The 109,105-nt window shown below is 31.5% G+C and overlaps 2 protein-coding genes across 3 annotated transcripts; one reads left to right on the top strand and one right to left on the bottom strand.

Moving 5' to 3' along the window:
- Nucleotides 1-7,596: 7,596 nt before the first annotated feature.
- LOC142319011 (prostatic acid phosphatase-like) lies at nucleotides 7,597-34,998 on the top strand. Of its 2 annotated transcripts, XM_075355799.1 has the most exons (7): nucleotides 7,597-7,793; nucleotides 14,986-15,087; nucleotides 20,901-21,137; nucleotides 24,102-24,284; nucleotides 31,561-31,684; nucleotides 31,876-32,081; nucleotides 34,128-34,998. In XM_075355799.1, exons 1-7 carry the CDS (start codon nucleotides 7,680-7,682, stop codon nucleotides 34,272-34,274), a joined length of 1,113 nt encoding a protein of 370 aa, XP_075211914.1. In that variant the 5' UTR covers nucleotides 7,597-7,679; the 3' UTR covers nucleotides 34,275-34,998. The 2 variants fall into 2 exon arrangements, with proteins under 2 accessions (XP_075211914.1, XP_075211915.1); XM_075355800.1 differs by lacking the exon at nucleotides 24,102-24,284.
- Nucleotides 33,683-107,643, bottom strand: LOC142319010 (UNC93-like protein MFSD11). Its single transcript, XM_075355798.1, has 8 exons — nucleotides 107,270-107,643; nucleotides 53,352-53,521; nucleotides 51,749-51,925; nucleotides 49,569-49,834; nucleotides 48,509-48,634; nucleotides 41,638-41,812; nucleotides 35,638-35,773; nucleotides 33,683-35,384 (listed from the first exon to the last, which is right to left on the bottom strand). The coding sequence occupies exons 1-8, from the start codon at nucleotides 107,375-107,377 to the stop codon at nucleotides 35,181-35,183; spliced, it is 1,362 nt and encodes a 453-aa protein (XP_075211913.1). The 5' UTR covers nucleotides 107,378-107,643; the 3' UTR covers nucleotides 33,683-35,180.
- Nucleotides 107,644-109,105: the final 1,462 nt, after the last annotated feature.

Here is a 109,105-nt window from a genome sequence, read left to right as displayed (position 1 = left end):
TTTGATTATTTCTGGACTCAGTTGCATTCTTGTAGTAATTATATGATTCAGTTATATTAGTATGTCACTTAGCCTATTTTTTTTCTGATTAGTAATTTTCTTTTTTATTTTTGCTTATTATATTAAGGCTGACTGTTATTATGTTTATATGATGACTTGTGGCAAGTAATCTGTCAAGGAAGAAGTCCACAGAAGCTATTTTTTCTGGGAAAGTTATACAATATACAACACTTAGGTAGATTTTTCTCTAAATATATTTTCTTTATATTTATAACAATTTTTTTTATTGAGGTAATTTAATGTAGTAAAGTGGAAGTTTATTATATTTTTTAATCTATCAATTCAACCTGTTGCAAGATTGGCAAATGAATTTTGATAGCTAACATTTTTATATAGAGAAGTATTTGCTTGGTCAAGCATAACATAAGAAGTAAAACATTTCTGTAGAAATGTGATCAATTATGATATTTATTTTTCATGAACTGTAATTGTTTGTACGCTGAAATAATTTCATTGGGTATACTTAATTAAGTAATAGAAGATCACACTGATTTAAGAATTGGTTGTGAATGATAACAGTATTATAAAAATGTTATGTTTCTATTCATTTACAATTATTCTTTTTTATTTTGTTTTTTCATTTTTAGAAAATAAAAATAATTTTTATCTGATGCTTTTTTCTAAGGATGTGTTAGATTTTATTTGTAAATTGTGAAAGTTAATGGCTGTTCAAGCAAAATTTTATAAAATATTCCTTGCAAATGGATGAATTGAAATGAATTTGATAGACTGAAAGTAGAAGTAGACAAAGAATAAAAATAGATGATGCATACTCAGATTTATCATTCCATCCAGGTAACTAGATAACAGAAAGAAGATATTTAATAATGTAATAAAGAAAATTGTATTTTTACTTCTTTTTTACTTTCTTAAGCGAATTAGTACAACATATATGCTGCGTGATACTTTTAAAAAGCGAAGCAAAAATTAAATTTTTTCATAAATCTATTATTGTAGTGCAGTAAATAAATAATATATTTACGGTTTATATATATACATTTTGTTTTTTTATCTTCATTTCTGAATTATATATCATGCAGTTTTTTCTAGTTTTCTTCTACATTATTGTATTAATGATACATAAATTTTTAAAGTTTTTCCACAGCAGTGCAAAGAAAAACTCTTAACTTCTAAAATTATTATTTTTTTCAATGAAAAACCTCTATCTATCTATCTATGAAAGTTTTATTCCATTTTACAACATTTTCCCAAAACTTTTAATTGCAAATGATAAAATTTGTCTTCCTGCCAATTGTCTCTTTCACTTTATAAAGAGCAATTTTTTGCTTACACAAATATAAATATAATATATATATATAAAACACCTTCTTCTCTGGATAAAATACTGAATATTACAAAATATGTGAGATCTGTTGACTGGGATGAACCATGTAAAATTATGTAGATGTACCTCGTTCATATTAATTTATCATTCTGTGTCAATTTTTATTTTAAATACATAAAAATTTATTTTAATTCAATTTTAGAAGAGTGTAGTAATTTTATTCATGTTTTATGACTATGTTAATATCAGGTATGGTATTTTATCACATTAATCCTAATTACTCTTGAGTAATTCCAACCAAATATCTTATCTCATGATATTGTATGAACACTGAAGAAGCTTCAGTAGACAGTTTAAAACAAATGAACAGAACCCAAGAACTGGTTTCTAGAAATACACAACTATTTGATAAATTGACTTTTTAATTGATTTAAATACAGAATGTGTGACTATCACCTCATGGTGAAACTATGTTTAACTCTGTATGTTTATTGTTGACATTTACAAAATATATTTAAAATTCACAATTCCTATTTATTAGATTAAAAAAAAATAATAAATGTTCAGTTATAAAAACAGAATAGTCAGAAAACAAAATAAGTAAAATAAATCATTTTTAAATGATGTAATTTTTATGGATGGAACTGCTTTTCACCTGATTGGAAGTGTTAATTCTTGAATATGGGAATCTAAAAATTGGCACATAATTTTTGAGAAAGAATGCAACACATCTAAAGTTAATTTTAGGCATTGGTTTATCAAAAATGTAGAAATTGGGCCTTTTTCCTTGATGAAAAGATTATTAATGGAAATGATTATTTTAATATATTAAATGCTTATCATTTTTCTTGATCAGATTCACTTAAAACTGTATGTGGAATTTATTTCCAGTAAAACGATGCATCCCATGCTTTAATGTATTTGTTAGCTAGGCTTTGAATGAAAAAAAAAAATACAGACAGGTCAGGAAGGCTTTATACTCCGGCCTCCAAGAAGACTAAACTTAACTTCCTGTGATTTTTTTTCCTGTGGGGATACATTAAAAACATTGTTTATTTGCAGAAATTATCACTTAAAGGAACGTATTAAAGAAGCAAATACGACCATAATAAAAAATATGTTACAAGTGTTTGGGCAGAAACTGAATATCAATTTGACATTTACCAAGCAATGAAGGGTGCGCATATTTATGTATATAGATTATATAACAAAACTATTTGAGATATAGAATTTGTCAATTCAACAATATAGAATTTATTTTTCAATTTGTCATCTTGAACTCGTTTATGAATGTAAATGTAAATAAATACTATATACTGTTACAAGCAACTTGAATGGTTTTCCATAAATACTGTTAAAAAAATAGTTTACATTAATAATAGTTGCTATGATAAACTCAAAATGGGGATAATATGTGCAGACATGTCCATTTATTAGTATTTATTTTATTTCAAGGTAAGTATGATGTTTGATAGATCTTCATTTAGTTAACATATTTATATATAGAAAGAGTTGTTTAATAAATCCTAATATATAAGAGATAAAATGATCCAATATAATGTGATAAAGTAATAATATCATTTATATACACTTGAAACTTAGTTATTTACATTGTGTAATACTTTTATTACTGGTTTGATGCAATTAAATAACAGAAAACACTAATATCCTTTAATTACCACTTAAGATTATTTAATATAAAAAAATATGAGATAATTTTTTTTTTTTACTTAAAAATTTTTAATTTTTAATTTTTTTACTAAAAATATCAGACCTATATTTCAAGGATAAGATAAAATTAAATCTGTTAGTTGTAAAGTTTATCAAATTTTGTGAAAAAAATAATCCTTTTAAGTAGATGAATTGAAATTAAATTTAATATTTGATTCAAACTAGAATTAGATCAAGGCTAGATGTCATGATTATCCAGATTTGTTAGCCCAAAATTCAGATTATTAGGTTGGGTAAGGGAAAAGAAGGTAAAGGAAAATTAATTTAAAAGTTATTATCAAATTAAAAATAAATATATTTTTTATAAGCAATTTTACAAATTTCTAGGAAACATAGATGAATCAAAGAAACTTACACCTAACATCCAGTACCATTACTAAATATCCTATAATATATTGTATATTGTATCAAATGTATTTTACTCTAATGTAATAAACTTTTCTGTCTGTTATGGGATTTGTTGTTCTTGAAAGTGGGCTATGATATTTTTGGGAGTGTCTTGCAACTCACAAGGTCACCTCACAAGGTCTCCTACAAACTTCACAGTTATAGTATTTGATATAAGTATAATATATATTGAGTATAACTCTGTGGTAAAGGAATGTAGACTACAAGGAAAAGTAGAAAGAAAACACAGTAAATGCCTTTGAAATAGTGTTGAAAATTAGTTAGGTTGATAAAATTTAAATTGAAAAGGTTTAAGATAAATAAAAGAGAAGAGAAGTTTGTGATAGAAACTTGTAAAAAGAAGAACTAATTCCTGATTGCTCAAAAAAATGTTCATGGTTATTACATTTTTTCTGATATTCAGTAAAAGATTTTTTATGATATTGAACCTTTTGTACTTGGGTATTTAATAATCTGTCAAAAAAATCTTCACAAAAATTTTAGAAAATTATGACCAAATAATGCTGTCTGCAATTACTGATTTTAAACATACAGCCTTTGAAGTCTTGTGAATTTTGTTTAACTTCTTATGATTTTAGTTTATTAAAAAATTTACTATTTGCTAAAGGAAATATTGAACAAATGAAAGAGAACATGTCCAATATTTTTTACAACTTTTAATTAATATTAATACGTCTAAAACTATAGATTTTTTACAGACTGTATAATGTCCACTTAATCTGGTGATGAAGGATACAGTTTCATATTTTTACCTTCAGTAGCTTGAACAGGGACTGCAAGAATTCAACTAATGTTACAGTTCTTTTAAATTACTTCATAATCATTTCTCACCCCTTACAGACATCAAAACTTTTCCCTGTTCATCATCATTGAACAAAATAATATTTATTTTCTTAATTTAAATTTAGGATTTTTGCTTTCATATTGCACTTTGTAATTTAATTTTTTAAGTCTGTAGCCACTTGTTTCTTTATTTTGAGCATTAACATCTAATTTATATCTGTCTTATTGTAAATATTTTAAATTGCATTCTAGCAGTAAAATATGTTAATTTAATAATATTAATAAAGAATTGATTATTTCCTGCAATTTGTTCTTCTCCATTGAGTACTTCTGTGGAGATCTCTCCTTCAGAATACATTTTTTGTTTTTTAATATTTGGAGTTTACTTACTGTTCACTATTAAATAAACTGCTGTACACATTAGCAATAAAAAAAATAGTAATAAAAATAAAAATATAAGTATATTAAATCTGGTTAAAAATTTTATTTTTTGATGAAAAATTGTACATGATGTTTTATATCCCTAATAAAGTAGTTTTTATTTATTTTTATTGTAATGCAATTTGAATGTTAAACAGTTTAATCTTATAAATAAGTAATAACCCAATTAAAACTAAGAAAATTACACTGCTAAGTATTTGAAATGATGTGAAAAAATGTGATTTTTTTTTAATACATTAAACAGACCTCAATTGCTGTACCATGTTTGTAAAATCTATATTTAAAAATGTGGCCATCAATAAATATAAAAACACTGAATTTTAAAAATAATAATAATAACAAAGATAAAATTATTAACTTTTTAATTATTAATTATTTTAATTTGCACATGAATGATCAAAGATAAAATTAAATTACAAGAGTTCAATCTCAGTTTGAGTGCTTGTTATTTGTAATCTCTTTCTCTCTAATATTACTATTATTATTATTATTATTATTATTATTATTATTGAATAATACATTTTATTCAATATCAGTCTTACTACTAAATAAAAAGTTAGTTCCATTAAAATAAAAATATTAGACAATCTTAAATGACTACCGTATTGTATTTTTTAAAATTACATTTAACATTATTACAATCAAAAATATAAAAACACAGGATACTGAAAAAACCTAATGAATAATAATAAAATTAGTTTCTTAAAAACACAAAATTTATAAAAAAAATAAAATAAATTATATAAGTTAATCTACTATTGAGAGGTCATTACGTATTTCACATAATTGATAATCAAAAAGAGATAGCTCCATTAATTAAACTATGTAAAAATTGATAATTTTTTTATGTTCTTTTTACTTAAATCTTTTTTTAAGTTCTTATTCATTTATTATTTTTTTAAATAAAAATATTCACCTAAAACTAAAATTTTATTGTCTGTTGTTATTAATTTTTTACTTTCTTCTTCCATGACTTCATATGGGAATTCATCGACATTGTTTTGTGAATGAAGACCATTATAAAATTGATAAGCAGCCCAACATTGATAAAATACTATTTCTGTGTTGAAACAACTCTGGGATTATCAATTATTATTTTTAATAGCTTGGGGGAATGGAATACTACTTCTTTAGATTTCTTAGATAATAATCTTCAGTAAAGTTAGTTCTTTCATCAAAAGAATTCTTAATTTATAATGATCTGATATTGTCTTGTCTAGCTTGAATAGGAATATTTGGAGTAGGGCAAGGGGAGATTTATTGACATCTACTTTCTGGAAAATAAAACGAGATAAAAAAGATACGTTAAATAAAGATGTGAAGATGCGAAATTTCATTATTAATGAAATTTCTACATATATGATATACTGGTAAATGAACTGTTGTCAATCCCACATAATTAATATTAAAAAAGAATTAATTTTTTATCTTTTCATTTCTATTAAGGAATGTACATTATCGACATTCATGTGTGGGAAGCATCTTAGTAAAACTTTGTTTAATATCTTTTATTTGTTGGATACATATAAAGTAAGAATAAAAAACACATAGCAACTGGCATCATCATATTTCCCCCATAATTTAGGGATTTGATTTAATATAGATGATGCCACCTCATCATTTTTCTTCAGATTCCACTTGTACAGTAAGCTAAACAATTTGAACCATCATAAATTACAAAAGTCCATAGTTTTCTCTGACAGAAACTGATAATTTTTTAAACTAACATTGGCAAACATTTCTGGAGATCATCTGTCAATGTCAACTGTCCAGCACATAACTTTGTGTACTAGACTGCTTTCTTCAGCTTTATATCAGCACTTTTTAAGTTACATTGTGTTTTAGAATGTATAAGATGTAAATCCTATTTTCTTTGGAGTCACTACTTTTTGTGTAGGTATACTTTTTACTTTTTAAACTGGTGGTATTAAATATTCTATTTATAACAAATTTTTTTCTATATATTTTTTTTGTACTTTTTTTTATAAAATTCAGATGTGAGGAATACATTCGCTCAACAAATATACTTGGTAAAAAAATTAATTCTCTGCACTTTTCACATAAGTATTAATGACTTTCATATATGGGTAATGAAGCTATATTTTGTAAAAAAACATTATTTATTACTTCTAGGGTTTTGATATTAATTTTTTGCCTTCCATGTTTGTCAAGATCGCTGTGTTATCTCAGTTTTTGATTCCTCAAATATAGTTGTTTTGTATTAGACTCTTTTTTTCTTGAGTTTTCTGAGTCTTACTCTCATAAAGGGCAATTTCCACACAATCTTGTATTATGGCAAGCTCCACAAAGCCTCACCATTAATAAGAGACCCAGGATAACAAAAATTAAGATACCATGTATGGCTGCTGCAAAGCTAATGACTTGTCTTTCTTTGAGTAAAGCCAGTTTTAATGACTAACAACCAGTTTAGGGTTACCGCAATACAAATATATTTAAAAATTCCTTCTTGTTGTTTGTTTTCTACATTACTGGATGAATATATTTTTATCTTTGTTTTTGTAATTACACTTTTTGATGTTAAAAATGATCTTACTGAAATAAAAAATAATTACAACTCAACAATATACTGTTTAATTAATTAGAGTTTAATGTTTTGTTTGTGAAAAAACGTATACACAATACTTCATTTAAGTTGATATCTGAGAAAGTACAAGTGTTTTTTATATTGTGTTAATTAATGAGAAATAATTTACGAGTACATTTAATTAATTTTTTTTCAACTTTCAAAACAGTGATAGTGTTAATTACGTTAAGAGGCACTTGAACTCTGCACTTTTATAACTCAAGGGTGTGAAGTAGTAAAAAAAAATATATAAAAAAAAACAAGAAATATATTGCCCTGAATTTATTTCATTTTCAACATTGAATTAGTAGATTGTAATTTTTTAAATACTGATGCACGAACAATTTTACTCATTCCAATTTTAATTAACTTTACTGATTATTCATTATGTGGATGATAGTTAATAGAATATGTACTTTTATAATATTAGTTATACTTATGACAGTTAATGCTGCTGATGAAGAATCATTTAATGAAACGTCATTAAAATTTGTAGCCATCGTAAGTATTGATAATATTTCTTTAATTTATAATACGACAGTATAACTATGTTGAAGTTTAATGGGTGTTTAATTGTTAAGCAAACACAAATATATATTAAAAAATGCTTCTTACAGTTCTGCATTTTGTATGAATGCTTAAATTGTATTATTATAATTTAAGTTGCCATCTGGTCAATATATTCTTTCATAATCTATATATTAGCTATAAGAAAATAAATCATAAGAAAACTATAAACTGCTTACATTTTATATTTTTCCATTATTAATAAGGCTTTGTGTAACAGTTGATAGAAACAGAATTATTATACTAAATTCTGAGTAGGTGGATCATCACACTCTTTTTGTTTTTCAATGAACTTCAAAATGATATGTCACAATCCTACCCTTTCAGTTAAAAATTTTGAGTTGACCTCATAGAAGCTTGGAGATGTGGTGGTCTCTTACAGAAAAATAGATAGTTTGGACGTAGGATTATATGGCAAATTTAATTTTTTTTATGTTTAACAGTTAAAAAGTTATTTATCTGTTTCTTTTCTGGTGGCTAACTTTATAGTATAATAAAAATAATTACAATTTTAATGACAAATTACAAAAAATTATTAAAACACCAAGCAAAAATTAAAATTGAAATGAAACTGAATATTTATATAACTGTTATAGGATTTAATAAATGAAAAAGTAATCTGTGGCAAATTATTGCATATTAAAAAAAAATAGATGTGAGGAATAAAGAGACATTTTCAGGAGATACTGTTTGTGATCATTAAAATGGTTCCCATGAAAACAATCTGAATTACACACCTGTTAACATGCAAACTGTTTTAGAAAATTGTTTAGTTGTTAAAGTGCTTTAAAAATAGATTTTTAGTTAACTGCAGTCATGATTATAAATTGTTACTGAGGAAAATTCATTAAATGGAATAAAAAAAATTGTAATTTAATCTTCAAAAGAGAACTCTAAGAATAGTGACAAATTTATAGCCTTATGAATTATGTAGATATAAATTTAAAGAATTACTGATGTGGCATTAATATTTCCAGGTTTGTTCGCCATTATAAAGAAAAATCTGATGTGGACACCACATGATTCCTTGTACATTATGATTGAATTACATATATACATTTTTGCTGCAGTTCGTTTAAACTTATTTCATTTAAAAATGAAATACGATCCTCCATTTTTTTAATAAAGTGGACAGTTAAACAATTGCTGAAATATTAGTTTTTATTAACATCAAATATTTATACAATTATTAATCCAACAATCTTACGTGAAATATTAGGATAGAGTAAAAGTCCTTTTATTACTCATACTACTAGATCAATGTTATTCGTATCTTTTTGAGTTGCTGATTAACAAAGTGATTTGATTTGTTCAGATTTTTTGTGTGTCGTATAAATAAAAGTTAACAATAAAACTATTCTGTTTAGTGAACTCCTGTATACTGGTTACAGATGTTAATTTTGATATAAATGTAAAGAGGAAGAAAATGTTAAAACCAAAGAAAGAATAAAAAGATTAAGACAGGATGATGAATATAAAGAGAGAGAAAATTTGAAAACTGGAGAACGTGTACACAATTTAAGATCAGAAGAATTTTATCAAACCAAAGAGCGATTAAATGATTGGCAACAAAAAACAAATAAACAAAATGATGATCAACTCTGACTTAGGGAGAATATTGTCCGACAATATCAGAGGAGTAAAGAACTAAAAGATAAGAATTTTTTGCAATTTATTAAAGATCGGGCATTTATGCTTCAGTGTATATGTTGTTCTTCTGGGGGTCTATTTTTCAGTCACTCTATAGTTAACGTTAATGTAGGTAAGATTAAACAGAATTCCAGAATAAGTAAATAAAATTAAATAGAAGTTAACTAGAAGATCCAAAAATAATACAATTCTAAATTATAATTTTCAATTAATATTAAATAATCATATGTTTCACCAACTCAATTACATACACACATATGTAATACTAATGCCTATTAAATTACATATACACATTTTTAAAAGTACATACATAAAACTTTATTTCATTAATAACTTCTAATTTTTTTTTCATATTTTTATTATTATTAAATTATTATTTATTGTACATTTTTTTTTACAATCATGGGTTAATAATTATTAAATCAATATATCTAAATAAAAAAAAGGTTAAAAAAAAATTAAAAAAAGGAGTTGAAGTCTGATTCGAACCGACGTACTGCCTTGTAAGATCCATATATTTCATTAATTAAAATTTTATTTGCCTATAACTCTGGAACCGATGAAAATAATTACCACATCGCTGAAAAGCTCTCAATGAGGGCTTATTACTGTTAAGAAAAAGTCCAAAATCCAAATCGTTTTGGATTTTGAGCTTTTTTGGACACTTTTGGTTTAGTCGATTGGAGTACAAAGGGGAGGAGCAAAACTAGTTGTTACAACTCTCCTAAATCCAAAGTTTCAACATCCTACGGCTAATTGTTTTTGAGTTATGCGAGATACATTCTTACATACGTACGTATAGACGTCACCCCGAAACTAGTCAAAATAGATTCAGGGACGGTCAAAATGGATATTTCCGTTGAAATTTTTCGCGAACACAATACTTCCTTTACTTCGTACAAGGAAGTAAAAATGAAACTAAAAATTATAATTTACCAAACAACAAAAATGTATATTTTTTACCTAAAAAAAAACTATTAAACTTCCGACAAATGAAAAGATATTTAAAAAATTACGTATTTTAAAAAAGCTCGTAAATTCTATTAAAACGATATTATAATATTTATAGATCTGTTGATCATAATTTTTAGATCAATTATTATAAATGTAGAGGTGTTGCCAACTGCAACAAGTTTGAAGGGGAAGCGATTGACGTAGATGAGGAAGAAAGAACAAAGGAGGTGATACTAAACAACGCAGGAAGTACTATACCACGTACGAACATTGATCTGAACTGCTACTTACCAAATCCAATTATGTTTCAATGCCAGATAACCCATCACCATTTACATTGTAACCATTTACGTTAATAACGATATTTTAAATTAAACGTTACCGAGACAAATAAGATGTTTCTATTTTCTTGAGATTCTTATTTAAAATTGATAATCTTTTTGCTATCTACCCTTTTAAACCGCCCAAATTTTTTCAATCGGATTTGATTCCAGAGAATAAGGAAGCAATTTCAAAACACTGTGACCTACCTCGCCTAAAACTGAATCGATTTTAAATAATGTAACACGCGACTTATGCAGCTATATTACAATATACAGTTCTGGTTTCAACATTGTATTCGTAAGTGACACGTTATTTTGTAATAAGCCAATCTATCATGTCTAAATTTCGTATGTTTGGATTCGGAGCGCGGTTCAGATGCACTTTATGGTACGAATCTTTGACTAATCAATGACTAAGTTAGAGGGAAGATTAGGAAAAATTATTTGTTGTTTTATCTACCGCTCGTAGTTAACAGAATTCATATCGTCATTTTAACTTTCTGTTTTGGAAACAGATTTAAATATAAGAAGCGCGTTCTTGACAAAACCATTTTTGGAACCGGTAATGAACAATGCGAGTCCGCTTGTCTTTAGAAATCGGACAGTAAGTATGGGGTCAGACCGTCACTCCACGATATTGGTTTAGTATGACTGGCACGTACCTGGCGATCAGCTCTGTGAATCTGGTAGACAGCGTTGATTGAGTAGGTGGCGCGAGGATGGCAATTACTATACACTATATCTACTGTACTAGTTAAATGCTTCTGTTACAAACTTGTTTCCAATACTATAAAATACGACTACATAATAACCAAATGTTTTCACAAATGCACTACTACTCACTGGAGGTCACATTATACACGATGATATCATGTATACTCTTACTAAATACCCAATTCAACTTACCTGGTTGGTCTGTCTAGTGGTGAACTCGTCATCGCAAAACAGCTGATTTCGAAGTTGAGAGTTCTAAGGTTCAAATCGTAGTAAAGGCTTTTATATGGATTTGAAAACTAGATCGTAGATACGGTGTTCTTTGGTTGTTCGATTTCAATTAACCACACATCTCAGGAATTGTCGATCTGAGACTGTACAAGACTATACTTCATTTACGTTTATACATATCATCCCCATTCATCCTCTGAAGTAATACCTTACAGTGGTTTCGGAGGCTTAAAAAACTACCCAGTTCATGGAAGACTTCGCACAATATATAGCATTCGTCTGTATAAATTGTAGGTCTCTTTTGGTTACGGTACTCTTTAATAGCTTTGAAGTAACGTAGCCACAGTTCCCGATTTTATAATTTTTCTATTTACTTTTTCTATTACGCAGAAGCAGCGGTTGCCCCTTCCACATCTAAAATTAATGTGGAGCAGTTGCTTAACACGATGGCACCAAGTCTTGCGACAATGATTGAAAGAATCATTGATTCAAAGATTGAGTCGACTCATCAGAGAAAACAAAGTAAAGATGAGAAGGCTCATCCCCGGACTGACGCCGTTGACATGAGAGACGCACCAGCGCCGTTTAAAAAACCAACTAAATCTGTGATTGTAAAGTCACCAACTTGCGTTAAAATTAAAAATCTTGATTTATCTGATGGAGAGAAACAGATCAGTCCGTCATGTAGTCACAAACCAAAAGAAATTGCGACAAGAAAATCTGACTCTACTGAAATGGAGGTGCAAGTTATTATCGAAAAAGCTCCAGGCGCAGATGAAATAAAAACTGCAACAATGGAGACTCCAAAAGCTCAAAGAACAGCTTCAGCGAGAGCATCTATTTCAGCTAGACCCAGCACTGCAGTAGAGGTAGAATCCAGTTCATCAGCCGCGGAAAGTGCATCGCTTGCTAGTTTAGATTCAATAGCAACGATGCTAACTGCACCAACGATGTTTTTGTGTCCTGACGTCAGCCGCAGAACGTCACTGGCATCGGAAAGAGAGAAAGACGATGCCATGTCTGAGGCCTCAGATACGCTGTCATCAGAGGTTGAGGCAGTTAAAAGAATGGAGAAACGGTGCAGGAAAGGATGGCCGAAAGGAAAGCCTAGGAAGTAATATTCTGGATTCGAAGTTATAGAAGAACGTAAATTTTTGAACATTTTTGATTCATAAGAATGTGAATCATTGAACCTTTTTTTATTTTTTTTTTGAAGTGTGATGGAAGGGGCATCGACTACTTTGGTCATTAGCCAATGACCAAAGTAGTCGATGCCCCTAAAAACTTCAAAAAAAAAAAAAATAATAATATTATTATTATTAATATTATGCTATTTAATATTATTACTATTATATTATGCTTGACACAGCTGAGAAGGTATTGGAGAAACTGTTAAAGAAAAGACAGGTTGCGGCGATGAATCAGGCAGGAGGCCTGTCACTCAACCACTACGGTTTCCGGCAGGATCGGTCGACCCTAGACGCAACTGAATAGGTTGTTGAGGCAGTGGGGTGAGCAGAGACCACAATCATTTTTCGTGAGGTGTGGTCCTTCTCGTTACGTTGGATGTTAAAAACGCTTTCAACTCCGCACGGTGGAGCGATATGATTTGAGCTCTGGATCATTCGTTCCATGTGTCTCAATACCTCCTCAGAATGGTGGACGCATACCAAAGGAACCGCGGCAGGCTGGCGTAGGACTACGATCACGTCAGGGACGGCGCAGAGGTCGATTCTCCTTTGAAACTTTGGAACGCCGTCTCTGATGGCTTTCTGAGGCTGGAGATGCCTGAAGAATCTGTCGTGGTTGGATACGCTGACGACGTTGCGCTACGTGTCGCAGACCGAGACGCGGAGCGCGCCCAACTGAGGCTCAGCTGGGCCATGCACAGAGTCGGTGCCTGGCTGGACGACCATGGGTTGTTTCTAGCCCTCAGCAAAACGGAGATCGTGGTTCTAACGAAGAAGCGTATCGACACCCTTCTGTCCCTGCGGGTCGGGGTGGAGGTTGTCGAGACTAAGCCGGCCGCAAAGTACCTCGGAATGATGATTGGCCGGAAACTCAGCTTTGCTGAGCAGCTTCGGAGAGCGGCCGACAAAGCTGCGAGAGCAGTAACTGCTCTCAGCCGGCTCATGGCGAATGTCGGCGGACCGAAGGTTAGCAGACAGCGATTGCTGATGTCACGGTGCATTCCATCCTGTTATATGGGTCGGAAGTGTGGGCCCAGGCATTAAGAGCTGCAAAAAACCGGAAGCGGCTCGCGCAGGTGCAACGCACCGCAGCCAGCCTTGCGAGTCGCTCCCACGTATCGGACGGTGTCCGAGTCTGCAGTAATGGTGGTCGCCGGCGTCATGCCCATTGCTATTTTGGCAAGGAAGCGCCAGGTGACCTACAGGAGGCGATGACCAGGCGAAGACCGGGAGACCATTGCCAACGAGGAACGCACTCGCACGGCTAGAGACCTGGGACCACGAGACGAGAGGATAATGAACCGCAAGGCTTATCCCTCTGGTCAGACCATGGACGGAGCGGCGGCATGGAGAGGTAGAGTACTACATGACCCAATTTTTAACGGCTCACGGGTACTTCCGCGCTTACCTCCATGTCACAGGGAAAGCGCCATCTCCCCACTACCTCTGTTGCCCCGGTGTACGGGACGACGGTGAGCACACCTTTTTCAAATGTGCTCGCTGGGCGGCAGATCGAGGGATACTAGAGGCGGATCTCAGAGCACTGAGCCCCCACAATGTGGTTGCGATGATGCTCCGTAATCTGAGCAGCTGGGAAACAGCTGATTCGTCGGCAACATTTTCAGGACCAAAAAGGTTGACCTGGATAGTCCTGAAAATTAGGTAGCACCTAATCAGTCTAGTATAGGAGGACTCGACTGGAAGTAATATGTTAAACGGTTCCGGATTGAGCCCTGGTAGAAAGGTGGGTGGTTTTAGTCGTTAGTCTGCTGATAGTGATTGGATAATACCATCAGTGGGAGCCCGACAACATTCCGCGTGTAAATGCATTTCCACCTTCCTCTGCAAAAAAAAAGAAAAAACCATTAATATAACATTAATACTATTATTATTAATATGACTCCTCCTATTGCTACTACTATTTTATGTAATTAATGATAATAAATACAAGTGGGAGTACTTAATACTTGTATTTCTTGTACGCAATAATAGAGAACAAAAACAAGTGTATAAAATGGAAAAGTATTTACAGTTAGTTTTGATATTCTTTATTTTTTGTTTTAGCTTCATCGTCACGGTCAAAGAACACCATTGGAATTTTATGAATTTGACCCTTATAAAGATGTTAATAAATATTGGCCAATCGGTCTAGGACAGTTGACAGCGGTAAGTAATCTGGAATATGAATAAAACTTCTCTTAAGTGTAGAGCAAAAATAAAAATAAAGCAGAAAAGCCTTAAGTAAATTAATCTGAAAGTAAATTTTTATTTTGTTTTCTAAAATTGATCAATATTATATTTATTTTTTACATCATGTTTTCATTTTTTAATTAGTTTCATTATTATACTGCTAAATGGAAGGTATTATCTATCTTAATTTTGTGTTAGAATGTTGTATTTCCAGTAATAGCTGGTATTTAACTCAAATTATGTTTTAATATAATCACATTTAGATATTTAATTCTGATCCTGTTCAGAAACATAACCAGTTCAAAACACAGGTAATACATTGTGAAAACCTTTTTTGTTGATATTATACAGTTTTCTGATGCCTGCTTATAAACTGTGCATGTTTATTTTAAGTTCTTGACTGCATACCACATAAAATCTTTGGTTAAAAACCTTTCTTAATCAAGTATATGAACATTTCATGTTCAGGGCACTTTCTTTGATTTGTATGACCACTGAAAAATAACATCATATATTTGCAAATCTTAACATACACTTTTCAAGAAGTTATTTTTTGTATTTGAATACTTTTAATGAATACTTGAAGTATAATTTCATATTTTAAATGAGATTTTAATTTATGGCTGATTAGAGTTATGGTTTCTTGGAAACATTAGTTTTACAAATGTAAAAGTTAAATTTAAAAATGAAGATGAGTATTTTCAACCTTCAACCTTCATTGTTAGCCATAGATGGTTTTGATCTCATTTATTTGTCTGATGAAGGAACCACTTTTCTATAATATTAGAGAAATTATGTTTCTTCTTGTTCTAAGCGCAATTATTATACCTTATGACAATTAAAGGTGAATGAGTTGTAGCATAAGAAGGATATATATATATATTATTTATTGTCAGTATACAGTTAAAATTTGACTTTTTCATGAACCTATTAGTTAGTAGATCAAAAATATTGATCACCCTCACTAATCGGTCATGATTTAAAATTTGAATCACACCACCCTCATATTTCATTAGTTAAGTACCCTAATTTCCTCATATTTTCTAAATTAAGTCCACTTTTACAGGAATTACTTGTGCTGTTATAAAATTCATCGCATCAAAACAAAAAGTACATCACATTAATTTATATAAACAAATTCTCAGAGAAAATGGTTTGAAAATTAAAAAAAATCTGGATACAACAATTTTTAGAGCAAAAGAAAACAAAAACAAATTGTTATACATAGAACATAATCACTAGTCAAACATAATATTTCTGGATTGTAATAAAGTATACTTTACAGCTGCACAACATTCTACATTATTCAAATCAGATGTTGTTCAAACAAAGATATAATGAACGTTTATAAGCCACTACATTAACATATATTCAACATTTTGTAATTCTCTCATAGATGAAATTAATAAACTCATTAACCCTCTTAGTAATCTATACATACACAAAAAAATTTTCATATTTTCACATATGTGAACATTATGAAATATATAGAAATCCAAAAAAAAGAAAACAATGCTGCTGTTCCTAGTGAGCAGACACAATTTAATCCCCACACACTTTTCAATCAAATTCTTAATCATGTCTGTTTATTTTAAATAATTATCAATGTGACATTGGATGACACCAGCGTCAGAATAGCAGTACCAATCTCTTATAATGGTCACAAAGTTTTTAATTTTGTAAAACTGAAGGTTTTAAAATATGTTTTTTTATTCAATTTGGTATAGTTTATTATTGAAAGAGTTTTATTTTTAAATTCTAGGTTTATTGCTTCTATCTTTATCATATTTTTGTTTTCTTGTTTAATCTATTAGCATTGAGGTCTTTTTTCACTTACTCATGGTTTCCCAGATTATTGTCCTAAACTTTCCACCATCTCCTTTACAATTGTAATCATATACAGAGCGTTTCATAATGTTCTTCGGAGTTTTTAAATTCATTAACAAAAAACTATTTCTCATAAGAATAAAACAAGTACTGTACGAAAGAGTACTTCAAGTAGTTTTTTCCACATATACTGGGCAGCTAGTAAACCATTTGCTCGCTAGGCGTCGACAGTAGAGAAAATCGCTGCCACGAGAAGCGAGAAGTCATTTTGTGTTTTAGAATTTCACTTGTCAAAGTCAGTAATTTCTGTGCAACGTGCGTTTCGGTTGAAATTTCATAAAGAGCCACCAAGTGACAATTCAATTCGTGCACGGTATAAACAATTCAGTGAAACTAGTTGCTTGTGCATGTGAAAATCAACTGGGTCATCCATCAACCTCAGAAGTCAATGTCAAACGTGTGCGTGCAAGTTTCATTCGCAGCCCGTCAAAATCGACTACGGCTGCAGGCAGAGAATTAGGAATTCCGAAAACAACAGTCTGGAGAGTTCTCCGTAAACGTTTATTATGCAAACCGTACTATCTTCAATTAATACAGCGTCTTTCTGATGGAGATAAAATACGTGGGCTCGATTTTTGTTTACAGTTACAGGAAAAGATGTTGTTAGATGAAGGTTTTCTAAATAAAATAATTTTCAGCGATGAAGCTACTTTCCATATTAGCGGCAAAGTAAACCGTCATAACCAGCGAGTTTGGGGAACTGAAAACCCACACGCTCATGTGGAACACATTCGGGATTCTCCGAAAGTAAATTTTTTGTGCGATCTCTCGTGAGGCAGTGTATGGACCATTCTTTTTTATGGAAACGACAGTAACCGGCATGATATACTTGGATATGTTACAATTACGGCTTATGCCTCAGCTACTCAACGACTTCATTTTTCAGCAAGATGTTTGTCCTGCCCATTTTCATAACGAGGTTCAACAGTACCTTAACACAACATAACCTCGCCCTGAATAGGACGTGCGTCTGAAGAAGACCAACACATTATGCTGTGGCCACCAAGATCACCAGACCTTCGCCATGTAATTTCTTTCTCTGGGGTTACGTGAAAGATAAGGTGCTTATCCCACCGATGCCGCACGATATCGCTGAGCTAAAGGATTGAATAATCAATGCAATCAACTCTATCGAAAATGACATGTTATAACGAGTTTGGCAAGAGCTAGACTTTCGTGTTGATGTGTGCCGTGTCACCAGAGGAACACATATTGAACATTTATAGATTTTAACAAAAACTGTTTGAGTCCCTGCATCACCTCGTACAACTTTCATTTAGGTAAGTGAAATACTTTTTTTGTACTGAATTTTTGTAACTCCTAAGAACATTATGAAATGCTCTGTATTTGAAGCTGTTCCATAGTACAGTTACATCTGCTGTCATTACTCTTTTAATTGAAAATCTACTTCACCTTTCATTTCTAATTTTCAAGCCTTATTTCATCTTCAAATTACTAACTTTGTTTTTGCACATTTAAATAAGAGTGAAGTATATTCAATTAAAAGGACATTTTCAAGGCAGATGTCAACAAATCATTGTCTTATAAATTCTTAATTCCAAGTCTATGCTGCCCAACCACTTTTCCTCCTGTTCCTATTAAATCTAAACTAGATATTAAATCTATTATCCAGGATAATCACATCTTTTCTGCCCTTCACATATCGAAAAAATACCTTCATCCATTTATATACAAAGTGTTATTTCCACATTTTCATTCTTATACCCATGTATTGTTATATACATAGTATGCATAACAATCAAATTCTCTCCTGTTTAGATTTAAAAATCATGATTCTATTGTTGCAAAGAAGGTAATTCATTTTGTTGTTCTCTGTACCATTCCTTACTCAACATGATGCCCACCTTCTTATATTCTAATATTAATATCTATTATCCTCTGAGTAGATAACTGTAACTTTCACTTTAAAAATTTTTCATTTCATTTAGTTTTGTTCATAACAAAATTATTAATGTTCAGTCATTTTATTAGAAATTTTATATTTTCAAGTTTGCAACAAACCTCTCAAGATCTTATACCCCATGTTGCAAATCTTATTACAATATCAACTGATGCTTCCCCACCTAGAAATGATTCCCCAAATAGGATAATTTTATTTTTAGAGAAGTTAGTACCAGATGGTCACATCAAAGTAGCTGGCTGCTTAGAGAATATCCCTCAGGAATTTTAATACATTGTTTTCCTTTTGTCTTCAGCTACTTTATGTTATTGACCGGTTGGTGGTTTATCCATCTTTTGGGTTGATTTCTCACATAAGGCCAAGATGTTGTCCTTACTCTTATTTGTGAAAATCATTGGTTCTTGGTGTGAGACACACTTCTTATCAGTGAAGTGATTACAGTATGAAGGACACTGAAAAATGGTGTTATTGTATTCATTTCTCATCAAATACATGAGCTTATGGATGTCAAAAAATACTGAAGTATTTAAGGAAATGTAATCTATCATATTATTGTTATTTTTACATTTCTTGCAATTTTAGAAACTGTTGAACTTTTACATTTCCTCACTTGTGACTTCTAAGATGCTCACCAGCAACATTGTTATTAAAATATGTTTATCTTTTATCATATATTTGTTTTCTTTTAATGTCAATGTAGGACTTACATGAGTGAAGATTTTTTACTTTGATTAAATTCAAGTGTAAATTCTTTTTAAGTTGTACTGAATTTTTTCTGAGTATACATTTTTATACTTTTACTTACATCTAAATAGTAAGAATGAAATTTCAGAAAAAATGCCAAACTGGGAATAAAACCCAATACAACTAATATCTGCAGAATAATCCATCCCTTGATTTATTTATTAAACTTTACATCCATTTGAAAATTATAAATTTTCTATTTTATGAAGGAGAAAGTACATAAGTACTTTCTAGCATGTCATTTTTTGCAGCTCAAAAAAATTTAATTTCAAGATTCAATATACGTAATAACACATTTATGTTTATATAACCCTTTTTTAAAAAGCAAAAACACAAAAAATGAAGAATATAAAGAGATAGCAAAGTTATAAGATTTTTAAAAATGTTACTGAAACTGTACACTGATAAAAGTTTTTGAAAAAAATATTAATGAAAATAATCAGAATGTGGAAAAGTGTAGGCAACATAGAATTTCTTAGCAATCTAAACTTACTCACAATTGTGGCATAAAAAGAAAGGGAAAAATACAATCATCAGTTCATTCTTCTCTTATCAGATAACCAAAATTCAAACTGAAACTTTATTTCTCAAATGAATTAAGAAGATACGAAGAACTAAAGTTGTCACTAAATCAAATTTTTTAATTTAAAAATTTCCTGTTATTTTAAATATACTATAAAATAAATTCATCCGTTTAAGTAATTTTAAGTTTTGTTGTTTCTTTTAGAATATGTAATGTCCCATATGTATAGGCTTTTTATTTTCTGTAATTTGTATGTTTAGGAAGTTTAAAGTAAAAAACAGTTTAATGTTACATCCTATTGTAAAAAATGTTTAAAATGAATTACATTGTAACAGCTTGAATTAACTCTATCCCATACAGAATTTAGGCATTACATTATAAAATTAGAGAACTTTCACTGAAAACTGCAAATGAATAATAATTCATAAAATAATAATATATTATTATTTTTTCATAATATTTTACGATGTAATATGTTAAACCTTTTTTCTTTATTATTGGCAATGACATAAGAAATAAAAATCCCATTTATTACACACATGTTTACTCACTCGCACTTGAATTGATGATCGATACAACAACTAATGTACCACAACTCAATTGAACCAAAGCTGCATATGCTTAGAACTACTGATTGTTTTTCTGATGCTGCTTTGAACCAGTTGATTACACAACTTAAATATTTTTAAATCTGTTTGTTCTTTGTGTTGGTAGAGGGGAAAATTACAATTATATGAGCTTGGAAAGACATTTAAAGAGCGGTATAAATCATTTATATCGAATTATTCAGCTAAGTCAGTCAGAGTTAGCTCCAGTGATGCAGATAGATGTCATATGAGTGTTGCAGCATTATTAGCTGGATTGTTTCCACCACAAGGTGATGAAGTATGGAATAAAGAACTGTTGTGGCAACCAATACCAATCCATTCTGAGCCATCCAATGAGGATAAGGTAAGAAATATATTATATTGTAAGGAAATTTTAATACTAATAATTATTTATAACTGAAATGTAATAATAATACATTTTGCATAGTAACTGCCACATTCTTAATTCAGTTCATTATAAAAGAAATCAGATTTTTTGTCTGATACAACTAATTATATCTTTTTAAATGCTTAACAATGTTAACTGATGCACAATCAACAAGACTTTGAATACAATTTAAATACAACTGAAATAAATACAAAGAAATGACAATCAACTCTAACCATGCTACTTTCTTCCCATTATAGCTAATTTAAATCAATAGCTGTTGACCTCAGCTTCAAATTTACTGTGTCACATCATTGTCAGTATAACTAATACAGGTGTACAAAAAAAAAATATTGGTATTTTAAAGCTATTTAATATCTCTTAATTTTGACTTACAGTAATGATTCACAAATAAAATAAAATAACTCTTACAGTATTTTCCCACAAGTATTCATGTGAACACCTTTTGAAACATGGCACACTTCCAACTGACAGGAAAAAATCACATGGTGTCAGCTAGGGATATCTTGGAGACCACTGCAAACGAGCTTTGTCATTGGGTCCACTGCTGGCCAATGCAGCAGTCGGGGACATGTCATTCAACCAATCCCATACAGAGTTATACCAGTGAGAAGGCAAACCAACTTGTTGTCTAGTAAAATTCTCTGGTGCATTTTGCAGTTGAGGAAAGAGGTGGGATATCCAAACAAGCAACTCCTGATATGTTCTGTTCAGGGAAAAAGAATGGCCATAAACCTGCCACTGAGACAAAAAAAAATTAATTTTGGGAAGCTCCTGTTTCATTATGACTTCATAGGGATTATAATGTTTATGTGTAGGAATAGAATAATGTCTCGATTATAGGGATTAATGTCTGTTACTAAACCCCAGGTATAGACAATAAGTCTACCATATTTAAGTTTTCTACTAAGATGAAATGTTGACTCATCGCTAAACACAATACGATAATGAAATTTGCCATTTCCATGCTGCAACATTTGTGGCTGGTCTGCCTGACAGATTCTTTCGGACTACACAGTAATGACTCCCTGGTACGTTCAGCATTTTCTTCAGACACTTTAGGTCATTACATACTCTCTCCTTTACACAGATAACTGGTATTTCAAATTGATTATGTTGTTGTTGAATGTTACTGACATTTGGAGGATACACTATGTACTGACTATTTGGAGGATTCACAGTTACACTTTCTGTGAAATGCATGTTGAACTGTAACTGTAAAAAGTTTGCAAAGTTGCAAAACACATAAGGCTTTCAGTTCAAGAGTCGCCATCTTTGCAAGTAGTGCTGTCAAGTCAAATATAGGGAATCATTCTATGTCCATGCATGCAATTAATTAATTTATTAGTACTATGTAATCGTACATATATATATAACACTGCTAAATCTGCAGTGTTCATTTTAACACTGCACTTTCTGATGCTGTTGAGATGCATAGATAGAATTTTATGGTTAATATCAGTGATCAGATCAATAATATTTTAACTGATGATGATTGTTGCAGTGATTACATAAAATAAAAAAAACACAGATAATCATACATGGAATTCTATCAAGTCAGATTTAAAGATAATGAGCATTTGCTACTGGTAAAAATGTTTACAGGTAGTCACTATTGTCATCGTTCTCAATAACAATAGAGCTGCTGCTCTATCTTGCACTATCAACTAAGATTTTTGTTGGTAGGTAGGTTTTTTGAATTAGGAAAACATATTTAAGATAAGGTCAAAAATACTACATGTTTACAGTGTCCATTATTTTAGTAAATTTTCTTGTATGTATTACAAAAATTTTTGTATTCATGCAAATTACTAAAAATTTTTGTTAGTATTGTTTGTTTATTTGTGTTTTGCTTTTATGAAGTAGTTGAAAATTGCCATCCAGTTTAATTTACACATATAATTTTTTTGTGTGTTTTTGATTGTCTGTTTGAAACTAATTGAAAAAGATTAAATTAGTTAATTAAAAAATTAATCAGTTTTCAAATAAGATTTTGGATTGTAACTGTATATATTATACTGACACTTTTTAATTCAGTTTCTGCTTAAAGGATAGTATCACACGAGTTTGAATTTGGACATTAAATATTCAATCCTGAGATTGAAGGGAATTTTATGTGGCAATTAATTTCAGCCTAAGGACTGTACTAGATGTGTTGATAAAACATTAATTATTTGATTTTAAAACAAATAAGTCAAATGAGTTTATTGCTATAAATAAATTGATTAGGAGTTGACTGATATTTTACAGTTTGAGAAATCAGAAATAAAAACTAGAAAGCAAAAACATTTTTTGAAGATGTGATTTTAGATTACATGACATTGTACTGAACCAAAAATTAAATTATGTAGCTAAAAAAAAAGAAGAAAAACACTGAATTAATAAGGAACATAAAATTTCTAAGCCTAATCACTGTATTATCATACTTAGTGTAACAAGTGATTTTAACTACACCAAGAATTATTATTGAGAATGAGAAGCCCTTTGCTTTTGAGGTATGTGAACTGGGTTAGTTAATTAATGAAGAAATTGAGAGTTATTTTTTTAGTTAAATTTAACCCTACCTTAAAATAGTCATCTAAGAAAATGGAATTTATTGTATAAAATTAAAAAAAAGAACATTCACTTAGATATATTCCTTATATGATCCTTATTCCTTATTCCTTTTATGATCTCTTCAAACTTTAGTGATGTTTATACTCTAGAAAATTAGTATCTTACTACCTCCTTGCTCTGCCAATTTCTACCTTCTTTTCTTTTAATTCAGAGGCTCTAAAACTGATTCAGGGTTTTGAGAAAACCCTGAATCAAATTCCTGAGAAAACCCTGAAATGAAAATTCATTTATTTTTTATAACATGTGATCATATCTCTTAATTGGACTATCAGAAATAATCTTCACTGTTTACACTGATTTCAGATCTTAGGGCTTACTGCTTATTGCCCAAGGTATATTCAAGAAAGAAACAAAGCAATTAAAGAAATTGCAGATAATGAAACAGTATCAGAAAAAGCTCTCTATAAGTACTTTTCAGAAAATTTGGGTGAAATTGTAGAAAAATTTGTTGATATAGAATATTTGTACCATACATTATCAATTGAGGTAAGATTTAAGGCTAAATAAAATAATAATTATTAGTACTATTTTCATCATAAAAATTTCAGTAGAGCTAAAAGTTATCAAATCTTACAAAAATGCTTATAAAATTTAAATCACTTAAATTTTTTAAGAAATTAAAACCTTTTTTCTTGGAAATACATCAGCCACTCCAAATGTCAAAAACCAATTTCTTCATCTTTGTTTCTTCTTTTCAGTTGGGTCCGGGACACTAAATTTACTTAGGGAGAAAAAGTAAACCTGAATCTCTTGAAAGTAGAATTATTTTACGTCTTAAAATGCATGTCCTCCTTGGCTGAATAACTAACAAAGAAATTCAGTTAGCCATTCCTATGATCATCTGCGGCACTGTCTGACAGCTAGTGGGATAGCTGTTTCCTTGGTCAGATGAGGCTGAGGTACATTGAGGCTTGGTAAAGTCTTGGAAAGCCACATTGACTGGACTGAATTTCCTATAAAAAGCGTAATTAGTGGCCCAGGAATCTATTGACTATATTCAACCGAAAATTCACATAATCGAGTATATCTCAGCCAAGATCGAAGCTATTCGACCGGGACCGACGACATTTAGACCGTCAGGCCCCCCCCGGTGATGCCTATCCCCTCTGCATCGCCGTATGTTTTTCGGTTGACCGAAAATTCGGCCGAACCGAAAATTCACATAATCAATTGAACTTATTCGAGTGACTTATTCACATAAGTCAAGTTTCCTGCTTCTTTTCAACCTTAAATCTACTCCTTGGACAGTTATGCACTGGTATGAAACATTAAATCTATAATGTTATACTTGAGTCAGTTAGCTGTGGTAGTCAACATAGCACGTAAATATTTTCAATGATTTTTGAGGGTAAAATACCTTCAGAGTTTGTTGATTTGCAGATCAAATGAATTTAAATTGCTGATAAATGAAAGAAAATTTTCTGTCAATATCTGAAAGAAAAAAGTAAAAAAAAATATTATATCATATCATTAGTGGATATATATACAAGACATATTCTTTAAGTAAGGTTGATTTTGAATTTGCTATCAAAATACACGATTTAAACAGATGGCACTTGCATAGCTCAGATATTTCAATCAATAGTCAGCTGTTAGCAGTAATAGTTTAGTCATTTTGTTGTGTTTATACACATCCATTTATAGAGCGCTACAATTCGTAATCCCTCTGAAAGCTCTTGTTCCCAAAGTTTTCTCTTTATGGGTAGGAGTAAATACAGTTGGCAGTAAGCCATCTAATAAGGTTCCTGTTAAGGAAGCTCACACAAACCCCCCTCAGGGTTGTTGTCTATGACTTCCCATTTTTCAAAATCTCCCTCCCACCCCCATTACCTTGTATACTGGAGGATATGATTGAGGAACTGCTCAACTCTAAGGCATTGAAATTTATTAAAATTAAAAATTCTAAAATAAAATCGATGACCTACAATTAATTATATATATATGTGCGTGTGTAATTCCATGTCTATAGTTACCTTTAATAATAACATTATCCTGTGGAACGTTTGAGGTCTTCAGTCCTGCATGAAGATGTTAGAGTATTGATGCGTGCACAAGAATCTTTAATAATGTGCTTCCAAGAAATGCACCTTCTGCAACAAGATGCAGTAACACTCAAGAGCCATTACTGTGAGAGATATGACTGCCTTGTAGAGAGTAGAGAGAGTGGTGGATTGCTATCTTCATGCAGGATATGGTGTCTCAGCTGCAAGGATACCAATAGCTACCCTCATTCCTGCTGTAGCTATAAAAATCTCTGTCTGCTTCAAATTGCATATCTGGAATTTGCATTTCTCACCAAATTCTAAGTTCAATACTCTGGATATATCAAATCTCCTCACACAAATTACATCACTGTTGTTATTATAGGAGAATTTAATGCCCACCAGATTTCTTGGGGCTCATCAGTCTGTTCCTCTTGAGGAAATATGATAATCTGAACGAGATAAGACTTGAACCTCTGTCTGCTGAATGATAGATTGTGCACATTTATGTCATTATTGCCTGGTACATTGTCTAACATGTACCTCTACTTATCCCCACTGAGTTTGCTCCCTTGCCTTAGTTGGTCTGTTTGTGACAAATTTTATGGCAGTGACCATAGGCTAATTATTATTGCTTTTGATGTCGATCGTTTGGTGAAAGGCCACAGAGATGGATTGTTGAAAAAGCAAATTGGAACGATTACCATAAAGTCTTCCCATTACAGTATGACAATAGTGCAATGCACTGGATCAACTTACCTCTTTTACACCTCCCTGGTACTCAAGAGTGCTAATAGATACATTTCCAAATATCTGGAAATCCTAGACGTCCTCTGTTCCTTGGTGGAATGATGACTGCCAAAATGCAATTAGCAAATGACATGAGGCACTGTGCAAATTTAACTGCAGATCTACAAATAAACATCTGAATTTATACTGTAAGGCTAGAACGGTATGTTATCAGGTGTTCTTGGATGCTAGGAGAAAATCATAGATGAATTACGTAGACACCATCACAGACACTACACCCTCATCTACTGTATGGAGGAAGCTATGTGCAATTTTCAGATCACAGAAACAATCTAATTTCGAACGTATTCACGAAGGAGAAGTTTTTACTTCATTTTATACAGTCGTAACTAACTTGGCAGATCGCTTTCATTTGGTGTCTCACTTCATCATGTCTTGGTGATTCGGTGGTGAATTAAATGCTACCTTTGCATTCAATGAGTTGTCGCATGCACTAAAAAACTTATGCGACACCTCCGCTAGACCTGACAACATTATTTCAGTATGTTCTCACACCTTCCCAATTCAAAGCTACAACATCTATTCTGTACTTACAATGGTTTGTTCTCCGCACAAGTCTTCCCACCCACCTGGTCTGAAGCCATTATCATACCAGTACTTAAACCTGGTAAAGACAAAACATGCTCCTCAGGCTACTCCTCTATCTCCTTGACAAGCATTTTGTGCAAAGTGATGGAGAGAACAGTGAATTGCAGGCTTACATGGTATTTAGAAAAACATTACCTGATATCTCCATAATAATGCAGTTTACACCAAGGACGATCTTCCATTGACCATTTGGTATCACTGGAAACAGTTATTCAAAGTGAATTTCTGTTCCACCAGTGCCTCGTCGCTATCTTCTTTGATATCAGGAAGGTATTCTACATGGCCTGGAGACATATTATTTTAAACACCCTAAAGAATGGCAAATCAAGCGCAATATGCTTGCCTTTATTAGGAATTTCTTAAATGACCGAACTATCCGGGTTCATGTTGGAGAATTTTTGTCGGGTAGTGTCTCTTTGGACAATGGAGTACCTCAAGGAAGTGTATTAAGTGCCATTTTGTTGGCTGTAGCCAGCAACAGTATTACTAAATGTGTGTAGCCACCTGTTTCATGTTCTATATTTACTGATGATTTTTACTCTACATATCACATCTTGTTTAACGGCCACAGCTGAGAGACTACAACAGAATACTATATCTCGCCTTGAAGCTTGATCCAAGGCACCAGCTTCATCTTTTTTCTGAGAAAACAAAATGTATAGTCTTCTCTTGTCTGCAAGACCCTTTTATCCCACAAGTCTTTCTCAACGGAGAGCATGTTACAATCTCTCCTGATGTTAAGGTTTTAAGTTTGTTTTTTGATAGCCATCTTACGTGGATCAAACATCTAAAACAAATAGTTTCAAAATTCTAGATATGTTGCGAGTCCTAAACAACACCAAGTGAGAAGGCAATCGATCATGAATGTTGTGTTTTTATTATTCTTTAGTTTAGTCTTGTTTACAATACGGTTGCATCGCCTATTCTGCAGCATGGCATATCGTGCTTAAGATGTTGGATAATGTACATCACGCTTTCCTTCATCTTGCTATTGGTGCCTATAGATCAAGCCCTGTCGCAAGCATACTTGTTGATTACTTATCAGTTTGGGATAGACTGGACCAGCTGGAAGTAGCATCTTATTCTCGCTGTTTTAAAGGACAACCGAGTCACCTGGTCTTTAAAGCAGTCTTCACAAACCCTCATTCACAACGATATGAAGACCATCCACATTATACAGCACCAATGGGTGTTTGTACCCAGCGTTTACTGTATCTTTACAATTTTGATACACCTTCTATTTTCCTAACCTAACCCTGTTCATATTCTCCATGAGAATTGACCCCATGAAATTTAACTTTGACCTTACAATATAGAATAAAAATCAACAGCACTTATCATCTTTCAGCAAATTTTTTATGAAGTTCTCTGCAAGACAAAATCAGACGCAATACTATACACAGATGGGTCAAAACAGCACCGATGGGTGCGCATTTGTTGTTAATAACAGAACCTGTCTATTTGTTCAGTCTGCCTAGTATCACAAGTGTCTTCACTGCCAAACTGTAGGCCATCAATAAAGATTTGAATACCATTAACCCAAAGTACCATCATATCATTTGTAGCAATTCGTTAGTGCACTCCAAGCTTTAGAAGATTTGTATTTATTCTGGATATTTGAAGTAAATAAATAGCTCATTGAAAAATCTGTTAATACAATTGGAATTCACTCATCACTCAGCAGAAAGATTATTTGGCCATAATTTGTTTCATTTAGATTCTAAGGGGATATGTTACTAACCAATGTGCTGCACTAAGTGAGCTGAAGGTTCACCCCCTGTCTTTGTCAACTGAACTGTTGGCTGGCTTAGGCAGGACAGGCAAGTGGGGCTTGTTATAGTATCTAACCAGATGACATTATCCGATTACTAATAAACCTTTGCATACAAAATGCACATTTGTATATAAAATGCAAACACAACAGACTAGTACAATACAATAATTAGTACAGTAGAAATAACAGTTGGCGAGGGGACTAACTTTCAGTTCATGTATTGTACAGAAACTAGATTTTCTGTTATGCAACCTATAATTTTTGTTGTAAATTTAAAGTGGCATCCATTCTCTTGGTTGTAACTTAAACATACCAATGGTATGCAAGAAAATTAATCTCAGTTTATAGTGGTAATGATACAATACAATACTTTAGTATTACTATGCTAACTACTTTACATGAAACTATAGGCCAACACTGTAGATAATGTTTTATTTATTATCATCCAATATCCCAGTCACAAACTGTCTTCAAACAAGATCAGGTTTCCTGATTGGTGCTTGTGTAGTTAGACTAAGTCTGTGTAGCCTAATAGCTTACAATACCTACTAAAAAATACCAGTGCTTCTATTCTCTCTTCGTTCGCCCGACCGTCTAGCCAGGAGGCTCTGCCCATTGGACCTCGACGCGTTATTCTCATGTTTGTGAGAATATTAAATATTTTACAAATATTTATTAAAGAAAAAAAAGGATTAGTAATTTTACTTAATTATTTTCTTTTGCCATGGAGACAGAATTATACTGAAGTAAACGGACTGATACATTACACATACATATACATCATTCATATTAAGAAACATGATGCTATTATACTTATGTATTTTTGTAAAATTAAAAAAAAAATTATGTCTACAATAGTTTTTTTTTTAACAAAATGTAAAATAATAACAATAATAAGACCTATTATGCTTACTAATGTATAATGAAACTTCCCGTAACCGACACACTTCCCGATAACGGATTCCTCTTAATACTGAACACTTTTAGATTCCCCGGCAGTTTATAAATGGATGAAATATTTCTCAATAACGGACCTTCTAAGTAATGGACGCGGACAATGGATAGATTTATCTACAAAAATTATTCAATCAGTTCTGAAAAAACAGACAACAGGTATAAAAACTGTAATTTTTATTTTTTTATTTTATAATTGGTGTAGCTAATTTGTTTATCTGTTGTGAATTGCATCTCTTCCCGCCTAGATGTTGATGTTATGATTTCAATCAATAATTCATCATCTGGCGTGATTCGTTATCAGTTGCTTTCTTTTTCTATTTAGCTTCCGGAAATTACTGTTCAGGTATTACTTCAGAGTATGAATGAGGATGAGAAGTATGAATGTAGATGAGGTGTAGTCTTGTACAGTCTCAGTTTGACCATTCCTGAGATGTGTGGTTAATTGAAACCCAATCACTAAAGAACACCGGTATCCACGATCTAGTATTCAAATTCGTATAAAATAACTGACTTTACTAGAACTGGAACGCTGGAACTCTCGACTTCCAAATCAGCTGATTTGGAAAGACGCGTTCACCACTAGACCAACCCGTTTGGTTTCGTCATCAGTTGCTGAACAAGTGTATACTGTACACTGAATACGTGTAATATTTTTGTTACGGTGTAGTACTGTATTTTTTCTTGTAGTAAATCTTTTATAAGTATGTTTACTGTACATTCAGTTTTGTGTGTTTTATAAAAATGTTTATCGCAACTTAAAATATCTCAAAATTGTAAACGCTTGACATTAAGAGAAAAAGTAGCAGTTATGTCTACGAGAAAGAAAAACTCAAAGTGCGTGATATGGTAAAACGTTTTGATGTCAGGAAAACTGAGATATACGATCTTAAAAAGCAAACTTGATATCCTAAAGTCGTGGACTGAAAATGATAATCGGTAAAGCAAACGTGCATTTTTTTAAACGCCAGGTGTAGTGGTTGACAATTTGACGTATGAGTGGTTTTGTGCTAATAACATTCCGGTCTCTGGAACTTTTGATACATCAGAAAGGTGTAGAAATTGCTAAAGAACTCCGTTAAGATGAATTTAAAGGGGATCGGTTAGATAAATTCCGAATTCGACATATTTGTGGTGATGCTGGTGCTGTAGATGAGAATTTTGTCTGAGTAGAAGGAAATTCTCTACTCGTAGTTAATTTTATTCTCTCATTTTACTGGTCGATTACAGTAGTACATTATTTTCTTCTTTTTTTTATTTACATATGAATTTAAAGAGGACAGTGTTTTATTTTCAGAAAAACAATTAAAAAAAAACTTGAATTTACAAAGTCGTATTAATTAGCAAATAATTAAAAAAAAAAAATTTATTTTAATTTACATGAAATAAATACACAATACTGTTCTATTCGAAGTGGTTTTTAATCTGTACAATAACTGAACATAATACTACATTTACATTTTTATAAATAGTGGACGCCTCTAAATAAATAACTCATAAATAACAACTTACAATATCATCTAATGCTGTAGAAAGTTAAATGAATAACTTATAATTAGTGATAAATTTTGTAGTATAAAAAATGTATTATACATATATTTTTATGTAGTTTTTGAATATACACATTACATTATTTTTTTCTTTTAATGTTTAGGAACAACATGGACTAACTTTGCCGCCTTGGACAAAAATGGTTCATCCACATAAAACCAAAGAGAAAACAGCATTACATCAAGCAAGTTTAGCTTGGAATAAAATATTGAAAAGATTTCGTGGAGGTAATAAAATATTTCTCTTTTTTATACAGTTACAATTTTTATGAGATTTAAGTAGTTATTATGATATTTGTGTAACAGAATTAGAAGTTATTCTTGTTTGTCGGTAGGTAAAATTAAAATATTGAATAATGGAGCCTTCATAATGAACACTATCACTAAAAAGATGAATGAAAACACGTATTTCATTTCAGGTCCGGTGCTTAAAGAGATTCTGGGACAGTTTAAAGAAAAAAGTGAAGGTCATAATGAAGATAAAAAATTGTTATTGTATTCAGCCCATGATACGACAATAGTAAGTGTTTTGAGAGCATTAGAGTTCAATAATCTTTTGGTGCCTGATTTTGGAGCATCATTAATATTTGAATTACAACAATTAAATGATGAATATTTTGTAAAAGTAAGTATTAAATTTTAACTATTTATTATTTTTTTTATATATAGTAGCGACAGTAACAACTTTAACATTTTTACATGTAATGTCAGGCATATAAAAATATAAAGTAATATATATTTATATATACATTTATTATTTCATAATAATATATGTGTATGTGAAATTAACAATTTCACAAATACATATATATATGTATATATATATTTTTTTTATGATATGAGTACACATACACAAAGTGATTCCAAATTGGGCAGCAATCTCTCGGGAGATCATTCTATAGCCAAAAATAAGAAAAAGATTTAATACAATCATAGTTCAACAATTCGTTAGCGAGTCTCGGTTCGTGAAACATTTAATGGGAGGAAGCTTTCTGCTCCATCTGTGAAGTAAACTGTACTAAACTTCTTTGGGGTAAAATTTGTGCTTCCTTATGGTTTATGATCTAAGAAATTGAATAAAAGTGATCCTAGACCGGGTTTTATTATGGTTACGGTTTATTACATGTACGTTAGTACGGTTTAATTTCACAGATGAAGCAGAAAGAAGGGTTAAATGTTCTGCGAGCCGAAACTTTCTAACGAACCGTTTTTTGAACATGTTTATAGAAATTATTTTCTTATTTTTGGGGAAAGAATTATTTCCCGAGAGATTAACATGAAAATTGGAGCATTCTGAATTTTAAATTTATATACCCTTGCTGCAGAATATGTGTGTAGAAAAATCCATTATTGGCGTGGTAGTAATTTTGGGCCTGAATTACTGATAATTTAGTTTTCCAGATTATTTACATGGGTTTTTCTAAAACTGACTTACAAGTTTTTGGCTGTTGAAAAATAAACTGGCTACTGTATCAACAGATAGCAGCCACAATAATTTTGTAGTCTAATCACATGGCCATCTATTCTATTCAGTGCTAGTAAAGCAAGAGCAGATGAAACATTGAATCTATCAGTATCACTCCTACCAATTGTGAAGCACTTAAAGGGATTTTTTTTTTTGCAAATAGAAGAACAAAGGACTGCAAAGGTCTATTGATGATTGAATGGGTTGTGAGAATTAAATTGATTCTAAAAAAGCTTCAGAGGTCAATTTAAAGATAAATGTTATCAGATGCTCGTAAAGGTGTTCTGTATGACCATGATCACCTGCAATGCTATACTCTGGAGGTTGCACAAAGGCAGGTTGCTCAAGTTGTATACCATTCCCTCTAGGCTAAATTTGAACTGTTTATTGATTTCTGGCTGTAAATTACCAACTTTAATACATACCAAAATTCAAAAATTTCCTGTTGCTTTTCATACCTCAAAATATATTTCTTTACAGAGTCTAATATGTTCTTAAAAAGGAGAATCTGCAAATGTACTCACAGTTTATTTGTTGGTGTAACATACTATGTTCAGACATGTATCTAAGAAAATTTCTAAACATGCTTATTAAATGAAATATTCAAAAACAGCAATATGCTCATATTATATGCCTCTTACATCTGATAAGGTGGAAACAAACAAATTGCTAACAATTTTTTTCCCCTTTATCTCTGTATCTCTAGAATAATTTATACTATTGAAAAACAGGGAAAAATAAATGCAACTTTTCTCTTAATGAAGTGTTTTTAATGTAAACATTTTATTAAAAAAGGACAATGAATTATTTAAAAAAAAATAATAATGACAATATTTATGTTTAATAAAATTTTGACAAGATTTCCACTTCTTCTAACATTACAAAATGCCATTAATATTTTATTAAAGATTAGACTAATCTTAGATAGTAGAGTAATCTATGTAGTAGACCTAGAAATGTACAGTTACTTGATAAATACACATCTGAATTGGTTCATCCATTCTGAAATTAGGAGTAAACAAACAAACAAAATACACAATACCGCAGATGCACTACACTCAAATGCCCTGCTTCATTCCATTAAAAATGAAAAGAACTAATTAAATTTTATTGTAAAATTGCTTTCATTTTACTACAATCCATTTTGAATGTTGCCAATCTTGTTATAATTTACAATTAATTTCATTTTTTCTTTTTGCTTGACAGATATTTTACTTGGAAAACGCATCTCAGACACAACCAAATGAACTACAAATACCTGACTGTTTAACACCATGTCCATTGGATACACTGCTGAATATTACAGAATATGTAAGATCTGTTGACTGGGATGAACAATGTAAAATTGTATGAAATGTACCTTATTTCATACAAATAAGGTACATTTAATGTTTTAATAACATTAAAATGATATAATGTTATTATATCAATTTTTGTAACTATTTCTTTTAAAATAATAAAAAATCTACTTCAATATTTTTATAGATAATATGATAACTGTTTGTTATTATTTACATGGTATCAGCTGTATTATTATGAAATTACAGATGACATTAGAAAGAGCATCTGGGCCTATAAATCCTGACAAGTTTAACATTTCTTTTTTTATTTAAGCAAAACAAAATATCACACAGTTCTTCTTTATGTAATGGGCTTATTTGCACGATTGTAATTTGATTGGTCAAGCCTGAGTGAGATATTTATTTACTGTGAGTTTCAAATGGACCTGTATAGTGTAAATACTGAGGAAAAGATACAAAGGTCAGGTTGAAATTTCCAACTGAAGCAAACTTGCTACAAATATTTAGCGTTTAAAATAAATTATAATTAAGAGTAAAAATTAACCCCCTGTAAATGAGAATTATTCAAACTATGATTACAAGTATATAAAAATATGTGTATTAATTACATGATAAATTAAGTTGTATAATTATTAGTGAATTTGTGTCCAGTTCTTACATGTTTTATTTAGTATTACATGTTTTGATGATGATAAAGTAGACTTAAATTCCATGAGAACTATTTTAACTTAAAAAATGTAACCATTTACTAATATAAAAAATAGAATCATTGTTATTATAGAAAAAAAATACTCTTATAAAATCAAAATCCAATATTACAAAAGTGCTGATGTCACTTATTAGTTGTTATTAATGTTATATTTGTTCTGTAAGGCTACCTTTTCAGTCAGAAAAAGTTTGTGTTTCTTATTTATTAAATATTTTTCATTCTTTGACATTTTAAAATTTTAATTCGTTTTTAAGCTGGGGTCATCAGTTGATCTGGTTCTGTAATGTCAGGTTGTTCTTGCAGTTTTTTTTTATCTCTAATTGTTTTAACAGTTTTTTGATCAATATAACAGTAAATTAATGCTGCAATAATGGCACCAGTTGCAAGAGTTGCTAGTTGTTTATGAAGTCCAACGTGATTTGAGAAATAAAATGTCGTCGAGACAAGAATTCCCTGAAAAAACAAAGTTATACATAAAGTAATTAATTTTTTACTTGATTCATGTATATATATGTGTGTGTGTGTGTGTGTGTGTGTGTATAAAATAAAACTACTATTATGCTGTACTATTTTAAAACAGTAGCACAGTAGCAATATTGTAACAGGGAACAATTACGGTTTTTAAATTTTCTAAAATAATAATAAAAAGTGATCAAACAAGTTAATACAAAATTATAATTAATATTAATAATTATGATGTATTTACCTTTGTAAATGTATATAAAGCACACGATTGTGCACTTTCTTTTGGAAACATTACAGCAATTAGTGAATAAATTTGCGTATTATAGCAGCTGTCACCAAGCCCTAGTAGAATGCTGCACAACAAAGCTATGTATATACTGCAACATTACATTATAAAACATTTTATTCAAAAATTGTAATATTTTTTTACATTTTTAATAAAATATTTACTTATGTATAACTTAGAGAGAATTTAGAATTACATTTTTTAATAATTTATTTGAAATTTTATTCATCAACTGTTTTTACATATTAATTTATTATTTTATTATTAGTTTTTTCTTAACAAAAAATTTAGATTTTGATTAATGTGATCAGGATTGTATATGTTGATTTCTAAACGTAACTATACATTATTATAGGAAAAAAATTTGTCCAAAAATGTATGAAAATTTCAGCAAAATATAGACTCTTGTTGACTTTTACACACATGTGTAAGCTAAAATTTTAGCTTACATGTAAAAATTAAATTTTTTATTTGTTAAATCAGAGTGAATGACTGATTTCTGTAGTATTTTTTATATTAATTTCATACATGTTAATAAATTTTTTCTATTGGGCTCAGTTTTTTTGTAACTGTAGTTTCTTTTGAAACAAAAAAAGTATGGTGAACATAATATGACAATACATTACATGCATTTTGTACTCGCCTAAAATCTATTTTTTTTTTCTGCTGTAATTTGCTCTAGGTAGATCCCTCTTTAGATTCCAGCAATAGTCAGTTAACATTTTGGGTTTCATTTTTTGTTATCATGTTTCCATTGTATATATCTCCTGGTGAAAGCATTCCCTACATTCACCACTGATAGCTCCGAGATTGTTAGGGAAAAAATCAAATGTGTATGTAAAAAATGGATTTTGAGTGACATCTTACACCCAAGTTCTGTGTAGTTTTGAATGTGTCCACTCACAAATTCTCTGTAGTTACTGGTCTTATGGTTTCCAAGGAAGTTGTTTACCACATTTTGAAATGATTTCCATGCAGCAACCTCTAAGTCATTCAAACATTCTTCAAATGCCAGATAATTCATTAGTTTTCTTATTTGTGGTCCAACCTTCCTTTATTTTAACATTGCTTATATTGGATAATTTGTTTTTTAGAAACTGAAACCCTACACCACAATGATCCATGGCTTTAATAATATTTTTTAATAAACCTAGTTTAATGTGTAGTGGCAGAAGATAAACTTTTTATGGTTTTACCAATGCCTAACTAACAACATACATCTCTGCTACAGCCAGTATCTCTCTTTTTGGCCACTGCTCTTTTATGTATTGGCTTTCCCTATCCCTGCTGTCCCGTTCGCATAAAAAGCAACAGAACTTAGTGTATCCAAGTTACAGTCCAAGTATAAGTGCTATTAATTTCAGATCTCCACAAATATTTTTCATACTGAATCCTGCTCAATACGAGTTTCATATTTTCAAAAGACTCCTTCATGTGAATAGCTATGTTAATGGAATTTGGTATTTATTTCCAATTTTAATTAGAATAGCTTCCAAACTAAGCTTTGACAAGTCAATAAAAGGTAACCATTTGCCATGATGGTGCATATGTCCCAAAGCTTCCAGTAAAGATTCTACATCATTACAGTGTACTAAGTTTTCTTACTGTGAGAAGAAATGTTGTCTGTCACAGAAAGCACTTAATTTACTGTTTGATTGTAAAAGATGCCATCTTTTCAGTCTTGATGCCAGTATTTCTGCTTGATTCTTTGATAAATTTAGATCACAAACCAGATCATTTAATTCACTAATTAATTAAATGGGGTTCAGTATATCTATTTTCTAAAAATTTTGGATCTCTTTCTTCATGGCCTGATTAGTCAGCACAAGATTTGACATTTACATCTTCATATAAGTTCCATGTTTCTGGTGGTACTGAAATTGGAAGTTCTTGGCTATGTGGCACTGGTCGCATGGCAGGGGGAATATTAGGATATTTAACAGAACGTCTAGTTTTAGCTGTTATCCCATATATCTTTATTACTCAAAAATAACATCTATAGTGTGATCCTTTGGGTCTCTCCAAACCATTGGAATTGCAAATGGCATGTGACGAGAGCCAACCAGTGAGCAATGTTACACAAGAAGCACAGCAAATATGAGGAGCCCAAGATTTGTCCTGATTACCTAATTTACATTAAAAATACAGTTCATATGATGTTTGGATGATTAATGCAACTGTGAGGCAGTGAGGGTATAAACGATATGAAAAGTCAGTTTTCTTGCGCAGAACTGTGCAAGAGCTTTTTTAAATATAATTTCACTAACAATTTTAATTTTAGAAGTTACTGCAGGTAAATTTTTTTTTTGCCTCCAGTTTGAGCTGCTGGTAAGTTAAACTCCATTCTGTTAAATATTAACTTATTTAAAGAAAACTTGGATGCCAAGTTTTTATCACACCAGTAAAACCTTCACCCAATACTGTTTAACAATCACACTTCTATCACATGACAAAAATTACTTTGTTCATTATTAATTGGAATAGGTTAGTATAAATACAATAGCCTGTACATATATATTAAATTAACTGTAGTTTATATATATATATATATATATATATATATATATATATATGTATTATTGAAAAATATTTCCTACTGAGTTGAAAGCACCATTTTCAGATAATTAAGGAGAATGTTTAAAAGAGTGAAAATAATGTTATTGAACTTAATAGTTCAATAAAATGCTCTTTCTACTCTTGGACAAGTATCGATAGAAAATTCAGTGGTTATATAAATTTGACTTTATCAAAAAAATACACATCTAGTGAAAAAAATTTCTTCTTATACACTCATAAAAAAAAATCATAATAAAGTTGTAATATGATCAACACAGGATAAAATTTGAGATAGTGCCTTGAACTTTTTAGAATTTAATTTCATAAAGCTATGCAATTCAAAACAAGCTCAAGGGTTCAGTTAACGTGTATGGAAATACAAATTGCATATTAAAATGTTATTCACTTTTTAAACTAGATTTTTTGAAGTAATAACACAATTGTGCTCATTTTTTATAAATAAAAAATTTTATTTTGTAAATTTTTTACAAAATTTTTTGTAAATTGCCACTTCACCAATATCTGTAGCAGAGTAGGAGCATCTCTATCTTCATTTAAAGATTTTGGTTCAGGTCCTGGTCAGGTATGGGATTTTTTTACATGCTATGAAATTCATTATCATTCATGAGTAACTGTCATTGAACATTATGCTGTTGTTGAATAAATAATAGATAATTATTATTAACAAATTTTATTATAAGTGGCCATACAAAGAGTACCCTGCGAATAACGATAACTTGGTTGTAACGAGCACAATTCTGAGATTGATTGTTTTTCTATTTCATTAATGATAAATTAACTTGCTTTTAGAGAGGTATTGACGTGTCATAAACTTGGTTATTACGAGGATTTTCATTTTTTTAAATACTGTAATTCAAAAAACTTAAATAACAACCAAATAATTTAAACGCAAGGGATGGAATTTCCCTTGCGTTTAAGATTTATACGTAAAGATTGTGACATTTTATCTTACGCTTGTTCAGGTCAGGTCTGAAGCGTGTACAAAAGGTTTGTAACAGTACAAGTTTCATTGCGGTATTACAAAGGCTGGTAGTTATTTTAATTATTCAGATCTTTCTGTTTGCAAAATTCCAGGAAAGACTGGGGCCAAACAATGATCTGTAAAAACCTCCAAAACAGGTTCATCGAACTCTATAACGCATTTTAAACTTTTATTTTAAATAAGAAGCAAAAAAGAAGTTTATTTTAAACAGGTATAACATTATTAAACAAACAAAAATAAACGATTACTTTAAGGCTAATTAGTTTGAATGCGCAATTAAGTTTTGACGTATTCTGTTAGAATGAATAAAAAATAGATCAGAATGATTTTTTTTAGATTAAATAAATGCAGTTTGTACGTAAAAATGTGTGACAGAAATTTTTGTGTGGTGTTCATTTGTTATTTTCCTCGATGATTTTGCTAAGTTTTACTGCACACTTATTACCATTATTTTTTGTTTGTTAATTGATTGAACACTAACAATTTTGATTAAAAGCAAACTGATTTAGTGTTTAAAATTTGTATTACACCTAAATTTTATTTGGTAGTCTGTAATACAAAACACATCGATATTTTATTTTAAAACAGCTTCTTCGGTATACAGTATATTTTTTGTATAGTAATAGATAATGATGGCGTAAAAGTTTACGGTTGTGACAACTCGAAGTACCGAGCACTTGGCTGTAATGAGCATATTTGATCGGCCCCTTGAATCTCGTTATAACCAAGTTTTACTATATTAACATAATTTCTAGTTTATAGTATAAAATAAATTGAATATTCTTATATTTACATTATATTTTATTCTTATACTATTTTCATTTTGCATTACGTTTTTTAAAGTCAATATATGTGCACTTTCATATTGATACATTTGTTAATGTGTCGGTTAAAAAACATTTTTAAAGACGAGGTACTATTTATAAAAGGAGCTCTTAACGAGAACACAGGAACATAATAAAATGGGTATTGCTGAATTAGCCCATATCCAGAATTTATTATGGAATAAAGAATCTACTACTATTTAATATCAGTAATTTATTTATGAGGACTACATTGAAAATAATGACCATTTAGTAACTTATGTTGTCACACCAGTAGAATTCAAGGTTGTCCAATTTGTTCATATTGCTTACTATAGTCTACCAAATGCTAAATCTCTGTACACTTATAAGTCTCTGTAAATGTATATGTAACGGTATATATTCTCTCTGTCTATATAGATATTCTCTCAGTCTATATAGTCTCTGTATATATTCTGTAACTTATAAGTCTCTGTACATGCGAATTTAAAGTAAATAAGATTATTTAACAGAATAAGAAAGGTCAACATTGTTGCAATAGTGAAATTTAGACTGTAATTTATTTGTTGGACTTTCAAATTACTAATCATTTTCAACAATATTATTAATTCATTTGGATGAAATTCATAAGCATCCAGTTACTGTATATAGTATTAATGCAATGAATGAAAGAAATACAAGTGAAAATGAAATGGTTTAGAATGTACAATTAATGAACATGATAAAAACCATTCTTGGGAACTCTTTAAGCTTTATTAATAACTTGTAAAAGCACATTTATTGTTAGTGAAATAAAAAAGAACAACACACACACATATATATTCACCATTTTGGATGTGGAACTTATTTTTCTTCATTATCTTTCTAACATAGTTCTTCAGCTCTTGGTAAAAACATTCAATAAGATTTAAGGTAAGACAAGATTGTGAAAGAATTATCAACCAGTGGTTAGATGATATAGAGAAAAAGGACTAAGATGAAGTACTTTAAATCTTGTGGACCACTAAAAGAATTCTATGTTGGTACATAGAATATATAGATATATAAGTATATAAATTAGCCTTATGGTGAGTAATTTTAGTAAAGATATGTTTAATATTAATATTATCAAGTTAAAGATTTTTGTAATCTAACCATCTTTACTTTCAAGTTAACCCTCATAATAAATAATATTTATTAATCTGTATTTCTTTATTACTGCTGTTCTGTAATGATTACAAATTTTATTATTATTTTGTTGTTCTATAGGTTAATATAAGTAAATTTAAATATTTTCTATAAGTTTACTGACTGATAATATACTGATGATTATATAGATGAATTAAGGAGTCATGAAAACACAATTAGGATCGATGGTGATGCGTGCATTTATAATTAAAATGTTCGGTATAATAATTAAATAAATGTTTAAATTCAAAATAATGATTACACTTGGCATTTTTATATGTTCTAAAATTTCCATTATATATTTCTATAAACAAGCATATAACCCTGTATGGTGAATTAATTACCTGCCAAAAAAATTCAAATTAAAAATTAGATGTAGTTAATTATGCACTTAAATTAAAAACATGATTAGTAATTTTATTTTACCTGCTTTCTATAATTGCTTCTTCTTCTGTGTTATTAAATACGGATGAATTAGGTAAATTTAAAAAGATAAGAAGGAATGCGATCAGTTGAGATACAAAACCAACTAAGGCGGCTGTGCTTCTTCCAAATGAATATTTGTTGATTTTATCACTCATGAGAATTTGAGTTGATCCTCCTTTTATAATGTAGGATAAAAAAAAAAACAAAGTGAATTATAAGAATACTTAAACAACAAACCAAAATAGAAATGAAAAAACCTGACCTGGAATAATTTGAGAAAAATTTATGAAATTTTCTCTTCTGTTCTGAAAAATAATTATAACTTAATTAGCATTTAAAATTGGTAATTAAGTTGAAATACTGTGATAGTTTAGTTTTCAAGATTGTTACATGTAATAGATACTTTTTTCTCACCAACTTGTATAGAAAAATCTAATTAGAATATTCTATCTCACATTGAGCCTAATTAAAACCTATAAGAGATAAAATGTATAAATTAAAATTTTTTTTGCTGAGTCATAAATTTGTAATTTGAATACTTCTTTCTTTGTATATTGCCTCACTTTTTTGACATTTTGATGGTATAAAAGTTTATAAATTTCTTTAGAACAATGAAATGAAATTGACAGAGGTATCTAAAACTAAATTTCATGAAGATACTGTTTTTAAAATTACTCCTATATCTCAGACCAGTAAAATTTTCTCCAGTTTTAAATCTGTTTTTGTTAAAAAACTTATTTAATTTATAATTTTTTTTTGTATGTAGTTTAACAATCCCAAGGATTTCGTAGTTGTTATAAGTGTTCTATAGTGTTCTATAGTTGAATAAGCATTCTTTTATTTAAGTTAAAATCATACTCTGTTCATAAAATCAGTCTCTGGTAACTGAATACTAGTAAAACTATAACAACCAACTTTTTTAATGACATTAAATTTACAAAATGAATGATGAACTAAAAATAGAGAATTTTTCCCCCGTGAGCTTAGAGTTAAGTAGCAGTTTGATATAGGACTAAATCTTTTTTAATATAGTTCATTGTTCCACACTGTTGAAAGCCTGACTCGCCCAAAAATGTTGCTGTATTATATGTAGAATGTTATAGTAATTACACATTGATCTAAATCTCTATTAACTTCATTATTAAATGAATGATGAGTTCAAATACTGAACTAAGTTTCAGAAAGAATATTAATGAATGCTAAAAAACAAATAAGATCCTTTGAGGTGTACCTTATTAATGGCTTACTGATGAAGAATCCATTAATAATTTTGTTTTGCTTACTTGGTAAGTTATTTGAACACTTACAGTAACATGAAAATTAATCTAAATAAGGAAAAAAATTAATTCTAAGTGTGTTTAAAAACTAAATCAAGATTAAACATTGTGATTAGATTGAACATCACATTATTTTGTTCTCATAGTAATGTGTAATTTTATTAGCATATCCAATAACTGGTGTTTGTTTTGTGAAAATGTTTTCACTATCTATTTATTGTTAATATTTTTTTATTTATTTAAAAAAAAAAATAAAATCACAATTTTCATACTTGATGTAGTGCATATAATAATAGGTGTGATCCCAAGAAAAGTTTCTCTTTTAAAGCCCTGAAGTATACTAATGAAAAATAATTTCTGATGTTGAAACTAGCTTACGTTGAGGTGTACTCTCTCGTTGAGGTTACACTCTCCTGTGCATACTATTTTAGATCATTTCAAAGTAACTGGCTTTCTTACTTCAAAAGAAATGGCAAATAAGAGGAAAAAAAAAAATTTATAAAAACTATTTGCTAAGGGTTTAGTTGAGAGTTGACAGTGGAACAAACTTATGAGTATGTTTTCAACACAGATTGCTTGCAGTACAACAGAAAGCATACTGCCAATCTAAAAACAGCTCATACATTATTAATGATTAAAAAAGTTACAATATCTACGCATATACAAGCCAGATCAGTAATAAGTGAAGAAACATGTTTTCAGATTAGTACACTTTTTTATTTAGAGACAGGTAATCACATATATCAGAAAGGCATGAAATTAAAAATATCACCACCCAAATTTAATAATCAGTTGAACACACCATTTATAGCTTAAAATTCCTTTTCTATTACACAAATTATAGCTATTTGATTCCTTTGAAATTTAAAATAATCCTTTTTTATCAATACAATGACCCAATTTTTCATAAAATTTCAAAAATTCTGCTCCTTTCCACAATATAAAACACTTTCCAGATAAAAAACACTTTCCACAATATAAAACACTTTCTGTGAGTAGTATTAAGATTTTGTTTTTCTTCATTCACACTTCTAAAATTTATTGAGTTCTAAAATTGCTTCTTTGTGTTATTACTTTTTCTAAAATTTAACTATGTTTATCTAGTAAACAATAAAGATATCATTCTACTCTTATTAGAATTGCTATAATTAATCATTTTGAACATGATATATTAAATTTGGTAAAGGTAGTTCTTAAATTTATCAGCTCCATCTTTCTTTAATATGCAATCATAATACTTTAAAAAATCTTTACTTATATATAATCATAATACTTTTGAAATCAGAGTAATTCTTCAGTCTGATAGATCTTATATAAGAATTTGTATTGTCTGATTAGTCCCACTTCATTCAATTAATGTAATAATTTAAACATTTTAGTATTTAATCCTGCTGTCTGTTTCCTGTTTAAATCTTTCAGAGCTCTATGAAATTTAGAACTTGAATAGTATCCACTGAAATTACAATTTCTTTTTCCTCTAAAACTGCTCAAAAAAAGAAGAAAATCTTCTGATTTTCCTTTTTGTACAATCATTCTAAGTTTGCTAAAGCAAAATTCAATAAAAGATGATTGTTCTTGAAAGTCAAAAAGCTTATCAAAAATTAAAAAAATAAAAGTAGAAGAATATATATTATTGAAAAGTTCAGGTGTTATCACTGATATCAGTCATACTATTCAATGTACAGTTAATGTTAAGTTTTTATTGATCAAGCCATGCACATCTTCATTAGTTGGTGCCCTCAGCAACTTGCTGTCTCTGGGGTACAGGTTCAATTTCTTCATTTGGATTCTCGAAGGTACCCTTTTATAAGGCATCTACGACTGTCTACTTCTCAAAGGTTCATAAAAAGCTTCATTACAAAAAAAAGGTTTGTTGATCAATAAAGAATAATTTAGCAGCTGTAAAATCTTTTAAATTTAACATTTGTTTGTCTTTTCCTATTACATCTTGCACAGTAAAAATATGTCGACTCATTTCCCTGAAAATGTCATTAAAAAAATTTAGCACCTTCTGTCATGAGTTTGCCTGCACTGGCAAAACTTGCCGAAAATCTTGCTCAAAGACAAAAGTTATCACACGACCTAAAGTCTCTGAGAGTACAATTATTTGCGTCAACATGAACTCAGTGAATCAGTGCATTCATCCCATACAATAAGTTTTGGAAAATTTTACCAAGGGATCAGTTTTACATATAGAGCAAACTGATTCTTGTCTACATAGTACATTTAACAGCAATTTAAAAGTTGAATGAGCAGTTTTATCACCGGTGGGGAGCGTCACAGAGATGTCTGACGATGCTACACCGAGAGCCAAGCTATATGCCGATAAAATGTATGAGGAAGGCAGATTAATTAGAAAGGTTTTCCCAGTGCTTCCAGGAACATCTAAAAAAAACTCTCTTTCTGTTACTATGGATATTGTTAGTGTTGGAATCATATGCTAGGCGCTGATCTGATGGTAATTTAGAAACGTTAACATTTATTTATCTACTCTTGAAGTTCACTGGTATTAGAAGAATTTCGGAACATTGTGTCATAGGGCTTTTCATTTTCTAGTTCATCACGAATTGGTGTTGATAAACCATATAAATACTTTTAACCAAGAGCTACAAACGTGTTTTTAATTTCAATAAGACCGAATGAGAAGCGCAGCACCGTAACGGATTATTTATTATTTACACGTTTTAATAAATAATTTTTGATCTTAATATAGTCTATTACACTCCGAATTATGTATTGAAGCTGCTGGTAAAACTTGGTAGCGATTAGTTCAGAGGTTTTGGAGATTTTTGTTAACATACAAACAAACGTTTCCTTTTTATAATAGTTTCTTTTTACCAGGGTCGTTCGGAAAGTTCTCAGCCTGAGACAGTAATAGCGCAAATACGGCCAAATTATTATGATATTTATAAAGAATGATCCTGTAAGGTTGCGTGCTGCGAAGTTTCAGACGTACGCGTTTACTTGTTTGTTGGTGGCAATCGTTTCCTGCATAGGAGGGCAGACTGGCAAAAATAAGTTGATATATTATCGGCCAGATTCTGTGTCTTGGGGCGGAATTTGGAAGTTACTGATTTGGAGGAGTGGCGGAGAGGCTTTATCGTGCTTATTTGGGTGCTGCAGAAAACTACTCCACGTAGTTCTGGTCGGGAGAGATTTCTCCGTGGGGGACGAGAGAGTTTTCTGATCTGAAGCGGTGTGTGGATTGTCTTAGGCGAGCTTCTCAACGTGAGGATGACCCTGAGCAACGAGCGTACGGCTAAATATATTAGCTATATTCGCTTCCGAATATAGGGATTTGAGGACCTGTATTTTCATATGATTCGACAGAAAAAAGGGATTCTTAGTGTTCTTTCGTGCAGGATCAGGGCAATAAGGATCCCTGGGGTGTCGTTTATAGGATTTTGAGACATAAACCAGAGAATGACTTTCTTCTATCTGCTCTCTCGATCCTGCAAGGTTGCTGACTGATAAGGCGGTGATATTGCGCAGTCTAATGAATGATTTACTGCCAGATGATATGGAGGGTGAGTGTCAGGCGTGAGGTCATCTGCGTGTTAGACGTGAGGTCGCTCCTTTTCGTTCGGGTATGGCATCTTTGGAGATTACTGAGGCTGAAGTGCGGCAGGTTTTTTGCAGTTTAGCAAGGCATAAGGCTCTTGGGTATGACGGAATCACTGTGGAACCTCTTGTTCGCTTGTTGGGCGTAAGTGTAGGTGCAATAACGAAGGTTCTGAATAGAATGCTTTTTGCTAGCTATTTTCTGATGTGTTGGAAAAGAGGTGTGATTAAGCTTCTTTTTAAAGGTGGTGACAAGGATCCTACTGTGATTTTGTTGTACAGGCCTCTTACGTTTCTACTAGTACTTGGTAAGGTGTTTGAGAAGCCTCTGTATTTGCGGATTAATGAAAGGTTGGGCTCGCAAAATCTCTTGATGGAGAACCAGTTTGGTTTTCGACTGGGGAAAGTAACAGAGGATGCAGTTTAAAAAGTGATTGATATCATTACTGACTCCAACTCTTCGTTATGTCCTGCGTTTATTTTGTTATATATCCGGGGCATTTAACAACTTGTGGTAGCCCTCTGCCTTGTATCAATTACAACGGCGGGCGTGTACGAGTGATGAGATCGGGGTGATAAAAAGTTACTTTTGTAACCGATATGTAGTGCTTCATGATGGTGGCACTGAGATGAGTAAGAGGCTGTCCAAGGTGTGTCCCCCAAGGCAGTGTACTGAGCCCTCTGCTTTGGATTGTGGAGTTTAACTCTCTCATGCGGTTGAGGTTGCCCAGCGAATGTCGTGTCATCGCTTATGCCGATGATGGGCTTCTGCTGGTCAAAAGAGACTCGCAGAACGGGATCGAATTCCAGGAAGCTCAAGCGTGTAAAGTACTAGAGGTGTGGAGCAATTAACACAAAATGGTATTTAGCCCTGACAAGACTACCACGTTCCTACTGAAGGGCTGTTTGGCCGCAACGCGGTGGGCCCGTGTTTTCATGACCCGTATTTTGATCACATAACGAATAGGCCATCCTATTGTAGCACCTGTTGGGCAAACAGGATGAAGTATAAAAGCTACCGCAATAATCTGTTGAGGGCGCAGCGTCTTCTGTTACTTACTGTGTGTGTGTGTGTGTGTTCGTGTGGGGCGAGAGGGGGTTATAGGATTATTTCATAGTTGGTGAGGCAGTTCTAGTTATCGCGGGTGTTAAACCAATTGACATCCTTGTTGGAACGTCAGTTACGTTACGCTGCGAAGAAGTCGGGTGAACTGACTGCGCAGTGTATTTGGGAAATAGAGTAGCAAGATTTTTGACATTTGGCTGGACAGGTGGGATGAGGCGACAGATAGGCGTTATACGCACGGTCTCTTTCCAGACGTGAGCGTTGAGAATAGCTTCGTGGATCTTCCCGAAGCGATGTATGACTCGGTTATTTTCGGTGCATGGCGCATTTCGGGATAGGCTAGCTCGATTTGGCTTGACTAACTCGGGTCAGTGTCCTCAGAGCTTAGCATCGGATGATACTTATGTGCTGTACATCTATTAAAAATATGAGTTTAGACGTGCAAAGATCAGAGTTTCAGGGTATCGGTTCGAGTCTGAATCTGCAGGCTAACTGGAAAGTTAGAGATAAGTGGCGCATTATTGAAAGATTTTTAAGGTTTTTGGCGCTCGAAAGGACTGCAGAGGGTGTTTAGTGTAGAATAGTATCCTGGGTGCTAGGGATACGTTTGGGTGCTTTTTCGCCAAAAGACGCGCATTCGGCAGTTGTGACCGTCAGTTGTTTGGAATGTTGATAGGTTGATTGGTAATTTTGGTTGCTTTAGTATGGAAGGTCAAAATTGCGATGTTGCGAACAAGTTTTGAGAGTATGAAATTAATGTTTTGTTATAGCTGAATTTGTACATTTTTATTGGTTATCAGTTTTTTAATTCGGTAGTAAGTTCGGTTTAGGTGTTTTGCAAAAACACCTAAACTGAACTTACTATAAAATCATTGTTCTTTGTTCTCTTGTTTCTTTCTTCAATTTTTTCCTTCACTCTAGCTTTTTGGGGTTAAAAAGGAACTTTTTTAGAGAAGGACATTCTTACCTATTAAACTGCCGACACCGCAGAACAGGCCAGACAAAGGAATAAGTTGTTTGGAAGCATCCCCAAACTTAAGGGTAAAACCAACACATGGACTGTATATACCAGTTACAAATGCTTGTTGCATTCCTAGAAACATAAAAATGACAAATTAATGTAATATAGTTAAATAAAATATATCGTATTTCCTTCTCTACATTGATTTTCATACGATACTTAGATTTTATCACAGCAACTGCTGAAAACCCATCTTCTCACAAATAAGTTCAAATGGAATTAAAATTTTCAGAGCTTTACTGCTTAGGAGTGGATATTCATCTTTTAGTCATACACAAAATTCAGCTAATTCCATGCAGCTAAATTTTGTTTTCAGCAATTAGTCATAAAACAATTTAAGCAGATTTGTTTCTTTTGCAGAAGAAAATTTAGGTGGAACTTTGTCATTAAATGAATCTTGACACCATGCAAATTTATTGATATTATCATTTTGAAAATATTTCTCAAAGCAGGTGTTAAGCGGCCATAAATATTATCCAAAAATGAATTTTGTACGTTCAGAGAAATCAACTCCATTGGTGATCAAAATTGTTGCAACAAAGGGACTTCTAGTTAAAAAATATATAAGGATACAAAACACACAAAATGAATGCCCTGAGGAGCTACTGAGTTGATTCCAGGATTCATCTGGGTTGGTCTGAGCCCCGAGAGTCCGTGTTCTGGGTAGACAAGCTGGCTAGTATATATATATATATATATGTATATGTATTAAAAGAGACTGCACCACTCTTTGAAACAAAATATAAAAATAACAGTACTAAGTTTTCATTTGGATGACTAGTCATGCTTTATCATAAAATAAATGTGTGATATAATAATGATAAATTCAATCAATTCAATAAAACACAGTGTGCTGATTCCATCAAATCTTTGTTTCAATCAGTTATCATTTCTTAATTATAATGTATTTCTGTTATCTTTCTTTTTTTTGTGCAAAAAATGTATTTTATTTTAATGTTTTTATTTAATAGTAGTAAGTAGATATTTTTTTCATAAAGTGTCATACCTACATATAGAAACATTATGCTTAATGTAAGCATATCTTTTGTAGTGAAGACCGACCATGTTTTTTTTAAAGCAGTTATGGGCCCATCTTCTGTTTCTAGTTCAGACTTTTCCACTTCTTTCTTTGCTGGTCGTATCAACATAAACATTATTATTGAAAGACTAGATATTCCAGTCAACACGTACACGACAAGCCTTCGTGTATCTCTGTCAATATATTTTTTTCCTTCCAATTCAAAATATGTATATATATTTCCATAAAAGGTTCTGTAAAAAAATTATTTTATAATTAAAAACTAGTATTTAAAACATTATAGTTGTTTTTCTATTGGAAGAAAATTTTGTTTATTTATATGGCTAGCCTAAATTGATTTGTAAATTATTTAACTTGCTTGTTCTAAGAGAAGTGAAAATCTTATGATAATTTAAAAATCTGCAACTAAAGTCAATCAGATTCATGTAACCTACCTATGTCTAATAACCTTTAAAAACCAATTTTTTAAGCTAAATGAATAAATTGTTTTCAATTTGAAACCATTTGTTTGTCTGTGTCCACATATCAATTTTTGGACTGAGTATTTTTTAAAAGAAATAAATTTTGATTGCTAAATTTTACAAATTTTTAAGCTTTTGGGAGGTAAAAACATGTAGTTTTTTTCATTAATTGCTCCCTTGTTTGAGAAATAATGATTAAAACACTAAACATTTTAACATAACAACATTTTAAAAATTACTATATTACTGTGGTTGTACTTGATTAGTAATGTATATATATCACAATGTATTGTTGACAAGATATTGTTCTGTCATGAAACAATTTATTGTACATGATCCTCATTTTAGCAGGAAAAACAAGCACTTACAAGTTAAAATATTATCCAGGATAACAGCCTACAAAACAAGTATGAAAATAATACATGATTACTTAAGACTTTATTTTAGCATTCAAGGTGTTCCAAATCAACATAGTGAGCTCATTCCATCAAAGCTTCATTTCAAGAAGTAGTTATCATTTTTTATATTTACTGATAATTCTACTTTCCTTACTGACTGGAGGCATGTGATAACATTATTAAGAATATATTAAAATTATTTACATTATTTGTCTCAGTTCTTCATATGACTGTGACACATGAAAAACATCTGAAGTTTGAGTGACACAAGCCAGAGTTGCTTTCGCTGAGAATAATGATGATCATTACACAGCCTTTCACCCTTTGGTGATCTGAATGAAGGCCACTTGAGGAGCTGAATATCAATTGTGTTTCAAAAGCATTGGCATGTTGGTTTGTGACAGTGTATTAGGCTCAGTGAAAAAGGCAATGAGATACCACTTCATACCTCGCTCTCCTTAATAAGCCTTGCTTGGTATTTGATATTCTTGAGATTAACTACATCATTATGGGTGTAACTATGTTTTGTGTCAAATTGTCTACAACTAATTTTTTAGATACTGTCATCGTGTAGTGCATATTTTTATCCAATTTGTTGTATGATTTATTAGATACACCTGTGTATGCATTAATACATGCTTTTCAGGGTAAAGGAAAATACTCTGCAACTTTTGATGTAGTTATGCTTCACAAAAAAACTCTACGGATCTTTTACTGCTTCTTAGACTCTTACAAATCGTCTTTCAGCCATCTTGCAAGTGGTTTCAGGCATATATATACATATTCACATATTGCTTTGCTTGTGACTTAATTAAAAAAATTTATGGATTATCTTAAAATACTTTTAACTTATAATAAAATGGATTTTAATACAAGGTAGTTAAACAAAAGCGAATTGAAATTATGGTGTACTACTCACACAATAGTTTTTATCGTTTTAATTAAAGCTGTTTGATTAAATAATTCACTGCTGATGTTACTAAAATGTAGATGTCTTAGTGTAGTATACATTATGCATGAAAAATTATGTGAAGAAAAAGGATAATAATCAGTTTATGTACGACTTTTATATCAATTTTTCCATGACTTAGATTTGTCCTAATTGGAAATGAAGTTAATATGATTTTAAGGCATATCTTTTATTGTACTTATTTACTGAATCTCTTGACTTCATAATTAAGTCATTTAAGGTATCTGATCAAAGATATTTTATTTAAATACAAAACTTGTATTCAGTTTCCTAGCGAATTTATATTACAGTAACATTTTATATACCTGATCAACTTACGATAAGGCGAAAAACACCCAGAAGACTCCCACATTTCTTGCCATCAGTTTACCTTCAGAATTTAACACTAAATATTTTCCTTCTGCTGTCCATAGTATACCTGCACCTAATCCACATAACATAGCACCACTGTATATCGCCCAAGCTTGCTCCATATTGAATGCTATTATGTAAAACCTTTGAATATATATAAAATTCAAAATTAGAAAATTTGTTATGAAATATATAAATAACATCTCGGACTTGAGCAGATTATAGTTCAGCAATGTCTGCTGAATTAAGTTATATACAAAGGCAATATTTTCAGATTATGTGTAGCAAAAGCTATAAAGAATAATACTTCTAATCGATTACTTGGAGTTACTGTAAATCAGGTGAAATTTATTTTCTGAATATTGTGCAAAACTATAATCCACTCAATATCCTGAAATAATATAGTACAGTATTTTGTTATATATTATTATCTATTAAATATGTAAAAAACCAGAAGTACACCTGAGAAGAACAGAAATGACATGTATTGGTATTTTAGGAAAAATTAGAACTTTTACCAGACAGGTACTTCAGCCATTATTTGTATAGCCACTAGGCAGAATAAAGGGTCCACAGATTGTTCCTAATTTGAGGCAGGCTTCCTCAAATTATTGCACCAAAGCTGGTGTACTCTATGGATCCTGGCACCTAAAGCATGGATCTTACAGGGTCTAACTACTTATAGAACCTAAATCAGTAGTGAAGATGGGATAAAGATAAGGAATAGGGGTTGATGGTGAGAAAGAATGCCCTGGGGGCATAGAAAGCTAAAAGCACATCCAGACAAAAGGGACTCATTCTGCATAAAATCTTTCTTACAGTATTTTGATCACTACAGTTACTACTAGCACTTGAACAGATTCCATAATTAGCTCTGAACAAACCTTTTGAAAGAATAATTATCATATAATCTGAAAGCAAGTCGCTAATAATTTTTAGTTTTTTGAAATATTTCTAGAACCAATACAAACTTACAAGTTACACTTTCCAAAAGAAATGTAATTATAATCCATTTGTTACTCAAATGTGTATACCAAATTCATAATAATACAGTGAATATACATTAAAATATATTAAACAAATTTTAAAATAAATTTAACAGTTTATTAAAAAATGAAGATTTCCTTCATAACATTAAATTTGATAATTTTTTATATATTTTTGTACTATCTTTACACTATCCTTAATTAAATTTTTATAGAGTTTTTCTTTTTCCTGTTTAGCTTCCGGGAATTACCGTTCAGGTATTACTTCAGAGGATGAATGAGGATGAGTGTAAATAAAGTATAGTCTTTTACAGTCTCATTTCAACCATTCCTGAGATGTGTGGTTAATTGAATGAAACCCAGCCACCAAAGAACACCGGTATTCCTGATCTAGTATTCAAATCCGTATAAAAGTAACTGCCTTTACTTTATTGCTGGAACTCTTGACTTCCAAATCAGCTGATTTGGGAAGATGCGTTCACCACAAGACCAACCTGGTGGGTCAAACTTATTAATTTATATTTTAATTGCTTTAAATCACCTCATATAACTGAGAAAAGAATTAATGTTGTTACATTACTTACGTGTATCCAATGGATGCAAATATGAAAGCACATCTTATTCCACAGAGTGCAACAATTGAAGGCCCTAGCCATAATGTAACTGAAAACACTGTGTACAGAACACCTAACACTGTGTACCCTTCGACTGTAAAGTTTGGATCTTCATCATGTATACTTGATAATATTGTTTTCTGAAATAGAATAGAAATAGTTATTATTTTATTTATATAATGAAATATTTATTATTTAATAAAGTAATTGTGCTTCATATTTTTGTAAATTTTTACTGGTTCCTAAGAAATTTGGCTAAATTGATGATGTGTTTTAAATACAGCTAAACATTTCAGTGGAGGGAGAGATAATTTAATGCACTTCACTCATTAGGATTTTTAATGTTGTAAGCGGTACAAAAATAAAACCTAAACTAAATCCAATATTTATGATTAGAAGGCTATATAGAACTAAAATTGTAGAAGTAATCTGGAAGATAGATAACAAGTTTTTACTACCAACTCCCAATATATCCTGAAATCCTAATAGACTAGAGTGAAGTAGGTTTCTATCAGAACTATTGACCGCCAAGTATTATCTCATAAAACAGTAAAAAATGGATTACATTAAGATTTTTATTGCATGAATATTATCACTATATAAATAAAAAGTTATAAATAATTTATCAAGTGGCTCTAAATTTTGACAGTTAAATTAATGTTAAAAATTTTTTTCTTAAATCTTACTGATTAATACATTTTCATCTTCTGTGAATATCTATTAATTCATTTAGTACTCTTAATTTTCTACAATTATTTAACTGACTTATCACAAAAAAGGATGTACCAGTCCTCGTAATAAAAATCTCATAGAGAATCTGCTTCTATTTCAAATAGATAATTAAATCAAATTAGATTTACATGATAGAAAGGAAATAAATAAATTCTTATTCTTGTTGACCTTCTTCTGTTTAGTCTTCGGAACCACCATAAGATATACTTCAGAGGATGAAATGTATGAATGTAAATGAAGTGAGGTCGATCATTCCTGAGATGTGTGGTTAATTGAACCCCAACCACCAAAGAACACCAGTATCTCTAAACTTGTATTCAAATTTGTATAAAAGTAACTGCCTTTTCTAGGATTTGAACCTTAGAACTCTCGACTTTGAAATCAGCTTATTTTGTGATGATGAATTTATCACTAGACCAACCTTATATAATATAAATTAGGGAGTACATAGGTGTACTATTCCATGGATGAAAATGGTAACTGTTCTAGAATGTACCTGGATGAATCAAGAAGACAAAGTAAAACCTTCATCAGATAGCAGTGTCACAAAATACACAATTAATTATAAAATAAATAAAAAATTAAAATGCTTGATATCCATATTAATAATTTAAAATATAAATAGATAAATTAAGTATGTAAAAATACTAAATAAATAATTCAAAATGTGTTAAAAAAAATGTTAAAACGATTTGAACAGATATTTACATGAACAGTTAAATGAAGGTATAGAAAATTCATTTTTTTTACAAGTCTATTAACCAATATTACTTTAAAACACATTGACAGAAAAATATTGTTTGTGTAAAAGAAAATTTTATCATTTAAGTGGAAAGTTCTTTTAAACGGTAAAGTAATTTATTAAAAATTTATGGAAGAATATCCTTCCTTGAAAGCTGAAGTATTGTATTGTTACAAGACAAAAACATTTATTACTCTCAGTTTGAGAGAGGTGGATTGTGAATTTTTTTAGATTAAAGATAACACATTCATAAATATAAACACAAGGATAAGTTAATATATTTATTCACAGGAGTGGTCGGCCTGAGTATGTTCAAGACTACAGATTTACCGGTATATTTATACTTACACACCAGACTGCGAATAGATGCCTTGGCATCTTTGCAGACTTCTGTTGATATCAAGTCACTGTGCTGTTACTCTGTAACCTGGTATTATATAAATAAATAAATTTACTACTAAATATTAGACAACATAATCCACATTTATGAGTTCCAATCTGACAGCCCTTTTTTGTTACTTGGGAACTCATTCTGATTTTTTGAAGGAGCCTTGTAAGATATTGTACTTCAAATGCGAATACCCACAGGCAAAATAAATATTTAATAATGATGATGATAAGTTTAGCATTTTCTTAATACCCTTTAAAGGACAGTAATTGGGTTTTATTTTGTTACAAAAGAAATAAATTTCTTAACTGCCAGATTACTTCATGTCTATTTTTAAAAACGCCTAGTCTTTGATCGAAAACATTTATATCTATGCTTTGGTTAACCTTGTTTAAAGTCACTATACATCTTGAAATAGGTAATAATGTATCCCACCTTTCATTTACAAGTAGCTCGTGCCTCTGACAATTTACATAAGGCACTCTAAATCTTTGAGAATAAACAGTCTACATTGAGAAGATTGACAAAAAGGAATGCAAAATAATGAGAAAGATTCTACAAACAAGATGAACTGATGAACAATACAGACTCAGAAAAAATCAGAAAATCAAATAGTACACAAAAATACAGAAAATAGACAATAGAAAAATACAGGAAAATAGAAAATACAGATTAAAATTTTATGGACACATCAAAAGAACGAACCCAGACAGACTCACGAAACAAATATGATATTCTATGAAAACAGAAATAAAGCAAATACAGACACAATAAAATGGATTGGTAAAATTAAAAATGATGAAAAGCTGGAAGGAATAGCTCACGAAGACATTCAAAACAGAATAAATTTTGCACACAAAATTCAAGAATAACAAGTTGATCAAGATGTAGACCAAAGAAGAAGACCAGAACAACCTGTCCAAAGAGAGAAAAGAGACTCAAAGAGAAGAATGAAAGAAATAAGAACAAAAAGGAAAGGAAAGAAACTTCTTTAGGTACTTTGTATTGTCCTAAGTGAGGCTTATTTGCAACTAAAAAAAATATAATAATAATAATAATAATGAAAAAAATTGTTTATGCTTAAGGAACTTTTGGTGGGAATTTAAAATAAGAAAAAACTGATCGACCTGACTGCATTAGGAAAATTTGTAAGATTACCTTTAATCATTATTGTCAACTGCATTTTATCAGTCTCTGAATGTTTTTGAAATGCACTGTTTTGGTGCACAGGCTACCTAGAACAGTTTGACAGTTTAACATGTACAAGAATCTGAACAGATGTCGTTCTCTTATCGCAAGAAAATATTTGTAAAATAATATACTTATATAATAGAAAATGATTTATTGTAACTTTCCATCAGTTTACTTTCTTTTTTTTAAATTTCTATTTCATGTATAGTAAATTGTTTTTAGATGTTTCAGAAACAAGGAAGCAGAGGTTGACAGGCTTAACACTGAAGGACATATATTAATTTTGACCTACAATAAATTTAAGCAACAAAACAAAACATACATCTCTTCCGTTACCTGTCTAACAGTTTATATTATTTATTTTAACAGACTTTTTCAATTACATACCAGTAAAACAATGTAATTAAGTTATTTTATTTGTACTATATAATATAATGTGGTGAGTAATAGTAATTTATCTTTTTATTGTATGTGATTAACCAGCTAATAAGTTTACAGTGTAGCAGTGAATAATGAACTTCCTTACATGTTAGGTAAGGAAGTGGAAATATTATTTTAGATATACAGTCTTAAGAAAATTAATATGAACAAAAATATATTTTCAAAAATAATGAAATTTATTATATTTAAAAATGTAGTGTTTATTACAATATTCTTGTAAAATTTAATGTCCTCCTCACTCTTTAATAACCATTTCAATTCTTTTAGGCAATGAATCTATTAGGTTTTTACATATTTCTTTAATTTCAAGATTGTGAAATCAGCGACGTGAGACACCAGTGCTCCAAGACAAAGAGTTGGCAATATATGTAATGAATGAATATAATTAAAGGTGAGTAGTCAGTCTTTTAGTTGTCTAGCTTGTTGGTTAAAATACACAGTTAATTAGTGAAGTGGAAGATAAAATAGTCTGAGAAGTAATCCAGTGAAGTAAGCAGAAGTCAATTGTTTTTGACGGGGGAGGGAGAGCGACAGCCCTCAGTGGAATCGTCGTCTGTCCGTGCTTGCGCGGGTTGGCGGCGGTAATGAAGCTGTGGGACTCCTAAGCGTCCTTGCTCTGACACCTCCAGGGTTGTTTATACTTAAATGCAAAACCGGCCCCGGGTGGATAGGAATGGTGAAATAGGAGTTTAGTCGGTAGGTTGCAGGCACACATAGGCTCGTAACAACATCTAGCCGAACCCGTGCGAGTCCGACACATCCCCCACTTTTGTGGGGGTACATAAATGGTATTTCTCCGAAACATCGATAAAAAAACAAACTGAATTAACGGAGCCTTAGTTCCTGATTTTGTAACTTTTCTATGACCTTCTTTTTCGTTTGAATACCATATCTTAGATAAGCGACATAAGATCAAAGACTTCCTTAAAAATTACGACCAGTAGTAACGATCGAAGAGTAACGCGTTCACCTTTATCAATGTGAAAATTATAAATCGTTTCACAATGACAATTTTATCAAAATTATCTACTGACCTTTCAGTTTTTTTAGTGTTACGAATTTTTTTTAGAAGTGCTAAAGTTTTTATCGGAATTAGTTTTTGCTTCGTTTAAAATTTTTTGAACACTGAATACTGCTGAGTGAGATTCCCGTAGCTTGGGAATCTCACTTGTGCCTCCTTTGTCATAAAGTTAAAAACATTAAACACAATTTCTTTCGTCTTTCTTTTTTTTCTATTTTACCCTTCCGAGCCATCACCGTAAGGTACTGCTTCAGAGGATGATATGTATTTGTAAATGAAGTGTAGTCTTTTACAGTTTCAGGTCGACTATTCCTGAGATGTAAGGTTAATTAGATGTAAGGAACCTTACAACTCTCGACTTCTAAATCATCTGATTTGCGAAGGCGATTTCATCATTAGTCCAACCCGGTGGGTCGACTTCTTTCGTCTTTTTCTTTTTCCTGTTTAGCTTCCGGGAATTACCGTTCAGATATTACTTCAGAGGATGATATGTTTGAGTGTAATTGAAGTGTAGTCTTGTACAGACTCAGTTCGACCATTCCTGAGATGTGTGGTTAATTGAAACCCAACCACCAACGAACATCGGTATCCACGATCTAGTATTCAAATCCGTATAAAAATAATTGACCTTACTAGGACTTAAACTCTCGACTGCGAGAACTCTCGACTTCCAAATCAGCTGATTCGGGAAGACGTGTTCATCACTAGACCAATCCGGTGGGTTGACTGACTTTCGTCTGGCTATGAATAAGTTTACGCCCCCCAAACTTTTTTTGTATACTCTGCTAATCTCATCTTGCATGATAGTAAAATGGAATTATAATACCATCCTACGTTAAACTTTTGTTATCTAAAGAAAAGAATCCGTTAACAAAGAAAAAATATAAAAATTAAAAAATTTTAACGCCGCCGATAATTTGTGTAAATAAAACACAACACGATATTTTCACAAAACTAATGTAACAAATTCACGCAGACACATGCTTATACAAATACGGTAACACTAGGACAGCGATGAAGCAACTGAACGAATGTATACCCCCACCGCCGGAAATGTGTTATCTCTATAGAAACATTCAAGGATAAACTTATTGTGATTTTAAACAAGCCTTACTACGTTTATTATATTGCGAATGAAAAGAACTTGCAATTTTAAAGGGAGGAGGAATTCCAATATTTGAAATATTGACCCTCGGGTCGTATCCGACATAAAGGAAATTCGAGACTGAAGAAGAAAATTTTTAAAATATCTAAAACAATAGTTTTAATTTACATATCTATTAGGAATTTCCCTTAAATCAATAAAAGAACAAATTTTCTTATTATTTTTATATTTAACTGGCATTAGATTGCGAAAACATTTCAAATTTTTCAACGTTAAGCTGATATGTTTAAAGGTCAGAACATTTGAAATTTCGAAAGTCTTACTTGAAACTAATTCTTAAAATTAACATAATTATCTTTTAAACCTCTATTTGTTAATTGTACTTAATTTAATCGTTATCTGTTTTATCATTACTTCTACTGTCTCTCCCTCCTAAAAAATTCTAGCTACATGGTTGGGTAATTAGTTTTTCTTCTCTTATACTTAATTATTTAACAAAATGACAAAGGATAGGGTTACTTATTAGTAAAACATATCATTTATAAAAGAACTCAAACTATAAAAGTAATGTATAAAAACATCATGGATAACTACCGATGTTCGACATTCGGTTAAAAAAAAAATCAGAGATATTTCCTACCTATTTTATGCTACGCTTGTTGTAATTCGAGATGAAGCGAACTTGAAATTTTACATAGTTTTATAGCGGGTAAATTCCAAAATTAGAAATACTAACCTCCGATCGAATTCGACATAAAGGAAAAGAAGTATTGATATTTGAAAAAAAGTAAAATAAGACTACTTGATAACTTCTATTACTAAATACCAATTTTTACGTTGTTTCTAAAAATTATTTATGTTAACAAAACTGGGGAAAAAATATATTTAAGGTTTATAGAAGGTATATTTTTCATTAAAAAAAGTGTATCGCGCGATCGAATTTATTTTATTAATTCTTGAAGTCACGGCCAGTTGGTGATGTATCTAAGTGAGTCACGATAGATATTTTTACAATTTTTTTACCGAACTAGCAATCTTCAACTTGGAGAAATACGAGTTATACATTGTTGTAGTCAGGAGAACAGGACGAAAATTATCATGTAGAGTTGTGAGTTTCTTGTTTTAAATGATTAGGCGTGTCGAGTGAAAAGTGTTATTTTATTCGAAAAATAATGATTTATTAAGAAAAAAATTTCTTTAATGATTTAAATTAACTTTATTCAGGTTTCATTAAACCAGATATTATATAACATAATATATATGTTGTAAAACGTTTATTAAATTTATTATTATTATTACATTCCAGTCTTTTCGGTTTACTACTGCCATATTGCGATAATATTAGATGTCGATTAATTCAGTTATTTGTAAAGACTACTGGTCTGCTCTGGGTGTGGAGACATTCCTTTTTATATTTTTTGTAGCCTGCGGTATTAATGCAATTTCAAGGTTTTGTATTCTGGTTAATGAATGTGCGTAGTAAAATTATATTTTTAATTATAACGTAATTTAACTGATGACGATTTTTAGTAAAAGGCATCATTAACGCCAAGACTTTTTATTTGTATTTATAACTTTTGATCGTATTTCAATACAATAGTGTTAAATATGAATTTAAGTATGATGAATTAAGAAATAAAAGCTACCATCCAAAAACAAGCCATCTTATTGTTTTTTCTAGAATATAGAGTAAGGGCTCTAAGCTTTTCTTTTCTTTCTTTTTCCTGTTATGACTCCGGTAATTACCTTTCAGATAATACTTCAGAGGATGAATGAGGATGATATATATGAGTGTAAATGAAGCGTAGTCTTGTACACTCTCAGTTCGACCGTTCCTGAGTTGTGTGGTTAATTGAAACTCAACCACCAAAGAACACCGGTATCCACGATCTAGTATTCAAATCCGTGTAAAAATAACTGACTTTACTAGGGCTTGAACGCTGGAACTCTCGACTTCCAAAAGGGCTCTATGCTAGGGTGGGTTTATTCGCCGCCACGGCTCATAGGTGCGACTGAGGTAACGTCTATTAGGTGAATGCCGGTCGCCCCTTGTGAGTTTAAAGATGGTATTAACATATATAGAGATATAAAAAGAAATTAAGAACAGAATGAAATTAAAATTAAAAAAGAAAGAAAGAAATGAAAAAGTAACAATAAAACGATCTTAAATAAAGAGATCGACGATCAAGCGGATGCACTTTACAAGAACCTCAATTTATTGAAAACAGGAAACAGATAAATAAAATTAAAAGAGAAGTATAACCATTGATAGAAAATAAACAAGAAGAAGGTCAGATAAGGCATAACGTCATACAGGAGGGGCGTTGACTAAACGTTATATAAAGACTAACAGAAATTTAAAAGTACTGGTTCAATAAGTTTTGATAATGGAATGGTTCCGAAACGCGTCAACAAGTGATAAAAGGTGTAGCCAAGAAAGGTAGGCAGTATTAAACCTAGAAATTATAGTGATCTTAACAGAAGAGATAATAATAATTATTATCTTCACAACAACAATTTTAGTGTTGTAGAAAATGGATGCGTACCGAACTTCATATCAAATAGATAAGATCTTGTTTCTAAAAAAATTAATTTGTATGTGGAAGTTATTTAAATGAATTTCTAGTCTGCAGTCCAAAACTTTAAATATATCCCAAAGAAGTAAAATGTTTGATTTTTTTTTAGTAAAGTTTTATGATATTCAAAAGCTTTTCTGATGTATTTTGTCTCTCTTTTTCCTGTTTAGCCTCTGGAAATTACCATCCAGGTATTACTTCAGAGGATGATACGTATGAGTGTAAATGAAGTGTAGCTTTGTACAGTCTCAGTTTGAACATTCCTGAGATGTGTGGTTAATTGAAACATTCAACCACCATAGAGCGCCGGTATCCACGATCTAGTATTCAAATCCGTATAAAAACAACCGACTTTACTAGGACTTGAACGCTGGAACTCTCGTCTTCCAAATCAGCTGATTTGGGAAGACGGGTTCATCACTAGACCAACCCGGTCGATGATGTATTGTGTCTACTGAATCAAGAAGTATGCTAAATAAAATAGCAAAAAAAACTATAATTTATATTTTTAAACAACTGTCCTTCGCCGACGAGAAAAGTTTTCTTTTCTGGTGATTTTTAAGTAATTTTTCTTAATGTTTTTAAAGTATTTTGAGATCTTTTAACTTTAAACATATAAGAAAATACAAGAATATTAATTTTAAATAAATTTTCTTTAACATCAAATGAAACTGAAATTCAGCTCGTTTTATGCTTTCTTTTTAAATTTTAGTCTAAAGGGCAGTTTTCAATACTAAAAATATAACCATAAAAAAAAATTATATTTTTGAAAATTTAAAACATTTTTTTCTAACTTTAACCGAGTTAAATAAAAAGAGAAGTTCTCAATACGACCCTTATGTTTTCTTTTTTTTACGAATATTCATGTCTTATTTCTATTTCTTTTTTTAAAAAATTTAAAATTTTGTGATTGAAAGTCCTCTGATGGATCTAAAGAAAGTATTTTGTACACAACTTTAATGAAGATAATTTAATTAAACAATAAATTGTTTTAATAAACTTTTGAAGATATTAATTCTTTGTTTTCATCACTGTTTATATAGAAACAGCTATACTATAACGGTTATTAAAGTAAATTTGAATGAAACGTATAACGACTAAAAACCGTTTTAAAAAATCTACTTAAAATGAAAAACAAATGACCATTTAGATTGATAAATACTGAGAAAACAGTGTATAAAATAATTAATAAAATAAAAAAATTATTATCAGTATTATTTAATATATAAATAATAGTAATTAAGTGCTAAAAATCAATTATTTCTTATACACCAGTTTCGGTCGACCATTTTAGGTTTCATATGTAGCATTCCCTATCCCTTGGAACTTTTTTCTTTCTTTTTATGTTTAGCCTCCGGGAATTACCGTTCAGGTATTACTTCACAGGATGATATGTGTGAGTGTAAATGAAGTGTAGTCTTGCACAGTCTCAGTTCGATTATTTCTGAGATGTGTGGTTAATTGAAACCCAACCACCAAAGAACACCGGCATCCGCGATCTAGTATTCAAATCCGTATAAAAGTAACTGCCTTTACTAGGACTTGTACGCTGGAACTCTCGACTTCTCTTTAAATCTCTTGGAACTTCTCGTACAGCCGCTTGATGGAGGACTTGTTTGGTGCATCCACACCGTACTTTTCTGTGAAAGCATTCCGAGTCTGGGAGTAACTGGTATATCTAATGTATTGGATATTTGGATATTTAATGTATTTATCTAACAATGATTATTCTCATTCTTTAACTCATTTGTTTTCCCATTGTACATTGTTCAACCCATTTTCCTCAGTTAAACAAGAAATGAAGGAAACATTCTTCTATAAGGTTGGGTCACTTTTTGAACACTGTAGTTTTTATGGAACAAAAGTAAAAAATACTTGTACAAATAATCAGTAAAATAAATAATAGTATAGTTTTAAACAGTCCTGATCGAAGTATAAACTTATCTCAAAAAACAATTTAAACCAATGAATCTACAACATTGATTGACCATTAGGACGTTAGTTGGATAAGAGAAAAATTTATTTCAAGAAAGACAAATTAGCATAAATCTCAAATTAATCAAACATATATCTCAGCTTAAAAGTATGTTATTACGATAGCAGATTTTCTAAAAAGGTTTTAATACATTTAGGTTTCTTAGATATTAGCCCTTGTAATTACTTCAACAGGAAATTTTCATATCATTATTGATAAATTAATAACCTACTTAACTTTATAACGCGAAAATCGGTAAAGTATAAAGAAAAAAATTACTTTATCGGTTAAAAATAAATGATAAAAAATCTTTAGAAATATTAATTTACCTATAAGAACTTTCTGTAATGATACGTACTAAAAACAAGTTTATCAGATTGCTGTAGGCGTCCAACTATCGAAGTAGGAAAGTACAACTGAACTGCGTAAATACATAACTTTTTATGTTTAGACATAAAAACATAATCTTCTTTTTTTTTTTTTTTTTTTTTTTTACCAAAAAATATATACAAAGTGTCCACGAAGAAACTTTCAGAACATGTAAAAATAATGAAAAAAGTTCATATAAACATCGATCTGGAGACGCTTTGTTTTCGAGTTACGACTAGCGAAAGATTTCGCCCGGATTTCACATCTAATAAAAAAAGCTCACTATAATTTTTGAGACCCAAATTTAGAAGTGAAGTTGGGGGTTTCTTATGCAATTTGAGCTGGGAAATACGATAAACAGAACTGTAACTCTAATAGTTTTTAAGATATCCGACGTAAAACACAAAATTCGGTGTCGAAAAACAAGTGTTTCTTTAGGTTTGTAGTACAATAGCTTTATTAAAAGACTAATAAACGGAGATTTAATAAAAATTTGTAGAGAATTTAATTCTCACAAAATTAATATAATACAACAAATAAAAAGTAAAAACTTTTAAAAATAGTTTTTTTTTTATTGAAGCAATACAGACGAAAAATATACAGTAAATAAACGGTTCTAGGACCTGCTTTATCCTATTTCCTAGCTAAAATTACGTAAGAAACCACCAAATTTACTATTTAATTTGGCTCCGAAAATTACAATAGGGACTTCTTTTTAATAGAAAAGCTGAAATCCGGGCGAAATATTTCGCTACCCGTTACTCGAAAACAAAGCGTTTCCAGACCTACGAGGTGTGTGAGAAAAGTAATGAGAGTGTCTTTTTACTTACCAAAGTTTTTATTTTTTTCAAACAACAATATTATCCCCTTTAAAGTAGTTCCCTTGGGCAGCTATACACCGGCGGAGTCGTTGTTCCCATTCCTGGTAGCACCGCTGGAAGGCTTCAACTGGTAGGACTTTAACTGGTCGGTCACAATCTTTTGAATGTTCTCTAGAGTTCCAAAATGATGTCCTATTAAGACACGTTTCAATTTCGGGAAAAGGAAAAAGTCACAAGGACTCAAATCAGGTGAATAGGGGGGTTGAGGAACCATAGGAATGCGTTTTGAGGTAAAAAATTCCCTGATGGAAATGGCCATGTGACACGGGGCATTGTCACGATGAAGCATCCACTTGTCTGCAACGTCTGGTTTCACGCGAATCACTCTTTTCCTGAGCCTTTCAAGGACATCTTTGTAAAACACTCGGTTGACAGTTTGTCCTGGGGGAACAAATTCTTTATGCACGATACTTTTACTGTCAAAAAAGCAAATCAGCACGGTTTTGATTTGCCATTCGACATTTTTTTCGGTCGAGGAGACGACGGAGTGTGCCACTCTTCCCTTTGCCGCTTTGTTTCAGGATCGTACTCAAATATCCAGGATTCATCACCTGTGATCACACGGTTGAAGAATTCTTGCTCATTGTCAATCCTCACAAGAAGATCAACGCACACGTTTCTTCGATTGTCCTTCTGTTCCATTGTGAGGTTTTTCGGCACCGATTTCCCACAAACCTTTTGCATGCCCAAATCATCTGTCAAAATTTGATGTACGGAGAAAGTGTTTAAATTTAACCATTCAATCATCATCCTTATTTTTAACTACGGTCTGATCTCACAAGAACCCTCACGCGCTCAACGTTTTCGTCAGATTTTGAAGCTGAAGGTCTCCCTGAGCGAGGTTGATCTTCAACGTGTTCTCGGCCTTCCAAAAATGATTTGGGCCGGCGGAAAACTTGTGCTCTTGATAAGCAATGTTCCCCATAGGCCTGTTTCAACTTTTCAAAGGCCGCACTCGCGGATTTCCCAAGTTTAACACAAAACTTGATTGCACAACGTCGCTCTAAATTCCGATGCTCCATTTTCGAAACGCACAGCAAAAACACAACTTCACTGATGGCGCTGTGTAAAGTAATGTATTGGCTGAACAGACATAGCGTTGCCGGATTGTTCGCAGTGTTACCAATCTCATTACTTTTCTCCCACACCTCGTATATTTATATGAAATTTTCTCATTATTTACACCAGTATGTCCTGAACGTTTCTTCGTGAGACACTTTGTAATACCAAAGAGCAAACCATTTTAGTAGGAATCTCCCAGTATTTTAAAAGAAGTCCCTACCAATTCGTATACCAATAATACAATAAAATAACTATTAAAAATTAATATTTAACCTTTCTCGAAAAGCATAACGTATAAGATTATCTTTCACCAGGGTTTAGAAAAAAATTGTTTGCTGAAACCTTCTTTTCAATCGCCTCTTACGACAACCAGGATGAGATTTATTATAATTAGTTTGTCTATTTAATTCTTCGTTATTAATTTTTGAAACAATTTTATAGTAAGTTAATTTCTTCTCTTTTTAACTATACGACTAGAAAAACAAAAATAAATATAAATTTCCTTTTTTTATTTCTACTTTCTCTCTTTCTTTGCAATATATTCTTAATTAACTTTTTACATAGATATATTGAGATATTTTGATAAAGATTAACGCATGGTTAGTTATAAACGTGAGGTATTATAATATTGTTTTTTTAAATGGATGTATGTTTATTAAATATTTATAAATTTCATATTAGACAAAATTTGGTAGTTACCGTCGAAAAAAAAACACGTCGAAAAAAAAAAGAAATCGTCAGTATGAAAAATAAATAAAAACACTGCATTATACCATTATTAGTCTGTTTTATAAGATTAGTATGTGTATTACTCTCTTTCAAAAATTTAGTTATTCCGAAGGTCTTCGCTATAATTCTTAACGTTTTAATCTTAGATTAAGAAAATTCTTATCTACTTAGTAATCACGGACGCATTGTGCGTCTCATCTGTATATTTCAAAAAAATAAAAGTTTATTTTAAATTATAAATTTACTTATGATTACTAGTATTTTTTTTTTTTTTTTTTTTTTTTACTTAAAATTGTCACGACTTTTTTCAAGGTTACGGATTGGATTGGTATATACATATTTTACGGCTAATTTAACCTTGATGTAATAAATAATACGTAATATTAAAGAACTAATAAATATGTAACCCCCTTATAACAAATTTAGTTAGAATTTATCACTTTTCGTTAGCTTACGTAAAAAATGAAAACAATTAATACCATCAATTAAACTGTCTTTTCTAAATAATTATAAAATAGATTTATAAATGAATAATAAAATATTTATACAGAGTGTTCCACGAAGAAACTTTCAGGACATGCTTTACTGGTAAAACTAATGAAAAAAGTTCATACAAATATAAGTCTGGAAACGCGTTGCTTTTGAGTTATGGCTAACGAAAGATTATACCCGAATTATAGCTCTTCTAATAAAAAGAGCTTAATTTCACCAGTACAAGGTGCAAAGATAAAGATGCTACGATTTGCTGTTGATATAGTAATTCTAGGGAGTAAAAAGGATTTAGAAGAAACAATGAACGGCATGGATTAAGTCCTACGCAACAACTACTGCATGAAAATAAACAAGAACAAAACGAAAGTAATGAAATGTTGAAATAATAAAGGTGGAACACCGAATGTAAAAACAGGAAGAGAAAATATTACGGAGGTAGAAGAATTTTGTTATTTGGGAAGCAGAATTACAAAACGTGGACGAAGCAGGAGCGATATATAATGACGAATAGCACAGGCGAAACGAGCATTCAGTCAGAAATATAATTTATTTACATCAAACATTAATTTAAACGTCAGGAAAAGATTTTTGAAAGTAAATGTTTGTAGCATATGGAAGTGAAACTTGGACGATCGGAGAACCTGACAAGAAAAGATTAGAAGCTTTTGAAATGAGGTGCTACAGGAGAATTTTAAAAATCAGACGGATGGATAAAGTGACAAATAAAGAGGTGTTGGCGGCAAATCGATGAAGAAAGAAGCATTTGGAAAAATATAGTTAAAAGAAGAGACAGATTTACAGGCCACATATTAAGGCATCCTGGAATAGTCGCTTTATTATTGGAGGGACAGGAAGAAGGGAAAAATTATGCAGGCAGACAACGTTTGGAATATGTAAAACAAATTGTTAGGGATGTAGGATGTAGGAGGTATACCGAAATGAAACGACTGGCACTAGGTAGGGAATCTTGGAGAGCTGCATCAAACCAATCAAATGACTGAAGACAAAAAAAATAAAAATGTTTTTTGCGAACCTTTTATATACTGGATCTCAACGAAAGAGATGCGATGAACCAAATGAATCACAACTTATTTTTAAATAGTATTCTTACAGTGTTTCGTATTTTATTGAATTCATCCAGAAGAATTAGAAATTAATTTTTATTTAAATAATATCAGTTGATATAGCTGTTTAATATGTTGTGTTGTTAATTATTAGTTATTGTTTATTATTATCAATATTACAGCACTATTTAGAGTTCGTTATTGTATGCATTGTGAATGTAAAATGCAATGAAATTGTTAATGAAGCGCGTTTTACCTCGTTTTATTGTTAATACGATTTTTCCGTCATTGCAACATTAAATGATTATAACTCGATAACCAAGGCATTAACAGGTTTTATAATTGTTTTTCTTGTAAAATTTTAAATCAGTCATGTGTCATATGTATCTTCGTATTTCAAAAATTTAATTTTGATTCAATTTGGCGTACAAAAATTAAAGATCCATCATAATGCAGATATTTTCTTTAACTATGTAGAAGAAATAAATGCTTTCTTCTTCCAAATATCTCTCAGATATGCAGAATAAAACTGTTTCCCAACTTAAATATCACTCATAAATATATATATATATATATATATATATATATATATATATATATATATACATAAATATAATTAAATAATTTTCAGCAAGAAATTGAACAGATTTATATTTCCAATACAGGTTCAGATTGTATGTATGTACTCATACGTACCAGAAAAAACTTAATTACATTTCTTTTTTTCAAATTTGATAAATAAAATGTTAGTGGATTCTATGCTTATTTGAAATACTTGCAAGTGGGCGGTACTATGCAGTAATAATGGAAGGTCTGTAATGTTAGTAGGCCAAACGTGAAGTATATTAGTAAGGGAGAAATATCATGAGAGAAAGTGTTTAAAAAAAATCGATCGGTTACAAGGTCATGTTCAAGGCCGTTGAGGACAGCCGTTTATAGATCATTCTCTCTGAGAACCACTTCGAGCAAGTCTAAATAAAAAATCCTAATTCAAGGTTAAAACTAACTCTGGATCAAAAGCTGATATTGTAAGAATTGAATATCGTTGATCGTAAATGAACGTAGGAGTATATAGATATTAGTAATATTGGTAAAACAACATAAACCTAGCGACAGTAAGATAAATTTGAAATTAGGTTTAGCATCTTTCTGTTCTCTCAATTTTTTTTCATATGATGAAATATGATTACCAGATTGTAAAATGCTTTCTACTAAAAAAAAGAGAAAAGACCGCTAAAATTATTGAACGAGGAATAACCGTTTTTAGAATTAGATTAGGTTTCACATTTATCTCAGAAATCTTTCCTCAACGTTCAGTTATAATTTGTAATAGGTATAATAAGCTTATATCTCTAACATATATCCCAATATTTATGTTGAGTAATATGTATTACCAGTAATATATGACTCGAATGATATTCGTTCATAATGTGTCAAGGCTTCTAGACTGCATTCTCGTCACAGACCTTCAATTTGTTCTCGTTAGTTTTCTTTCTTTCTCTTTTCGTTGCGGTTTATTGCTCCAATTGTTTTTGATAATTAATGATAATTCAATTACAATATCAGGTTTTAATATCAAAGAAGCATTATCTATTAAATAGTTTCTAAATAATAATAGTAAATCTAAGTAATAAATATTTTGTAAGGGAAGATCCTTGTATAAGTTTGATACAGGATTTGGGGGGGATGGTATACTTCTTCGTAAGGGCAACGGGAGCCCGAGTAGTATCCAACCATGTAAATTTAAACCAATATTTGTTTCGGTTCCGCTTGGCAGCTGATGGCTGTACGTTTACGGGGAGGTCTAGTCGAACGAACACATGATGTTCGATTGCCCAGCTCTTCGGGGGAGGGGGGGTGCAGAACTCAGGCCACCCCGGAACTTAGAGGTCAAGGGAAAAATTGGCCACTCATAAGCTGCGAGAGCCGCATTGTCGGACCGTGTGGGAGTTCCTTGATGCGGTTGCTATGTTCAACCGATATCAGTAGTTTACCTAAGGAAAAAGACTCCTACCGCGCTGCTGTAGGAAGCTAACCGAGAGATAAGGCTGGCTACCAGCCAATTAAGGCTCCAAGCGCTTTAATGATGGACAGGTACTTCAGCGGCATAGACGCGGCAGCGAATTGCTGTCTTTGACGAGATAAATTTAATTATTGATAGTCATATATGTTTCAGTAGTTGACGGGGTACGCCTACCCATTTTAGTGATATATGACAAGTGGGCGGTGGGACACACAAGCGAGTGGTATATGATACCACGCTTTTAGGTTAGCTCTAGGAGCTATTTAGGACACTGGTCGCTTTACTGTTTCGAGGCTCAGTAGCCGTTTGTGGCACAGACATTCGGTCTTATGCTTTAGGGCGATCGAATGGGGCGGTGGCAGGAGAAATGCCAAGCAAACCAAACAGTTTTCAAAACACTGTGTTGAGGACCGGATTAGATATTTACCTAAGTACTTCCTTCCTTAATATCGATTCTATTCAATTGTTAGCTGGGAAGTAGTATTTTTATATTATTCATAAAAATTATATTTAATAGATGTTTTTTGTTTGCTTTCTCTTGTACCACAAGTTTTACACTAATTTTTAATATATATTTACGTCCACAAGTTTTTTCATTTAAACGTTTTTTTTAAGAATCTATATGTATCCAGACATTATGACGTCGAACATTTCCACCGCAATTCATATTAAAAGTGAAATCATTTTTCTCTTGTATTGCGCTTTGTTCTCCAAAAATAACCTTAGTAAAAAAAGTATAATAATTTTGTATCAGTTAAATGTTCTGAAATAACCTATAGTATATATATATATACGTAGTTATTAGTTATAATATATAGTGTTCAAAAAGTGGCGCAACCTTGTGGGAAAATGAGGAATTTATAATAATAGTTGAAAGTGGCCTCAATTATGCGATTTAGATAGTTGAATACGACGTTACATGCTCTTAAACACATGTAACGTTTGTTAAGAAATTGCAGCAATGCATCGTTCAATTTCACCCTGCAATTCGGGAACGGTGTGAGGATGAGTTTTGTAAGCGGCATCCTTAAGGTATCCCCTCAAGAAAAAGTCAAGAGGGGATAAATCAGGTGACCGAGGGAGCCACAACCCCTTCGAAATTACTTGTCCATGAAAACACTGATCCGAGAAAGTCATAGTGTTTTTGGCTGTGTGAGCGTAGCATTGTCCTGCTGAAACCACGAGTACTCTAGTCGGTCTACAACTATAGAATTTACAAATTTTGCATCTTCTGTATATAGCGTTTACTGTTCACTGTACCATGAAAGAATGTCATGAATATACGCCTGCATGACATTGCACACCAAACACCCGCTTTTTGTCCGTGTGGCTGATGTGGATTTTCCGTACGCCAAATGCGTGGATTCTGTACATTCACGTATCCATCAAGGTGGAACCGTGCTTCGTCAGATTGAAACCAGTCATCGAGTTCTTCTCCATCTGGCGTTATAGATGACATGAAACGCTGAAAGAAAGCTACGCGTTTTCCAGCGTCTGCAGATAACAACTCATGAACACCATGAATTCTGTACCGATACATCTTTAAACAGTCGCGCGATGTCGTGTGGACACTACCGATAGAGAGACCAGACCGGCTAGATAAGCGTAGCACAAACTTCTTGAAACTAACAGAATATGCAGCTTGCATGTTGTCAACGGTTTTGGTGTTAGCACTTTCGGTCGACCACTTTTGGCTGCATCTGGCTCATTCCCCGCCTTTTGGAACTTGTCGTACAGCCGCTTAATGTAGGAGTTTTTGATGAATCCACCCTATGCTTTTCTGTGAGGGCATTCTGGGTCTGGACATAACTGAAATATATAATGTATTGGGAGACAATGAATATTCATTGCTGCATTGTATTGCATCAATTAAACATGCAACAAAAGAAAGAAATATTCTTCCATAAGATCGCGTCACTTTTTGAACATTCTTTATAAATATTATTATATATTATATATATATATATATATATATATATATATGTAGCTAATATACATATATATTAGCTACATACTAATACTAATAGTGTTTGATTTTACAAACAATATATCTGAATGTCTTACATGTTATATTCAAAATTACACGAAACTGTAAATGTTATCGATTATAAACTTAAAAGTAAAAATAAAACTTTAAATATAAATTATATTAAACATATGGAAAAATTGTCCAAGTTAACTATACGTAATTCGCAATATAAAATCGCAACGTCAAATATACTGCATAATATTACTTATGAATTGGTATATCAAAAAGACAATTTCGAAAACAAAAGAAATCCTCTTTTAAAAAGAACTTCGTTTATGTTTAACATAAATCAAAATTATTATACATATGAAATAGTAGTTGAATTGTATAAAAATTTGAAACCAATAATACATTTTTTTTTTAATAATAAATATTCTTTATATATTAGACTGCAATTATATTCATATCTCCACATTTATATAAAGAAATTTAGAGTTCTACCCAGATAATACCTATCACAGAAGATTTATATAAAGAATGTCAATATAAAAAAAACAATAAGTGTATCTAAAAGTCAGTTACGAATTACATCTTTATATTTAAACGTTTTATTAGGTTTAGATCTCGAAAATGTAATGTAACACCAAATCGAAAACGGTGCGATGCCTGTCGTAATAAAGCATTTATATACTGGAATTTTTTAACAAATTTCTAAAATATATAGAGAAAAAATATTTTTATCTCTAATTAATCTGTTAAAAGATAAAGATTACGAACCGCTACTAGACAAAGTTTTACATATATATTGTAATATAAAATATAAAACACATACAATCAATATATTGAATGATAGTACAAACCCCAATGATATTTCATTATTTGCAAAGACAGCAACCAATATAGATACAATTGATGTTTATTCGTCAAAATTAGAATTATTTTATCGTATAAAACAAAACAGTAATTTTAAATTTATCGTATATAAAAATCAAAACGATAATAATATTATTGTTTTCGATTTATTAGCGTTAAATCAAATTCCTTTACATGAATTTTCTTGGAATGAAAGACTTCAAGTATATCATAGATATCGTAAAAGTTTATCTCTTGTGCGACAGTATTACAATAAAACGTATATTTTTAGATGTGCAATTTAATCGTTTTTATTCAAATAAGAGCGTATCGTATAATTATATAAAAACAAAAGGTTTATACAAATCAATAGATACAGATAAATATAAATATAAATATAGAAATATAATCTTTAAAAACACAGAAATGTCGAAATAAAAGACACTAGAAAACAAATTATGTTACAAAAACTTGTAATGAAAAAACTAATAAATTTTGTGAAGAAGTTATTACGTTATCAATAACGGATAGTTTATTGTTTACAGATTTAACTGATATTAATTAGACTGTACTTAAACATTTTAACATTGATTCACTGTAAACTTAATAATGTATTTGAATAAAAATAAATTTTATATGTATAGTTAATGATCTTTACACAATCAGATTTTGAATGAAATTAATCGATTCAAATATCTTTATATTCGTATATAAAGTTTTTGATGTTCCATATGTGTTAAATGTAGATTTATAACATAATTACATTGTGATTGAAAAAAAAGATAAAGTTGAAATAACAAAAAGTTTATTTTTTCCTCAATGACTTTTTTTTAAAAATTTTGTTAAATAGGCACTCTTTTTGCTCACTTGGTCCGAGTACTTAGAATCGACATGAAAACACATCTAATATAAATAAGGTGAATAATTGTAATGATCATATGGTATTGCTATTAAAATACACGTAAAATATAACATGCAACTTATGTAATATAATTTTCATATTAAATCTCATGTAGCTGGCGTAGCCGAATGGATTAAGGCGACAAACAGCCGCATGATTTATTTAACTGGTTCGAAGCCAGCAGTTTTTTTTGTTGTCATTCTATAATGTATACGCAATGTAGATAAGAAATAATTTCTTATAAACACGTTCCGGTAATAATTTTACTTGTTTCGTCTTTATTATACCTTTAACCTCATAAAAAGCAAACCCTTAGATTCGAGGATCGGCTTTATTGTTGTAAAAATCAATCAATCCTTTGATTCTTTTTTTTATTACGATACCATGATTTAAAATGTTTCCCACCATTTTGACATAATTTTAGAGCGTTTAAAAAACCGTATTTGTATTGATAATTAGCTTAAAATCGGTGAAAATACCATACAAAAAGTTTTTTATTGTTTTATAACATACATCGAGTAATGCGCTACTGCGCATGCGTAAAAAAACTAATTTACATTAAGTAGAGATAAAGATCAGTGCTGTTGTAATATCTATCTAAACCAATATATGTAAAAGAAACAACTAATTATGAATGATTGACTGCTGCTATTGGGAATCCCCTGCGTCATAAACATTCTACAGTATGTTAATACTATAAAATACGTTTATAACAAACTATGAATTGTAATGTAGAAGCTGTTTGATCGATAAATTTACTGTATTTTGCGGCTTTTATGAAATTATTTTAGTTCACAAATCCAAAGGACATATACAATAAAGAAGCAGATGTTTGCACTCCGTTTTCGCTAAAAGTGATGATGACCGATTGATGCAAGACCTCATAATTTTTTTTTTTGACTTCAGTCATTTGACTGGTTTGATGCAGCTCTCAGAGATTCCCTATCTAGTGCTAGTCGTTTCATTTCAGTATACCCTCTACATCCTACATCCCTAACAATTTGTTTTACATATTCCAAACGTGGCCTGCCTACACAATTTTTTCCTTCTACCTGTCCTTCCAATATTAAAGCGACTATTCCAGTGGCCTATAAGTCTGCCTCTTCTTTTAACTATATTTTTCCAAATGGTTCTTTCTTCATCTATTTGCCGCAATACCTCTTCATTTGTCACTTTATCCACTCATCTGATTTTTAATACTCTCCTATAGCACCACATTTCAAAAGCTTCTAATCTTTTCTTCTCAGATACTCCGATTGTTCAAGCTTCACTTCCATATAAAGCGACACTCCAAACATATACTTTCAAAAATTTTTTCCAGACATTTAAATTAATTTTTGATGTAAACAAATTATATTTCTGACTGAAGGCTCGTTTCGCTTGTGCTATTCGTCATTATATATCGCTCCGGAGGTAAAATAAATAAATTTAAAAAGTGGGATGCTGGAGCACCCCACTTTTTAATTTGAAGCTATGACTTTCACGTAATCTTACATATCACCATCAAAGCTTGTTGTCAAATTCATTCTGAAATACCGTCCTAAAATTATTTTTATATTTTAGTGCGTTTAATTTAAGAATGGTGTTTTAAATTTTTTTTACATATTTTTTATTTATTTATGCGATTATTTTTCTTCATAAAATAATGAACTATAACCTAAAAGTAGGCAACGGTATATACCGATCACTAGCGGAAAATCTCGATTCGTTAGTATCAATTTCTAGAGTTAAATTTCTAATTTAACTTTCGTTATAACAATTTTCATCATTCAAAAATAACTTTGTACACAAGAGGTAACTATTTTGGACACCTAATAATCCCATTCCAAGACGCCGTCCGCCAGGGCATCCCGCCCAGAGGGTCTACAGGTTGCCCAGAGGGCGTGCCTACGGCACGCCTCCGCAGCTAGTACATATAATATATACAAATGAATTTATTTGTGTAGTGCGCCGAAAGAAAACACAACCTTGGTTGTTAGAGGCATGCGCTTAATTTGTGCATAACAACACATTATACTACTCTTTCTGTAACATTGTACTCATACATCAACCGTGTGTTTTTCATGAGTAATTATTATCAGTAATAAATAAAAAATTCTGGAATTCTGCAGAATCCAAAAATAGCCAGTAAAAAACTCTATGCATCTGATTGTATCTTATTACCCATTTTCATTTACTGAGAAGTCATCCCCTATCTAGTCTAATTGAACAACTTCGTTAAAACATTCAGTATTAAAAATGTACAATACTAATGAATTTTTTAATTTCTGTATCTGCATTTTAATTCTTTCACGTTTTCAATTACTCAGGGAACAAATTTATTATTCAAAGGAAAATAATTTGTTTGAAAAAAAAATATCTAACTTCGTTATTACATTATCACAAAAAAACTTTACTATACATTAATAATATAGGAAACCAATCAAATTTATTTAATTTTTTATCGTTACAAACGACCTCGTTATAAGCGATTTTTACTGTATTTACCATCTATAGTACTACGTATTAATATTTTAAAAATGAGACAGACTTAATAATATGCTTTTTGTGTAGAATAAATTCATAACAAAGCCTATTTTATTTCATATTAGTTGTCAGTTAATAACAAAAATGTAATATAAAATAAAAAAATCTGCTACATATCTAAATAATTTTTTTTTTCATAATTTCAAAAATAATATGAAAATAAAAAATAATTTTAAAATTGAAATCGGCTTATGTAAGCGAATTCACGGTAAAGTCGATTACAATTATACTTAACAAGTCTCAAAGAGTCAATTATGTAAACCCAGAAAGAATTCTGTTGCTCTATAGCTGGTCTAGCTTTTTCAACTGGTCTGCCGTCACCTTTATAATTAAAAAAAAAATAAGGAATAAAAAAAAACATTGAAAAAACAAGGTGACGAGAAGTTGTTTCAAGTATGATACACTGACGAATGTCATATTTTTTTTAATAGAATTTTCATTACGTAATCAACTATATTATCCTTTAGTAAATATCCAATAAATTAAGTACGATATATTTCTAATGTATGTAACTTTAATAGAGATTTTGCATTTTATTATTTTATTCATTCAATATATTTTATTTAATTAAAATCATTCGTTAATTGGCTTTAATTGTTATGAAGGAAAATTACAATATCCTGGTAAATTAATTCCAGATGTTAGTAATAATACAAACTGATTTAAATGATAAAATTTACGGCAATAATAAGGAATTACGAATCAAATAATATAAGTACCTTGATTTAAATACGTGTTTGGATTTCTTTATTTTTGTCTAACAACAAATTTCGGGAACAAGTTTCAATCATCATGTGTTATATTAGTCCATTGTTATAGATTGTGATGATGAAATTGAAACGAAAAAACCAGATGAACGAAAAATCATTCAAAGAGGCATTCAAAGAGGCATTTTTTGACCGCTTGTGAGTTTAACAGATGGAAAGTCACCACAGAATAGTATAATCACGAACAATGAATGAGTATTTTTTTATGTAATGTAAGTTCTATATATAAATTTGTGTTTTTATATTATTTCATTTTAATTTTATCATCGCAACTGATATAATTACAAACTTCACTCAGGAATACGAAACAATTCACTCAGGAATAGAATGATAAGACATTTTCATAAATAACAAGCGTTCTACGGCAGATTTATACCAAGGAAAATGAGGGTTGAAGTGGTTTCCCTTTCCCTTCTTCATTGAGCCAAATATAAGGTTGCATAACAGCGTAATCAGCCGATTGAAATACAGGTAATAATTATCTCTATAAATGACACCTTCATTCTATTCACTACAGTGACTGATTGTATAGTAAAAAACATCATTACTCTCAAAGAATGTAACTCTGATTGTAGTATCTTCTACCTCAGGTATTTTAACGCATTACAGTGTCATCAAGGGCTGGGGAAGATACTATAAAACAACAAACTAATGTACACTTTTTTTTTTGAGGAATGATATGTTATATATATATATATATATATATATATATATATATATATATATATATATATATATATATTCAACTAAGCAAGATAAAAGACGCTTACTCATTTTTTAAATACTTAAGTTACTGAAACGTCTCCTTCGTTCCAGGGTAATAATAATTTAATTAAAAAAATAAATTTTGAAAAAATCTTTAATGATTAATGTATTTTTAATTTTAAAACAATAATAAATTATTTAATTTTGAAGGTCGTAAGGTTTATCTTTTGGCATTTCTAGTACCGTGAGAAGCTAGGTATTAAAAAAATAAAAAGTTGAATATTAATTATGTAATTTAATATTTCAATTTTTTGTTCAATCTTTATGTATTTTCCTTCTTGTTTTAAATTAAGTATTTCCTTAATAGAAAAAGTAAATTAGCATATCTACAATCCTAATTTGATGTATGAAATTTAATGAAAAAAAGTATAATAATAATAAATTTATATAAATATTTCTGGTCGTATACTTTTAAATATAATATGAATAAACATTTTAATTTAGACTGATTGGTCAGGAGAACTCCTGAAAACTTGCTGATGTTAACTTCACTGCCTTATATGATAAGTGCGGTTGTAACAAAAGGTTTTGAAATGTTTGGTTTTTTTTTTTTGTTTACTTGGCATTTCTCCCGCCACCACCTCATTCGGTCGCCCTAGAGCATACGACCAAATATCTGGGCCACAAACGGCTACTGAGCCTCGAACAGTTTAGCAACTAGTATCCTAAGTAGCTCCTAGAGCTTACCTAACAGCGTAAGGGGACTAAGCGCGGTGCCATACACCACCGGCTTACATGTCCCTACGCTCACTTTTCATATATTTGCCAAAATGGGTAAGCACACCCCGTCAACTACTAAAAATATATATGACATCAATAAATTAAAATTTACTTCGTCAAGACAGCAATTCGCTGCCTCGGTGGCTGAAGGCCAGAGAGTACCTGTCCACCATAATAAAGCGCTTGGAGCCTTAATTAGCAGGTGGTCAGACGTATATATCTCTAGGTTAGCTTCCCACAGCAGTGCGGTAGGAGTCTTTTCCCTTAGGTAAACTACTGATGTCGGTTGAACAGAGCAACCGCATCAAGGAACTCCCACACGGTCCGACAATGCGGCTCTCGCCACATTGACTCGCAGCTTTTGAAATGTTTATATTAAAAATACTAATTAATTTTAAATGTTCTCGAAAATACGAGTATATGCAAATGTATGAAGATTAGAAAAAAGGCGGGCCTAGAGCCCGCCGAGAAAATGTTACGTTGTTTATGTTTATTATACATCTTAGTTTACGATCATGTTCAGCTTTTTTTCTCTTTTGCTTTTCTTTATGCAAAAGTTCTTGACATGGTGTTCTCTCAATTTTTTTTTCAGCCAATTTTTATAGTAAATATATATGGCAATTGTTTAAAGTGTAAAGCAATATGATTATAAAAAATTAAAAAATAAATTATCAAAAATCGAAATTATATATAACTTTAATAATGTAGCAATGATCCTTGACTGCATTGCGTGTCTTTAAACAAAGATTTTTGGATATCGTAAATTTTTTTCTTGCATATTTCGGACCACTCCTTTGGAGTTAAACCATTAACTGTTTCAGAGAAATATCAGTGTGTAGAGAATATTTTTCTGAACATTTTCGGGCCAGTTGCTGCTATTGGCGAAGAGAGGACCATGAGATGCGCCGGGCGGCTGCGCACAAACAACTCTCTCCCGCTAAATAAAAAAAGTTATTTTTACTTTTTTCTTTTTCTGTTTAGCCTCCGGAACCACTATAATGTATTACTTCAGAGAATGAATGAGGATGATATGTATGAATTTAAATGAAGTGTTGCCTTGTACAATCAAAGGTCGACCGTTCCTGAGATGTGTGGTTAATTGAAACCCAACCACCAAGAACACCGGTATCCACGATCTAGTATTCAAATCCGTATAAAAGTAACTGCCTTTACTAGGACTTGAACGCTGTAACTCTCGACATTCAAATCAACTGATTTGGGAAGACGCGTTTACCACTAGACCAACCCTATATATATATATATATATATATATATATATATCGAAGTAATGAGAAAATTTAGTATTTTTTAAACGGATCCAAATTTTCGGACGAAAATCGCAAATATCTCGAAAACGGTTGGTCCTAGCGCTCTGAATAATTTTTGCGACCTCCCGACATAATTACTATCCACAGTGGTACCTGTTGGATGATAATATTTTCAAGTGCCCCTGGTGCCGTTCGGAAATTGGGAAGGGAGGGCGATGGGTTGTCGACCATTCCTAAGATGTGTGATTAATTGAAACCCAACCACTAAAGAGTGGTTGGGTTTCTTCAGTAGTGCTCTATGGGGCGTCTGTTTGGGTTGGTGCTCTTGAAAGGGCACGCAGCAGAAGGAGGTTGTTGAGCCAACAACGACGGCTCAATCTGCGGATTATCGTAGCTGGTGTGCCACCGGTTGATCTGCAGGTCAGGATGAAACATTCTATTGCTTAGGGTAGTGAGAGGAAAATGGCGATCGATGAGATGTTCAGAGCTTGGAACGACAGGTGGAATGCGGCGGAGACTGGACGGTGGACACACCGGCTCTATCAGTGACGTCAGGAGCTGGGTAGAGCGGAAGCACGGTGATACCAATTACGAGCTCATTCAGTTTCTATCAGGGCACGGGTGCTTTAAAGATTGCCTGTACCATATGAGTAAGAGTACCACCAGATGCTGCTATGATTGTGAGAAGCAGGATACGGCAGAACACGTAGTATTTTCATGCACGAGGTGGAGAGATCTGAGGGCTCCCATGATGAGCCACGGCGCAGTAAACGTGGATAATGTAATAAGTGTGATGTTGGGTGACAGAGATGCTTGGACGAGAGTGACGACTGCGGTGTCAGCCATAATTAGAAACAAGGCAACAGAGGAGAGGGGCAGGCAGACTGGAAGACTGCAGTTGACCTGAGACGGAGAGACCGATGCCGGACGGCTATTAGCGGCCAGTCTTAGTGGGTGGGCGGCGGGGGCTCCTCGGAGTTGTCGTTCGCCGATGATCACCTGGGGACGTTGCTCTGGCTATTTTAATTCAATGACAAGAGCGCCCGGGTGATTGCGCAAGGGCTGTGTACATACCATGTGGATTTGGTCTGTACCCTGCGTGACTAGAGAAGGAGGTTTTTTATCGGGTGAGAGCCCTGCACTTGCCATCAGACCGAGCCTGGCGGCGGCTGGCAGGGCGTTTTCCTCCTCCTACGGAAAAAACCCACCAAAGAACACCGGTATCCACGATATAGTACTCAAATTCGGGTAAAATTACGGATAATAATTAGTAAATTATTTGACAACGGACTGCTTCTGGCTGTTTCTTGAGTTGTAATGTTTTAACACATTAAGCGCTTCATTCAAAAGTAGGAGAAAGTCGGCTGAGAGAGAATCGAGAGAGTCACCGTCCGCAGCCATCCGGTGTACCACCATTGGTCCGCTCTGGGCAAATAGCAGCTAAAATAAAAACGTGAGCACATACCACAAACAAACAAACCTACGTGCCGTCCTTTTATATGGGAATGATTTTTATTTTATAATCTTTTTCCCCATAAAGAGGATGGTGTGTGGGTTTGTTTGTTTGATGTATGAATGTGCTCACATTTTTATTTAGCTGCTATTGGCGCAGACCAGACCACGTGGTGCGTTGAGCAGCTAGGCATCGGCGCGCAGCGCCGGAACGATTCATTCGTTCGAACGAATTGTACTTCTTTATACGAACGATTTATCTAAAATCATGTTTGTGTTTTGGGGATAAAAAAATTGGGGTTAGAGTTACGTTATCTAAAAATGTTCAGGATTTTGACGTTTTTCAATGTAAAAGTTTTTGTTTTTAGTACGCTAAACTCATGAATGTTATTTAGTTAGAATTGGAAAAAATATTTAACAGAATCATGTGTAATGATTCTGTTTCTAACCGTGTAACATTTTCGCGGCGAGCCATAGGCACGCCTTTTTTGTAGTGATAAGGTTTAAACTATACGCAGGAATTTAATTCGTGGAAAGGAACCGATTAAATGAATTCATTACTTTTTTCTTTTTTGTCCAATAAGAACTGAAACTCCTAAAAAAATGACAAACTCAAAGAAATTTAACTGCGTAATGATCAAGTACACAACTTTGTAAGAAAAATCAAATTTGAATTTTGAAACTGGGTCCAGAAGTTCCAGAGCACTTAATTAAACAAACGATTTTTTTACTTAAATCTGATGGAAGAAAAGAATATTGACTGATATTTCTACTTCTTGGTTGAAGGTTAAAATGTTATTGAAAAAATATTACAAAACCTGTAACTTCAAATAATATTTTCAAAACCTACTTTATACTTTTAGTCATATTTTAATCAAATTATTATCGTACATTTCATGAGTTTAATTAGTTGGTTAATTTGGATTTCAAACGATAACATCATATATTGAAATTTCTAATATACGAGGGTAAGTCAATTGTTATCCGCAATGTAGTTATAAATTTTATTGCAATACAAATAGGATACTTACATACATAATTTTTCAACATAGTCCCCTTGTATTTGAACGCACTTGGTCCATCGTTGCATAAGTTTCCTGATGGCTTCATAAAAGAAGGTTTTCGGTTGAGCTGCGAGCCAGGAATACACCGTTTCTTTCACTGTTTCGTCCGAGGTAAATCGACGGCCCCTTAATGCCTCTTTGAGTGGACCAAACAAGTGGTAGTTAGGAGGGACAAGATCAGGACTATACGGAGGATGAGCCGGTACTTTAAAGTTGAGTTTCTGGAGCGTTTCAGCAGTGTGGGCAGCAGTATGTGGACGGACATTGTCGTGCAACAACACGACACCTTTCGACAGCAGTTCTCGGCGTTTGCGAATTGCGGGCTTCAGCTTGGCAGTAAGCATCTCACTATAACCCGCACTGTTTATTGTCGTGCCCCTTTCCTCATAATGTTCCAGTACTGGGCCTTGTGAATCCCAAAAACCGTAAGCATCGGTTTTCCTGCGGACGGTTGGGTCTTGAACTCTTTTTCGCAGGGCGAATTTGAATTTTTCCATTCCATACTCTGCCGTTTACTCTCCGGCTCGTAATAATGGATAATTCTGTCTAAGAAGATGTCCCGTTCGTTACCGTAGCGATTCAAATCTTTTTGGCGGATGTCCAAGCGCGTTTGTTTATGCGACTGTGTGAGTTGTTTTGGGACCCATCTTGCACAGACTTTATGAAACCCAAGTCTGTTGTGAATGATTTCGTAGACAGAACCGTGACTAATTTGCAGACGATGTGCCACTTCATCGGTAGTTACTCGTCTGTCTAAGAAAACCATGTCACGTTCACGTTCAATGTTTTCCTCATTTGCGGCTGTAAACGGTCGTCCGGCTTCTTCGTCGTGCGTAACACTTGTGCGACCGTTTTTGAACTTTTGAATCATTTCGTAGATACTCCGTTGCGGCATCGCACTGTTCCCGTACTGAACTGAAAGTCTTCGATGAATTTCGGCCCTGATACACCTTCCGACCACAAAAAAACGGATCGATGAACGTTGCTCTTCTTTGGTGCAAACATAAAGCGGAGCAACCGTGGTTAACGGCAGGGCAGCGATAATGGAACTAACCTAGCGGCATCAAACCTGCTCAGACATAACATCAATTAAACCACGCATGCGTCATCTACCCAACACGACAGTACTACCAACATAAACAAAAATATAACTAAATTGCGGATAATAATTGATTTACCCTCGTATTTATAAAGTATCAAACAAATTTCCAATCAAATATTTACTATATAAAATAAGTAACGAAATAGTGAATTTTTTATTTCATTTACTTAATTAACTATCACAATTTTTGACAAACGTTTTTATGAGTTTTTATAAAAGATTTTTCATTCGATTTCTTAAACGGCTATCGGATTTATCATCTGCGATCCAAAAACCCTGCATAGCCTTTTGCAGGTTTTGCAATTTTTTACATCCGCACCCTTAATGTACCCTCGTACGGGGGATGTATGCAAAAGTAATGGTTGAATATTGTATTATCACCCGACCTTAGTAACTGCAAAATTTCATCGATCGGAAATGTAAAGAAATATGTTAAATTAAGGATGCAAGATTTGAGGACAAACATAAAAACAAAAACATTATGAATTAAAGAAAAACAAATTAAAAAATTATGAAAAGTTAATATAAAAAAAATTATAAATGTCTAAAGACCAGACAAAATGAGACGTTACAGCAATTGTAGAACGTTAAAAGTAAACAACAAAGCAATTATCGAGTTTTATGTGATGTAGAATGATAAATAATTTTTGCCTAGTAGGAACATGAAAATGCTTTAATATAATGAGGTTTTAAAATTAATAATTATAACCTCTAATTTTTAAAAAAATATTGTTAAATAATTACAATAGGCTGACAAACATACCATCATTTATTTCAGTTCTACCTACTTAAAAAAAGATAGCTTGCATAATTTATCAGTAGTTGTAATTTTATTTTATTTTGTCGTTTTATGTAATTTTTTACAGCTAATATTGCAATTTTCATTTCTTTTGTGGCATATGTTATCGATAAATTTAGGATAATTAAAAAAATTGAGACTGTTCAAAAAGTGACGCAACCTTATGGAACAATGTTTCCTTCTTTTATTGCAGGTTTAATTGAGAAAAATTAGTTACACATTGCAGCACAGAATATTGATTGTCTCCCATTACATAAGATGTGCCAATTATGCCTAGACCCAGAACGCCTTATCATTCACACAAAAGTATGGAGTAGATGCACCAAAAAAGTCCTCCATCAAGCGGCTGTACGACATGTTCCAAAAGACAGGGAATGTGGCAGTTTAAGCCAAAAGCGGTCGACCGAAAGTGCTAACACCAACAAAATTGATCGATGTACAAGTTGCATATTCTGTTAATCTCAAGAAATCTGTGCGACACCCATCTAGCCGGCCTGTTCCCTCTGTCGGTAGTGCCCGCACGGCATCGCGCAAGTGTTAGAGATTAAGATATATCCTTACAGAATACGAGTTGTTCCCGAGTTGTTACCTGCAGACGCTGGAAAACGTGCAGCTTTCTATCAGCGGTTCATGTCATCTATAACGCCAGATGGGGAAGAACTCGACGATTGGTTTCGGTCTGATGAGGCACAGTTCCACCTTGACGGATACGTGAATGCACAAAATTCACGCGTGTACGGAAAATTCACAACAGCTGCACGGACAAAAAGTGGGTCTTTGGTGTGCAATGTCACGTAGGCGAATCTTCATGACAATCTTTCACGGCACAGTGAACAATGAGCGCTACACACAAATTGTGTAACAATTTGTAAACGCTATACCTGCAGACCGATTAGAGTACACGTAGTTTCTGTAGGACGATGCTACGGCTCATATAGCCAATAACACTATGATTTTCCCGGATCAGTGTTTTCACGTACAAGTGATTTCGAAGGGGTTGGGTCTTGTTACTTTATTAATGAATCGCATTGGTGATAAATTTTTAATTTTGGGTCTTGGTTATGTTTTTAATTTTGGTGTTTTTAATTTTTTATATTTATTTTTTTGATGATAATTCTATTTTTTTGGTTTATTTGATTTTATTTGTTTCTTTTATTAAAAGTGCTCTGATTTATCCTCTCTTGACTTCTTCTTAAGGGGATAGCTTGGAAGGATGCCGATTACAAAACTCATCATCACACCGTTCCCGAATCGCAGAGAGAAATTGAACGATGCGTCGCTGCAATTCCTCAACAAACGTTACAGCATGTGTTTAAGAGTATGCAACGTCGTATTTAATTATGTGAATCGCATAATAGAGGCCACTTTCAACAACTATTTTAACTTATTCATTTTCCCATAAGGTTGCGTTACTTTTTGAATATTCTGTACATAAAGGTAAACTTTTGGACGATTTTGGAATCTTATCTCAAATTTTTATTTTAGATTTTGTTTTTATGATCCTGGACATACCAGAATTATAAAAGTATGTATTTTAACGAGGAAAATATAAATGAATGAAATTATTGGTGAAAAAAATGTTCAACCCTTTCCGAAAGTAGTTCCCGAGACTTGCTGATCGAAAAGCCGACCACATCATCAACTGGAAAATTTGTAACATGTGCCATATCATCTACACCAGGGGTTTCCAAACTACAGCCTGCGGACATGCCCGGTATCCGGCCCGCCATAGTTTATTTTGATTACATTGTAAAATTTACAATGTAAGTAAATCAAACAAAATAATAATCGGATGTTTTTATTTAACAACCGATTAAGAAACACAATAAATGACGTACATAATGAAATTAAACATTTTAACTGTAATTAATGATATGAAATTTATCCCAAAAATTTACAATAAGTGGCATACATAGATAATTTACATAACGAAATTAAACATTATAATTATGATTAATGAATTTTATGCAGCTGTAAGCTTCCACTGACAACTGTTTGCAGTTTTTGATCAAGTTTACTAGTAGTAATTATCCAATTATCTGCAGCGACTTCAATTGCTTATCAGTTTGGATCTGTAAATATTTTTTGTATATTTCATTTTGGAGAATGTTTTTTCACACAGATAAGTAATGGCGATAGCGGAAAAAAAAGCCACAAGCAAATTTATGTAACTGATCAAACTGTGTGAGTGGAAGACTTATAAAATTCCAGCAATGATGACTTTAAATATTTTTCTTTAAAAATATCGTTACTCTTCGAATCATTCATTTACATTTGAAGTTCTGGGGATTATATCGACGTTGATATGATTTTGAATAATCTTGATATGGTTTGCAGTTGCATCAAAGTCGGATAAACGAGACGAAAATTTTATTTTTAAAGCACCCAAAGTTTCAATTGCAAAATCTACCGGTAATGGAGTCTCAATTTACTGGAAGAGTGTTTGGCATGTATTGCAATGCATGAAACATTTTTTATTCAATTGAGATTGAAAGAAAACAATTTTTGTCGAAAGGAATTATGATTGTATAAATCTGGCAGAAACTGGTTTTCTCCTTGTAATTTTAAATTAAGGTCATTCATATGTTTAGTTAATTCTGTATAAAATGATAACTTCCATAACCACTCATTGTTTTGTAATTCAGACAGAGGACGATTACTGTCATTCAAGAAAATTTCGATTACTGTTCAGAGTGTACTGCAATATAGTATAAATCATTTTCCCCAATTTCTTCAATAAACTGGCGGAATTCACGAAGATTGAGCTCATGTGATCTGTTATAATTAACAGCTGACATGACTGGCTTTAAAATTTCCGACATATCAAAGTATTTTCCGCACAAAGACTGTTGATGAATGATGTAATGTACGATTAATGGATTTGAACCACCGTCATTTTCTACTAGGTTTTTTCTAGGTCGGCTGGGTCCATTGTAGGGTGGATGCCTGGGCGGAGGAACTCAGCTGCTTCAAATGTTGGGGCTGCGGTCACATGCCCGCAAGGTGCAGTGGCCCCAACAGGACGAGCCTCTGTTTCAACTGCGTTGAGAAAGAGCACCAGGCTAAGGACTGTCGAGGTGAAAGTAAATGCCTGGTGTGCGGGGATTGGGTGGTCGCGCCGTCAGGGTACTGTAGCCCGTGCGACCGGAGGCGTGGCTTCACTCCGCCAGTGGCGGTCCTGATCGTGACTTGGTAATGCCACGCGAGACTCCATGATGTGACCAGGTGGTGGTGCGGGGTTTGTCCCCGGCTGCTACCGAACCGGAATGAGGTTACGTTCCCCTTGTTAAGTGACCTAAATTGGTCGACTTATTTGGATGTAGGTATGAATTTCTATGTTGCGTAAAACAAAATTTTGATTGGTACGAGTGTAACACTGATTTACCTTTCAACTCGTTCGTTTTCTGAGGCATTCACAGTCACGAACAGTGTTGTCAAATCTGGTCTAGGTGCGGAGTTCGCGCTTCCGCGGTTTCGGTCAGTTAGTTTGAGGGAATCATGTTAGGTTGGATGTGAAGATTTCCGTTTAAGGCATGTGTGAAGGTGAAATTTGATTTGTATTTTTCTGATGCAAATGGCTGCCGAGGCATTTACATCGGTGGCATCCCGACCGAAGCATGGCTGATGACTGTGAGATGTAGTCAGTTAGAGGGTCTAAAGACGACCTCCGGTAAAGCCCCTCGGGGCATAGAACGGAGGGGTAACAAAAAAAAAATCTTCAATTACGGATATCACGTATATATTAACTTAGGGATGATAATTTTTTGTCATACGAACTTTATTAAAGTAATTTATTAACAGAAAAAATGAATCTTAAATGAAATAGTTTTTAACAAAAAAATTAAATTTACTGCAGATAAACTCTTTTATCAGCCAAATTATGATTAAAAGCCATTACAACAGCTGTCTTCTAGATGTTATCGTATATTTGTATCTGTAATTTTCAGTAAATTTAAAGTTATCGTAACTAGTCTTTTTAATTTTAAAAGTATTTTCAAATTATAATTAGTTACTAAGATGCAACAGGCGACAAATATGAAGTAATTTATTTCAAATGACGGATATTCATACTATGCGTATCACGCCATGTCTACACTGTCTGCATGTTTAATAAGCAACGTAAATATAAAGCACACTGGTGTAATATAATGTGGTTAAAAACGATTTTCCTTACTAATTTTACTACTCGTAAGAGGTTTATCTACCTTAAAAAAAATTCAACCGATTTTTTTCTGAGAAAAAAATTTAACGCTCATCCAACTGGAGGTTATACGGGAATGTATACAGTATTAATTTTATGAATACTATTCTTTTGCAAGGAGTTAATCACACTTACCGTAAGTACATTTGTTTGTGTAATTTTCTTCATTATTATTATTATTTAAAGTTTGGTGACGAAGAAACGTTTTTTAAGTTTTAAATACAACAACTTTGTTAAACGATTAACAAACGCGTAAATTTTATATGAAAATTTATAGAGAATTAAATTGTGAGAAAATTTATGTTATAAAGTCTATCGAAAACAAAAAGCAAATCAGCTTTTATTATTAAAAACAAAAACATTCCTTGATAAGAGAAGCAGCACTGAGAATACGACCGAGCAGTTCATCACGTGTGTATGTCTACTTTCTGCTTGTATACCTCGCATTTCATCCATACTCAAAAACAGTAATCTAAAGGAGTAAGATCCGGTGATCTAGGTAGTCAATTTACCGGCCCACAATCCATTTATAAGTAAATTTTTAATCTAAGAATTTTCTTACTTAATTCGTGAAATGTGTTGGTGTTCCATTTTGATAATAATTTTCAATTCAATCTACCGATGAGAAATTTTCAAGCATTGTAAGAAATTCATTGTATAAAAATTCCAGATAATTCTCCCTGTGGCATCTTGCTATAGTATGAAAGAGCCTATTAATTGGTTATCGATCATGTCATATCAAACATCTCTGGAAATTTCGTTCAACTACAACATGGGTTTTTTTTCAGAACACCGATGTGAATTCTATGTATGTACAGGTAAAAGTAGCTTCGTCCAAAAACAGTATGATTGAAATTAAGTGTTAATTATTGTTAATTCAGTGACAAAACTGCAGTCGTCGGGCATAATATTCAAGCTGGAGGTGTAAAACTTACTGAACATGATAAAGACGATGTCCATAAGCACATAATGTTCTCCATACTGTACTTGTGGAATATTGAGTCGTGTAAAAATGTTTCATTTGCTCGTTGTAGGACTAAGTTGTACCACCTGAAGAATATTTACCCTTTCTTTTATCACCACGTACCGCTATATTACAGTAATATACCGGTAATATTTTCCAACGCTTATATTACAGCGCTGTAATATAAGGGAAATGTCCCATTCTCACGAAGATTTTTAAAAATTCTACGAAATATTTTACGGTTTGGAATTAATCGTCCAGGATACCAACGTCGGTTTTTCTTTCACCGCAAAAACCGTACACTAAATTCGTATCAGCATATTCTGCATGAATGAAGAGACGCGGCAATTTTCAAAACGTTTATTATTAACACGTAACTACAATTTTATGCAACAAAGTATTCAAATTAATTTCCAAGCATACATTTTTTAATGTAGCCAACCTAATTTTTCAAAGTTCTAAAATTATTACACTAAAAAAAACAATTTTTAATTTTTACCAATTCATAACAATTTTAAGTTAAATTTTATTCTGTTTTGTTTTTAATTATAAAAGTTTTTTGCTTCCTTGTACGAAGTAAAGGCAGTATTGTAATCACGAAAAATTACGGTTTTCAGATTTCAACGGAATTATTCATTTTGACCATCCCTTAATCCATTTTGACTAGTTTCGGCGTGACGAAACTAGTGTATCTCGCATAACACAAAAATGATTAGCCGTAGGATGTTGAAATTTTGTATTTAGGACTGTTATAACATCTAGTTGTGCACTTCCCATTTTGATTACAATCGATTGGTCCAAAAGTGTACAAAAAAGCCCAAAATCCAAAACATTTGGATTTTTTTTTAACTGCAGTACTAAGCCCTCATTGAGAGGTTTTCAACGATATATCATAAGTGGTACTTATTTTCATTCGTTTTAGAGTTATAGCCAAATGAAATTTTAATTAATGAAATATTTGGATCTTACAAGGAGAAGGCACATCGGTTCGAAATCGACGTACATATATCTTTTTTAACTTTTTTTTTTTAATTCAGATATATAGATTTATTAATAAATTTATTAACCTCCGTGAGAAAAACAAAAATTATAAAAAATTCAGAAGTTATTTGTAAAATAAAATTTTATGTAATTTTTCATTTTAATTCAAAAAGTTTTACAGAGGTTAATAATTATTAATAAATCAATATATTTAAATTAAAAAGAAAAGTTAAAAAAATATATGTATATGAAGTCGGAATAGAAACTATGTGTATATGGTTACTATCCTTTCTTTTTCCTGTTTAGCCTCCGGTAATTACCTTTCAGATAATACTTCAGAGGATGATTGAGGATGATATGTACGAATGTAAATGAAGTATAGTCTTGTACAGTCTCAGTTCGACCATTCCTGAGATGTGTGGTTAATTGAAACTCAACCACCAAGGAACACCGCTCTCCACGATCTAGTATTCAAATCCGTAAAAAAGTAACTGACATTACTAGGACTTGAACGCTGGAACTCTCGACTTCCAAATCAGCTGACTTGGGAAGACGCGTTCACTACTAGACCAACCCGGTGGGTATGCATGGTTACTAATCCGATATGTTTTCACTTACACTATATAAATACTTGACAAACGTGAAAAAAAAAATTAATATATAAACTAATATAAAATGCTGATACGGGCACCACAAAAAAAATGTGATGCAATGTGATATCCAGCACAATGTAATTGTGTAACTATCCACTTTATTAAAGAGTTGGAGGATCGTATCTCACTTTCAAGTGAAATAAGTTTAAATGAAGTGCAGCAAATGTGTGTATACGTAATTTAATAGGTGTACAAGGAAGTCATGTGGTATCCACATCAGATTTTTTTCATAGACTTTATTAAATCAATTTTCTCAGGATTAAATTGAAGTTTTAATAAAATAAAATAAATTTTTATTTAGCCACTATTTTTAGCGGGCCGTTTAGTGCTTCAGGATCCACGGGTTGGGAAACCAAATCCTAAATGAATGCCCTAATCATCGCTTTTGGATTTTCATTAGGACTTGTTAGTAAATTTCAATCACTCAAGGTTTAAAAAGCCTGCTTGATGTTGAACTTTATTTTAATTTTTCTCTTAACATAACTATTTTAACGAGTGAGAAACCAGCATTTTGTAAGACGATGAGACGACAAATGATTATGGAGCTAAATAATATAATACTTATGTTGACAGATTTTTTCCTTTTAACATATAATTTTTTTTCTTTTGTGACTATCTAATATTTAAAATTGCTTATGAGACAGGTTAATTTAAGGATTCATAATTAAGAATATTTTTTCCCGAATATATTTAATACGGAATCTAGAATGAAGTTATTTTAAAAATGGTTTTTATCTGTATAAGGTTATCTTCTTAAGATAAAAAGGTTTTAATAAGATTAACATGCAATTGTTTTTATGTATAAATGTTATTTTTCATCTAGTTCTCTCTTAAAAGTACAATTACCTTGCAATTTATTATCACTTTATTTATTATTTGATTAAGGAAAATATTGTTATCCCAACTAAATTTTTTTATATCATAAAAACATATTTTTTATGATTTAGGAAGTATGTGCGCTCGCGTTTATGTGTAGTGTATTTGTAGTAAATTTATCGACTTGTTTTGCAAGTGTAAACGAATGATACGTTCTGGTTTTTTTTAAGGGAATTCCAGTTTTGCTATTTTTATCTAACATTATGAATCTAGTAACCGCATCAGATGGGTGTAGACTAGGTGAGTTTTTCATGGATATAATTTTTCCTTGAAAAATATCTATGACTAATTATAATTTTAACTCTTTCTTTTATTTTTAAAACAAATGTTTATTTTAATTTATTCTGTATTAATAGAAAATATTTTATAAACGATACATTTGAAAAAAATATATGTACAAAACGAAAATATGTACAATAATTACGTTAAATTAAATATTTTCATTATTATGAATGGTATTTTTCTAAAATTCTATTTGGCTGATTTTAACGATATTTGTCGTAGTAGAATTGTTTTTATATCTATAGTATCCGTTAGCCAAACGGCGGAGAGCTCCCTGGACCCCTAATGTGTTCGTTATCCTCACGGATGTGATACTAATGTTGATAAATAATGTTTAAAGCTGAAAAGGTCGTTTTCCTCCAACGTTTCCTTAGTTCTTGACATAGAAGCTCTGATAGGCTCCTCTCTCTCACTCTTTTTTCTGTTTTAGCCTCCGGAACCATCGTAAAGTATTACTTTAAAGGATGATGTGTATGAATGCTAATGAAGTGCATTCTTGTAGAATTTCAGGTCGACCACTCCTTCATCAGCTGATTTGGAAGTCGAGAGTTCCAGCGTTCAAGTCCTAGTAAAGTCAGTTATTTTTACACGGATTTGTATACTAGATCGTGGATACCGGTGTTCTTTGGTGGTTGGGTTTCAATTAACCACACATCTCAGGAATGGTCGAACTGAGACTGTACAAGACTACACTTCATTTACACTCATACATATCATCCTCATTCATCCTCTGAAGTATTATTTGAAGGTAATTCCCGGAGGCTAAACAGGAAAAAGAAAGGTCGGACATTCCTGAGAAGTGTGGTTAATTGAAACCCAACCTTCCTTAGAACGCTGGAACTCTCGACTTCTAAGTCAGCTGATTTGGGAAGACGTGTTCACCACTAGACCAACCCGGCGGGTTAATTGAAACCCAATCATCAAAGAACACCAATATCCACGATTTGATATTCAAATCCGTATAAAAGTAACTGCCTTTACTAGGATTTTAACCTTAGAGCTCTCGACTTCGAAATAAGCTGATTTGCGATGACGAGTTCACCACTAGACCAGCCCAGGAGGCTCCTGCTGTAGACGAAGGTCTCGTTGTTCAGGTGTCTTCGACACACGGATGGCTTTTTTCTGGTTCCTTACATTATACCTAAAGTCGCTTCTATTCTTATTTCACTACGTTAGTTTTACGATGACATCGGTTTGAACTCGTGAAGAATTTAACTGAAACCGCATTGCTAATTTATTACAGCTCCAATCTAATGTTCTGTCAGCCGCTAACTGAGAATCACGCACTTAAGCTGTTTTTCTGAGGAACGAGACGCTTTCATTCTTTTAGCAGACTTCGAATAATTAGAATGGTTACTTCTCTTTCTTGAAGGCATATTTTCTAACAAGCTGATATCGTCAGCCAAAATAAACAATGAAAACCTATCAAAGTTTGTTAAATCTGCTAATTTAAGCAATTGATTAGGTTGTCTTCAGTCATTTGACTGGTTTGATGCAGTTTTCCAAGATTCCCTGTCTACTACCAGTCGTTTCATTTCGGTATATTCCCTACATCCTACATCCCTAACAATTTATTTTTCATATTCCAAACGTTGCATGCCTGCACAATTTTTCCAATCTCTACCTGTGCCTCGAATATCAAAGCTACTATTCCAGGATGCCTTAATATGCCGCTTATAAGTCTGTCTCTTATTTTAACTATATTTTTTCAAATGATTCTTTCTTCATCGATTAGCCGCTATTTGACTCTTTATCCGCCAATTTGATTTTTAACATTCTCCTATTGCACCACATTTCAAAAGCTTCTAATCCTTTCTTCCCAGGTATTAATATATAAATCTGAACTCAGAGATCTTTTTTTTTTTACCACGGTGACAGAAATATAATGAAATTAAAGGATTAATTTTTTTTCCTTTAATTAATACTCTGAATGTCGTAACCCCGCCTTAGGAATATCGGGAAATATCGCAACAATTCTAATCGGAGATAATGATCAAGACTTTAAGACATATAAATCTACAAAATTTTATTAAAATATGTCCAGTAGTTTTTACGTGTTACACGCACGGGGATGTTCCTAGTTTTATTTTATTATATGTATAGATATCAATATACGGATCAAAATATATTTTTTTTTTACTTAAAATTGTATTATTATGTAAAATCTTAAAATTTATTCATTAAGTCTCTATCAGTAATTTCTATTAATACAGAAAATTAAGTTTTAAACTTATTTTCTCATTTTAAAAGCTAAATAATTATGTATACTTGATCTGATCTTCGCATCACAAAAATTTAAGAATTTCTTTTAAGGAACCAAAACAAAAGTATTCCTAAAACTTTAAAATTATTTAAGATTAAGATTTTGAATGCGAGTATATTTTTAATACTCATACTTAAAAGTTTACTTGAAAAAAAGTATGACCTTGAAAATTAGAAGGTTATTAATTCGTATAATGTATGTAATTAAACTATTATCATGTTAAAAATATTTTAATGGTATTATAATTTTTTTGTTTAAAGCGAGAGATAAAACTGTTTTAAAAAAAAAGCAATTAAAAAAAATGTTTTTGTAGATAGACTTACTAATCCTTAATCTGACGCTGAGAATTTACAATAGTTGAAAAAAATACAAAAAATAGTAATAATTTAAACATTTTATTTATTTATTTATTTTTAATGCGGTATTTTTATGGAAGATTTTTACCTTTTTTTATTTCAAATCTTTTAGTTTTATTTAAATATATGTTTACAAAAAAATATTTCCTATATAAAAGAAGCCGTTCGTCAGAAAGGTAAAGATGAGAAATAAAACTTCGTTAAAAAAGAAGGAATGCTGAAAAACTACCATCAAGAATGAGCTTGAACTGTGTTTGGAATGCAAGAATATAAGTGCATTTTTTTAATCTTTTAATCAAAGTATTTTTCTTGAATTTTCACACAAAATTACTTACGAATAACATAATATATATATCATTACGCTACGTCTGTTTAGAAGACGAACATTTATAAAAAAAAAAATAATAATAATAAAACGAACCGAATTGAGATCTTCCTCTTTTTTTCAAAGTTGGTTAAAAATTATTTCTCCTGTAGTACCTAAAATTGAAAAAGGATTCAAAGATAGCAACACTGAAATTTTCAAATTACTTTTTTATATTAACTTTTTTATTTTAAGTTTCAAAATATTGCAGGTCTGTTATTGTAATAAAAAAATATATAAACGACAATCATTTATTATTTTGTGTCTTAACGTTATACTCTTTGTAAAAAAAAATTACAAATAAAAAACCATTTTTATCAATTTCTGTGTAGCGTAACACCTACCAAAAACATTTTCCACCAACAGAAAACAAAAATGACTGGATATAATTTTTTAAATATTCAAATTTTTATTTTATTTCGTTATTTAAAATAAATAATAAAATTAATTGAACGAACAATGAAATCAAAATAAAAACAGTTTATCCACTGTTTTATAATACTTCTATTACAGAATTTTATTACCTTTATAAAAGAATCTAACCATGTGTGCGCGAGCGGATGGTAGTTAAAAGATAAAATACATTCAAATTTTACCTAAATTTTTAAATACTAAATTATAAAAATCTTATATATAAAATCGAAATATTGGTTGGTTTTCTTTCTGTTTGTATGTTCCAGCGTCACACGAGAACCAATCGACCGATTGCTTTCAAATTTACAGGATACGTTCGTATTATTCCAAGGAAGGTTTAAAGACTTAGACCGAGCCCTAGTCTCCATAGGGGGTGAAGTTATCAATTAAAGAAGAAAAAATTAATAATTAATTATTAAAAATGAAGTTAATTTCCGTTACCAGGGAACAGAAATATGTTGCTAAGGTTTCCTCGTCTATATACTTTAGTTACTGTAGTTACTATTACTATTCTGTGTTTAGTTTCTTTTATGAATTTTTATAACGACCGAATAATTGAATCGTTATTTATCAGTAATATTTCACAACTATGAGAATAACGAACGCTACAGGGTCCTAGCTTGATGGGAGTGACAAGCGAAGCGAGCTCAGCGGGAATCCAGGGTAGGGAGCCTACTGGCTAGACAGGAAAGGCAAGCGAAGCGAGCTATACGGCCCTGGGAAGACCTTGAGTCGTCCCCAGGGTTCGCCTACGCCAAGCTGTGTCACGGAGATCCGTGGCACAGTATAACGTGGCTAGTATTTCTATTTTTATAAACTAGAAACAAACAAAAATATACAAAAAAAATAAATAAATAAATCTTTCGACCGATTATACTTTCACGCTTTGGACCTAGCATATTGTATATACTTTTATGCCATATGCTGGTCCAAAGTACAGTCGATTAAAAGTTTTTTGTGGTAAAATCATACTTGTATTATTAAATAAATATTTTTAATTTAAAGAATGGGATAGATCTTCTGTTAACAGGCAGTAGTAAAAAGTAAATCCTGTAAGTAAAAGTGTTAATTAATATCCTGTTTTAAACAGCTCCATTATGAAGAATTAAACATTTTACATCGTTAACATATAAAGAAAAGAAATTTACATCTAGGATCAGAAATCAGTTCCCAGGATCACTAGAAACTGAATAAGGGGAAACGATTTTCAATCGTACAAAGGTATTGATTTTTCACGGAGTAAAACCTTATTATTTGTGATATATAATGTAAATGCCGTATTAATATATTTCTGCTGTCACCGTATATATCCTAGGTATATTACTGTTGTTATAGATCTACACGGTATGCATATTAGAAAATAATATTTTTGTAATCGGTTATAAATGTGGATTAACAAATAAAACAAAATCAACTGGAATTCGATTTTTCAAAATCAGTAAGTCAAAATTTGAGAAATAGTATGATTTTTAAATTAAGATATTTATAATATTTTTTTCTTTTTGTAAATGTTCATGTCTAATTAATTATAAGGGCCTAATATTTTACGATAAATTTAGTACGTACCATGTGTATACGGAGTGTTCCGAGATTTTTTCACCCAAACTACAGCTACATCAAACATCAAAATAAGAACATAATACAGCTACATAATAACATCAAAATGAGAAAAAAGTTCACATCAACATAAGTCTTATTTTGCTTTCTTTTCCTTCTGGACCCCGTTTTGTGATTTGAACAAATAAAATAATTTCTCACAAACGGCTAAACCTACATTAATTAAATTTGCAAAATTTAAGATTAGTATCTTATTCTACAAAATAAAAAAATTTGAAAACGTTCCTTCAAAAATTTTGAAACAGTGGCCATCTTCATTTTGTAATATATTATGGTGGCCAATATCTTTGTAATTATTTGTTTGATCAACTTTTTACTTATTACAGAATTTATTAATCATGCTTTGTACAATGTGATATGTCATTTGTAAAAATCCGTTGACAAAATATCGAGTTATTGCAGACAAATAACCCGGCAGTACTCTTGAGCATCGTAATGCAAACTGACAATTTTAGGTAAGTTTCATAACAAATTAATCCACCGGGTTGGTCTAGTGGTGAATGCGTCTGGTGAAACGCGTATTTTTTGGATAAGGGTCAACGGGCGGAAAAAAATGTTAGAAGATGGGGCTTGTCGTATGGTAAACATGTGAAACTTTTTTCACATTTAACCATTGTCGTATTGAGTAAATTGAAGTTTTTCTTAAAGGTGGAAATCTATTTTATCCCCTAATTACCACCGGTGTAATCTACCTCCGCCTTCCGACGTGCCGAAAGGCGGAGGTAGATTACACCGCCTAACCCACCGGGTTGGTCTAGTGGTTAACGCGTCATCCCAAATCAGCTGATTTGGAAGTTGAGAGTTACAGCGTTCAAGTCCTTGTAAAGCCAGTTATTTTTACACGGATTTGAATACTAGATCGTGGATACCGGTGTTCTTTGGTGGTTAGGTTTCAATTAACCACACATCTCAGGAATAGTCGAACTGAGAATGTACAAGACTACACTTCATTTACACTCATACATATCATCCTCATTCATCCTCTGAAGTATTATCTAAACGGTAGTTACCGGAGGCTAAACAGGAAAAAGACAGAGATTACACTGCCTGTCTTTATTTCCTCACTAAATGTAATAAAAAATAACAAATAACTGTAAATTTAAGAAAAAGGTGTTGACAATTCAATTTTTTGTAGATTTTTTCAAAGTACTCCACTTCGTTTTGATTTTAGTGGAATAATATGTAAGCTTCCATTAGTAAAAACAGAGAAAGGATGCAGAATAATGTATACATCTCCTTAGGAAAAAATTGAATGAAGGTACATCCCAACCCCGTAGGGTAAGACACCCGTCTAGTGACGTTCCGGTCGCCTCACCACCCCCCGCCGTTCCATGCCCTGATGGGCTTTAACGGGATAATTGAAGGTGCAGTTGAAATGAGTTTGGAAATGTTCAAACCTACAAATTATGAAATAATGAATTTTATAAAATATAAACAATTACATCATCAGCTTATTCGTATTAAAAAATAATTTATCAAAATTATTATTGAAATTATTCAATATATAAATTTGTTCTTTGCATGATTTAGATTAAAAAGACACAAAAAATTGCTTTGAAGTGATTATAATTTTTTTTTTCTCATTCGACCTAATTTGTGATACATGCGACATTCTATTTTATTTATAGATATAAAATTATGTCACGGCCTTAATTTACAACATATACGTAACTGTTATCATATGTTAAAGTATAACCCACATTTTATAGTTCCTATTATTAAATAAATTGGTAAAATACATATGTCAAAGGTCAATCAATGTATGCCACTTTTACGCCTATACATTTTATGTGAATGTTACAAATGCCGCGGTTTAGGCCTATTATTATTTTTTTTACCTTGTATAAGATAAAAAAGATTTATATGCACAATGAACATGAATATTTATTTTTTAATTTGTATAAAATCATATGCACTAGCGCATATCACGAGCGTGTTTGTGTACATGCGCGCGCGCGCGCGTGTGTGTGTTTGTGTATGTATGTTCTGTGCTTCGTGCAATATTAAAATTTTTGATCCGCCATATTTAAGTCATTGAGTTTCATGTTACGATTCCCATTCAAATAATTAAATATTTAAACATCTTTTTTGTATTTGATTCAAATTTTCCACATTACAGACTGATCCTCTTATTTAATTCTACTTTCTTTTTCTCTTTAGTCTCTGAAACCAATGTAAGGTATTACTTCGGAGATATCACTTAAGGTATTTAATTTAATTTTTTTTTTTTTTTTTTGTTTTACCTCCGAGTTCTCAGTCAAATAATTCATTCCGTAGAGGATGAGATGAATGTTTTGTAGCGCGTGTGAAAAATGCCATGCCTGACCGGGATTCGAACCCGGGACCTCCGGGTGAAAGACCGAGACGCTACCACTCGCGCCACGGAGGCCGGCTTTCATTTAATTCTAAGATAATTTAACCTCCTCTTCTTTCAGTAGTTGATAAATCTTTAAATCTTAAACCTTTAATCACAGAAACCTCGAATTGTTTAATTTTTTTATTATCGTTTCTATTTTTCTATACAATCAAACGTAATTTCCACTGATCGAAGCAATGTCTATTGTTTTCTAATAGCCGAAGAGTCAATTATATCAATTTATTTTTTTAATAAATAAAATTTAACATGTAATAATAAATAAAGTTTAGTCGGTAGTGCGCAGGAACACATACGCATTTAATAACATCTTGCGGAACCTGTTAGCGACCACGACACTGCCCAGGCTCCCGTAAATGGAGTTCCTCCACCTCTTTAAAAATAAAAAAATAAATAAACAAATGAATAGCTTAAGTGGATCTGAATTAATCTACGAGGAATGTTATAAGACATTTCCTGAATTCAATAAAAAAATTCATGCATTCCGTCCTATTATACGGGGCGGAAGTGTGAGCCCACACATTAAACCGGAAGCAGCTCGCGCAGGTGCAACGCACCGCGGCCGTGCGAGTCGCTTCCGCGTATCGGACGGTTTCCGAGCCTGGCGTACTTATGGTCGCCGGCGTCATACCTATTGCTCTTTTGGCAAGGGAGCGCCAGGTAGCTTACAGGAGGCGACAGGCAGGCGAAAACCGGGAGACTTTTCGCATGGCAAGAGACCTGGGACCCCGAGACCAGAAGACAATGGACCGCAAGGCTTATCCCTTTGGTCAGATCTGGACGGAGCGGCAGCATGAAGAGGTTTAGTACTTTTTAATGGATCACGGGTACTTTCGCGATTATCTCCATGTGCAGGGAAAGCATTGTCTCTATTGCCCCGGTGTACGGGACGACGTCAAGCTCACCTTTTTCAAATGTGCTCGGTGGGCGGCAGATCGAGGGACACTAGAGAGGGATCTCGGAGCACTGAGCTCCCACAAAGTTGTTGCGGTGATGCTCCATGATCTGAGCAGCTGGAAGAGTGTGGCCCGATTCGTAGGCAGCATTGTCAGAACCAAGAAGGGTGACCAAGAAGGCGTACGGAATCATCCGTACGCCTACGGGTTCCTCAAGCTGTTGTGGAACAACTCAGAGAAAGCTTTGTGCATAGTCCGAAGAAATCAACTCGACGTGCGTCATGTGAGACTGGTATTCAACAGTCGACTGTTTAGCGCATATTACGTAAACGAATGCACTTGAACTGATACAAAATAACCGTGGTTCAACACATAAAAGATGTCAAAAAAATTGCTCGGCTCATTTTTATCCGGAAATGACGGATAGAATTGCAGACATACATCATTAGAGAATTTAATTTATAACGATGAGTTAACGTTTCATATCAGTGGCAAGGTGAATATAACTGCCGAATATGGAGTAGCAAAAACCCTCATGAAACTTTGCAGCATATTCGTGATAGCCCTATGATCAATGTTTTTGATATCCTAAGCAAAAAAAAAAGACTTCGAATTAACGCCTCAGCTGCACAGGTAATTCATGTAATGCCCGTCTTACTGGTTACAGTCTGGAATGAAATCGACTTCAGGTGGAATACATGTCGCATTACAAATGGAAGCCGTATCAAACCAAAGCGAATGTCGGATGACAAACTATTTATCTCAATTAATTTTTATATGCTTTTAAATTTGTGAAGTCGTTTTTTGAATCGCCTGTATAACTATCTCCCAGAACAGTACGCATCCTATACCATACTTAATAAGAAAAGTGAGATGTGAAGTACACCCACTGAAAAGGTGTAATAGAGTTCTATAAGTGATACTTTTACTCTTGTATTTGAAGGGACTAATCATGCTCATCAGTATTGTTAGTATTCTCTTCCTTTCTCTTTCATTAGATGAAAGAAATGCTGACCAGTGCCAACTATTTCAGATGCTTTATATAAATCTTAGGTGTAAGAAAACTTAGTCTATTATTACTACGCTAAAATGTATGTAATTTATTGGCAAACATTTAATTTGAGGTACAATGACATCAACGTTTTTTTATATTTTTTTTTCTTGTTTCAGCAGAAAAAAGAAAAGAATATTCCCCAGAGAGAAACTGCAAAATTTCTACCATCACGACAGACTCTACACCGATATGAAATACAATAAAAAAGATTGTGAAAACAAACATTTTCAAACGGCAAACCTTTTTTTTTAATACTGTAGTGTTTTTTTTAATCTGTAATTTACGCACACAGCAATCTGGCTAATGAAGAGGCACTGAGCAGACAATTTCTTTAAGTAGTTATTTAAAAAAAAAAAACATAAGTTATATCAAACTAAATCCGGTTCTGTTTATGCTAATTCAAAAAGAACCTGTTTGAATAACAAAAATTATTCTTTTTAAAGTCCCACTGTCACCGAATACGATTGGAAATTTTATGACCATAAGGATAAAAGTAAATAATATAACTTACAGTACATCACATATTTTATCGAACTCTTTTGCAAACTGTATATGCCAAAAAAATAACACAAACAAAAAACGATCGTAAAGGATCGTGTTTACTCGTTTTTCATTAAAAATAAATTATTTTTTCCTGTTTACACTAGTGCAGGCTTTACGTTATGGATTTCTGTCTTTTGTTTTAAAAGTACGACAGGTCAAACTCAGATTTCATCTTTTGATAATCAAACTTTATCATTAAAATATTAGTCTAATAATACTGTTATATTTAGTAAGTATATATTTATATTTAAGTAGTAGATATATATTTATTTAGTAAGTATATCTATCTATCACTTCCCGCCTGTACTACTGCACAGTGCAGGTGAGGAAGCAATAGATAGATTATACAAACTGGTGTATAATATTTACGAAAAAGGGGAAGTTCCGTTAGACGCTTTCTGCGTTATAGTCATGATACCAAAGAAAGCAGGAGCAGATAAATGTGAAGAACACAGAACAATTAGCTTAACTACTGACGAATCAGAAATCTTAACTAGAATTCTGTGAAGAATTGTGAGGAGAGTGGAAGGAGTGTTAGGAGAAGACCAATTTGGTTTCAGAAAAAGTATAGGAACAAGGGAAGTAATTTTAGCGCTCAGATTAATAGTAGAAGGAAGATTAAAGAAAAAAAAACCGAAATACACACCATTTATAGACTTAGTAAAGGCATTTGATAATCTAGACTGGAATAAAATGTTCAGCATTTTAAAAAAATTTAGGGTTCGAGTATAGAGAAAAAATAACAATTACTAACATTTACAGGAACCGAACTGCAACAGTAATAACTGAAGAACATAAGAAAGAAGCCGTAATAAAAAAGGAAGTCCGATAAGGATGTTCCCTATATCCGTTACTGATGTTAAAGAAAAATTTAGATCCGGAGTAACTGTGCAAGGTGAAAAGATAAAGGTGCCACGATTTGTGGATGATATTGTAATTCTAACCGAGAGTAAAAAGGATTTAGAAGAAACAATGAACGGCATGGATGAAGTCCTACGCAAGAAAATAAACAAGAACAAACGAAAGTAATGAAATGCAGTAGAAATAACGAAGATGGACCACTGAATGTAAAAATAGGAAAAGAAAAAAATTATGGAGGTAGAAGAATTTTGTTATTTGGGAAGTAGAATTACTAAAGATGGACGAAGCAGGAGCGATATAAAATGCCGAATAACACAAGTTAAACGAACCTTCAGTCAGAAATATAATTTGTTTACATCAAAAATTAATTTAAATGTCAGGAAAAGTTTTTTGAAAGTATATGTTTGGAGTGTCGCTTTATATGGAAGTGAAGCTTGTACAATCGGAGATCTGAGAAGAAAAGATTAGAAGCTTTTGAAATGTGGTGCTATAGCAGAGTATTAAAAATCAGATGGGTGGATAAAGTGACAAATGGAGAGGTATTGCGGCAAATAGATGAAGAAAGAACCATTTGGAAAAATATAGTTAAAAGAAGAGACAGACTTATAGGCCACGTACTAAGGCATCCTGGAATAGTCGCTTTAATATTGGAAGGACAGGTAGAAGGAAAAAATTGTCTAGGCAGGCCACGTTTGGAATATGTAAAACAAATTGTTAGGGATGTAGGATGTAGAGGGTATACTGAAATGAAACGACTGGTACTAGATAGGGAGTCTTGTAGAGCTGCATCAAACCACTCAAATGACTGAAGACAAAAAAAAACATTTGAACAGTATAATTAAAATTATGACGTTAACAGTCATATTTGTATATTTAAAATTATAATAATGGAGCAGGAATTTTATCAGTAACAATTTACAATATTATTTCATAACAAGTAGCATTCTTTGATTTCTGTATTATAGAACAAATTATAACATTTTTATAGGTTATTACACATAATAACATTACATTAAATTAGGGAAAGTTATTGAAGCAAATAATTACTTCAATAAATAACTTTTAAAAAAATAAGGATGAATCAGACCTGTGCTTAAAATATTTATTTTTTTAAACTTTAATTTTAAAAATTGAATATCCTATTATAATGTAGCATTAATGCACACGACATGGAATTTTTTTAACAAAAGAGTCTCATGCAACTCGACTTAAGAATTTTAAAAAAATGCTTGATTTTTTTTAACAATTTCTGATAATTTAGCTGTAATTAAAAATGTATTTTTAATTAAAAAATATGATTTTTTTACCAATTATCTTATATAGTAAATCCTTGATGATAAAAAATCATTTGGTAAAGGCAATTTGGTTAGGGTAATTTTTAAGGTAAAATATAATTTGATCAAAAGGGTTGAAATAGAACTCAAAATGTTTAACTAAATATTTTGAACGTTTTTGCAATTATAGGTCAAATTTGCTTCCTGTACGTGGTCAGCCGAACCAGTAAAACATTATTTTGGATATAATAATAATAATAATAATAATAATAATAATAATAATAATAATAATAATAAATAATAAATAATAATAATAATAATAATAATAATAATAATAATAATAATAATAATAATAATAATAATAATAAATAATAAATAATAATAATAATAATAATAATAATAATAATAATAATAATAATAATAATAATAATAATAATAATAATAATAAATAATAATAAATAATAATAATAATAATAATAATAATAATAATAATAATAATAATAATAATAATAATAAATAATAATAATAATAATAAATAATAATAATAATAAATAATTAGAGACCGGATTATATGCATTTGCATATGAATTTGCATATTGTCCATTCTCACCGGTTATTGCATATTTTCCTTAAAATCTAGTGATGATGTATACTTTCGCTATGTTTACAATATTTTTCGGTGGGGTACCTTGTTAATAAATGAAATCTTACGTTGTAGCCGGCCAAACCTATTAACTGCACCGCTCTTAGAACGGACTTAGCAGCCGCAGAACAGTAGCTCTGATTGTTTGTTTACAGAAGTAACAAAATGTTAAATAATTGTTATTTATCAAATTTATCAATATGTTAGTCAACTACTTACTAATTGTATGCTGATTTTGAAATAAAAAAACTAAAAATTACTATTTTTTTTTATTATTTAAAGTTGCATATTTTGACACTTTCATGCATATTTCAAGCTTTTTATGTTGCATATAATCCAGTCTCTATAAATATCCGCAACAGTTGGGTGTTCTGTTGAGAGTCGAAGAGCGATGTTACCGGTGTAGGGGGGGTGGAGCACCGAGCTGGGTCCTGCAACTGTCCCGGTAAAAGGGGTCATTGCTTTAATTGTGGGGCAGAGGGGCATCTTCGGAAAGACTGTCACACTGAGGCAAAATGCTCCTTATGTAAAGTTCGAGGGCATTCACTTGAGGGCTGTGGCTGTAGGACTAGTAGCAAGAAATGAGACCCGTCCGCCTTTGCTTTTGGGAACGACCTAGGGTTGGGACAGCCTCGTCCAGGAGTGGTGGGACGCTCAGGTGTCCTACTTTTGATGATTGGACGGGGACTCCCTTTGGAACTTCATGACGGGGTGTAATGTAAGACCATAGTCCAGGTGGGGGATTCCTCTAGGGTTCCCCATTAGAGGCGTGGCGTCAAGACCGGAGTCCCGGTGGGGGGACTCCCTTGGGTCCCCTCATTATAGGCATGGCGAATTATTGAAGACCAAGTCCCGGCTACCTGGGGGAGATCCTTAGTTCCTGTTGAGGTAGTTTGTGGCGATGGCACCCCCTGGAGCTGTGTACAAACTTAGTCGCGGATCCGGCTACAGGGGGAGATAAACAAAGGAGAACGATAAAAAAATGTCCCTTTAAATAATAAATAAATAAAATAATAATAAATATTTAAAATATTAATAACTTATATTTAACAACAATATTCACCATTTTTATTTATAAAATTAACATGGGACTAAATATTGTTTGATTTTTACACGACTGCCCAAAAAGGAGTGTAAAGTATTTAGGGTGTATGTATATATATTTATTGTAGCGTAGCAGTTCAACGGCTGAACCGAATTAGATATATTACCTCGCTTTGGAATCCTTAAGTTACCGGGAGTGTCATAGGTGTTTAAATATACATATATATGTTTAAATAAATTAAAAAAAAAATAGAAAAAAATATACTATATACAAAATTGTCATCTTACGCTCTTTAATCCTAAAGAGCAATGTTTTTTTGTCAATATTTATATCTTAGTTTTTATTTTTTTTTAATATTTATATTTGAAGTCGCATCAACAATTAAAGTCATTAGCGACTTATCAGTGTAATATAACTGTATCGGTAAACGTGTGGTTTTGAACAAATTCACGCCGACTATTCGTGAGATGTGTGATTAATTGAAATCCAACCACAAAAGAACACCGGTACCCACGATCTTGTATCCAAATCGGAATAAAAGTAACCTTCATTAGGATTTGAACCTGAGAACTTCGACTTCGAAATCAGATGATTTACGACGACGAGTTTATCACTAGACCAACCCGGTGGGTTATTTATATCTTGTTTCTTTCGTAAAAGACTTTCGTAAGTAACATTTAATAATTACACAATTTTTATTTAAATTTTACTTAATTTTATTTTATTATTTCCATTTTAAACATTTGTTTTTTGTATGTATTTTTTTTTCTTAAAGTACAGGATTTATGACTTTATCTTTAATTCATTATTATATTAATTTATTATTTATTCACACTATTCATTATGGTGAAGAATTATGAAGTAAAATAAACAAAAAATATGATTATTTACTAAAACAAAAAAAGCGTTTTATATATTATTAAAGCATTTCTTTTTTATTTTATTTATTATATTCGTACTATGTAGCTTATTTCTTAAAAACTGACGATGGTGTGCTAACCTGCATTTCTTGTGGTAAAATGTGTTTTTTTTTTAACTACAAAAGCATTAAAATTATCATAAGATTAAACATAAAACTAAATAAAGTAATAAAAACAGTATGCTATAAAATGCATTAAAAAAAATTGTTATATATTGTAAAAGTACTTGAGAATAAATAAATATCTTCTATTAAAACTTAAAAAAGTTACTCGTAATAAAAACTTTTAAAGTAACTAACGATTAAAAGAAAAAATAATCTTCACAACGTACCTGCATATTTGCTAACGTAAAATCTGCAGCGAACAGAATCATAAAACACATTCCTAAAAAAATAACATTGCACAGACTTTCATCTACTTTTTTAAAACAAAAACACATTTTGATTTTGATTCTTTTAGAAAGAGTTTGCAGTATTTGCGAAAGTTAGCAAAAGATATTAAATTTATTTATTTATTATTTTTTTTTTTTAACTGATTCTTGATCTCGTTCCTTTCTGTTTGACGGTAAGAGAAAGACTGGTAAAATGTTTAAAGTTTACCGGTTAACCGAAACACGTTTAGTTTAGTTGTTTATTGGTTAACGGCGAGGCAACGCAGGTCAATATCTACTATATTAAGTTCTGATACGAGCGTTAAGTTACAACAAGTTCACCTTGGTTGTATTTAACGTAATGCTAAAATTCATGTGGGAGTGTTTTTTACAACACACAGATATGCTATAACATAAACGGTACGTGTATGGCAATTTAGTTACCTTAACATTGCTCTTTTATCGAATCGTAACACTACAATCGACTTTCTATAAATGAGATAATGAACCTTACTTAATTTCTGTATTAATTTTATTAAGCCGTGGGGTCTCTCCGTAATTTTTTTACTTCTCTTTCTGTTTTCCTTTTATTCTCAGCACATAATAATAATAATAATAATAATAATAATAATAATAATAATAATAATAGTAATTCACACACACAAAATAAATTAGTATATGTAATAAAGCATACGAACAAGCGTTTGCACACTTTCATTATTATTATTATTTTTTTTGTTATTAACCTTGTTTCTTATAATTATTGTAATCATTTATTAACACACACACACATTAATATATATATATATATATATATATATATATATTAAGACCTATACTTTTCATTAGCAAATATTTTAGCGGAAATCATTAGTAATAATTTTAATATTTTTTGTTTTGTACAATAGAACAGCTACATATATCCTTGATACATTAAAAAAAGGTGCAGGTAGTGCAAAACACGTACACACAATTCAAATTTACAATTTACACGTAATTAAAAATACACATAAACCCACCGGGTTGGTCTACTGTTATACTTGTCGTCGTAAATCAGCTGATTTCGAAGTCGAAGTTCTCACGTTCAAATCCTTATAAAGGATTTTTATAAGGATTTTTAAGGACTTTTATTCGGATTTGAATACAAGATTGTGGATACCGGTGTTCTTTGGTGGTTGGATTTCAATTAATCATAGGTCCTAGGAGTGTATCAATCTGAGTGTGTTCAAGACTACAAATTTACCGGTACAGTTACATTACACTGACAAGTCGCTAATGACTTTTATTTGTTGATGCTACTATAAATAAAATTATTTAAAAAAATACACATAAATAATATGTATAATATAGAAACTAACAATCAACATAACGTAATGATGATTTCATAAATCTGTAATAATAATTTTAATGATAATTACAAATAAAAAAATAATAGAGTTTTAATTTAGTAATTATGAATTAAGCAGTAATAATAATAAATTATAAAAATAACGAAGATGACAATGATTACAATGACAGTAATTGAGTTAAGCAGTTTTAAAATTAATAACCAAGAAAAAAAAACAGTTTATTACTAAACATAAAACGGGTTTTTTATATTAAAAATAATAGTATAGAGAAAAGTTTTAAATTACATTACTTAAATATGGACAAACAGAAGGTCTTTGTCAGTTTTATAGCAATCCAATTTTATACGCGTAGCAACAGTCGTGTGTTTCAAATGTCCTTTATCACATCAAAATAAACCTTCTTACCTCATAAACAAAATTCTTCCTCAATCGGAAAAAATCTATTCTA

The sequence above is a fragment of the Lycorma delicatula genome, chromosome 2, assembly GCF_047948215.1.
Source record: "Lycorma delicatula isolate Av1 chromosome 2, ASM4794821v1, whole genome shotgun sequence".
Taxonomy (NCBI): Eukaryota; Metazoa; Arthropoda; class Insecta; order Hemiptera; family Fulgoridae; genus Lycorma; species Lycorma delicatula.
The sequence above is the reverse complement of the archived record's forward strand: the minus strand, read 5'-3'. Positions and strand labels throughout refer to the sequence as shown.

What these genes read in the sequence shown, in the direction of transcription:
- LOC142319011 (XM_075355799.1), top strand. Translation starts at nt 7,680, where the DNA reads ATGTGGATGATAGTTAATAGAATATGTACTTTTATAATATTAGTTATA. An exon ending in CATTAAAATTTGTAGCCATC is followed by an intron (nt 7,794 to 14,985) that starts GTAAGTATTGAT and finishes TTTTTGTTTTAG; the next exon opens with CTTCATCGTCACGGTCAAAG. An exon ending in GTCTAGGACAGTTGACAGCG is followed by an intron (nt 15,088 to 20,900) that starts GTAAGTAATCTG and finishes TTGTGTTGGTAG; the next exon opens with AGGGGAAAATTACAATTATA.
- LOC142319010 (XM_075355798.1), bottom strand. Translation starts at nt 107,377, where the DNA reads ATGTGTTTTTGTTTTAAAAAAGTAGATGAAAGTCTGTGCAATGTTATT. An exon ending in TTTGCATCCATTGGATACAC is followed by an intron (nt 51,926 to 53,351) that starts GTAAGTAATGTA and finishes ATATATTCAAAG; the next exon opens with GTTTTACATAATAGCATTCA. An exon ending in CGGTGTCGGCAGTTTAATAG is followed by an intron (nt 41,813 to 48,508) that starts GTAAGAATGTCC and finishes ACATTATAAAAG; the next exon opens with GAGGATCAACTCAAATTCTC.